This window comes from Poecile atricapillus, chromosome Z, assembly GCF_030490865.1.
Source record: "Poecile atricapillus isolate bPoeAtr1 chromosome Z, bPoeAtr1.hap1, whole genome shotgun sequence".
Classification (NCBI taxonomy): domain Eukaryota; kingdom Metazoa; phylum Chordata; class Aves; order Passeriformes; family Paridae; genus Poecile; species Poecile atricapillus.
In genome coordinates this window covers 16950167-17077424 of record NC_081289.1, presented here as the reverse complement: position 1 = coordinate 17077424, position 127258 = coordinate 16950167, and the positions used below count along the sequence as shown (strand labels likewise).

The 127258-nt window shown below is 42.3% G+C and overlaps 6 protein-coding genes and 1 long non-coding RNA gene across 16 annotated transcripts; 4 read left to right on the top strand and 3 right to left on the bottom strand.

Moving 5' to 3' along the window:
* The first annotated feature begins 6114 nt into the window (after positions 1 to 6114).
* On the top strand, positions 6115 to 15402 carry LOC131573271 (fructose-2,6-bisphosphatase TIGAR-like). 2 transcript variants are annotated; one of them, XM_058827059.1, is made up of 6 exons: positions 6115 to 6248; positions 7635 to 7672; positions 9494 to 9615; positions 12233 to 12310; positions 13383 to 13493; positions 13938 to 15402. In XM_058827059.1, the coding sequence occupies exons 1-6, from the start codon at positions 6217 to 6219 to the stop codon at positions 14379 to 14381; spliced, it is 825 nt and encodes a 274-aa protein (XP_058683042.1). In that variant the 5' UTR covers positions 6115 to 6216; the 3' UTR covers positions 14382 to 15402. The 2 variants fall into 2 exon arrangements, with proteins under 2 accessions (XP_058683042.1, XP_058683043.1); XM_058827060.1 differs by lacking the exon at positions 12233 to 12310.
* Positions 15403 to 18986: 3584 nt separating this feature from the next.
* On the bottom strand, positions 18987 to 25999 carry LOC131573035 (fibroblast growth factor 23-like). The gene is made up of 3 exons (XM_058826609.1): positions 24998 to 25999; positions 22691 to 22794; positions 18987 to 22171 (listed from the first exon to the last, which is right to left on the bottom strand). The coding sequence occupies exons 1-3, from the start codon at positions 25224 to 25226 to the stop codon at positions 21734 to 21736; spliced, it is 771 nt and encodes a 256-aa protein (XP_058682592.1). The 5' UTR covers positions 25227 to 25999; the 3' UTR covers positions 18987 to 21733.
* Positions 26000 to 35595: 9596 nt separating this feature from the next.
* LOC131573036 (fibroblast growth factor 6-like) lies at positions 35596 to 42778 on the bottom strand. 2 transcript variants are annotated; one of them, XR_009276113.1, is made up of 4 exons: positions 42227 to 42778; positions 41217 to 41320; positions 38987 to 39234; positions 35596 to 37468 (listed from the first exon to the last, which is right to left on the bottom strand). XR_009276113.1 is itself a non-coding variant. In XM_058826610.1 (3 exons), the coding sequence occupies exons 1-3, from the start codon at positions 42564 to 42566 to the stop codon at positions 39058 to 39060; spliced, it is 621 nt and encodes a 206-aa protein (XP_058682593.1). In that variant the 5' UTR covers positions 42567 to 42778; the 3' UTR covers positions 35596 to 39057. The 2 variants fall into 2 exon arrangements, 1 of the variants encoding a protein (XP_058682593.1); XM_058826610.1 differs by having other exon boundaries at positions 35596 to 39234.
* A 330-nt stretch (positions 42779 to 43108) lies between these two features.
* LOC131573037 (uncharacterized) lies at positions 43109 to 67812 on the top strand. Of its 4 annotated transcripts, none has more exons than XR_009276115.1 (4): positions 43109 to 43294; positions 57535 to 57675; positions 65025 to 65147; positions 67697 to 67812. It is a non-coding gene; the product is annotated as an uncharacterized LOC131573037 (long non-coding RNA). The 4 variants fall into 4 exon arrangements; XR_009276118.1 differs by having other exon boundaries at positions 65022 to 65147; XR_009276117.1 differs by having other exon boundaries at positions 67644 to 67783.
* LOC131573034 (protein C12orf4 homolog) lies at positions 57515 to 76771 on the bottom strand. Of its 3 annotated transcripts, none has more exons than XM_058826608.1 (14): positions 76753 to 76771; positions 75309 to 75503; positions 74916 to 75061; positions 73663 to 73844; positions 72396 to 72495; positions 72194 to 72315; positions 70858 to 70964; positions 69153 to 69350; positions 67833 to 67961; positions 66715 to 66783; positions 65001 to 65203; positions 59894 to 59951; positions 58628 to 58695; positions 57515 to 57652 (listed from the first exon to the last, which is right to left on the bottom strand). In XM_058826608.1, the coding sequence occupies exons 2-14, from the start codon at positions 75484 to 75486 to the stop codon at positions 57560 to 57562; spliced, it is 1653 nt and encodes a 550-aa protein (XP_058682591.1). In that variant the 5' UTR covers positions 75487 to 75503; positions 76753 to 76771; the 3' UTR covers positions 57515 to 57559. The 3 variants fall into 3 exon arrangements, with proteins under 3 accessions (XP_058682591.1, XP_058682589.1, XP_058682590.1); XM_058826606.1 differs by having other exon boundaries at positions 76354 to 76755; XM_058826607.1 differs by lacking the exon at positions 76753 to 76771 and adding an exon at positions 75928 to 76040.
* A 63-nt stretch (positions 76772 to 76834) lies between these two features.
* On the top strand, positions 76835 to 83153 carry LOC131573808 (RAD51-associated protein 1-like). 3 transcript variants are annotated; one of them, XM_058828079.1, is made up of 9 exons: positions 76863 to 76931; positions 77678 to 77804; positions 78907 to 78956; positions 79185 to 79305; positions 79964 to 80073; positions 80398 to 80472; positions 80897 to 81046; positions 81658 to 81804; positions 82334 to 82790. In XM_058828079.1, exons 2-9 carry the CDS (start codon positions 77770 to 77772, stop codon positions 82441 to 82443), a joined length of 798 nt encoding a protein of 265 aa, XP_058684062.1. In that variant the 5' UTR covers positions 76863 to 76931; positions 77678 to 77769; the 3' UTR covers positions 82444 to 82790. The 3 variants fall into 3 exon arrangements, with proteins under 3 accessions (XP_058684061.1, XP_058684063.1, XP_058684062.1); XM_058828078.1 differs by lacking the exon at positions 77678 to 77804 and having other exon boundaries at positions 76835 to 76931; positions 82657 to 83153; XM_058828080.1 differs by lacking the exon at positions 77678 to 77804 and having other exon boundaries at positions 76835 to 76931.
* Positions 83154 to 96127: 12974 nt separating this feature from the next.
* Positions 96128 to 113422, top strand: LOC131572880 (dual specificity tyrosine-phosphorylation-regulated kinase 4-like). Its single transcript, XM_058826301.1, has 14 exons — positions 96128 to 96151; positions 99805 to 99888; positions 101225 to 101374; positions 102457 to 102592; positions 103762 to 103925; positions 104286 to 104422; positions 105266 to 105406; positions 107018 to 107156; positions 109323 to 109404; positions 110125 to 110297; positions 110893 to 110953; positions 111523 to 111652; positions 112355 to 112500; positions 112940 to 113422. The coding sequence occupies exons 1-14, from the start codon at positions 96128 to 96130 to the stop codon at positions 113164 to 113166; spliced, it is 1794 nt and encodes a 597-aa protein (XP_058682284.1). The 3' UTR covers positions 113167 to 113422.
* The last annotated feature ends 13836 nt before the right edge of the window (positions 113423 to 127258 follow it).

Genomic DNA, 127258 nt, shown 5'->3' with positions numbered 1-127258 from the left:
ACGTTATTCTCTCACAAATGTGCTCTTTAAGAGGTGTGGATGTTTATGTGGTCAGGGGATGCTAGGAAGTGTGGTAGTAGACATCAGTGTAAACAAAAGTATTTAGAAAGTACATGAGGTTGTTTTTGATGGATAAGACTCTGATATGGTGTAGTCTTGATTGCCTTTTAAAAGGTCTTTGTTCAGTGTTGTCATTTTTATTAATAACCTATTGTTTTGACTAGTTTAAAGATGGTTCTAAGAAAAGTGTTTTGGCGGGATTAGGTATGCTGTATGGACAATAAACTCACCTTGACCTAAATTTTACTTACTTGCCTTGCTTTTATATCTTTAGTGAATTTGGTTGTATCAGTCACTCCATGGTGGTGTTTCCTTGGTGGGACGTGATTCTAAAGCCTCTGATCTGGAGAGATGGTGTTAGCAGGCATATCAAATGAAGGCTGCAGTCACAGAACGAGCCTGCCTCTGAAATGTAGCTGCCTTGCCACTGGATAGGCAAATTCTGGCCTGTTATTCCATGAGAGTCAAGGAGAACAAAGTCCTAAAAAGTGGTAAATTGCAGGATCAAAATATTTTGTGGGAATCAAATTGAGCTGGTGAAAAGCCACATGGAGTGCGCATTTTTGCAACAAATTGAAATACAATTTAAATCTCCACTCAGTTGTTTGTTGCACTGGAATGCTACTGCAAAAATCAGATTTTTTTCTTTCTATAAACCTGGGAAAAACGTGAATAAAAGGAGTGGGATTTGTGGTGAGGCCAGCGGGAAGAAATGAGTCCATTGTCCAGTCTGCTTCCTCAGACTGTGGCCAGGAAGGCAGCATGCTCAACCTCTCCCACTTCTGCCTGTGGATGCCTACCGTGAAGTGACCAAGCTCCTGTGTGATGTTTTTGGCCTGACCTCTCCTCCACTGCCATCCAGTAGCAGTTTTCTCCTGGCTTTCCAGCCCTTTTTCTTTCAGAGGCCCTGAAAATGAAGAAGAGGCATTTGGGAAGACATACTGGGGAAACACCATCATAAAGTGAATTATACTGCCAAACCCAAAGATAAATGAAAGGAAAAAAACCCAAAAGACAAGCTTCAAGATAAAATTAACAGGGAGAAGGAAAAAAACTAGAAAGGAAAAAAGCAAATGTTGCAAAAATGAAGAACTATACGAGCAAAAATAAACAGAAACAAACAGAAATAATCATGGATGGAAATAGGAATTAATTATGAATTATGGACTAAATATGAATGAATTAAAAATAAATAGGAAATAGGGATTAAATCAGGAGGCTGGGGATCAGGAGATACAGATCTTTCTAGCCATAGTCACACAATCTTGGGTCCTGTGGCTTTAGGAAAAATCTCTGAACACTTTCCTGCCAAATGTCTTGTGAGCGTCATATTTCCCAACTTACCTGCACCAGAGGTAGAGATTGTAAAACATCACAAGTCCAGGGTTTTCACTGACCACCACTGAACAACAATGAACAGCAATTTCTGGCATTTTGTAGGCTCAACTTGGAGCATGTGAAGGACTAGAACTGTGCAGTGACAGAGCCTTGAACAGATTGTCTGGAGACTGTGCGGAGTCTCCCTCACTGGGGATATTCCAGAGCTGACTGGACACAATCCTGTGCCCTGTGCTCTGGGATGGCCCTGCTGGAGCAGGGAGGTGGCACCACATGAGCCACTGTGATCCCTTTCAACCTGACCCATCCTGTGCTTCTGGGATTGTGATTCTATTTAAAGGGGTTCTCAGAGGTGATCTGCATTCCACCTGGGCAGCTGATGTTCCTGCTGATGCAGCCAGGAGACAACACTGAAACTTGTGGGAGTCTCATTAGGATACTTGCCAGGGAGAACATCAGGTCTGTGCTCTGCTGGGCTCCAGGGGCACTGTGAGGAAGGGCATCCCTCAGCAGCAGTGGCATTCAATCAAGACCTATTAGGATTACAAATTAAGGTGAGTAAAGCTGACGTATTTACATTGAGGTAAGAAAAAACATTGAGTTTTGCTGCAGCCTGCTAGAGAGAGAGAGGTAAAGGAGCTGATGCAAAGAAGAAAATAATAAAAGGGAACATGTCTCCTTAAATGCCTGTCCTTCTGTGGAAATGATGTGGTGCTTGGTCTTGCTATTGAGTTTTCTCTAAAAATAAACTGGGTTGTTATTTGAGCACTTCCAAAATGCAACATGCAGAAACTGCAAGAAGAATTGTGAGAGCAGTGAAGGAGAGAGGGAAAGGTCAGCAGACTGGCTGTGTTTGGCTCCTCAGATTACTCAGGAACCCTTCTTAGAGCAAAAGCTCTGGTTCATCTGACAGAGGACTCACAAGTATCCACCAAGAGCAATAGACTGACCTTTCTGATGAGGGTTTTCAGAACTTGAGCAAAGCTGTGAGTGGGACATAACCAGCTGGAGGATGAGAGATGAAATCAGCATTGTCATCCAGCACACTCAAAACAAAAATTTATCTTAATTTTTCCATCTTCCTCACATTGTCTCTGTGGGGAAAACTCATCACAGTCTGCAGCTTCCTCAGGAGGGCAAGAGTAGGGACGGTCCCTGATCTCTGCTCTGCGTGACCAGGGACAGGACCTGAGGGAATGGTGGGAGCTGTGTCAGGGGAGGGTTAGGGTGGGTATCCTGAAAGGTTCTTTCCCCAGAGGGTGCTGGGGCACTGAACAGGCTCCCCAGGCAGTGGTCACAGCCCCAGGCTGCCAGAGCTCCAGGAGAGTTTGGACAGAGCTCTCAAGCACAGGGTGGGATTGTTGGAGAGTCCTGTGCAGAGCCAGGAGCTGGACTGAATGATCCTTGTGGGTCTTTTCCAAGTCAGGATATTCTATGATTCTGTGATTGTAAATTCAACTCGCTTGCTTCTCTGAGAAGCTTTTTATTCCAGTTACTGTGGATCTATTTCTTATACACAACAAAGTATTGACCTTTCTGCTGTGCACTGATGGTGATGTTTAATCTCCCACGTTTAGGTATTAGGGCTTGACCTAACTCTACAGAGCTTTGCCACAGGAGTGCCTGAACCGCGGGTGTTTCCTGGGCGTGCAGCAGCGCCAGGACGAAGGATGGGATCCGTGATCCAGGGAAAGGCGAGGGCTGTGCAATGGGAAGGGCCCGCGGCGGGCGCTGCAGCGCGCGGGAGGGCCGCGAGGGGGGGCCCGCGCACCGCGCACGGCCCTCAGGGCCCCGGGACAATCCCGGGAATGACGGGCTGGGAAAGGAACATCCCGGGGCTCCCACGGCCCTCAGGGCCCCGGGACAATCCCGGGAATGACGGGCTGGAAGAGGAACATCGCGGGGCTCCCACGGCTCACCTCAGTGCCCGCCTCCGCCTCACAGCTCCAGCAGAAGGGAAGGTGTTCGGCCTAGGGGCTGGCTCTGCTCCCTGCTCACAGCTCCTCTACTGCACTGAGAACCAGCTTAAAAACAATTAAACACATTCCTGAAGTCACTTTGCCATGAATAAAATTCTAAGAATTGTGTTCTCCAGCAGACCGAATTTGAGGCCTGTCCGCAGGACAATCTGTAGGATTTGCCAGGGTAATGCCTCTTTTCAGGATATCCTTCAGAGCAGCATTACGCAGGCAGAGAAGTGCAATGGCACAGAACTGAAGAAATTCAGCAAAGGTTTTTTCTGGGTGTATTTGTAAGTGCAAGGAGCAAGATTAGATCCCAAATGACAATTGAAAAGGGAAACCTAATCTAGTAGCTAAGCCACGAGGCTCCAAGTCAGAGGGTATGGGCTTTCAAAGCTGTTTTCTCACAAAGCCAAACTGGGTGCCTTCAGACAAAGTCTCTCAAACTTTGCCAGAAGTGCTGTCACTTTTGCAAAAGGACCTGTGTGAAAACATGCACTTATAAGAGATGTTAACAATGTCGGCTGATGTTTGATATTTGATCCTCTAAACCACGTGTGAGACACAACTGGAGTTTTATCACCGCAGCAAAACACAGTTGTTTTTAATGGTGATACAACAGAAATAGGTCAGAGCTGATTCAGTTGGCACTGGCTTGTGTACAGGCAAGACTGTCACTGGTGTCACCCCTTGAAAATGTCAGTTCTGAAATCTGTGGAGGAGAGGCCCTGAGGAAATTTGAGGTTAATGCCACACTGTGAAAGAAGATAAAAAGGAAATGAAATAGACACAACTGTTGCATTAAATATTTAATTTTGCATCTGCTTTAAACAGCTATCAAACGAAACAAATTGTGTCAGTCTTCATTTAGAACATGTTTGGTGTTAAAGCACAAACCAGTTGCAAACTGAGGTCAGACCTCTGGACAATCCAGAAGAATTTCTCTGGTTTTTAGATACCATTTATTCGATCCAGTTGGGTGTTGAGGGTTAGGTGGGAATTTTTACCCATTATGTGCTGGGAAACCTAACTACCGGTACTTAAGGGTGCTCACAAAAGGACAAAGAGTAGCCGGGCCCAGGGTGGCGGGGGAAGGGGGCAGAAAAAGGAGGGTGGGGACAGTTTTTAGCTGGCTTTTTTTTTTCCCTCGGCTTCGGGGAAGAAGGACGTTCGTGCGCTGGGTCGCGGAGCTGCTTCTTCTCCTTCTCCCCTCTTGGTTGGTGGCCTCGCACCCGCTGTCCTGCCAGGCATCGCCGTGGAGCTGCTGATACACCTCATCCACCAGCCCAGGATCTCATCTCGTCCCTGCTGTTCCAGCTGACTGTTTCCTCGGAGCCCTGCAGGAGCACCGGGACTGACTGCCTGAGGGGTTTGTGAAAACAAAGCCTCTCCTCCATCCCGTCTCAGCCGAGAAAGCTGTCCCGGGGTCCCTGGTTCTGTTTTCTTGTTATTGCTGTAGTTATTGTTTGTTTGTTTACTGGTTATACTAGTAAAGAGCTGTTATTCCTATCCCCAGATCTCTGCCTGAAAGCCCCCTTGATTTCAAAATTATAATAATTCGGAGGGAGGGGGTCTACATTCTTTCATCGCAAGGGAGGCTCCTGCTCTCCCTAGCAGACACCTGTCTTCTAGAACCAAGACATTGGGATATCCTGAAGGAAATACACTCAGCTGCCCAACTAATATTTTGGTTATTCACACTGTCTGTAAGCCATAAAACTTCAGCTTTCTGAGGAGAAAAGGATAAGTTCCAGTCACTTCTTGTTCTTGTGTTCTTTGTCCATTTTACCAGCAGGAATTTCTAGGCTGCCCAGAGAAGCTGTGGCTGCCCCTGGATCCCTGGCAGTATCCAAGGCCGGGCTGGATGGGGCTTGGAGCCGTCTGGGACATTGGAAGGTGTCCCTGCCCATGGCAGAAGGTTGGAACTGGATGATCTTTAGCAGGAGATGAAAACCCAGACTTTCCTACCCTTAATCTGTGAGGGTGTAAAAACCCAGGGGTTCCCTTGTGCTGCGTCCCTCCTGAGGCCACCAGCTCGGGCTGCTGTTTTGTTATTTAGCAATTGCACCGTGATTGAAGTATTTTAAGGATTTGGACATCTGAGACTCTGGGAAGGGAATCCTGGAATTGAGCCAGTAAGGAAACCTGGTCCGACTTCGTGAGGGTGGGGGATGCAGCTGGGAGGGGGCTTCAGTCCCAGCTCAGGCACTGCCAGTGTCCAAGTGGATCCGGGGTGCTTAGACCAGGAAGTTTCCTTAACACCGGCGTCACGAGACGCTGCGAAACCCAGAGTTTTAAGGCGAAAGCCTCCTGATTGCAATTGCAGAGTGAGAATGCGGAAGCATTTACGGTGCAGAAGTCCAGGTGTAAACCTCACACTGCCCACCACTGAACCCTGTCCCCAGGCGCCACATCCACGGGGCAATTAAATGCCACCAGGGCCGGTGACTCCACCGCTGCCCTGCAGCCTGGGAGAAGAATTTCTTCCCGATGTCCAACCCGAGCGTCCCGTGAGGCCGCTTCCTCTCGTCCTGTCGCATGTGGCGTGGAAGCAGGGCCCGCTGTGCCCTACCGTCAGGGAGCTGCAGGCAGCCATACACCCCCCGAGCCTCCTTTCCTGCTGGGAGCCACCTCCGGTGACGTCAGAGAGGGACGCGGGGCGGGGCCATGACGTCACGGCGAGGCGCGCGGCGCCGCAGTGCGGGCAGTGGGACCTGCGCTCAGCGGCGCGCGGTTTTGGGCACATCTGCGCTCACCTGCGCGCACATCTGGGCGTACCTGCACACATCTGCGCTCACCTGCGCGCACATCTGGGCGTACCTGCACACATCTGCGCTCACCTGAGCTGCCGTGCGCCATGGTTCGCTTCGGGCTGACGGTCGTGCGGCAGTGAGTACCGCCCGCGCATCCCCGGCGGTGGCGGCGTCCCGGAGGCCGCGTCCCCTCCTCGGTCACGGGCAGCGGGAGGGGGAAGCTGAGCAAAAGCTCTCAGGCGGGGCAAGGGTAGGAGTGGTGGTGTGAGCATTTTTCCCTTGAAACGTTAAAGAATTGGTGGTTGTGACTTGGGTGGAATTCCAAAGGAGACTTTTTCTCCCACTCTATTGACAGAGGTTTATAGCTGACTTAATCAAGTAGCTCCAGCTTCCTGCAACTGTCATGAGAAAACTTCTTAATTTGAAGGAAAGCTGAGTTTTTTTTCTCCTTTGCTATAATCCCCGTGGGCAGTAGGGAAGGGCGATTCTGCCCCTCTGCCCGGCTCTGCTGAGCCCCCCCTGCAGGGCTGCATCCAGCCCTGGGCCCAGCACAGGAAGGACAGGGAGCTGCTGCAGCCAGGCCAGAGCAGGGACACCAAGGGCATCAGAGGGATGGAGCAGCTCTGCTGGGAGGAAAGGCTGAGGGAACAATTGGGATTGTTCAGCCTGGGGAAGAGAAGGCTTTGGGGTGACCTCGTTGTGGCCTTGCAGTGCCTGAAGGGAACCCACAGGAAAGATGGAGAGAGACTCTTGGCAAGGGCCTGGAGTGACAGGACAAGGGGCAATGGCTTCACACTGACAGGAGTAGGTTTAGATTGGATATGAGGAAGAAATTGTTCCCTGTGAGGGTGGTGAGGCCCTGGCCCAGGTTGCCCAGAGAAGCTGTGGTTGCCCCACCCCTGGCAGTGTCCAAGGCCGGGTTGGACGGGCTCTGAGCAACCTGGGATAGCAGAAGGTGCCCCTGCCCATGCCAGGGGGTTGGCACTGGATGATGTTTAAGGTCTTTTCCAACTCAGATCATTCCATGAGTCTATGATTTCTTTTTCTCTGACTTCCTAGGCTCTGTTTCTTCCAGGTGTGCAGCTCTGCTGCTACCCTTAATAGTCTCTGGACTTGGTTCCCTATAAAGTTCAGAGAACCAGCTGCCAACACATGCTTGTCAAAAGAGGGCTCCAGAGTCTTCCTGCAGCTTTGTTCTCTCCAGCACAGAGGTGTAGTTGTTACAGATAAATGATGCTGTATTTATGATAAATTTAAGAAATCACTTCTCTTACTTTTATTCCAAATAGCTTTGTCTCATTAAAAACTGGCAGCATGATTGGAATTGTTTTGAAAATGTTTTTTTATTGTTATAAAATCTTTGTGTGCATTGTTTTGAAAAGAGTTTGTGCTGCACTGTGTCTCATTTGTTTTACATTCAGGTGCTGCTGTCTCTTGTTGGTATTTAATACAACAACGTTTTTAAAATACACTAAAATGATGAGAAGTTAATTTTTTTGTTGTTGTTTACAATCTCTTTCAGTGGAGAAACAAGATACAACAAAGACAAGATACTGCAAGGTTAGTAAGAGTTATTCTGTTAGCTGGTTAGAAATGGAAAATCATGGTGGAATCCTGTCACCAACTGCTCAGATGTTATTAAGCAGTAATACTGTAAACCTTTAGAGACTTTATGTGTAAGCCAGGACATAGCTTTCATAATGTTACAGAAGATTTTAAGTCACCCTCCATAGAATATCAACAGATGCTGATGTATTTTGTGTTTTAACAGGAGTATTAGAAAAGTTCCTTTTTCTAGGCAGGGAAAAAATAGGTTGCATGTAATCAAGTGAAATGGTAGCAGCACCTTTACGAAGGACTCCATAGCACTGTGTTAAATCCCAGTAATATGAGGTTTGGGAAAAGGGCTTCTAGGAAAAGGAGCTGCAGAAGGATGGATAAAGATCCAGATAAAGTGATGTGAAAGAGGCTGTTGCCTCAAGAAGGGAATCTGTTACTTGCATTAAAAATCTGCAGTAGGGCAAGGGAGAATGAAAAGTAAAAGTTGTTTAAATGCTTGAATTGTTCAATCACAGCTCTTCCTAGGAAGGCAGTCTTGATTAGACATATTTAAAAACTAGACTTCATCTTAGTGGCTGCTGGCTTGTACACCCAGAACTGAACACACTGAACTGGCTGGATGTGTGCTGTAGGAAAATCAAGGCTGGGGTTGTACTCTGAATAAATGAGCTTCCTACAATACTTCATGTTGTGAAGGAGAATTGTGCTTCTATAGTGTCTTCCCTTGCCATTTCCAGTTCTTGCAACATGGATTTGTGCTCATAATAAAATGAGTAAAGAATATTCTCCTGCACTACTTACTTAAAAATATTGATGATGTCTTTTGAATTCCTAGCACCTTGGGTCAAATGGCATGTAGTGGGTTCCTCTTCAGTGTAGAGACAACATAGCTTCTGTTTTTGGGCAAGCTTTTTATGTTTAGAGAGGTGTAAGGCCTTTACCAGCACACTGGGGTCAGACATCTCACGTGTCTGAATTACACATGAGGTGCTCGGAACTTGGACTTCTGGTGTCCTGTCTTTTGCTGTTGGATTGTGTGTTTTCTGTGTGAAAATACTTTATTTTCTTTGTTCTGAATCTGATGTGAATTTCACTCTCTCTGCTCTGGCTTCCTGCAGAACTAGAATGGGTAAAAGGTGTGGATGTAGCAATCTGTTACATATTTGTCCCTCTGCCACAGATCTGGGTTCTCCTGCAGACTCTGAGCTGTGGCAGGAGCACACCTGTTCAACTCAGGTTGGATTTCCAAAGCTGCTTCTTTCAACACAGTCCTAGAGCTCTGTGACCAGTTATTCTCACAGACTTTCTGGCTGGAAACAATTTCTGGGAGGTTTGCTGCTTTCCAGCTAGGTTTGCTCCAGTTTGCGTGAGCATTAGTGCCAGAGTGTGAGGTGGAGAGGAAGAGATTGGAACAGATTGTGTTTGCATCTCATTCTCTCAGTGGCATTGTCCTCTTTCTTACTTACATTGAACAAATCTGTTTATAAAGTTTCAGCTTTTTAAAGAGATGCCTCTTGCAGGTATCTGACAGGTGACCTCTGTTAAATGTAGGTCTCTGTTTTATGTTTAAATTTGTCAAAGGTATAGATTAATGTAATTATCATTGATAGTGATCCTTCTGTCTTCCTAGACTTTACTCCTTTTTATCATTAAGTTAGCATGACTGAGTTTAGGGAAGACCAGAAGACTTTTCCTAATGCTTGGCTTTACTAAAAGAGAAAGATTTTCTTATGGCTGGGCAGTTTCTTTATTGCTGACATGCCGCTGGTCAGCTGGTCTAAAATTTGCATGTCTTTATGTTGTGGGGTTTTTATTTTGTAGGTCAAGGAGTGGATGAGCCACTCTCTGCAACTGGTTTCAGGCAAGCAGATGCTGCTGGTTTATTTCTCAGTAATGTGAAGTTTACCCATGTTTTTTCAAGTGACCTCCTTCGAGCAAAGCAGGTAAGTGCTTCTTGAGGCAACAACTGGCTTCCAAATCTGGCATTTATTTGGTGTTGGTGATGCAAAAATAATGCAGTGACAGAGCCAAAAGGTGCTCCTGGATCCCTGGAAGTGTCCAAGGTCAGGTTGGATGGGTCTGTGAGCAACCTGGGATAGGAGAAGGTGTTCCTGTCTGTGGCAAGGGGCTGGAACTGGATGATCTCTAAGGTCCCTTCCAACCCGTACCAGTCCATGATTCCATGATTTGCCATTATTTTATATGGGCATTGTTCTTGCTGAAGGAGTAATGGGGGCTTTGAGGTATCACAGACAGAAGTGAGTTTTTCTCTGAAGAAGCAAACCATATTGGCTGTGACATTGTTGTGCTGTCCCAGGTACTGTGGCTGTGTGCTGTGTTCTTCTGAGGAATGCAGACCAGTGCAGGCAAGGTCAAGTTTTGCTGTGAAATCAGTACAAGGATCATTAAATGTGCAGACATGTTGGATTTTGTGAGGCATGTCACACCTCTTGCCTTAATGCAGTAAATATACAATATAGATTAAATAAAGAGGAAAAAATGCTACATGGGATTACATGTGACCTTGTGTGCAGGATTACGAAATACACAAAATTAGGGAACCAAACTTTTAAAGCTTGAGGTCAGCTGTTCTAGGAAGGTTATGTCTCCTGTGGCAGCCCTATCTTTAATTGTCTCTTCTGTTACTGATTCTGTGTTTTCAAGAGACATGAAGGGGGTTGAAACTCCTAAGCCCTTTTTGTTTGCTTGCTTTTTTGCTGTGTTGTCCTGCAGAAAGTCTACGAAACTGTGTTGTAAACCAGATCAACCAGATGTAGTATAAATCTCCTTTTATTTCCTTGAAACATACACCATCAACCAACATTGTTCATCGGTTTTGCAGCACAATTCCAGAAGCTGCTGTAGCAGCACAGCTTAAGCAGAAAACAAAAGACACAAGGAGGGAAGAGTGCAATAGTTGGATATTTTAAAAATGCAGAGTAGCTGCCTGAGTCACTTCTTTTACGTGTGTGAATGGCAGTGATGGTATTTTAAAACATTAAGAGTGCTTTCTAACTTTCATAAAACTGTCAATGCTGCATGCCTCCCTTATGGGAATTGGTTTGGGAGTTTTTTTCTTATATTAGAGACAGCCTTTTCCATGAGAAGCACTTTCAGAATTTCACTTTTCTAATGTGAAGGACCTGAATTTTTCCTTTACATACAGGAAATGTGTTTTGCCATTTGTTTGACAAGCTGTCCAGATGTTGGGAAAGCTTTCCCAAAGATGTGTAAAGCTGAAGTTTCCATGTGGTCGGAACTCCCTTTCTTGGCAGCTGCAGTTCTGTGAAGGGCCTGTTACTACACTGTCACTTCACAGCTCAAGTATGGGAGGAATGTACAAGTTCTGTTGCAAAAGAGGAAATTCCTGCATATAATCATACAAATAACTGTGTTGTACATATACACAAGGAACTGTATTCAACCCTATCTTTATGTCTGTGTTCTTCTTTGACAGAAGCTTAAATTTTCAAGACCAAATTTGTCCTAAGCATTATGTTAAATGTGCCAGCAGTACAAGGCTTCTTACTTGTGCCAGAATCCAAGGAACATTTTCAAAATGAGTTCTTTAAATGTCAGATTGATTGGGTGTGGATGTTTGAATGGCCCAAACTGTCTGTGAAGCCAGTGCAGCCTTCACACTTGGGTGCCTGTAAGAACCAGGAGCAGGTCAGCCATCCTCTGGTTCCCAAGAAGGACAAGGAGCTACCAGAAAGGACCCAGTGGAGGCCACAGAGATGATGAGGGGTCTGGAGCATCTCTCTTATGAGGGGAGACTGAGGGAGCTGGGCCTGGTTAGTCTGGAGAGGACTGAAAGGGGATCTTATTAATGCAAATAAAATCTCCAAGGGGTGTCAGAGGATGGTGCCAGGCTCTTTTTAGTGGTGCCCAGTGACAGGATGAGGAGCAATGGACACAAACCAAAACACAAAGTTCCACTTCAACGAGAGGAAGAATTTCTGTACATTGAGGGTGGCAGAGCACTGGAACAGCTGCCTGGGGAGGGCCTGGAGTCTTCCTCTCTGGAGACATTCCAAATCCACCTGGACAAGCTCCTGTGTCACCTGCTCCAGGTGAACCTGCCTGGGCACGGTGATCTCCAGAGGTCCCTTCCAGCCCTAAGGATTGGCTGTGGCAGGCAGACGGGTGTCAGATGTTTTTTCAGTTGGATTAACTGAGCAGTTTCAGGGGACACAGCTGTGAGTCTGGCCCATGTGCTACATGTAAAGAATGTGTGGACATGCTTGCTCTGTTTTCTACTCAAGGGAAGATGTGGCTCTTACCGCAGTAAACTCTGCTGCTCACCTCTCATGGGTACTGTGTCTTCAGCTGTTCTGGACTTTGAATTGGGAAGGAACTGCCAGAAGATTGCATCTTTTCTATTTTTATGGCCTGGCCTGGGCCATCTATCCAATTCTGCCAGACTGGTAGCTGAAAAACTTTGTATTTTGTTGGTTTGGGTTGTCAGATGCTGCTGATGGGATTCACTTTGGCTGTGGTGGTGTAAGGTGGTGTGTCTGTGTTCTGTGCAGATGATGTGACTGTATATTCATTTTTTAGACTGCTGCTGCCATTCTAGGGAAAAACAGGTTTTGCAAAGATTTGGAAATCAAGTACGATGCAAGACTGCGAGAGAGAGTAAGTGCCAAAAGAATTCGTTATCAAATATTGAACAATTTTAAAACGGAACTTCCTGTTGATGGGTATCTTGCCTTATTAAACGGTAGATTTAGCAGTGGAGACCACTATTTGGTGTGTTTTTAATCACTGGATACTATTCAGATCAGGGACAATAAATTGTTTGCAGAATGGTGAAGCAGAGCCAAAATTAAGTGATGAACTTTGTAACTATCATGCCTTAATGATTTAAATAAAGTAAGATACAGTGTTTAAGGAGCAGCATGTGATTGTAGCATTTCCTGTTTGAATCTTTTTTCTTTCAGAAATTCCAGTTCTTCCCTTGAAATCAGCAAGGCCTTATTATTTACTTTTAATTGCATGGTTTTGTTTCCTTTTTTTTAATGTCTTTTTCAAAAATTCTGAATTGAACCCATCCTCTGTTGTGAAGACTTCACAGGTCTTTAGAGAAAAGGCTGGCTTCTTACATGTGAAAAATAATTTTAATTTCCTGTAGCCTCCTGCAAGTAAAAAGAAAATGGAGCTTATCCTCAAGTGAAGGGCTACATACAGAAGCACTTGCACTGTGACCTCAGTCACAAAGATACTTGAATTTTGTATGCTGGGGATGACTGTCAGAGGAAGAAAAAAATCTCCATGCAAAGATCAGGCTGAGGGTCATGTTTTGAATGTCTGTGCTTTAAATGAGATGCTGCTCTTAGTTTATCTATCTGTCTGTCTGTCTATCTATCTATCTATCTATCTATCTGTCTATCTATCTATCTATCTTTCTATCTTTCTATCTCTTTCTATCTTTCTATCTATCTTTCTTTCTGTCATCTTTCTACCTACCTACCTACCTACCTACCTACCTACCTACCTACCTACCTACCTACCTACCTATATATCTATATATATGCAGTTTAAAAGGATGTGTATAAAGACATTTCCTTGCCCAAAACTGGGATAAAATGTAAAAGGTAGCTAAGCCTTGGGAATCCAAGAAGACAAAGCTGTGAAGAGCTGTTTGCAGCCTCTGGAAGGGGCACAGGAGACCTGACACATCCTGCCAAACCCCCTTTTTCCCTTACAGAAATACGGAGTTGCAGAAGGAAGGCCTTTGGCTGACCTCAAGGCTATGGCAAAGGATGCTGGAGAGCAATGTCCTTCATTCACACCTCCTGGAGGAGAAACACTGGATGAAGTATGGTATTTATTTATTTATTTATTTATTTATTTATTTATGCCCTGCTTTCTAGGGTTTTTTATCAGCGCAATTGCAGCAATTGAGAGCTTCCCACTGAGAGCTCAGCCCAACTAGAGATATTCTCTAAGCTAAAAAATGCTGCTTGGTCTCATAACAGTGGCTGCCAAGTGGAGAATCTCTTTATAACTAAAATATTGGTTTTGAGACTGACTCCTTACGAAGCTCTGCCTCACAGGAGGATGATAGCAATTGCTCTCTGGAGGGCAGAGGAGTTTGAACAGCAGTCAGTAACTTACATTGGCTTCTGAGTCTTGTCTGTGGGAAACCTTTGTCTTTTAATTGAAGTAGTTTCATGTCAGATTTCTGAAAGGCCAGATCTGTGCTTGCTTCACAACAAACTCTTCGTTCTTTACAAGGTTCCCTTTCGGCCTTTCCCTGCAGGTGAGAGAGCGTGCGAGGGATTTTTTTGAGTTCCTGTGCCAGCTGGCTGTTGAGTTGGAGCAGAAGGAGCACAGCAAGCCTGATGCACCAGGCAGGAGCTCAGGAACATCTGGAGAACAGTTTGTTTTCCCTTGGACAAACGACTGCAGTGAGGCAGAGCTGAGCTCTGAGGGCGGTGGATCTTCCATGGTATTAGATGCCAATATTTTGGTGGTGAGTCATGGAGCCTACATGAGGAACTGGATTGGCTATTTTGTTTCAGATCTCAACTGTACCTTACCAGCAAATTTAACGAAGTCCCAGCTGTCTTCTGTCAGTCCAAATACTGGAATCAGTCATTTCATTATAAAACTTGAAAATGGGAATTTGTTAAAACCCAAAATCACATGTGTCTGTCTTAACCAAGACTCTCACTTAGTGGATGTGGGAACTGTGAATGTGTAGCTTCAAAAGTGTTTTAAGAGTCTCTGTGGGGGGGAAAGTGGGATTAGATCACAATTTTGCTAAGCTTGGGAAAAGTATCTGTAATAATTACTGGGATTGGAATTGCTGACCCTAAACTGCAAATAGGGAGACATGCAACTGCTTGCCATCTTAAAACCACAATTTGCATGGTCCTAGTGCCCAGTATAAGTTGGCAGTTGCAAAATAAAACATTCTCTGTTCTCAGAAACATAATACTTGCAGTCACTTGCATATCTGCTCCTACAGCACATATTTCAAACAACTCCTTTGCATTACTCCATAATTATTTTGGTTACCTCCAAGTGAAGGAGTTGGGAAGGGGAGAGGAGTGGTACCTCAGAGCTGAGCTATACTGTATTCTTGTTTTATTACAAAAAATGATATTGTAATATGAAACATACATGTTGTCTTAAAATAAATTTTTGAATGCAATAGTAGAACCTAGGAAGGAGCATTGCCCAGTGGGAAAGCTTTGGTGCAGAGCCAGGGGGTGTGACTCTGACACTGAATATCTGTGAGCCTCTGGGCAAGTCTCCTTTCTGTTTGTAAAGTGGGAATGATGATAAACCTACCTCGCCAGGAGTAATTCCTAAGAAATTGTTCAGGTTGTCAAGATCTCTGTTGAAGAGCACTGTACACAAACACAGAGTATTTATTTTTAACTGTGAGCAGGATGAGGAACCTCGTGTGCATGTAGTAATGGTCTCTTTTGTGGAGGAGGAGCTTTCTCTCTGGGGTGAGTTGTACCTGACTGGAATCCTTCTGTCAGCTGCGGTCATGCACTTGATTCTATGAATATTTTTGCCTAGAACGAGGCAAGTTTGATTGTTTGGTGATTGTTGGTGTTAATACTGCATTCTTTCCCCACTGGGGTGTTGGTGGTGTTACAGTGTGAGCTTATCTGGTTTATGTTATTTATAAGATTCACATATTTTTTCTTCGTTTGCATATTTTAAGCCTGTTTAAAAAAAATTAAAAAATTAAAGGCTCCTGAATAGAACTCCCATTTCATCTGTATTTCTTTTGAGGTAAAAATCTTTCTTAATATTGCCCTGTGAAGCTCAGATCACATAACTTCCTTTCTTTCCTTCCTGACCTTTTACTGTGAAAAAGACTCTTAGGGCTGATGTTGTTTAAAAGTGTCCATAGCTCTTTTTCAGTAATAAAATAATTCCTTCTCAATATACTGAAGTATGTAAGTCTTCACAGGAAGCTAAAATGGGAATACAACTTTTGCATGGACTCCTCAAGCTCTTTGTGAAATGCATCTTCCTAGAAGGCTCCTCAATACTCAGGTGATTGTCACAGCCAATGAAGATAGAAAAGGTTTCATTATGATTTCTAACAGGGTTAATAGTAGGGACGTAGGGTAGGAGTTCATTCTGAATTTGCCTGTCCCTGGCAGTGCCAGTTTATTTCAGGCAGGTCACTTACATAGCAGGGAATTCTCCTGACAGTGCTTTGAACCACTGGAACTGCCACATCCTGAATTTTGTCAGTCATTCCATCTATTCTTGGAGCCTAGACTTGCAGACTAACGGAGTCGAAAATGCAAGAGGATGAGTGGAGATGTGACACGTTTTTCTCCATAAGTCTGTCATTTCATCAAATATTTCAAAACACACTAGTGGCTGGGTGCTTCTCACTTTAGAAGGTTTCTTTTTCTTTCTTGCCTGCTCTCAAGCAGGTAATTCATGTTTTGTTCTTGTTGATGATGCCATTACTTAGGAGAATGTGTACTTCTTTGTTAAGTTCTTTGACACTGCTTGGGTCACACTATTCCCAGAGGGATTTTTGACTCTATAATATGCTTTACCTTCTTTTTTGTATTTATAGGTCGTTAAAATTTAAATCCAGTCTAAGAAACCTATCTCTGTGATTGTTTTCTTTGACTTACTGTTACCAAATACCTCTTGTAACTCTCACACAGGGCAAGTAGATGGTACCATGGTGCCTAACAAGAAAAATACCAAAGGGTGAAGCCACTCAGGTTTTCTAAACAGCTCCTATAGTAATGAAGTCACATTGTTCAGTGAAAATGCATCAGAATCTCCCAGTTCAGAATTTGTAAAATTTTGCAAAAATGCTGCAAACATATCTGCCAGTGGCCAAGGGAGTACAAGCAGTCAAGAGTGTCCTGCAGTTGTCCAGGTGTGCTTTTTCCCTCAGTATCTGCTCTTGACATTGCTGGAGACAGGGCACCAGCCTAGGTGGGGTATAGCCTGCCGCAAAATAGTTGCACTTGTTATATCTCCTTTGTTATGTCAGGTTCCCTCTGCATTAAAAAGTCACTAATTATGAAAGCTTCTGAAGCTAATTCTAAAAGCTCTTTTATTTAGGTCTGTGAATAGTACTCTTTTTAAGTTTTGATATTGACACTGAGACTAAAGCTTTTTTTGGTCAGGTGACTCTTGTTTACTGCACATGTGCAGTAAATCTGTGCAGTTTATTGGGATCATGGGAAGGAAGAGCTACAGCAGTAGAAAGGTCTGTTAGGAATAGTAACAGAACATAAATATTTGAGGGATTACTCAGTAGTGCCAATGGATACTGGCTCCATCTCACAGGTCTGCCTCTCCTCAAGCAGCCAGTGGGCATAGAGCTCTGCTAGTACAACAGTTTCCTTCCTCTAAGGCAAAGATATTTTCTCTACTCCTACAGATCTTTTTTTTCCAGACATAGCTCTGCTTTGCAATAGGAGGAGGGTTTTCCCCCTTTTTTTTCATTTAGAACAGAATTTAAATCAGATGCATTATCTATCCAAGCTTTTGGCTGCCTCAGATCCACAGGTCACATGCCTGGACTTAAAAATGTCAGATTTCCCCCAGGTGTGTCCTTTTTTTGAGGGCTGTGAGCCTGAGGTTTTTGTATCTTTGTAATCCCAGGCAAATGGCAGCTGCATGGGCACAAATGAACTGTGCAGTGATTTGTGAGCTGCTTCTCTGGTATCTATGGATATGGCAGAGCCACTGGAATGAGAAAACCCAGGAATCTTGAGCAGGCTGTTACTGGTCGCCAAAGGAATGCACCTGAGGGCCAGGCAAGACTCCATTGAGTGTAATGTTCTTTCCTTCTGATGCCCAGCTGTGTCATCCAGCTGAATGGGAGCAGGGTGGTGCACCAGACTTGAATGTAGTAAGTCCTGAATCTATTTTGGTAGAGCTGGCCATTGAAAAGTGAATTTACTGAATTTAAAAGCTGAGGTGAAAAAAGGGGGTTTGGTTTCAGAAGGGCCAGAATCATAAAATTAGTTTCAGAATCGTGGAATATCCTGAGTTGGAAGGGACCAACAAGAATCATTGAGTCCATCTCCTGGTGCTGCATGGGACAGTCCCAAGAATCACACAGCTTCATTCTACTTCTCCAAAGAAATTTAAATAATGGTTAATGCAACAAATTCTGAAGGAGAGAACAATTACAGACAAGAGAGGTAAATGAAACCTGGAATCTAATTAAATGAGTTTTTACCATAAGTAGTTCACACTAGACTAAATGGGTAGTTCTTTGATGAAGTTAACTAATGTATAGGCAAGGGGAAAATGAAATATTATCTAGGTGAATCTTAATTGAATACTTAATGCCAGAATGGAAACCATCAGCTCAGCTGGAAAACATGTTACTTAAGAGAAAAAACATGGTGAAGAAGGTATGCAAGGAATTAGTGGGCATAGAAGTGGTAATGTCCAAGGTCAAGTACTGAGCTGGAGTAAAGCTGCTATTTAAGTTCCTTAGGGGGAATTTTTTTGGTAATGACTTCAAATAAAAATCCAGGAATGTGGAAATATTAGTGGGAAGGCATCATCAATAACTATGTGGGGCAGAATGGCATGCAGAGGAGGACATGATGAACCTCCAGTCTTACAACTGCTTGAGTCCTCAGAGATTGGCTGGACCCTGACAGTGGCTCATGTGGTGCCACCTCCCTGCTCCAGCAGGGCCATCCCAGAGCACAGGGCACAGGATTGTGTCCAGTCAGCTCTGGAATATCCCCACAGAAGACTCTCCACCCTCTCTGGACAATCTGTTCCGGGCTCAGTCACTGCCCAGGACAGAAGTTCTGCCTCATGTCCAGGTGGAACTTCCTGGGATCAGTCCCTGCCCGTTCCTCTGGTGCCATTGCTGGGCCCCCCGGAGCAGAGCCTGGGCCCTGCTCGGAGCCCTCCCTGCAGAGGCTTTTAATTTACCAAGTATCTTTTATCCCAAGGTCTTTGAGCCAGGATCACAAATAATTCCCAGCAGAACTGAACTGACAGACCTGTGGTTTCCCATTGCTTGTAAAAGACGTTTCCCAATAGAGGTTAAAATCCCTTCATGGTCAGTCTAGACCTACAAAGACACTGTTTCTCTCATCATCTTTCACAGAACTTTTATATTTGGGGTGCATGAAACACCTAGGAAGCTGTAACCTGTGAGGCTGGAAGTCACAGGGGACAGCAGCACACAAACATTTTCAGACACTGCTGCTACCATTTATTTGTTCACTCAAGTACTTCTGGAAGGGAAAGCTTGAACAGATAATGCAGAATCCACCATTTGGAGAGAATGGAAAAGTTTATTGGTACTTTTATAAAAGGAAATTGGAGAGAATGGAAAAGTTTATTGATACTTTTATAAAAGGAATTATAGTCTCTATAACACATTATTATAAATACATATAAATATTCTGTGGGATTTAAGACCCACTCAAATAAATAAATAAATACTGTGACATAAATAAGTAATGCTTTCTTACTAGCTGGTGATTTCCAGCATCTCCATTGAAGAATAAATTCTTTTAAGTTTTGATACGGTTGCCTATAGTTAAAATTACTCATTTTGATGGAAAATCCACCATCTATTCAGTCTTAGCTTACTTATCCCCTGGCTACTGATAGAGTGAGTAACCCTTCTTACTCTGTTCTAGTGCAGGAATATAGAGATGGTCTATAGATTTAACCCCACCAATATTTCCCATCAAAATTTAATGTGGACAGAGCTTTTAGTGGTTCCAGTTATTGTGGGGCAGTTGCCTCAGAGTCCTAGAGAAGAGCTCTGTGGAGCTTCCAACAATCAATGCAAAATGCAAACTTTGCTGGTGTACTTGAAGTCCAGAGTTCTCAGGGAGCAAAAGCCAAGAATAACAGTATACAAATCAAGTAAAGATATAGAACGTAAATAAAATCACACCTCTCCACTGTATAGTCAGCAAGTTAAAAAGTCTTGCTGTATTTTGAATAAGCAAGAAAAAGCACGATTGTCTGCCTGCCTGCAATTCCCTTTACTTCTTTGAATCACTCTTTTTCTTCAGAAATTAATCAAAAACTGCAATAACTTTAGAAAAACAAATTCCAAGGGATGGAACTCTTAGACTAATCCTGATCGTTTGGCTTGTCCTGTGTCCCTAAGTAATTATACTAATTAGGAATCTCTCCATTTAGGGAAACCATTCTAAGAGCAGAATCAGGACCTATGACTTTTCCAACATACTGAGTTGGATGTGGTAGATAAAGAGATATTGTGTATATATGCAAATATGGGGGGGATGGAAATAGATTGTTTTAAAAGCTGTCAGCAGTCCTGCTGTTGTGCTAAATCCAGAAAAAATTAAACGAAAGCAAGAAGCCCAGGGGGTTCTTATTTTGATTTTGTTGCACTGATGTAACTCCAGTGGCTTCAGTGAACTACTTCATAAGAAAGAAAAAAAGAACAGCATCCAATTTAATGTTCTTTCTTTGCTGCCATGAGCACTCTGAGGAGCAGTGTACCACTTCAAATTGTTGTCAAGCTGATAAATACTCTAAATAAACAGAACAGAAGAATCTGTGTTTCAGCATGAGAAAAAACCCCACAAAATAAAAACCTCAAATCTCTGCCACACTGGATTTTGTGCTGCTCATCAGTGTCTTGCACCTGATTTCTGCAGAGTTCATCAAGAATAGCTTTTTCAAAGTGAACTTACCCAAAGCATAAAACAATCTAGGGAAAAGGTTTTGTCACCATTAGAGATCTCCTAATAAATACTATAATTTCACTCCTACAAGTATAAAGCATCTGATATCTGCTCAGAACTGAATACAAACATGGATGCTAATTGAACATTCCTTTTCTAAATATAAACCTAATTTTCACTCATTAGATGAGAGTCTTCATTATAGTCTAAATATTAATCCTTCAATCCTAATGAAACATTTTTTTTCCCCCCTGTAGAGTTCAGTATTATGCAAAACAAAACATCCTGTTTAACACACTATTGATTATTGTTAATCCTAGTACTTCTCTCTGTGTTGGAAATATGCAAAACTAATGATCTTTATTCCCATATTGGGATGTTAGAATTTAGTATATGTAGAACTGTAATAGAGAGCCACTTGAGAGAGAGTGAGACTCTCCTCTTTTTTTCAAAACCTCAGCTTGGGTTCAGTGTCAGAAATTGCTATTTTTCCCTTTAATCCTGTCCTGTTGTCCTGTCAGTTTCTCCAGTACTCCATGTCTACTGCTCCTGTGACAGCAGAGTGATCTTTTTTTAACTCATATGGGTGAGGAGAGAATGAAGCTCTAACTTAAAAGCTAAAAACAAAAAATCGCAGAATGGGTTCGAAGGGACCTTAAGGCTCATCCACTCCAACCCCCTGCCATGGGCAGGGACACCTTCCACTATCCCAGGTTGCTCAGAGCCCATCCAGCCTGGCCTTGGACGCTTCCAGGGTTGGGGCAGCCACAGCTTCTCTGGGCAGCCTGTGCCAGGGCCTCAGCACCCTCACAGGGAACAATTTTTTCCTAATATCCCATCTAAACCTACTCTTGTCAGTGTGAAGCCATTGCCTCTTGTCCTGTCTCTGCAATTTCTGATAAAGAGCCCCTCTCCAGCTTCCTTGTAGCCCCTTCAGATATTGGATATATGACATGGTAATTTTGATATAGTAAAATAACACACCACCTGGAGCTTGTCTGCTGTGCTTGGACAGGATGGTGCTAGTTAAGCGGATTCCCTGTCTCTGCTGGAATAACAGATGCTCCAGGTCTCTACATCGGTAACATAACATCAGTTTCCCATTTCATACAAGGGATTTCTTTTTTTGTTTTCCTCATTGAAGCAAATGTAAGGTGATTCAGACCCCAAAAGGTTTGATTTGTGTTACTCTTTTCAAAAATGGATCTTCTTTCCAGTAGAGCCCAAGCTGGAAAAATCTGACTTGTACTTACAGATGGCAGTTTACTCACAAAACAAGATTTGAAGCTAAGGAACTTCTCCCAGTGTCTCCCAGGTTTCTAAGAGCCACTTTAGCATTCAGGCTGAGTGTGACAGACAGTTCCTTTTGCCCGTCTTCACCTGGTGAGCAGAGGGGCCGCAGTTATCTTGTGATGTAGAAGCGGGGGCTGGGGTACCTCCTGGCCTCCATCATAGCATGGGGATCATCGGGGTTCACCACGTCGTTCTGGTTGATCCTCATGGGCTCCCTGGGCATGTGGGGAAAGTCTGCTGGCTGCTGCTGCAGGGAGCCAAACACCGGGGCCTTCCTCTGCGGAACCAGGATCTGGTGAGGATCTACTGGATCAACATCTGCACTCCTGGTGTGTCTGTGGGGCTCGGGGGTGTTGAATCGGAACAGAGGGATCTCGTTCCTCCTGGACAAAAACTGGGAGTATGGTGGTAGATTCATACCGGGGGAGAAGGCTTGTTTAACTCTGCCTAAGCTCACCAAGAAGTGGTGTTTGGGGGATTGGTACACATCGTACCCGTTTTCCAGCGTCCTGTGGGTGAACACACAGTCCTCTTGGCTGAAGTAATGCTGAGGGGAAAAAATATTACACCTGTGAGCAGAGGAGTCTAGTGAATTACAAACACTGGTTAAAGAGGGAAAGAGGGATGAGATCGTGCCGCAGGTGTTTTTCTAATCTCTCAGGTCTGTGTCTGACCCAAATGTAGATCAGAGTTGCAAGTCCATGCTTTCAGCAAAGGAATTTTAATGATAAACCCCGGTTTCTCCCAGAGGGTCCCCAGCCATGGCTCTGTGCTACAGATTGGTCCCTCATGGATCTCATTTCATCCTTACCCAGGCAGGACCTCAGATGATTTTTGTCAGCTCTACAACTTAATACAATCAAAGGAGAGAGCAAAGTTTGACCTAAGTGTCAGATCTTCCCTACCACTTCCCCCCCACCTGCAGCTACCCAGGCTTGCCCTGGCTGGGGAAGTGGGCCAGTGAAAAGTCCTCTTTTCAACTGACTTTTGCATGCCTATGTTCTGTGCACCACAGCAGCAGAATGCACTGTCCATTCAACCTCAAGGCTTAGGATAGGTCACTCACCGAGCCAAATATGTTTCCTTTCATGTCCATACACAGGTAGCGTCCACTCTTCACACCTGTGATTATTACTGAGCCAGCACCCTCAGACTTGATCATTAAGGCACCTGTTCAGAACAACAAAACATCAAATCCAAGATCCATTTCAACACTGCGTGTACAGATCCATGGGTGCTCTGGCTGGACGTGACCTCTGGGAGTCCAAACCAACCTCCCATGTGACCTGGAACTGTTGCCCACTCTAAATCCACCCTAAATCAGGTTTCCTGTGGCTTTGGAAAACTCCCAGGATGGAGGGCACCTCTCTGGGTGCCATGTTCCAATGTGGCAGTAACTTCCCAAAGACAATTTTTTTCCCCTCTGAAATCCCAAATTGTGTTCTGAGGACATTGCCCTCAGTTCTGCCATTGCTCACATCCAGGGGGAGTTTGTCCCCCTCACCTTTGTGACTGCTCTGTGGTATTTTTCAGTGGTGCCCAGCAGTGGCACCAGAGGAACGGGCAGGGACTGATCCCAGGAAGTTGCACCTGGACATGAGGCAGAACTTCTGTCCTGGGCAGTGACAGAGCCCTGAACAGATTGTCCAGACAGGGTGTGGAGTCTCCTCACTGGGGATATTCCAGAATTGTCTGGACACAGTCCTGTGCTCTGGGATGGCCTTGCTGGAGCAGGGAGGTGGGAGTGGGTGACTCCCTGTGGTGCCTTCCAACCTTAGCCAGACTGTGATTCTGTGATTACATTGCCCTTAACATCCTTTTTGCTGGACTAAAACCACAACAAATCATGATCAAGGCCCCCTGAAAACCCTGTGCCAGACCAGCTCCACCTTCAACCCATCCAACTTGAACTGGGGTTGCTGTAGTGCTCCAAGAGTGATGTCACAGGTGCCAGGTAAAGTGGGAATAAAAACTTTCCTTTACCTGCTCCTTGCATTTGACTCAGTGCCTGTTGCCTTGTCCCACCCAGATAGATCTGTGCACACCCAGGCTATGCCACCCTGGCGCAGAACTTGGTACTTCCCATTGTCTGATGGCTCAGTGGCAGAAAATCAGTCACCCTCCCTCTCAATATCCCTTTTGTTGTCTGATTTCCATCTTTTCTGCTCCACCATTCCAAATCCTGCTATGCTTGTTTCATGGCAGACATGGGAAAATGTGGTATTTTGCTGTTTGTTGTTCTCTAAAACCCCACACTGGTTCTTGGCCAACATATCTAAAATTAATTATATCAAATATTTAAATATGTAGGAAGAATAACAAGACAGTGCCAGCATTTCTGTGAGTGTTTCATTATCAATTCCTTAAAAAAATAGTAGAATGTGATCCTTTTTCCTCATTAATTAAATTATAACTTTAAAATCATCTTTATTTACTTATGTAAGAGCTTCATTACCTAGGCTTAGATTTTTAATTGAGTGTATAAAATAGATGTAATACTACTACTACTACTACTAATAATAATAATAATAATAACAATAACCTGATTTAATGGTACAAAGCTGCTTGTGATTTGAATGCTGATAAGAGAGAAGTATTTTTGAAATGCTATAAAAAACCCTAAGTCTTAACACCCCCCCCCCCAAATTTGTCTTGTAACTAAAGAGTTTGGACCAAGCAAAGGAAGAATAAACTATTCTCTGTTAAAAAGGAATAGTGAAATATATAATAAACTGTGAAGACACAGTTTGAGAAGCTTTTAGTGATACTAGAGCATAGTTTCTTCTCATGAGCCCCAAAGGCTCAACACTTCTTTTATGCCACTCTGGTCTTTCATAGATTTCCCCTTTTCAACTGACCTTTGCATGCCTATGTTCTGTGCACACTGAAACTTAAGTTTTAGTAGTTTTCAGACCTCCACCCCAAAACACAGATTTGATAGATGCCATCAGTTTTCCAGCACTGCTCTGGTGAGTTCTCTCAGTGCAGTTCCTTTGGTAGCACCATCAGTGGGAAGTAGCTATTTGGGGCATATCATTACCAACTTCTAATAGGAGCTTCCACTAGAAACTGGGAGCAAAATCATCAAATGAAGGATAATTCAGGTGGTTTTTCCTTTCAGGGCATTACAGGAACCATAGGAATTTAGTTGTCCTAGGCAAGGAATGAAATTCCCTATCCATTAGATTTCTTTGGACCAATTTTATTTATTAAACCAAAGGAGAATTATAATGATGAGTATTTTCCATCCCATGGCTGTACTCCTCTGCCTGCCTGCCTAATGAGAAGAGGGGATTTTCTATAGGTGGTGAGGAAATAAAAAATGTCGTTGTCCCTCCCCTGCTCCCATGGAGGTCTGTAGGAAGCCACTTACTGTAGATGGTTTGGTGAGGAGCACCATCAATGTAGCCATCAGCGTTGATTTGGAGGTGGAAGCTGCTCCTCTCTGTGTCGGTGTAGAGGTGCATCAGGTGGTCTCCATTGCCCCAGCTGGAACTCAGCAGTGGAGAGGAGTTGGGGAAGGCGAGGGAAGCTTTCAGGCTGCAGAGCAGCAGGAGCAGGGAGCTGCAGGGAATGCCCTGGGGAATGGTTCGCCGCTCCATGGTGGGTCAGCGTCGGCTCCTCGCCTCCCCTCGTGCCTGGAGTGTGAATCCTCAGACAGGATCCCTTCTTCTCTGCAGAGGCTTATAAAGGGCAGCAACATGACATCACACAGGAAAACCTTCTCCACATCCTTGATTTTTGGCAAAGCAACATTTTAAGTGTCCCAAAACCTCAAGGGAAGGATCTCTGGCTAAGGTGTGGGGGGGAAAAATGTAAGGTTTCTAAAGACAGCTCACGAAAGCTAATCATATGTTCAAATGTTATCTACAACCCTATGACATCTGAAAGCTTCCCACGCCCCTACTGTTGGATCCAGGAAGGGCAATCCACTGCACTTGAACTGAAGGGAATGACCCTTCGGACCTGAATTATCTTTCTTTTTTGCCAGATGTGTTTATTCAGACTCCCACCTCCCCTCACCGTTTCCAAGCTGCATTCTGATTTAGTGGAAACATCACATACCGCTAAAATTTTGTTGCAAATGTACCAAAAGTTAATATTAAGTTGTCCTGAGCCTTATTCCCCCTTCATTATGGTCTAAGTTCCACACCAAGCCTGTTGGGCTGATATTTGTGTCACTAAAGTGAAGGGCACTTGATATGAGCAGAACCTGCTTCAAATAAACTGTCCCTTTGATTTCTTCTGTTTCCTTCTGAGCCACATAAATAATCTAAAGTTGGCCAAAACCAGCTGAAAATAACGTGTAAAACACTTAAAAGCTGGATGTTTTGCTCCTGCCTTGCACATCTGGCTGGGAGTTTGTAAAATATGTTCCAAGATACAAGACCTGCTTCTCAGGTGTTCTGCCAGTGTTGTGGGTCTTTACAGACAAATTTTCTGATTTAAAATAACGATAGTTCCATTTATTACATGAAAATGCTGTACTGATGGGACACTGTATATGGGCGAATCAATGACAGGAGTGACAGGTTCCAAAACTAGTCTTTGCTAAGGTTTCTCTCAAAATTTAATATAAACTTGACAAAAGTACCAAGCAATAAATGAATATTTCTTTAATGGCAAATGAGGATTTTAACTGTAGCAGTGTTAGCTTCAGTTTCAGTTCTAGCTGGACACAGCATGAAAAATTCTTGGTTTCATTAACAAGCTATGGAGCTATACCATCAGCATATAATGGATTGATAACATTAATAGATTGATACAGCTGTAACCCACTGCAAAAGTGGATCTGATTTTGGTTTTTTTTATTGTTTAAAATTAGTAAAACCCTGCCAAATTCTACTGCCACACCTGTGTAAATCCAGAGACTTGCGTCAGAGTATATTCACCTGTGTAAATGACAGCACTTTTTAGCCAAAGTGTATAAGCGTCAGATCTTAAACTAAGCAGGCTAACAAAAGACAAGACTGCACTGAAAGACAATCCAGGCCTCAGATGTTCTACTGGTTATAACATCTGAAATGCTTTAAATTAAATTAGAAGGAAAGGAGAGTTAATTTCTTTCACTTTTTTAAATTTTATTTTAAAGAAAATCCCTATTTACTGTTGAAATTATCCACCAATATTTTTCACTCTGGTCTTAGAAAAAATGCTTGGATTTTTTGGTTGGTTGGTTGGTTGGTTGGTTGGTTGGTTGGTTGGTTGGTCTGTTTTTTTCTTTCCCCCCTTGATAAGACTCCCACAGAAATGTGGATATTGATACCTCAGTCGCAGAAGTATCTCACAGAGGCACTGTACCTCTTGGAATATTCTGTCATTCTTTTGTGACTACAGTTTTTATGGTTTGATGTTTCATATTCACCATGACATTTTGCTGTGCTTGGCAGCATGCACTGATCTGATCTTTCTCCAGTGCCTCAGTGGCGCAGAAAACGTTCTCAGATGTTTGAAAAATTTATTCAACCTCATTTAAGCATATACCAGTTGCGAGAATCTCTTTCTCTTTCTATGTTAGTCAGATAAGCAAAGATTACTTCTACAAGCTTAAATTGTTTGGCATCTTCTAAAGTTTCCCACGTCAGGAAAACTCCAGACTTTACTAAGTTCTGGTTAATTTGCTGGGCTAAACAGAATTTAGGGATTTATTAAGCCCCTGCTTGTGAGAATGATAATACAAACTCTGCTTTTTCATAGACTTTTTTTCCTTAAACCTATAAATGCCCACTACACGTGGTTTGTTGTGGGGTTTTGGTTTTATTTTACAGTTCATGTCTTTTTTATTTCAGGCTGATCCATTTATTCCTTCTGTGGACATTTCACTTATCCTCTACCCATTCAGCTGTTGATGGGGTAGCCAGGTGTATGAAAGCTGCTTTACCCTCAGCCAAGTCTGTTATAATAGAAGTGATGACAACCTTTCTTGTCTTGCATGGTATGCTGATGCATCAGTAATAACAATATTTCTGCAATTTTTTTCTGCAGGAGTTGGTATTGATTTTACAGATTTCTATATTGCTCTGTGGTGTTTGATGACTTGATATGGCTTTTCTCAGTTCTCAGCTAAGAAATTGCTGATAATTAATAGAAATTGTTTGTTGTAGGGAGAAATAAAATGAAAAAAATGTGACTGAATTGAAAGATGACAACCATTTCACATTGCCACATTTTCCACTTCCCACTGCAGGGGTGCTACACAGCCAGTGTCAGGTGCCACAGCGGTGCAGGGCGCTCCTTAGATGTATCCTGGAAAGGGAGTTGGGAGGCTGCCTGGAGGAGCTACCACCTAGTGTGAATGTCAGGAACCCAGGAAAAGTGAGGAAATCCTCACTCCAGAGCAAAAGATGAAAGGAAAAGATGGATAAGACAGACCCCAGCTTCCAGGATGAAATTTATTTGAGATAATCATTGAGCAACCTGGTCTAGGGGGAAAGTTTCTCTGCCCACGGCAGGGGGTTGAAACAAGATGATTTTTGTGGTCCCTTTCAACTCAAATCATTCTGTGATTCTATGATTGATGCTCCAGCCCTTAGTGAGTCTCCCCTCCCTCCCTGCCATGCCTTTGTACCAGGCCTGCTCCATCTGCCTCCTGTTCCTTGCTCCAGAGGCAAGGTTTAGACAGCTCAGGTTTAGACAGGTATTCTGGGCATTCACCTGGGCCAGGTGCCTCAGCTGGAACATGGATGACACTCAGGCCTCCCAGGTATCATCATTTAACTGCAAAAGTGTACACAGAAGGTGCTGAGGGTCACAGGAGCAGATCAGGGTCTGACTTTCCCCCATTTTGGCTGCTTTGAGTTTCAGCTTTAGGTCGTTTTGCAATACAGACTTGCCACCTCAACTGTGTAAAATGCTCAGAAGCTAAATATCATCCCTTGTGCTGCTTTCTTTTACTGCTTATCCCCTCAGCTCTGGAGAGGACTCATAAAGCAAAGGCAAGCTTTTTTTTACAACAGATTTAAGTTACTACAAGTGACTTGCAGTTTTATTTTGGAAGGCCTTTGTGGACCATCAGAAATTTGCAGGTTGAAAAAAAAAAAAGTTTTCTACTCAATCAAATGGACTTGCCTGACAGGATTCTCCTATGAGTAAAACTACACGTCCCCTCTCAGTGCTGGAGTTCCTTTCATCACGTAGGATCACCTGTAGCACTCTTGCCTAATAAAGTATATTGACTTATATTTAAACAGGTGGGTGGCTTGCCCTTTTGCAGCATTCTGTGCCATCTGAGTGCCTGTGCTGGCCTCAGGAAGCCTCTTGCTCTCTGCTGCTCAGCTCACTCAGGAGTTAGGGCTGACAGATTCAAAACTACCTCTGCTCTTAATAATTTCCTTTGCACTGCATTTCCTCAAAAGAGGTCACGGAAATCAGGGGCCTGTCCCTCTGCCTCCCCTTCCTTAAAATCACTGTTACAAGTGGCTCTGGGATGATCACACCCCCAGTGTTGGAAGCACAAGGGTGGAGTGCCTCTCCAGCAGTTATTCTAGGAACACTGACGCACTGAGCTGAGGGAATGTACAGTGGATGCTCTGTGTATGTGTGTGTCTGCAGATGCCTTTGCCACAGATTTCACCCAGTGTTGTTAAACACATCCTGAGTGACCTTATTTGGAGGCCCCATTCTTGTCACACTGCCCACGACTAAAGAAAACATCCTGGCTCAGCTCACCTACGTGAAAAAGATGAGGTAAGCACAGCCCACTGGGTTCAGGACCGCAGCATATACCAGCAGTTTCTGCAGTGTGCCTGCTCTAATGAACTGAAATGAAGGGCCTCATTCCTCCTCCAGCTGAAATCCTTGGCACAGCCCCCAGGCAAAGCAGAACCAGTCCCTAAAAGGTTTTGTTTTCTGAACAGAGAGTGTTTCTGTCATTTTAAGGGGGTCTGAGTTTTCTTAGGTGTTGTGGGAGAGAGGATGGGTGTAATTTGTGGTGAGAGCTGCTGATACCCTCAATTAAAAAAAAATAAATCACAGAATCACAGAATGGCCTGATTGGAAGGGCTCTTAATTTCATTTCAAACCCCTGCCATGGGCAGGGACATTTTCCACTATCTCAGCTTGCTCAGAGCCCCATCCAACATGGCCTTGGACACTTGCAGGGATGGGGCAGCCACAGCTTCTCTGGGCAACCCGTGCCAGGGCCTCCCCACCCTCACAGGGAACAATTTCTTCTAATACCCCACAATTTCTTCTAATAACCCTGCATTTTTGTCAGTGTGAAGCCATTCCTCCTTGTAATGTTACTCCAGGTCCATGTCAAGAGTCTCTCTCCATCTTTCTTGTAGGCTTCCCTCAGGTCTGGATGGCAAAAAATGTTCTGGTTTGCTGTTGAGGCTTATAAGGCCTGAAGTTTGTCTGGATTCTGAAATCTGCCCTGTGCACACCCAGTCCTGCTGACCTGCCTACCCAGGCAGTGTGTCTTGTCTGAGAAAGTGTCACACTGACACACAGCCTCAACAAGAAAGTCACTTCAGTCATCCATCTCCTATTGTATTATGCTGCAAGGGCCCTAAAAGCAGGCTGATGGTTTTATTTTGGGAAAACTCTTTGGTTTATATAAAGTTTCCTATTTCCCAACATTATTATCTCAGCTTGGACTAGAAACATCCAGGAGCCCCTTCTCTTCCAAGTATTTCTAGGATTCAACAACATCTGCCACTACGTTCATTGACAGTTTCCAATAATAATGGATATTTTCTCTTTGTTAGGCAGAAGACAAAGATTGAAATTAAACTTTGCTGTAACCTAATTTTAAATTTACTTCAATCTCTTGGATTCATATGTTTCACTCTGATTTGCCTCCCTAAAGAAGAGATAAAAAAGGCTTAAGTTAAAGAAATTAGGAATGGAAAATGAAGAGGGAGAGGGGAATGCAGTGAAACAAGAAGACAAAATATGCAGACATCATCATCAGCCAAGGGCACTTTTTCTGTGGGACAGTAATAACAGACAATGTGAGTGATACGGTTAGAGCTGCCTCAGTGCAATTGCAAATGTTGCACTTTAGCTCTGAGACTTATTTTTTTCTGGGATCTCTTAGAAACTAAAACTTCATTGGAAAAATCTTTGCTCTCCATAAGTTTTAAGCATAATTTTTTTAACACAAAAGCCTAAATAATAAATGAAGAAAGTCATGCCTGAACATTGTCCTTGTACCCAGTGCTTCTAATGCAAGGAAAATAGAAAGATTCCCTAAGCCACTGGAAGACCAGTCCATGATTCTGGAGTCTTTAAAGAAACACAGAGATCAAAGTTTGTAAGGAGCAGGGCAAGACAAGTAACAGTGGCTTAAATTTTTCAGCTAAACTCTGTTAGCTCATCTTTGCTCAGAAGCTGGGTCCTGTTTTCTGAGGTATTTCTGTGACAAGGAGCACATTGAGGAAGATTTATGAGACTGAACAGAAATCTGGCAAAAATATGCCTTGAAATCTGCCCCTGATTCAGGTTTTCCTTCACAAAATGACTTTTCAGGTAGATGTGGAGCTACAATTTTTTATTTTTTTTTCATGCAGTGTAGACACAATAGTTCTTCATGTTGCTTTCTCAGCATGCAACATTGCTGGCAAGGAGGAGCTTGTGAGTCACATTGTGCAAAGGTTCATCAGCTGCTGGGACACTGATCCTGCACCTGGGCCCTACTGATCTTTGGCCATTTTCATAGTTGTCACAAGCTGGTGCCATGACAGGGCTGGTCGGGAAATGTATTCTCTTTCAAATAAGTCAATCAGGATGTTATTGTCATTTTTATCGAGTTCTGGACTCTAATCAAACTGCTCAGCTTTCCAAAAGCAAGATTTCTTCACTGACAATTTTTTCAAAACTTAGAAATATAACTTACCTTTTTTTGTTGTTGTTTTTAATTTTAAAAAAATCTTCTTTATTATCCTTTCCATTATGCCAAATGAACTTTCTTACATGCAAGAATCTAGTTAGCCCATCTGCATGCCCTGAACATGACTATGTCTCTTTGACACTGGTGTCACTTCTTGACCCTTTGCTCCATGGTTGATTCCTCCTGCAGTCTCCACTTCTGGTGGAAGAATGGAAATTAATTCAAGGTACCACCTTCATGACCAGCTGATGACCAACTCAGCATGAACTGAGGTTGTGGAGAATGCAAACATACATAAGAAATGTCATACACAAGAAATTTCGGTCACCCAGGAGGCCTGTGAACCTGCATGTTGATGGTTACAGGGGATGTAGGAAAAAAAATCCATTGGAGATTAGCTTTTTCTTTTGAAATCTGCAAGTTTCTCTTTAAAATGTACAAACATATCTGCAGATTTGCTCAAGATTTACAGAAAGTGTAAATCTGTAAAGACACCCAGGCATGCCCCATACATATCCACTTTCCTACTGTTTCTATTTCTGTAGTCATTGCCTTTGCAAAATCATCATCATCATCATCATCATCATCATCATCATCATCATCATCATCATCATCATCATCATCATCATCATCATCAAGTGGTTTGGGTTGGAAGGGACCTCATAGCCCATCTCATTCCAAGCCCACTGCCATGGGCAGGGACACCTTCCCCTCTCCGAGGCTGCTCAGAGCCCCCTCCAACCTGGCCTTGGATACTGTCAAGGATGAGACAACCACAGCTTCCCTGTGCCAGGGCCTCACCACCCACACAGTGAAGAATTTCTTCCCCATATCCAATCTAAACCTCCTCTTTGTGATTTTGAAGCGATTCCACCTGTGTTTTGTCCCTGGGTTAAAAGTAAACTGGCTTGTTCCTCACTGGATAACTGAGGTAGTTAAAGCTCGCTGACACCTATGCTGATTCGCATAATTCCCTTCTTTGGGTTTTTGCATTGTTTTATTGACTCTTCAATAAGCTGAAAGATTTGTGTTGGACTAGTGACTCCTGGGCTCATACATAGGCAATGTAACTCCAGGAAAAAAGTGGAGCTCCAGCTACCTGGAATGAGTCAGGATGGATCATTTCTCATTAAAAAATAAAAAGGAAAGGAAGCTCTTCTCCAGAGTGCCCTGAAACAAACATAATTATAAACAGTGTTGTTTTAGATATCATCACTAATGATTTCTTGTTTGACGTAAGTCTCTGGTCTGGTCTCATTGTCCTTGGAGAAGCTATTCCAGAGCTCTCAGCTATGGTTCATGAAAGCATACAATAAAATTGTGAGTTTTAAACAGTTAATTGTGATGGGAAAAAAATTAGTCCTAATCAATTTTGGTCCACACCCTGTGACAAAAAATAACCAACAATTATATGTGCTCATGAGATCCAGGATTGAATAATATGTTCAAATCTCATGGTCCAAGGACACAGCTTGTTCAGCTCATCTGGACTTATTGGCCCCTTGGATTTTGGCCAAACACTTTTCAGCAGCCTATGGGTTCCAAAACAAACATGCTTTTGGACTGAGCTGTATGCAGAACTTGGCTGGAGAGAAAAAAGAAATCTCTGCTTGTGGCTGCATACTTGGTTGTTTGTTTTTATAATTTTTTCCTCCAATGACAGCTATTTCCTTAGCCAGGATTACTCACTGCAGTTCACTGCAATTCCAGTTTGCATTACATATGTTAAACCTAGAGATTCCCGGTGTTTTACTTAGCCTGAGTCTCCTCCTCAGTTGTCCAGCAGCTAGAAGAGATTCTTACTTCCTACTTTAATCTTGGGTTCTGACAAAGAAACCGAATGTCCCCTTAGCTTCTGCAAGTCATTGTGAATCCAAACATGGAGCACAAGAGTTTGCAGTTGGGCCATTTTTTGAAGGAACAGTCACCTGTAGTTTAATACCTGGGACCTAATTGTCTCCTCCATTGCTCAAATTGATGCAGGGTGGCTTCAGCAAGTGGCAAAAGTAAAACAAAAAAAAAACCCAAACCCCAAAAAAACATTGCAAAAGAGATATGGGCCTGTTTATTTCCTTTTATAAGCATATTTTTAATTAGATAGCCAATACTTACCCCAGGTTGCTCAGAGCCCGTCCAACCCGGCCTTGGACACTGCCAAGGGTGGGGCAACCACAGCTTCTCTGGGCAACCTGGGCCAGGGCATCACCACCCTCACAGGGAACAGTTTCTTCCTCATATCCAATCTAACCCTGCTCTCTGTCAGTGTGAAGCCATTGCCCCTTGTCCTGTCACTCCAGGCCCTTGTCAAGAGTCTCTCTCCATCTTTCCTGTGGGTTCCCTTCAGGCACTGCAAGGCCACAGTGAGGTCACCCCTGAGAGGAATGATGGGTTTGTCTTTACAAACAAGCTGTGGGTCAGTTGATAAGATGTACTATCAGTGAGAGACGACAGAAACAATGGGATGGATTCCAGTAGAAGATCAAAGGGGCACTAAAAGAACACTATGAATTCTATAAAAGTTAAGAAGGGATTATGCATGGGGGGGGGGGGGGGGGGCGGGAAAGGTATCACCGCCGGTATCAGGCGTTCCGGGAAGCCTGTACCTCTCAAGTACCTCAGCCTATGGGGAAAGAGAGAAGGGACAAGCGGCCGGGAATTAGGATAAAAAGGAGGCTGCGCCCTCCAAAAATTTGAGAGACCCCAGGGGAATGCCCCATGGCCTCTCCCTTTATTCGAATAAAGAAAAAGGACTCCTCTGTCTCCTTTTTGGACATAAACCTCTAGTGTTTGTGGATTAATTTTCCTGACACCCCAAAGCCTTCTCTTCCCCAGGCTGAACAATCCCAATTGTTCCCTCAGCCTTTCCTCCCAGCAGAGCTGCTCCATCCCTCTGATGCCCTTGGTGTCCCTGCTCTGGCCTGGCTGCAGCAGCTCCCTGTCCTTCCTGTGCTGGGCCCAGGGCTGGATGCAGCCCTGCAGGGAAGGCTCAGCAGAGCTGGGCAGAGGGGCAGAATCGCCCTCCTCTGCTGCCCACACTGGAGGCTCAGCCCAGCACAGGGAGGGGTTTTGGATCCCAGAAATGGCACTGGTGCTGTTCCTTGCTCTGAATGTGGTCTCAGGCTGCGCTGAAGCCATACAGTTCATGGACCTGTGTCTCCCACCGAGCTTTGTGTACCTGTAGCTGAGTTTATCCTGTACATGTGAGTTATCAGAAAGCCTTGTTTTTTCCATTTTTTTGCCTTTCCTCTCATGGTACTGAATCCTTCAGATGATTTCTGCAGCCACTTGTGTAGGTAAGAGCAGGAGGGATGCTTTTCGTTAATGCACAGGACTAATGTGTCTTGCGTCAAGACCTTACAGAAGATGCCAACCTCTCTTAGACTCTTTCAGCAAAGCACGGGCTGCTCTGGTGACCCTTTTGAGACATCTGTCTGTGTTTGATCCCCTTTGAGCTGCTTTCCAGAGTTCAACCAGAGCTTAATGAATCATGAAGCTGTTGCAGGGGCTGTTACAGGAGATGGGTAGATGGGATTCTTCCTGATGCATCTTCCCCTAGCTTTGAAGTTGATCCTGCACTCATCTAAGAGTTTGGATTCAAGCCCTCCCACAGTCGTTCTCCATCTAAATATCTCCATAGAAACAGAGACATTATTAAGTTTCAAATTACCTATGAGGGAGCAGAAAATGGGGTAAACTCATCAAAATGTTTCCTATTCTTCAAAGCGATGTGAGGCTTATCCACCATCTCTTGTCCCCAAAATTCCTGGGAGATTTTTCATCCCCCAAGCTGAGAACACAGAGTGGGAAGGGAACATGGGAAGTGCCCATGCCTCCCAGGACACCTGGACACTGCCCAGACAAGAAATCTGAATTACACAAATTCAATACATTCAATACATGTGTACCAATACATACTCTGGTTCTAGAGGTGAATAAAAACTAGTTCTGGTGGAGAAGTTAACAGAGCATTTCTGAATCAAGGAAAAAAACAAATGTTAAGAGGGATTTAGAGTCAAAACACTACCAAAAATGTATAAAATTTTATTTTATGAATACATTAAACTATTGTGCGCAGCACATACATATAAAAATAGAAGCAATTTCACAAACAATTGATTGGACAGTTTTGTGTTTCTTGCAAATTTACAGTCTTAATTGTGAGTCCATATTGAGTCAGAACATGAGGTATATTTTAGTGAAAAAAAAAAAGTAATCTGAGAACTTTGGCACCATTTTACTGTGCAAAATAAAATCTTGGAATTGAAATAATTAGTGAGGTATACAAATATTACTCTGCTTTTCCACTGTGTGTGTGTCTGAGTCTCTGTGTGTCTGGAAAAAATACATTTATTTAAGAACATGATTCAGTTCCAGCCAAATCTGCTTTCTAAGAGGGGTGGATTAAATCATAGAATGTTATGGGGTTTGCCTGAGGAAGGAAAAACTGTAAAAATAGGCATGAATTCCACAGGAGAATCCCATGTGCAAAATGTGGGCATGACAGGCTGCTGTGGAGCATTCACAGCTATGCTTTCAAAGCTCATAGCCCATGGCATGACCCCTGTTAATGCACAGTTGAGATATATTTTGAAGTTCCTAATTTTGCCCTGATTTGGGAACTCCCTTTAGTTTCATGAGTTTTCTTTATGTAGTCACATACCCTTCTTTGATTTCAGCTGTGATTTCCATGTTGATCTGGCTGGCATTGAGGTGTAATGAGGAAAAAAGCAGTGATATAAAGAATAACTCGGCAGAGTGACTGATGGGGCTTTCCATGCCCACCAAAACTGCATCCAAAAGGGTCTGCAGTTTGTAAGAACAGTCTCAGCCTAGCAGGCTGTGACTAAACAGACTTATAGAATCACAGAATGAATGAGGTTGGAAAACACCTCCAAGATCATCAAGTCCAACCTTTGACAAATCCCCACCTTGTCAACCAGAACTACATCCAGTCATTTCCTGAGCACTTCCCGGGATGGTGACTCCACCACCTCTCTGGGCAGCCTGTTCCAATGCCTGACCACCCCTTCAGTGAAGAAATTCTTCCTGATGTCCAACCTGAACCTCCCTTGGCACAGCTTGAGGCCATTTTCTCTTGTCCTGACTTCTTGTGACCTGGTCTACGGGTTGTCCTCTCTTGACCAGTGTGTGCAAAATGGAGTCAGTGAGTCTGATTCCCACCCTGTGCCAGCTGTCCCAACACTTACCAGTCCTGCCAACAATCACTTTCTCTAGGCTGCCCTGCTTTAAGAGAGAACAGACTTCATCCTGTCATAAGGATGCTAGATTAAGCTGTGATCAGAAACAAACTTGTGTGCTGGTATTTGACCTCTCTTTCCTTCTACATCCCTGAACTCTTCCATACTTCTTCAAACTTCATTTCAAAGACAATTAGGAATATAACACCAGGATACAGGTTGCCAGCTAATGTATTTCGGCACAGCTCTCTGTACCTCTAGGGACTCTAGGTCAATGTACTGCCTGATACTTTCCAAACTTTTCTTTGACCCACTCTCTCCCCACTCAAAACATCCTGATTTTTTACTTCAAATGCACATTTTCTCAAAGCAAACTGCTGCACATGTAGTGGGTGAACAAAGTGTGTCATTCTGTCTTCCCTTTGAAATACTGCAAGACCAGAAAATTAAGAGCAGTTATTTTCACTCCTTTCCTTCCAAAGCATCCCATTCCTATACTGTGAGCAGCATTCCACTCTTTTTTTTTCTCTTAATTTACACTGTGATCATCACTTACATTTGAACCAGATAAATTCAAGTATCAGTCACACTAGAGATGCTGGAAAACTGTATCTTGTTCAGAAAACAATTGCCTTGACAGTTTCTCGGGAATGGCCGTGGTGGGTACATCCTTGTGGTATGTCCTTTGGGCCAAATCTTCTGCAGCTATAAACTGGTAGTTTTCCTGGGCTGATTTACTCCAGCTGAGGATCTGGCCCTGACAGTGTCTCTCCTGCATGTCAGAAGGCTCAAATTCATCACGAATAGACAGCCCCTGCAAATAGAATGGCATGTCAAGGCTGGACATAGCCCCATTTTGGCTGGACGTGGGAGATAATCTTGCACTCAGATATTCACTTCTGTAGCAGCATGGTCCATCTATGCTGAAAATGCTCATGCTCTGACATTGCATTGAATCTAGTTTCAAATTTAGGAGCACGCCACCAATGCAGGAATCCCAAGGCTTCTGGTAGCTGACATTTATAGTGACTATTGACTTAGGGCCTCTTAAAATACTCTTTCAAAGGCACAGAGAATGCAGCTTCATTGGAGATCTGGAAAAGGGTTGTCAAAATAGCAAGGCAAGGTTATGTGCCATTTGTACAGCTTCTAGGAGAGCTTTGAGGAGTGTTTCATCCAGCTTGCTGTGTTGTCTTTGAAACTGATGCTTTGCAAGTGACAGAAATTGGAATTATGGCACGAATTCCTCTGTCCCAACATAGGAAGGTATGCTTGTGTAGCCTCCTTCTTTCTCTGTCCTTCATACCTCAGGGAGGTATGATAGAGAAGAACCAAATATACTTAAGATGGTGACAATTCAACACAGAGTTTTCTAAAATAACCCTTTGCTGTAAGCTTCCATGAATTTCTTATATTTTATAAAATGCATCCCACAGACCAGTTCTAGTTATTAGAGATTAACAACATTCAGGTTAAATGAAATAGAGTGACTTAAAATATTTCTTTTCTTTTATATAAAAACACCTGGGCATCAGGAGACTGGGATGATCAATTCATTAAACGTATGTAATTACATAGATGCACACTCACACATCCCATGTCTAAATATATACAAATATTAATATTAAAGATGTACGCATCTGTATTGGAGGTAAATCTAAACTAAGCTCACAAAATGCCATTCAAAATCCTGAGCTCCAAATCAGTTTTGCATTTGGGACCCATCTGTGATTTATCCTGTGGCCCTTCCCACAGGAAATTGATTGTAGGTCTTCATTCTGCCAACCAGTCCATGCGAGGAAACCCTGGAGAATCCCTTCAGAGACAGAGGGGCTCCGGGAACAGACAGTTTGCTTGTGTAGAAACAGTTGTGGAATTGCACCTTAATGCTCAAAACAAGTTGAGGACTTTACAGGACAGGACACAGTCTGTAAAGGGGGGTGCAGGCAGATATTCAGATGGAGCAAACTGCCTGAAGCTCTGGTGAAACAAAATCATCTGCTGATTTGGCCCATGATATGTAAACAGCTCACTACAAAAGGTTATTATCTGAGGTAAATAATATTTAGTAAATCACCTATGATTGATTAGATGGTTGACCACAGCCATTCCACGTCTTCCAAAAACTTCCGTTGCACTCCAGCTTGCATTGCTCTCTGTACAGCACCAAAGGAGGCACACAGCCTTGTAAAATTTGTACAGAGTAGAAGAGAAGCAGCATTGTATTACATACGCAATGTGATGAATCTAGTACAAATATTTTTATCCAAATATACACATACATATAGAGATTTCTTTTTTTTTTTCATAATGACCAGTATAAATACTTTACCTGGGAGGTTATTCCCCATGTGCAAAACAAAACAGTGTGTCCTGGGATTTAATCTTCTGTTTTGCTGGTGCTCATATTCTTGGTAAGAAGTGGGTCACAGTCATGGCAGGAGAAACCTTGTTCCCTCTCTTCACCCTGCCGTGTTTGCTCAGGGCTATGTAAGCTCCGCGGTGAATGTTGGATTCATACGCGTTGTAGTTATTGGGCAGCAAGGTCTCCTTGAATTTGCACTCATCTTGGAAAACAGCCTAAGGAACAGCAAGGGGAGGGGGTGGGGATACAAATCAGGTACAATCAATATTCCACCAAGGCCCAGGTCATTTTTCTTCCTCGCGTTTTTACACCAGGGCTCACTGCAGTGTGCGACAGGTGGTGCCGCAGCCACTGCGGCCAACAATAAATCTCCCTCCTCGGTGCTAATTTGGTGTCAGATGAACTCAGATGCCACCTGTCCAGATAATTGACTGTGTATTTCCTGTGGCAGATCGAGTTAATTCATTATAAATCATGGTTTTCCTCATTTTATTCGCAAGTAATGACTTTTGTCAGCATCACACCCTCTCACCCAAACAACAGCTTTAAGACCTACCCTCTGCGAGAAGTTCTGTCATTTATAAAAAAAATTATATGCTGGCTGTCAAAACCTTCAAAGCTTTTCCAAACAGCAGTGTCCAGGGTCAACTACTTGCTTGAATAAGAGATTTGATTAGCAATAAATCTTTTCTCTTTTAAACCATTAGTAATATTTAACTATGCAGCCGGTTCTAAGCTAAGAAAATAGTTTTAATTTCCTCTATGTCAGAACACGAAAATCCAAGGAGAGGGAGTTATTTGGGAGAGAAGGTGCAAGGACAAGCAGGAATTCAGAGGAAATTAAAAGAGAAAGCAGAATAATTTTCTGATTTCCAATGTCTGGCACATAAGATGCCACCAATGCATTTCTATTTGGGCATCTCTGCGATAACACCCCACAAAGCCTGTAAGAGTTTAACTTAAGGCATCGTACTCTGCAAGGCGAAAATGCACATCTCTTACAGTTTTTGCAAGTGTCTTTGAAGATAAACAAAACTGTATTGAAAGTGGGAGAAAAAAATCAAAGGGATTTCTGAAGCCAGACCCTGCACTTCTTTAGGAAAATTCAGCTAAGTAAAGTAGTTGGACTTGTGGTACTTTTTAAGTGCTTGTGATCACTTGTGATTGAAAGAATATTGCTAAAATATTGCTGAAATGGGACCTTAAAGTGACCTACTGTCATTGTGAGTGTGAGAAGGAATAAGTCAGGTTAGTAATAACCACTCACAACATTTGGCATTATTTTAAACAACTGCAATGCTTTGTTGAAATTACAGCTGTTCAAAAGGAAAGACTCTGCTGTTCCTTGACAAAAGAGATTGATACAACCAGTGCCATTCATTACTTTGAGATGGGCTGATTTTTCCTATTGCCCAGAGCCAGCCTCTTTCAAATGCATCTCCTAACAAGCACTTTTTCTCCTGGGTGTTGGGACGGGAGATGTGGAGATGTGTGGCTCACATCTCAGAGGTTAAACTGCAGTTAGATATCAAATCATCTAGATGAGGATGATGGTATTTCAGTATGATTTGCATACCATTGTTAATAGCTATTATTATTTTCTCACCCTTTGCAACTGATCTCACAAAACTGATTATTAAAATAACCCCAGCCACACGTTGACCTTGTAGGGTAGACTTCCTATTTATTCTTGATGGTGTGGTTGTTTTTGGTAGGAGGGAGCATGTGATCATTATTTTACTAAGGGTAACTGTTGGAAATAGCTATAATTGTGCCTCTCCTACACACAGTGCAATGAAGGATGGAATCAAAAGGGCTCAGCTTTGCTACAATGTGTTTGCAGCGCTGTGACCTTAGAAGAAGCCATCTAATTAATCAGTACGATTTGCAGAATATGTTAATTTTCCTAAGATGTTCCCTGTACATTCTTACAGGAAAGCTTTAAAATCCCAGCCCTGTAACAGCCACGCTGCTCGTTGCATTAAATAGCACTGATGACAGCAGGCTGGGCAGGCTCCCTGTAACACGAGGGCTATTTTCTCTGCTTGTAATCAGAGATTTCCATAAGGAAAAGACTGAAACAAACAAAACCAAAACAAACTAAACCAAAACAAACAAAGCAAAACACTAAACCAAAACAAACCACTTCAAAACCTTTTTGTTTAAACTGTGAAAACCTACTTGCACATGTACTTACCGTCCCATACAACCTGCCCTTGCTGTTCATTGCAATGAAGAGAGCACTTTTCACACCAAGCAGACTTACAACTCCTCTTTCTACAGTGGATATTTCAAAGAGACCTGAAAAATGCAAAGTTTAATCGGAATGTTATCACAGAATCTAGAGCTAATGGAAGACAATTCAGATATATCTTTTTTTTTTAAACACGAACAAACTTGTTATATACTCTTTATAAGAATTATCTCCCTAATACAGCAAAATAAATACACACAGAGTAGATCTTGTGTTTCCCTACATGCCACAGGATTTGAAAATAATTATTCTAGAATTGTAATCACATTCTGTATAAGACTTTTGTTCTATCAAACTCTTTTGATTTGTCAAGCTCTGGACCTTTTCAATAAGAATTATTTTTATGTGATATGTTATACTTACAAAAGGTTTTTTACTGAGCCTTAAAGAAGTGTGTCTTGCATTTTGAAGTCCCACATGACATCTGCTGAAAAAGATTTTAGCAAGTGCCTTCTACAGGAAATTAAAATCCACATGACTAATGCTTTCCTTAATTCTTAGGGTATCAGCATAGCACCCACAAGAATGAGCAAACCAGGACCAGCAAACCCCTTCCATGGGACACACTGAGAGTCCCAAAAATACTGGTCAGCCAGGATTCAAGAATCATGCTTTGGCACTCTGGACTCAGCAAAAACCTCCCGGATTCAAAAGGCAAATGAGAAGGTGAGGAGCAAGAAAATGCAGCAGAGTCAGTTTTGGACCTGCTTTGTCTTTTCTCATCTGTGCAGCAAAGCAGGTAAAAATAAATTCTATCTAAATTTGTCTAAGCATTTTGTGCCACATTTCAGCCTGAAGGGTTCTCATGTTTATTGATCCCAGAGACTTTTAAAAGGCAACAGATGTAGCACAGATTAATAATATCAAGTCATAACATTTGCACTCTGTGAAGGGTAATTACTAGAGTTCACAGCAATTAAGTGACATCTATTTCATTTCTGGATGCAACTCACTGTATTGGTTTTCATTGTGAACTCCGCTTATCCTTCCGTCTGGGAGGATTTGAAGGTGAAACCCGATGCCCACGTTGCAGTAAAGCCTCCGCTGCCTCTTGATTCCTAGCAAATAGTCACTCTCCCAGTTCACATCTGCCTTCTCCCCTGACATCCCAGCCATGGACCTGGACAGCAGAGATTGCCATCCTCTCTCCAGCAATGTGCCATTAGTTCTGCTTACAACTGGGTGTGTGGCAGCAATCCGGGCTAGCAAACCCAGGAGAAGGAAGGCAGGCAACGTCCGGTGAGCGCTGGCGTCGCAGGACATAGTGATGAGAAGTCTTTGTGCCGTGGCCATCCGGTTCACCTCCTGGGCACGTGGTCAGAATTAATGGCCCTAAAAATACCGCCCTTCTTGTTTTTCTCCCTTCAGCATGGTGGCAGAGGCTTATTTTTGGAAAGCAAATAGAGCTTGCTGACCTGAAACTAAAGCTCGATAGCAGTTGGGTTGGGAGCAGAGACAGGCCAGCAGGACTCCAACTGGTGGGGACCATGGTTTGTAGATCCTGCTTCCCACTGGGCAGCCTCCGTTATATTTGATTGAGCCATATTTATAGTGCATGGGCTGTCCCTGCCCACATCATCACTCTGACATCAACAGCCTGCCCAAGGTGAGGCTGCCAGGGCTGTAACACAAACCTGCTGTCCTCCCTGCCTGCTGAGGTTGGAGTGCTGTCACCCAAGACTGGAGGCAGGAGTGGGATTTCATTGGCTGTGGGAAGCAAAGGAGTCAAATTGGTCGGGGAGTCAGAAGCCTCTCAGACAGCTGCCTTATTTAGAGAAGAAGGTGTAAAAACAGTTCTGGACCTCATCAGTGAGCAATGAGAGGTTTGCAGCCACTTCCTTGGTGGCACGATCGGCGGGTGCTTGTCGGGGCACCTCGATACTCGGGGACAATCGGCTTGAGGTGACCACAGCTCTTTTTGTGCACATCCTGCAAATCCAAGGTACCTGTTACTGAGAGACCCACCTGTTAACCTCTGTCTGTACCTCTGCAGGGAGTGCTCCTGGCTGGCTAAAGGAGAGGTAAGCCATGCTGCAGGGACAGAAGCCCCAGCTCCTACTGGTTTTATCCCAGCAGGAATTCTGCTGAGCAGGGCACATAGGCTGGAGCATTGATCTTGCAGTGACACATAGCTGGGAACATTAGACCTCTCTGTTTTTCACTGAGGTGACTTGCAAATGATCACACTTACCTGAGGAGGGTGTCTGCCTCCTGCAGGGGGGCAATCGTATTTGTAGAAGCAAGAGAAGGACTTAGGTGATATGTTAAAGATGAAGAAAAAGTTAAATGGCCACAGCTTACTAATGTTTCACTGTCTCCTTTCCTCTGGCCCAAATACTCACTGTTTTCATAACTTATGACCAGCTTAATTTGCCTCCCCATCTGTTTGCTCTGACTGTCTTGTTTCCCCTCATTTTCCACTGATACTGCTTCAGCTCCTTTGGAGTTGGACACATTAGACTTTTATCTCAATTAGTTTTGCAGAACTTACCAAGACATAAGTCAGAGGAAAATGGATTAGATTTATATAAATACTTTTGTCAATATGTCTGTCAGCTTCTCATAGCACAGGCCTTGCATCTTCTGTGTCATTTGAGGAGTACCTGGAAGCATAATTAAACTGAGCATACCCAGTGTGAGAGAGTTTGATATTAGCAGAGGTGTAATACAGGGCCTGAGACACTGCAGACTCCCCAGCATGAGCCCCATGAGGGGAAGGGGAGCCCCTGGCAGCCCTGAGGCAGGTGAACAGTCAGAGTCAGTGCTGTGAATATTGATTGCTCTCAGGAGACAGGGTCAGCTATAAAATAATTGGGAACCACAGGGCTAGGCCCTGGCTTGTGCCAGGTGACATTTCAAGGTCTCTGTGCCTTTGCTGAAGCTGAACTTGGACTATCACAGAATCACAGAATAACCTGAGCTAGAATGGACCCACTGGGATCACGCAAGTCCAATGCCTGGTTCTGCACAGGACACCTCAACAATCCCACCCTGTGCCTGAGAGCCTTGTCCAAACACTCCCTGAACTCTGGTAGGCTTGGGGTGGTGGCCAAAGGAATGATATCTTTTGCTGACAAAGAAAATCCTCAGATCCTTTTCTCTCCTGTTTTCTACTTTACCTGGTGATTTTTCATCTATGCAAAGCACACACACACACACACACACATATATATATACATATACATATATATATATATATATATATATTTTAGGAAGGAATAATACTAGTATTTTACACCTTCTTATCATAGCTGCAGTCTTCATGAGAAGGACAGCATCACTGGGAAACAAAGCCTGGGGTCCCTGTTACAAGAATGGAACACTGATTTCCCACTTTTTCTTATGCTGCATTCTGAAACCCGCCCATTCCCAATGCATGTGATTCCTGACAACACCGCCTGATCTCAGAGCCATCACTGTCTGTAAAATCATGCATTGTAATATTTTCTTTCCTGTTTACTTTTTTCCCCTAGACAACTTTCCAAGTGTAATGGTGCATTAGGGTTTTCCATCCTCAACTTTACTCACCTTTGCATCTTTTTGTGTCATTCATCAGAGCAAAGACAAACCATGGATTAAATGAGCTCCTCTAACTTTTGCTGGCACATCTGCCACTGCAGATTCCCCAGAAAGTGTCCTGATTGAACATATTAAAGGAACACTTTGTGGGATGCACCATGTCTCATCCCACTACCCCTTATTCTAGAAGTAAACCCAAATGGTCAGACACAAAACAGACAAACAAAGAAAAAAAGTCTATGGCTAGTCTATGGGACACATTGCCTTGTATTTTAGTCAGTCCAGCTGGAAAGTGACTGCTGAGGGCTGTGGTGACCCAGGGGACAGTTTCCTGCTGAGCAAGTCCATCTGACAGCATTCTGTATGGAAAGGGTGCACAGATTGTTTGCTCACAAAAAATCAGGACTTGTCTGATCTGTAAACCAAACCAAATAGCTAAAATTTGTGATTTCATCAGGACACCTGGTCCTCTTAAGACCTGCTGTCTGGCCCCAGACCAAATGTGTTGCAGCTGGGAGATGAAGTGCATTCTGCAGGCTTGTACTGCATCAGAGTTGAAATGAGTCTTGAAGCATTCTCCAACTGGATCTGTGGCCAGTAGGTTGCTGAGTTTCTGTGTATTAGCATCTGAACTGCCATGTACATTCTTGAGCTTCTGATTCAATTAGGCAAGCCTTGTTTGCTCTAAAATATGTCTTATTCTGCTTAAACTTGTTCTTTTGACCCATGAAGTGACTGTTTCCAGAAAACACACTGTAACCTTCTGATTTTCAGGTAGCATGTTGTCCCAGCTTCATGTACCCAGTGAAATTTGGGAGATACCAATAGCATTTGCAGTAAAATAAACCCTGTGAACTCCAAAATGGTAACAATTTACTTCAGCAATCAAACTCTGCTTACTCAAACTCTTAAGACCTGGCGTGACAGTGCTCACTGCCTAACTAAAACAACAAGATTTTACTGTCAGTATTTCAGGACAATATTAAAATAACACCTCTTTGGAGCACAGCAGTTCAGATCCACTTTCAGATAGTCTAAGAAAAGTCCTGCAGCTGAGCGGTAACATGATATGGATGTAGAGCACGTCTTTCAAAAAATGTGTGATGACTTAGGGCCCTAAGTTCCATTTTCAAATCTGTTAAAAGTCTCTCCCTATTTTAAGGCTTGGAAAGAGCAATCCCTCATTCAAACACAGAAGGACAGACTAAAATTGTTCACCTTGCCTGTGAAGACCCAAGCTGATGGTGGACAGTGGAGAAGGGAGATTTCCAGATGATAAATCTGCCTCTTGTGGCAGGGCACATGTTGCAGACTCTGGACAAGTTGCATAAAAATCTGTAATCCTAAGTATGACCATGGAGCTCCATCTGATCATCTTTAGGTTAATGGGGTTTGCTGGCCAGTGTGGAGAGATTCATAACACAGATACCAGGACTGTTATGAATGAAATATCAATGACAATCTGAAAGCAGCAGAAAAAAATAACAGAGCAAGGTATTTACACCCAAGGACCCCACCAAACTGTAGAACTAGTAACACTGAAGAGGGTGTTTTTGGCATCAAGGCTAATTTATTTGAATAGGACCACAGAAGAGCTGATTAATCAGCAGAAGACCTGAGCACTGGTAGCAGGAGGATGACAAAAAGGGTTGTAGTACTCTGTATTTGTTATTTCTCTTCCCATTACCCAACAGAGAGGCAGATTTGTTGTCACACTGATCCCCAAAATGAATAAACAGGACAAGAGACAGCAACCTTGCCTAAGAGCCTTGGTAGCTGATGAGCTCTGGGAGGCTGAAGCAAGCAAACTTCTGACCCAAAACTATCCCCTCATTGCAGCTGCTGACTTGTAAAGAATGTACAAGACTTGCTTAAACACAGTTTGTCATCACCAGTAATGAGGAAGCCAAGATATTAACAGGGAACCTCCATTTTGTCACACACACAGAGGTCTTAGTTAGGCCACTCAGACACATCTGGGCAGGGGAGTGTGTAAATTTAACAACTTAGAGTCATCTCAAATAAGTATCTTCCCATTTCTCTACAGGGAGATCTCTCACTGAGTTTTCACATGCCAGTTTCTTACAGGCAAGCACAAATCACAGAACAGCTTCCTGCTATTTTCTTTTTGGAGGGAAGTGGGAGAAAGGATCTGCTCCCACAGGAAACTCTGGAGGATTTAGGACTAGGTAGATGTAGCTTGCTTGGAAAAATGATCTTTTGGTTTACTGTTTATTCATGCTGAACTCATTCTCTGCAGAGCGTATGTCAAGCACAGAGACAGTCAAATATGCCCATCTTTGTCTCCTAAGCTGGCCAGGTCTCCCTCTCTATGTCCCACAGAAATGGGAGTGACTGTCAGAAAACAGAGTGGTGACTCCACAGAGAACCTGTGCCTTCCCACCTGGTACTGTGCCCACCAGCCCACACTGCTTCTCTCATCACCTCCTCAGCTGTTCCCACTCCACAAGGACAGGCAGTCCAAGGGTAAAAGGCCGAGCTGAAGAAAACAGAAGTGACAGCCACCACCCCCACAGGGATCTGCCTCATGTTATTTATTAGAAGAGATGAATGACAAAGGGACACGTTTAATTTGTTTTGTTTGTTTCGTGCACAGTTTTCTCATTACAGCAGAAACAGGGACACTGCAGGAACAGGGATGCTAAGTGCCACATTTAACTAACGTTTTGAGTAGGGAAACCAGAAATTCCCTTGTTTTTATTGTTGTTGGTGATGAGATTCTGTCCAGTGGCCCAGCTGACCTCTGTGATTCCTGACCATAGAACTATTCAGATTAAATGATGTAATCACCATAGAAAGTTAAAGGCAATTTCTGTCATTTGCCAGGTAATTGTGTCTTCCTTGTGTTGTGCACCATTAGCTCACTTGAGGACTTTCTCTTCCATGTCAATTCTTCATTCATTGGTCTGGGTCCTCTCTCACATTTCAAAGAAGAATTCTGAGACCTTTTGTGCAGTCATCTTAACTTTTTCCTGGGTTTTTCAAGTGGTGTTTTTTTTGTTTTTTTTTTCCCTTCATGTCAGGCAACACTTTAAGGTCTAAAGCTCGTAATTCATCATTCAAGCAGTTGTGATTTGTTGTTTAATTTCCATAGAAAGGATTGTGGTTTTGACATCTCCTTTCCTTTTCTGCCACTCTCTCCCCATTCCCACTGCACTCTGTTCATTCTACAAGACCTGCACAGTTCCTGCAGAGAGCTGTTAGGGTTGCATCCTGTTGGTATCTTCTGTGCTTGAAGAAGGGATCCATTTATGACACAATGTTCTGAGTTCTCCACAGAAGGATGACAGAATTACTTCCCTGATGATAGCCAGGACTTTATTCACAAGGTATCTTTCCAAGGCAAACAGAAGCTTTTTTCCCTTTGGTCAAAAATGCTCCAAACAGCTTAGCAGTCTCTTGATCCTTTAGAAGCTGCTGAGAACACCTTTAGCCTCTCCTTGAACACCTTCAGCATGCTCTCTCTGCATCCTTGGGGCTCTCTACTGGACTTCCTCCAAGCTGTTTCCTTCTCTCCTGTGCTAGGATGCCCTAAATTGACCATAGCACACCAGATGTGCCAGTGATGGGAAATAGTCCCTTCCCTCACCCCTTGACCTCCTGGCCACCTTTGGGCTAATACAGCCCAGTCTGTGGCTGTCCTGCCTCACCACAACTACAAATTTGGGTTCAGTTTTCTGCACCATGATCCCCAGCCTCTTCTCAAAGCAAAGCTGCCCCCCAGTCAATCAGTGCCCAGTCTGGACTATTGTCAGAAATAATGTACTCCAGGAGTCAAGGCTCTGCATTTCTTAATGCCAAGCTGCACAAGAATCCTGTCAATCTGTTATTCCAGCTTTTCAGGGGCCAGCTGGATGCCAGCCCTATCCTCATTGTATCAACATTTCCTACAATTTATTGTTGTCAACTGCAGACTTGCAGGTTAGGGAAAACAAACTAATTTGGGGGTAGTGATGGATTATTCTTCAAATGCCTGCCACATTCATGCAGGATGTTGTTTCCACTCTCTAAATTATTGTTCATTGTGATTTGGTTCTATGTGGTCATCACACATAGTAAAATACAGTATTTTTAAAAAAGGATTTGGTTTCTGCCAGCAAAGATCTCATTCTTATAGCCTCATCTTTTTACACTCATGTTTTTCTGTGTGTGATTTTAGATGTTTTCCTCACAATCCATGTCTATACAATACACTTGAATCTTCCCCCAAGGCACAGCCCAAAGACAATGTGAGATGAGTAAATGCAGTTCTAATTTGGTTGATTACAATGATTCATTGCCTATTATTTTTAAGGACTGCCAGTCCTTTTTTCAGAAAGGAGCCTATCTCTCTGTGGAAAAGTATCCTCTCCTTTCAGTGGACCAAGGAGACCTCAATATCAGTGCCACTTTTCCCACCAGAGTCTGGGATCTGTCGAAGAGCTGGATGCGAGTAGCTAGAACATCAGTACCCTCTCTACAAAAATCATGCAGGTTTGCGAGTTTCTCTGGTTTAAGGCTGTCTCCTTTTTTGCCTTGAAATGATAATTTCCAGTAGTCACTCTGAACAGTAGAAAATCTGAGTCCAAAGCAAACTTTTTGAGTTGAAGACTGCAGCCACCTTGTTATTTCTTTGTCAAGAACCACATTGTAAGGTATTTATTGTGATGGTTTTTAACATATGGAAGATCAAGATCAGATTCCTAAAATATTCTGAAAACCAGTTATAGCTTTAACAGTGAATGTGGTTAAATATAAAGGCTAAGTAATTTGTTCTATTAAAAAGCCCAAGTCTTATTTTTATCAAGTGATGTTATGAGGGCATGTTCTAAATCAGACAAAAGCTCTTCTAGCTACAAGAGCTTCACTTCTGCAATTTTTAATAGCCCAATTAAGTTGCTGCAGCTCCTTGTGCATGTTGTTAGTACAGAATTCCTCCTCTGACACTGACCAGATCAGGCAGACTCCAGAAGATGAAACATTTGAAGAAGACAGGCCAAGTAAATGCAAGATCTGAATGACAATGTCAAATTTATTTTTCCCCTGTAAAGATGAGTCTCATTTGGACAGGGTCTGGTTGTGATGGGTGCACAGGACTAGGAAATAAACCCATACATTTCATGCATTCATATAACACCTTTCCTGACATCCCTCTCCATGCTGTCCTGCACTTCTCCCTGTGCACAGGCCCAGTTTAGGATTACACTGCTGCTGCTGCTGCTGCTGCTGCTGCTGCTGCTGGGCAGCTATTCCAAGCATCCTTTCAGCAGAATGCGTATTCCACGCAGGATTAGAGAATGGTTTGTCTGATGCCCACTGGACAGGCGGTGTGGAGCAGGGTCAAGGCAAGCATGCAGCGGAGCTCTGAAATTTCCTTTTTGATCAAGCAAGGAGTGAGCATATGTTGGCAGATGGAATGTGTGCTCAGCTTACTTTAGTGGACTTTCAGCACTGACCTTTTGATGCATTCCTCCAGCAGCAGTACAATGGTTCTGCTTAAGTAAACTGACATAGACCATGTGCAAACCCAGCTTTCTTCTCCAGCCCACCATTTCTCCTACTGTTACAAGAAGCCTGGACGCATGGGAATGTTGTAATTTAATGTGTAATAACCTCTCATGGAAATAATGTACTGAAAATTAATGGTGCTCATGATACAATCTACGCTTAGAGAAGCCAGTTTAAGGACTGGCCACAGGAGTGCACATTAATATGTCCTGGGTTGCTGTACTTTGTATTAAAGTCTCTTGACAAAAACAGGAAGTTAAAGGCTCTTACGCCACTCCAGCTTGGCCCATCCTTACCTCTCCTTGACTGCTTTATGTTTTCCATCCTTTGTTTCTCTAAGTGTCTGGCAGGTCTGGCTGTGTATGACACCACTATAAAAATTAAGATGGATTAGGCAGAAGTAGCTGATCCAGCAGGCCAGCTATTAGTGGGCACAATGCTTCTCTAAAGAGCTACTTGTGACAGCATCATGAGTAAAAAGAAGAAAATACAAAAAAGAATGGCTCCACCATGTATTGTACAGAGCCTGCCCTTCAAATTCTTGATGCCTTTTTCATGGAATCATGAAATCATTTGGGCTGGAAGTGACCTTTAAAGGCCACGTAGCCCAACCCCCCTGCAATAAACAGGGAGAACTTCAACAGATCAGGTTGCTCAGAGCCCTGCCCAGCCTGACCTTGAGTGTTTCCAGAGATGGGGCATCCTCCACCTCTCTGGGCAACCTCCAATCACCTTGGTGTCCCTCTCTTCATTGGCTCCAGAAGCTTCATGTCCTTCCTGTGCTGGGCCCCCAGAGCTGGGCCACATCTCAAGCTTGTCCAGGTCCCTCTGGATGGCATCCTGTCCTTGAGGTGTGTCACTGCACCCTCAGTTTGGTGTCATCTGCAAACTTGCTGTGTGCAATTGATCCCACTGTCCATGTCATCGATGAAGACATCAAAAATGACTTGGTCCCATTGTGGACCCCTGGGGGACACCACTTCTCGGCCATCAGGAGGTGCTGAGTGACCTGCTGGGTCTCACACCCAGGCAAAGGGCCTGACTGTTCCTCATCCATAAATACCTACCTGCCATAAGATAAGCATTTGGAGAAGAAAAACTAGAAAATATTGTCCTCTTGCAGCAAAACGTTTCCCACTGTAAGCAAAAGTAAGATAAAAATGTGGTGTGTGCCATTTTGCATGTAGCAACATCAGTTTGCATGACTTACTTATAATTTATGGACTGTTTGAAAGAAAGAACCACTTCCAATGGGCAGGAACAAGTGCCCAAAATGGCTAAAAGCACATCCAAGATAACAACTGGTGGTCAAGCAGTGGTTTCCAAACAACTACTCAACAGAAGCACTCACATCCTCTTGTGTAGCTGGTCAAACTTGGGGCCAAGCTCCTGCCAATGACCTGCTGCAATTTCCATCTTTGATTGGTGAGCGGAGAGAAAGATTCATTTCTCAAAAAGGGAGGCTTGGCTGGCCTGTGCTGGTAGGATTTCCGCTATGGGAATAGGCATGGAGCACTCTGATAACTGGGGTGCTGCACACACGAGGAGTGGCGGAAGGAAGCAGCCCCTGTTTGTGGGGTCAGGCTATTTCTGCTGGGGTTTAAAACTGCTCTTTGGAACAGAGTTGAAACAGTCACTATAAATGACTTGCATGAGAGAGTACAGAGCATTTTGGAGGATTATAATTTATGCCAGGCAGGAGCTGTTATGGTTCAGTTTAAGGAGCTTAAAATAAGACTTTTGGGAGACAACCAAACCAGCTTCAACTCTGGTAACTCCCCAGTTCAAGATACTCCTAAATTGTTATGTACAGGATCTGTTCCTGCCTGGGGCCAAGGTCCTTGAACTCCTGTTGAAACCAGTAGATCTTAAAGATGCTCTGATGATATTTGCCACTGCTAAGAGTGAGCCAATGCCCATTAGGAAAGAGTTGAAAGTGCCTTGGAGTGTATGATTCTCTTTACCCTTAATCCAAACCTGAATTAATTTAACTTAGGGATTTCTTCCCCCAAGGCTTTGTCTTTCATGGAAGGTATCTCTTGAAGAAATGTAGAGTTTTTCTCCATGAGATCCTCCTTTCTGCAGATATAAAATCAATAAACTTATTAAGCCAATTGTGGATGAAGTACATCTGTCTGGACCGACATGGTCATCCACATGCTTCCCAAAGATGGAACAGAGGGAGAAATCAATCCATTTCTGCTGACCAGACAGAAAGGCAGACATGAAGCCCTCTTGTGCCATCTCCCAGGCAGCTTAAGAGTGCTTTATACCACAAAGGCATAGCTGTATTCTGTTGTTTTCTTGAAAATGACACAGTGGCTGTCACTCCATTCTCAGAGAAATATTTGTACACTATGAGACTGATTTCTAAGTTTTCAGAAATATTGCTTCTCTAAATCTTCCCTATTTTCCTTTGTTAGTTTTATCTCTGTTAGTTAAATGGAAACTCTTAATGGAACATGCAGTCCAAACCCGCCTTCTCTTTAGTCTTTGCATCCTTTAAATATTTACAGATGGTTTTCATATTCCCCTTCAGTTGCTATTTAGCCAGTGCCGCCCTGTGTGTATCTCTTCAAACTTAGCACCCTTAGAAGGGCACACAAGGCCAAATTCTGCTCTCAGTTACATCTCTGTAATTTTGGAGTAACTCAGAAAACTTGATAGACATTGAATTCACAAGAGCAACACACAGAGCAGAAGGTGAATGCCAAAATAAAAAACAGGATGACAGTCAAAACTAACATCACATCCTGTGGGCCACAGACTGTACAAGATTGGTGCCTTTTCTATCCTAGTATTTTTTGCTGCATTCTCAGTGACTAGAATGAAGATTTAGAAGAAGCTGTGAACTGCAACAGCCATCAGGAAGTTGTCAGTACTTACCATGGCTCCTCTGAGAAGTGAGATATAGCACATCATTGTGTGCAGGTCCATGCAGAATGCTTGCATGATTTAACACTGATTTTAAGAGGTTTTTCTATGTCACACAGAATATTTGATACTAGATACTTCATATTTCTGTGTGCGTTACAAACATGACACAATAACCTTGTTCTGTTCAGTGACTTTTTTTTCCTATGGGTATTGATAATTACTCCAGCAGAGAACATTTCTCCACCTTTTCTCAGCCCTTCACAGGGCTGGTTGAAAATACTGCTCTATGTCTGTCCTGAAAGCAGAGAAAAAGACCAATGAGACCAGAGCTGAGCATGACAAACTGAAGTCCACAGGCCATTTCCCAACTGAAAAAACATGTCATGTGGAAAGTGCGTGCCCAGAGGAAGTTTTGCTTGCTCAAGATCTCTCATCTTTCCAGGCTGCACTTGGCAGAGCTCGCAACACTGACTTCACATCCTAAGTTGACTCATTTCCATGGCTTTTCTCTTTTGGAGCCTTTATTATAAAGGGTGAACGTTGTTTTTCTCCCTTTGCAGGTTATTCTGACAGAAGTGGGGAAGGAAATAAAGAACTATGAACCACCATTCTTTACCCAGAATCTGGCCTAACCTCCAAGGAATAATCTTCAAAAGAACTTGCTTCTAGATGTTGGGGTATGATTACACCTTAGTGTTTAAATCCTATTATATCATAAAATCAAGCCCTTCAACTTATGCAACCAGAAGTAAAACTGTTTGTCCTTATACATAATAATAACTTAGTCTTAATAATAATGTTTGTCCTTATACATAATAATAACATAGTCTTCTAATTCTGTGGTCCCATAGGACAACAGTCCTGTGGTTGCTACTGACTTCTACCCCATCCAGTATATAGTATGAAGTAATAAATTTATTTTTATGCAGCACTGATGGTCTGTCCTGAGAGCTCCATGAGGATACAAGAAGAGGACAGGCATCTCTTTACACAGCTGACCTGGTGTGAATACCAGGGAATAGCTCTGTATTTTTGGGTATAGCACTGGCAAAAAATAACAGTAAATGAGGCATGAAAGACTAATGCTCAAAATACTACACAAGCATAAATTAAACTTTCCTCTAATGGGGGGAAAATGAGGTACAGATGCAATAATCTGATCAACCTTTAAGCTCACAGAAATACCAGAACTGGGTTAGAACATGCAATGTCAAGCCTCTCAGATGGAACTGGATGTTCTTTAAAGCCCCTTCCAACCCAAAGCATTCCATAATGTAAGGTAATTTCCTCCCTTACATTATATGCTCTCTCCATAACCACCTTCTGTGGCTTCATTCACTTCTCATACAACAGGAAGTTATAAAATAACTCTTTCATCACTAAGATTTTGCTGTACAGAGTGAACTATTGCAGAAGAAAGGACCTCAGGTACGACTGCCACCTGTCTGGGCAGTGCCACCTTCTAACAGTGACATTTCAGACATTGCAGCAGGATAGAGGCACCTGGCCAGGACAAGGTCTGTACCTGTATTTAATTGTCTGCATTCTTCTCCTCCTCTTTGTGACCAGTTCCCACAGAAGAAAACAGACACAGGTTGCAGAACCAGTGACAAGAGGCGAAGGGCACTAAGTTATATGCTTGACAAATCCAGACTCTTGGCTTTTTTTTTTTTTCCCTTGCCATAACCTCAGTTCAGACTCTGTAAAGGGCACCTGCAGTTTACAGTGGTCACTGTGAGCCAGAGAAAAAAGCTAAACAATGGTATTTGCTCCTCACCTTTCCCCATGGCAGGATTTTTTTTTATTCGATTCAAGCCACACATATAATTTTACATGACATTTTCAAGGCATTAAATACTGTCACCCTTCCAAGGAATCTGCACTGCGTATACAAATAGAAAACCTCATGCCCATTAAGTCATTTTCCTCTTAATCTTGAATAGCTTTTCATGACTGAAACAGAACTTCTAAGGTGGCTTTACACCATAAACCACACCCTGTATTCTACAGCTGCCAGGCACAGACCAAACAGAAAGTACAGTTTAGGTCAGCCCATCTCTGTATTCTGCTTTTCTCCAAAGACAGCTAAAAATCTGCTGTTATCACCACTTCCTTGAGAACAGGTATGAAAAATGGGAATATTAAATGCTCTGTCATGGATCCTCCAGGCAAAGATTCTGTTTGTAAGGCTTATTCAGCATTCACAAGGGTCACACTTCAGCAAGCAGGATTAATAGTTTTCCCATAACATTCCTTCCACTTTGATTTTCCAAACCCTCATCACTAGAGCTTGTTCGTTCATTTCAGTATCAAAGACCAGCTGGTTCTTCTGATGACAACTTTAGGTGCAATCTGCTGAGGACTGAAAACAAACATTTCAAAAGTAAAAGGCAAAAGCTGAGTTATTTTCCTAGAAATTAGTGGCAGTTTCATCCAAGTGCTACTAAATTGAGTCTTCATGCTTTATCAAAAATACCAGGCATAATTTTTACTACCAAAGAATTGAGAAGTATAAGCAAGATATTTGCTCAAGAATTGTTGGTGCTCCTTGTTGGTAGATTTACTGACTGAAGGAAAGTATAAAACTAATGTAAGTAGATAACACAGATATTTTTCACACAGATAAACCTTTTAACTTCTAAAAAGGATTAGTTCTGCCACCACACCTTTCCCAGACAGAATAATGTTAGACCACTTGCTTTTCTGGGACCAGAGTTTGATTTCAGTTTAAGGCCAGCAATGTAAAATGAGCTGAGTAACAGGATTAATCCAGCTCCTTCTAGAGGAATTTACATCCTTCTTTTCTAGAACACCAAATTAGGTCATGTTACTTACATGATTCTTCTTTAGAAGCTGCTGGCAGAGGAAAAGAAAGTATTTGACAGTTCAGCAAGAGATGTTTGCTGGGTCACTTACGTGGCTTCCTGCAGCATGCAAGACTTGATAAAAATACTAAGCTGAGTCTGTTAATTACACTGTGACTTTATAATCATCATTAAATGGTAAATATTCCTTTGGTTCTCCATGAGAATTTTAAATTATGGAGCTTCCCCAAAACAGAGCTTTTCAATCTTTGCATTTATTAAGCTAAATAACATTTTAAAAAATCACTATGAAGACAAAAAATAATTTGAGTTTTAACTGGCTTCCAGGTTCTCCAGTTTCCAGTGCAGAATTTCAGTAGTACATAGGAAGAGGTTTCTGATTCAAAGCCAGGTCTGCCAGGATCCCCAAGATTCCCACACAGCAGAACTGTGGGTTTGGAAATCCCACCACTGGAACCCTCACTCCCACAGCTGCTTTGCTGTGAGCCAGTGATTCTGGCAATCCCAAGATTCCCAGTTCCAGACAGGACTTTCCCTGAGGCCATGGAAGGGCTGCTTCCAGCTCCTGGGTCCACAGCTGAGTTCCAAGATTGTCCATGATGGGGGAAAAGCACTTCCCAGTGTCCCCTTCATCCCCCATCACTGGGATGCAGAGGGTGGTTTGGTTGCGTTTTTTTGGACTGGATTCAAGATTGTCCCAAAAAATTTCATAGCTGCATCTTGAGCTCTCTCCCTGGCATTTCTCATTAGTCATAAAATGTTAATAATTAATAAGCAGCAAATTTTATCTGTATAACAGGGTCCAGAGCATTTTAGTGTTCACCTTTTATTCGAACACTAGTTCAACATTTTCAGTGTTCACATTTTCCTGTGAAGTTGTTCATATGATAAGCTTGTCAATGTGAAGTCTGAAAAAAAAGCAAAACCCAAACAAAATTTAAAAAAAAAAAAGGAAGAAATACTTCTTTAAAATTTCTAATTATTGTCACAAGTGTATATTATTTAGATTTTTTAAAAAAAAACCACTTCCACAATCTACAAAATGCAACAGGGTAAATGTTTGATTCAAGTCTTTCATTTTGTAGCAGTAAAACGAGGCACTAATACATTTTATTCTATGGTCACTATGACAAACTCCATTGGTTATTCTAAGGAAACATCTGATGTGCTCCATATTATTTTAAAAGCCACTGAGAAAATTCAGGAAATGTTTGTAGAAGCCAGAAGACCCCATTCCTAGCATAAGCTCTTACTGCTACTACCAATGTATGAGAATTAACTATATATTTCTGTCGATTTCATACAAGTTATATTGAATGTCTTTCACATAAAGATGAGGAATTGATTATCAATCCTGTGCTGAAACAGAGCAAGAGGCAAAAACCAGCTGCTACCAGCCAAGTACAGACAACATTTATCTTTTATTACAACACAATTCTTGAAATTGAAACAAATGCCACTTTGGGGTCATCAGTCCACAGGAAAGAGACATTCTAGTCCAGATTCTCCTTAATCTCATCCTCTGCCAACAGGATACAGGTTAGTGCCCCATAGAAATCAGTGCTTGGAGGTCAGAGTCAGTGTGGAGGATACTCTGAAGATCTGTGGCAGCATGTTACTCAGCTGGTAAAACATCTCCTCAGAAATTGTCTGAAAGAAAAACCCAACACCAGGTAAGCTTTGGCTTTTTGTAGTTTGGAAGAATTAAGTCTCTCTGAACTTTATTTCTTGGTATTTAAGAGAATTGCTGCTGTTCAGAAGACAACAAAAATAATTTTCAAACCGTGTGTTACAATTCTACTGAATCCAGTCAATCTTTTGATTGACCTAAAAATACTGGCTGTGTATTTATGTGACATATCCACATATCCATTTCCAGAAGATTTCTTGTTCCAGGGATTGATTATTTCTGCCAAACACAAGCAGGACAGCGCTGCTTGTTATCTACAGGACTCCTGCTCTCTGCATTTCAGGACTAGATTCAACTTAGGAATTTATTTGTGGCTTCCTCCTTGCTCAGCAGCTTTCTACTTTGTCAAGAAATACATGTTACTCCTTTCCTAACATAACTTGACTTTTACTGCTTTTTAGAACAAACTTTGTTCTGGCCATCTTTGGATATCTTCCTGTTTCTGAAGATCAGCTAGAACTTCAAATTAAATAATTTCAGAGTCTAAGTTAGAACTAACTTCAAATACCTGAAGTAATTAATGTTTTTGTGGAAGCATGACTGAACTTTCTGCACTGCAGCTTTCCATGTTGTTAGACAATATGACTAAAGACAATATGACTAAAAAACAACTCAAGTTATGTAATGCAAGATTAGACCATCAGAGTAATTAACATCAAAAAAGTCTCTCTTTCAAAGGTGATGCATTCACCATTTGTAAAGGTGAACTTCCCAGTTTGAAATTTTAGCATCCTCTCAGAAAATACCACTGGGTATTCAAAAATTATAAATCCATTTTTACTCCTTTTTTATAGGAAAGGAAACAAAACCAAATTGATTAATTTAAACTCACTCAAAAAGGGCAGGCAATAGCAAAAAAGCCATCACCAGATCTGCTGACATGCGACTTTTTACCAGCAGTCTCCTAGGCTGGATATGACTTTGGTTTCACCTACCTGTGGTACCAGGAATTGTACAGTCCGAGAAATTCCTCCATCCCATGAGGCCATTTCCATCATGAAACCTAAAAAAACAGCATTGACACTGTCTGGATTACCTGTACTCCCCAGCAGTTAAAGCATGAGCAGGCAGTGAGGGAGTTTTCATACACAAGTAGGGTTTGAACTGCCTTAATGAGGGATGTCCTCAACTGCATTTAAATCAGACTTAGGCAATCTGAATGAAATGTAGAAAAATCTTATGAGGAGTTCTGCAGAACAATCCGTCCTACTGTGCAGCACAGTGATACACAGCAGAAGTGTGTCATGAGTTAAATAATGTGTCAGGAGTTCTTTCCATGGTTTCCTTTCACTGAGAAACAGGAGTGACCTCATTGTGGCCTTACAGTGCCTGAAGGGAACCCACAGGAAAGAGGGAGAGAGAGACTCTTGACAAGGGCCTGAAGTGACAGGACAAGGGGGGAATGGCTTCACACTGACAGAGAGCAGGGTTAGATTGGATACGAGGAAGAAATTGTTCCCTCTGAGGGGGGTGAGGCCCTGGCCCAGGTTGCCCAGAGAAGCTGTGGCTGCTCCATCCCTGTAAGTGAGCAAGCAGTGGAATGTGTCTCTACCCATGGCAGGGGGCTGGAATCTTTAAGGTGCCTTCTAACCCACACAATGCTATGATTCTATGATGATTCTATAGGGATAAAGCTCAGCACTCACTTATTGCTCAAGTGCTGAAATACCAAAGGCCACAGGAATCCTCTTACGGCATATAAGGACACTCAGAAAAATAACTGTTTACTAGAAGTGGATGATGTAGATGACATATCCATTGTGAACTACTGAAAGTCAATTGCTATAGGAAGAGATTCCTCAAGCAGGTGGTTGAAAGTGACTGGCTCAACTATTTAGGTGCAGCACACAAAAATGCAGAAAGTAAAAACACCACTTGGAAAGACAGAAAACCACGTTGAGTCATGAGGACTAGTTTTTCCTAATATCCAGCCTAAACCTGCTGTCAGTGTGAAGCCATTCCCCCTTGTCCTGTCACTCCAGGCCCTTGTCAAGAGTCTCTCTCCATCTTTCCTGTGGGTTTCCTTCAGGCACTGCAAGGCCACAATGAGCTCACCCCAAAGCCTTCTCTTCCCCAGGCTGAACAATCCCAATTGTTCCCTCAGCCTTTCCTCCCAGCAGAGCTGCTCCATCCCTCTGATGCCCTTGGTGTCCCTGCTCTGGCCTGGCTCCCCAGATCCCACTGGAGCTCCACTCCCATACCTTTGACACACTTGAAGACGAGCTCTGCCCTCTTCAGGCACCATGGAATGGTCATCTCCTAAAAGGAAGAAATAAAAAGCCTCAATGCCCCACAGACCTAACCAGCAAGAATAGCAGGGAAATTATTAAAAACAATATATTTTTTGTCCTAGTACATGATTTTCAAGCAGCATTTGGGACCTAGTTTTCAGAACATTCTAGAAAGGTGTACACAAGTTACAGGTGACCATAAAAGCACCACCACTCCTTATTGCTAGGAGAGGCAGTGTCAGAACAATATTATACATTTTTAAGTTGAGATGTTAAACAAAAATGCTGCTGTCAATCTCACTGGAAACTGGGCTGTTGAATTCCCCTGTGGAGCTCCAGAAAACATCTAATATTCAACTGATAATTGTCAGGTTCATGCATCAGCAAATCAAAGGCAGGCTCCTGACCACATCTTATGTGCATCGTGGAGCACAATGATGACTCTTATCTGTTCTTAATTTTGTTTAAAGTTTCTTGGCATACCCACAACCTTCAGTAAAACCTCTCTAATACTGGAATTGGAAGAAGCCCTTCTTCCTTAAGATGCATTTATAGTAAAAGTGAGAACAAGCAAAATTAATTCTCATCTGATGAGGGTGTTTCAGATAGCAACAGCCAGCAAATCCTTACCTAAAGTTAAATAGCAAAACATGACATGAAAACCATAGTGGTTTAAGATATGGCTACAACCACTGAGCTAAATAATTTAAGTTTAAAGTTCATGAAATATCTTTTGGCTGTATGCTACAAAGCAAATTACACCATAATGGTGTAATTCTACCAGAGACAAAATGACTCACTGCAAACACTTCTCAGAAAGAAGAAAACAGTATCTGTTTTTTTCTGCTGTACTCCTCATCATGAAGATGAGCACTTTCTAGTCTGAATACAGGAATATAGATGTGGAAACCAATTTATCATTCTAAGTACCTTATCAAACTTAAGCTTGACATAGTTTTCTATTCACTACAGCCAGTCTCTATTTTGCAATGTCAAACACACAGTGCAATCTGTTCTTATCAAAAAGCTTAATTTCAGGATTAGAAAAAGTCATTTGAGAGGCAAGGTGATCTAAGAATGCCAACTGATAACACAACTGATAAACTGAATATGTGGCTTCATTAAACAACCACTGAAAGCCAAAGTTTCTCCCTAGGTGGGAGGATGTCCTGCCATCCCCCCAGAATACACTGTATATTAAAAACATGGTAAGTTTGAAATATCTTTTCATAAAGTTTTCATTATGTAAATCACTGCATCCCTATGTGCTGCTTTTAGGGTATACACCACATTAATCAGACAGAACAGTGCTGGACAAGTCTGGGTTTGTACTTTTTTTTTTTGTGGTTGCTTTTTGACTTTTTAAATTTTAAACATTCTGGAAGCAACACTTGGTGTTTATTATAACTTGTCTGCCCATGTGTGCTTTCTGTCACAAATAAGGTTTATTGTTGATTTTGGTTACTGCTTTGGCTTAGTAAAAAACAAGTGACTAAGAAGAGAAGTTCTCTCTCAGGAGCACCTTGAGCAATCAGTGATGGGAACTGAGCCACACAAGGACTGATCAACACAGCAGGATATGACACCATTCCTTGGACTATTTTAGAGGAACAGAGAGGTTAAATTTTTTGGGCACTCAGGGAAATAACAGAATGTTGCTCCATGCAAACCACAAGATCTGAAAATGACATAGTAGTGATACAATTCTAATCCATCTTTTCAAATGTAAGTTCTCATGAATTCACCACGTTAACAGTTTTCTCTGGTGTGGAAATGATGGAGGATCAGCTAAGCACCAATTCAAAATACACAGAAGGACATAAGAAAGCAAAAAAGCAAATAGCCAGCCTCCTAGAGGGAGTTTTGGATAATAGCATTCAAGAAAGTTAAAAAAACTTCCACCTGGAACTTTGGGTGTTTTTCACTAGCAGAGATACTTCAACCCTTTTTAGGATGCAATCGTTTTGTCAAATTAAGATTTCTTCAACCGATTTAGAAAAAAAGGGGAGGGAGGGTAGACTAGCTTCACTGATTAGAAAGATATGCTGCAATCCTTTTGATTTTATTTTCATTTAATTTGTGACAGGCTTACTACATGGGGCTGCTTAGGGCTTAGGCCTTTGCAGAACCATGTCATAATCAGGTAATTAAGAAATAAAGTTCACATACATCATGTGGGAAAAATATTTCAAACCAAATTTCAATGGGTAATTTCAGTACAAATTAGCAAGGTGTTTAACTCACAGTGCATCTGTGCAAATCCTAAACACTGGAACAGCAGATATAAATTTAAAGGCAGGAAACTCAGATGAGAAACATTTGAGGTCAATACACCCATCAGTAACCTCTCTATGGACATAACATATGTTCATAAATATTTGTTACACAGCTTACATTCTTTTCACCTCTACTTTTTATAAAAACATTTTTTTCTTAGGTTATGGTAATAGAAATAACTGGACTGAGATCACTGAAGACTCACATTTTTGTCACTGTTGCTGCGTGGACAACAACAATGTTGAAACCACCAAGGGAGAGTGCCAACTCTGGCATTTTTAGCAATGCCATGCCGTTAGAGCCATTTCATTCCCCAGTTTACAGCAGATTCCAGAGATCACACAGTAACACCTCACTTGTCCTGAAATCAAACTTGCCTGCTTTTGCCCTTCTCAGGAATCAAATCCAGTTTCTTTGCTTCATTTAACTTAATGATCAGACCAGAGAAATCTGTTTTGGTTGTTCTTGCCATACAAAACAAAGGAAAACAGAATTCTTGATTTTTTTTCTCATCATAGAATAATAATGCAATCTAATGTCTTCATTGATATCAATACAGTCAAACTGACAAAGAGTGGGTTTAGATTGGATATGAGGAAGAAATTGTTCCCTGTGAGGGTTGTGAGGCCCTGGCACAGGTTGCCCAGAGAAGCTGTGGCTGCTCCATCCTTGGAAATATTCCAGGAAAGGCTGGATGAGGTTCAGAGCAAGCTGGGATAGTGGAAGGTGTCCCTGCCCATGGCAGGTGATGGGACAGGATGAGCTTTATGTGTCCCTTCCAACTCGAAGTAGTCTGTAATACTGTGATTACTTTTGTGAGGTTATAAACACTCTTCCATCTGCATTAGGAGAAAACCTTTGGGAAAAGCACAGAGAACACTACTAATGAATGCCTGTCTCAGGAAGCATGGAAACATCTCTGCAGCTGGGCTCCTGGTTAACCACCTCACAAAAATGTTCTTCTGTAGGTGGTAAATGCAGAGTCAGAACTGCGGCTGCCAAAGGCACAGAGTTCAGGGTAACTTTCAGAAATCTGTCATTATTCACTTTTCCCTCAACAAGGAGTTACAGATTTGTGTGTTTCAAATCAGGTCAGCCAGCTGCCAAGCACTGTAATAAGCAAGCTGCTAACGCAAGTCACACAAAGCAGTTGTGCCTAAACGCACACTTACCATCCAGCTCACCTTCTGCTTATTCTGCAAAGACTTGCAGCTTAATGCAAAAGGTAAATTGTTCTACCAGGACTTTTTAAGAATCCAGCACTAGACAAGAAGATAATTCTTCAGTTTCACACATCTCAAGGCATGTTGGATACCTGGTCGTGTGCTTTATTTGTAGTAAACAGATATGCAAAAAGAAGCTAAAACTAACCAGGTTTAAAGGAAACAAGAACCCGAAGAATATAATCAGGTGGCACCCTGATTAAGAAAAAGGTCAATATAGTGAATAAATTTCTGGAACACAGTAACTGGGTCCCATGAGTGACCCAGGCTGCTGTCCTGCATGTTGGTTACTTGCATTTGTACTTGCATTGCTCAAAAAAGAGGTCCCAGTACAAGAGATGAAAAATTTGAGAAATAATCTCATTTGTTCCTAAAAGCCTGCTTTCATGTATGGAAATACATCATTTAGAAGCTTCATTATTGGGTGTTTTTACCTCTATAATTGCTTGCTTTTAATGATAATAGGCCCTGATCCTGCAAAAAATGATCACTTCTACTCTGTGTTCCAGTCAAACTCTGTTATAAAACCAGTCACTGTTAAAGTAACCCACTGGTGAGCGTTTATCTTGCTGTGAGTCAGCCACTTTCCACGAAGGAAAGTCAATACTGAATTTACAAGTGAAAAATCAAAGGGCTATTTAAAAACAGAAAACCTCAAACAGACTGTAATTATTACTGATATCCCTGCATGAATGACAGAATTATCTTCTTTTTCTCATTTCTTTAGGTTTACAGACCTTCCAGCTCTTCAGGATATGAGGCATATGGCTGCACTCCCTGCCCATTGCTTCTTTCCCTGCCTTCCCACCCCTTCTCTGTGAGCCAGGTGTGACAGAGAAAAGAGGCTGCCAATAGTTTTAAATTTCTGTGCACTGAGAAATATTACAGCTGATTGAGAGACAAGCCCTACATCAGAGTCCCACTGCAGAAGAAAATACAAAACTCAGCACACTAAGGAAGAACACAAAGAACATCAGCAATACGCTGCCTCTTGCCCAGCCAGTATTTGAGGGGACTTAAGAGAGGAAACGGACAGAAATTAGGCAGTGAAGGAGGAGACAGTTTAAAGTGAAGGTGAAATTTGGTTGCTCCTGTGTAGGGCTGAAGAGGTAGGAGATTTACAGAAGGTAAAGGTGAATCTTAGATTTACAGAACTCTAAGCCAAGCTTTGCCAGTGCAGCTGATCCCAAAACTTAATGTTTTACAGCTAATGATAATTACAAGTGGGGATCAGGTATCAGTACTGCATCAGCAACTCTGAAGGCACAGTTTCTAAGCAAGAGCTTCCAGCTGTGTAGTCCCATCTTTTATTAATACTTGTACAACTGCAGTGAGCTGGATCCAGGAATTGTCCAAGAGGGGTGGGAGTAAAAACTTCAAGTGATTCAGCTGGCTGAGATGTTTTTAATTGGTCCAGCTCCTTAATTTGGGTCACCATGTAGATACAAGTGCCATGTGGTACGGCAGAAGCCTGTGAGTGAGAAAAACCATCCCATTTGGCCTTAATCAGCATGAAACACATCCTTTGCAAAAAATCCAAGGATATAAAATCAGCCTAAATGTTTCCATTTACTTACTTCTGACATTTCATGCACCAGCAGGAGGGGAATGCTGATGGTGGTGATGTCGTGTGTGCAGCAGACCTTGAGGATGTTCCTGAGCCCCATGATGGCCGGGTCCCGAGCGGTCACGTTCACAGACCTGACGTTGTCATCCACGCACAGGTGAAAGGCAACGTGGATTTCTGAGAGGTTTGAGTGCCGTGTGATGTAGAACTCTCCTGCACAATAAGGCAAACGAGAAAGGCAAGAAATCATGGTAGTGATCTGCACTGAAATCCAATTGTTTGGCAATGTAAGAAAGATAAAAGGCAAATACAAATGTACAGAGATGAGGAGAGCAGAGATGAGGACAAACACAGGAGATCTAAAGTCTCTTGGACTGTCACTGTTTTACATCCATCCCACACTCCATCTCTCCACTGCTTTGATGGGTTCCACTAGCATCATGGCCACATGTGTGTAATAAACCATAACAGTGCCAGTACAGGATATGATCTCTATATAGCACGAAACAGAAAAACAAACCCAGAGGAGGTACAATACTCAAAATACACAATGCAAGCACGGAATTGCAGACAGATGTGGGAGGCGGAAAGGACAAAAAAAGGATGGGTTCAAATAAAGGATGCACAGAGCCTGTGGAAAAAGATAGTGGGTTATGTAACAACTGAGATATGGCACTGGAACACAAAGGGATCAGTGACCATTAGAATTTAAAATAATTCAGAGTACTGAGAAAGTGAGTTACAGAGTTGCTTGAAAAAAAGTAACCAAGACATCTTGTTGGGTGTATTTTTAGACTTGGTATTCATTTAGCAAAGGTGAGAGGCAGTGAAATCCAGGTCTTTCTATCATTCCTTTGCACTGGAGATCTAAAGTCTACAGTCAAGGTAAGAGCAGGTGTGTAGTGCCCCTACTGTTTCAGTCAACAAATAAATTTCAGTCAACAAATTCTTTCACACCTATTCCCACCGGCCACTGAAGTTAAGATCCTTTCTTTGAACTGGAACAGCTGCAGAATGGGTCTGCACTCCTTCTGGATGACTGCTAAGGAGGCAGGAATCCCCAGCAGTGACCATCTACGAGCAGCAACAGACAGGCCACTGCTGCAAGACACACCTGGATTTATCTGGTCCAAGTTGATTTCTAATCCACTCCCACTAACAATATTTAAGACAGTCATGAAATCAATTTTGATAAACCCTTGCTCAATCATGGGTTGTATGGACTTAATTCCTCCCCCCTTCAACTGCATATTCAAATTTCACAGCAGCTTTCCTTACTAAACATCACAATGTACATAGAAGATACTTTCCCCGAGAGAGGGACTTCTCAAAGCTAAAATATCCACCCAAAAATGCTTTTCTGTACCACAGCAGTGATATACATATAGCCATTTTCAAAAATAAATTAGCTGCTAGTATTGTAGTTTCACCTTTTCCCCAAGATGATCAGAGATTTTTTTTTTTCACCCTCAAATTCCAAAAGGAAATTTTAGGCAAAGAGAAGTTATTTGCCCCATGCCATATGATGGGGTGGCAAAGCTGGGAATAGAAACCAGATGTCCTGACACCCAGTTCTCTGCCTCAGCCACAGGAACATCCTTCTCCTCTGATTGAGGTCAGCTTGGGTTCAGTTTATAATTTATATTCTGACTTTAGAGCTAAAAATGTGGATGTATGAAACACAATTTGCTTCAGGAAGAGGGGATCAATGCCAAACAACTCACCCGGCAAAATGTTTGACTGGTTTCGTTCGATGTTCTTTAATTTATCTTCATTCCCACTGATTTTGTTTTCTGTATATCAACACAAGGAACAAGTATTAATCATATCCTCTATTAATTACACTTGGGTGTGAAAAGGTTCATGTACTGATATTTGGTTTGAATTTTGACACTGAACTTACCATAAAATCCCCAAAATGCAAGGGGGATGGGTAAAAGTGTTTTTGCTGCCTTCAACACACCTCAAACTGAATTCTACCTCAAATTACTGCCCTTCTTACATACCATTCTATTCTATCTCTTCATTTGGACAAAAACAAGCACGATATTCTCAGACATAAAATAAAACTTTGGAAGTTGCCCCCACAACCACACAGTATCTTGCTCTTACTTTTAAAATAATGTAATAAATTAAAACAAATTTGTTCCAAATTTACATAAATCAGCAGCATAAAACCAGCTTTCACCATTTCCCTTGAGATGCAGAAATATGCAGGAACTTGTTTTTCTGGGTACTCATATTTGTTCATACTCCTGATGCATTTAAATGGCATAAGCCATTTAAATGCATCAGGAAAACAAAGTTTCAAGATGTACAATTGCGCTGCCTAAACACCATGTGGTCAGAGCATTGCCCAGCCATTTGCAAACACAACTGCAAGGAAAGCCATTCCCAAAGCTCTGGTCAGCACTAAAAAGCTAAATACACATTTAGGCAATTTGCTATTTGGTTTCCAGCATTCAATTTAAAGGAAGGGGGGAAAGTCGTAAACTCCTTTTCTGCAATTGTTAAAGATTTAAATGTAAATGGCAATAAAAAGTTAAAGACAGATAAAGTTTGTGCTGCCACAGGCAGTTTAGGAAAGCAGAATAGCCTGATGTACTTCCCATGCTGCTAAAATGTGATTTTTACATGTTGATTCCTTTTAAAGGAGCAGCAAAGACACCACCTGAACATCACATTCTCTCTGTGAATTTCATGCAGAGTTTCTTGATGAATGCAAACATTCTATTTAACAGATGAAATAACTGCAGAAGAGTGGCATCAACTCTGCCCTGCCCACAAACATCCAGCTGACCACTGTTCTATTTCAAGGAAGGTAATTTTGGTTGTCACTGACCGTGGTGTCTTTTTGTCTTGCTGCTACGCTGTGCTCTGGCCTTAAGTACAACCTTCTGGACAATTTCAAGTTGTTCTTGGATTCCAGGAAAATGGAAATCCGTGCATTCTTGGCAAACGGTTGCGAAATCTAGGAAAAAAATAAGATTGAAATGCATGTCCTGAGGTTGTGTTCAGTAACATTATGTAATTCTACTCTACTGATCAAGTAAATCCAGCTATAAAGGCAAACTCTCCAAAAGCAGATAAAGCCCTACTGGATTCCTCTTCCAAAATTTATTTTATTTTCTTGAGGATTATATTTGACAGACTGTGACATGGTCCCATACTTTCCCCTCTACTGTGGCTGCAGGATCTAGTTGGTGGCTAGAAGATGCAATTTTGTGTTTAACAGCATTATTTAAATGTCTGCCTTCTCTCATCACATAAAATTTAGCATAAAGCCAGATTTTTTTCCTTTTGTTATTCATTTAAATATTTAAACAGTTGAAAGAGTACCTGCAAGATAAGTACAAGTACAGAACAATACTATTACAATTAAACATCTTGGAAACCATCAACAGCACAAATTCAACTGCAGTTTTCCCGGTACATTTCCCTCTCCTTGCTACAAGCCTGATTCCAACTGTTTCCAGGAAATATCAACCAACCACAGTACATTTTTTTTCAAGGCATGCAAGAATAATGACAAGTAACAGTCAAAAAAAGACAAGTGTGAGTACTTTGGTATTAAACTTCAAGATGGAGGTGGGAAAGTCAAACAGGAATAAACAGAATTTTCATTGGTTAACCTTGATAGAAAACACCATCACAGTGCCCACTTACTCAAAAGACATGCACTTAAAATGGCAATTAATCAAACTTTCCAGGAGTAGGGAAGTCATATTCCTATTGCTTATTTTTAATGGAATTCAGAGTATCAAAAGCACATGGTATTTTTATATATTTACTATCACTTTAAAATCTAGACATATTTCTTTTCCATTTTTGCAAATAGGTATAGGTTTCAGTGTGATAATCTGGTATTAAAGAGTTAGAAACTCCTATAATAAATTTGTCTAAATGAATATTGAGGGGTCCTCTTCAATATTGTTTGCTACTCAGACACAAAATGTAGGGAAGAGATGAGAGATAACAGCACAACACTATCCCCCATCCTCATTGATATATATTTTTGCAATACCACATCCAAAGCATAAGTGCCTCCACTGAATTTTAATTGGACATTTTTTTTTTTTGTGAGAGAAAACAGCAAGATTTTATTCTAATTCATTATTTTATTAATTTTCCCTGACATGATACCTCCCATTAGAAGGCTCACCTCTTTTGATTCCGCTGTATGAGCTGATCCTGTTATCCACCAGTAACACCAGGCCACAGAGGGAAGTTGAGTAGAGGGACATTGCAGTCTGAAGCCTATGCAGCTTCACCCCACTGCGGTGGTTGCGCTTGTGTTTGCAGAAATCCAACATATCAGCTCTCAGCAGCCTCAGGTTGTGCATGGTCTTCAGCTGAGCTCCTGCACAGAGCACACGTGGCTTAATGCCAGTGGAAGACTAAACTCAGGACTGGGATTGAAATGCAAGGGCACAAAGTGCTTCCCTAAAGGTTTGTAAGGGTGTAACACCCAGAGCAAGTTCCTAGCCACACATTCAGTTTTACAGACACATCAGCAATTTGAAAAGTAGCAATAAAAATGCGGTGTTTTCACAAAGTGATGCTTGTCCATGCCTGAAATGAGTCTTGTTCCCATTGCAGAATCACAGAATTATTAAGGTTGGAAAAGATTTCCAAAATCAAGTCCAACCTGTGCCAAATCCCCACCTTGTCACCAGTCCAGAGCACTGAGCGCCATGTCCAGGCATTCCTTGGACCTCTCCAGGGATGGGAACTCCAAACCTCCCTGGGCAGCCCCTTCCAACCCTTTCTGTGAAGAAATTCTTCCTGAGGAATATTGCAGGGCTAGGGATGAAATACTGATGTGTGGTGATGTATCCATCCCAACCCTCCCCAGAACCACTCCACAAGGAACTCCTGCTAGGCCTTAGCATTTGTGCAATGAGCTGGTTACTGAGGAATCCCTTGGCCATCCCAGGAACTGCTGCATGGCTGAAGTGGGAGCTGCATGGAGGGGAAGGGATCATCAGTCAGATCCTGACAGCCTGGAAACATCCCCTACCTGACCCATGGCCCGAGGGTTTTGGAGTTTTGGAAACTCCAGCAGTTCAACCTGAGGATGAACATTTTCCAAATGACTCAAGGCAACCATCTAATGACTCTATGGACAGTGGTCCTAAGGGATGTCCTTGGAGCTTTCCTGTGCCACAGCAGCTGCACCAGCATCTCCCTCTGACAGAGATGCCTCTCAGAGCTTGCAAATTCCCAAGCTTGTGATACTGGAACGATTGCTGCTGCCTGCTCATCTCTGCCTAAATCATTTCAGATTTGGTTAAAATCCAATTTTCCTCTGTGTTTTATCTACCTAGAGTGAACATTGCCTTTGAATTTTTCTGCTCTTTTCAAAATTTGTATCAAACCTGCTTTGGCTAATGCCTTTGCAGGTAATTTTTTAAGTAACCTAAACTTGTTGTGCACTCCTGCACAACATAACATGGTCAAAACAGCACAAGAAGACTCTAGCGCACAAACAAAAAATACAAATTGCAAGTATCTATTCTGCTTTCAACTGATCAATGAAGAAAATTTCATAAACACATTTTTCTACCTAACGTAAGAAACGTTGAAGCATCATTTTTAGGCAACATGTTTTGCTGTTGCTGTGCTTTTTTACATGAGTCACCCAACCAAAATTGATAGAAATTTGTTTCTAGAATGGTTACCATTAAGATTTCCACCTATTTCAGATATTGCTTGATATGTTTACGCTGTTCTCTTACACATGTAAAGAACAAACACAAAACAATTCCAAACTATGGATTATACACACTGAGAGTTAAATACTGTAAATAATACATGCCTTGGATACATTACTTATTACCAGCTGTTATTTGGTTTACTCCACTTACCTAAGTGAATAGTAAAGCTTTCTTCTAATAGCCTTTGCTCTTCATAGATTCTTCCATTTCCTTCCACAGATTCCCTCAGCTGGCTGGGCTGAACTTTAATTTCATCACTGAAATAATGAGAAAAGTGCCAAAAAGTTAATCCTAACTTTTATTCAAGACCAACAACTTTGGGAAAGTTATCCCAAGTTTTCTCAGCTGATCTGTGGAAACCAGGAGACCAAACCTATGAGCACGAGCTCCACTTGTGAGGTTTCACCTTTACCTTCCTGGCAGCAGGAAGAGACTCCACTGTTAGATTTACATTACTTGGCCCATTTGTAAAGCATTCCAAGACTGAGGAATAAAAACAAGTCACAACACCTAGTTATAACATAGTAAGAATGTAGGAATAAAAAGAAAACAGAAATAATTCTCCTCAGCCTATTTACAGCAGCCAAAACATTATTTATGAAGTTATTACATAAGCATTTATTTTCTTCTTCCCACACAAAATGGGAGATTAAAAACCACCTTATCAAATGTTCCACAGTGTTCAAACTACCAGGAAACATTTCAGGTATCAGTTTTATTTTTCTTCTCTAAATTCAACTGTCTGGTTGATACAACAAATACTGTTCCTAATACATGAAAGAACATCAGCATTTCTCCAAATTGTTTCAGCATTAGTGAAAAGTTTACCTGTTTTCAAAGTACCTCACCTCCAAAAATCTTATAAACTTGCAAGCAATTCTACTGATTTCAACTGCCAAGTAGCAATGTACTAGTGATAAAGAATAAGGATCCAAACCAATTTACAAATTCTAATTTCCCTGCCATTTCCTCAAACAGAGGAAAGCTTCTCATTCAACTCCCTCCACAAGCATTCACACTTAAAAAAATTCAATTTTTTAGCCATCCAGTGACATACACATAGAAAAAGAAAAGAGGTTTGTTAATTCAAACCATTGTTACCATTTTTTAGAGTACCATTATTCTCCAGAACATACTTAGGTGGTAACAGAAATAGAAAGCCTTGTGAAACGGTGTTAAAGACAGACATAGGAAAGAAAGGAAAAATAGGAGGAAATTCCACTCATGTCAAGCTGTACTTTAGTGCATTACGACACTTTTTGGTACACAGAGATTTTAACATCACACAATGAAGAAAATCCTAAAATTATACATATTTATTTATGATGGTCTACTTGCCTTTGATATGCTTTGATTATCCAGTGTAAATTATTTATAGATATTATCATAATAAATAGGACTAAAGTATCATATTTAAAAGATTATGTAAATTCAAATTCTTTGAGTTATTTCAGATGGAATTAAGCATCACAGAGGAATTAAATACCTGACTGAGCTGTTGTTGGGATTCTTTAGGTCCTGATGAAGCTTTATCACCCACTCCTGATATTCCTGCTTCTGGATAGCAGTAGTCTGCTTCAATTCATTGGTCCATTTGTTCTCCAAATCCTGACAAGAGGAGTGATAATTTGAGTGGTGTGGCTGGTCTTTATAAGGTGATGTGCATATGCATGACATATTTTATTTACCTGCTGGGACTCAAAATGCTGAGCTGCTAAGGAATTCACATCCTGGTCAGTCAGTGACTTCCCAAGCTCCTGCATTACCTTATCCATTTCAGCCCCTTGCCTGAAAGAGAAGAAAACACAGATTTCAGAAGACTGGTAGCAGAACACCCTTTGCTGTGATACAACAACAAACCTGGTTGTTTGTTACTGACAGAACGAACAGTCACAGATTTAGCAACAAAAATCCACCAAACAAACTGAAGGTAAAGGTCAGGGATTCAAGTCAGGTCCTGTGTTTAACCAGAACACCACTTACCCTCATTTGGGACAGTCTCAACTGCCACCAACACAGGGATGTGAGAAATAGATAAATGTGATAGAGATATAACTTCCAGCAGAGTCTATACACAACTACATTGCACCTGAGCTCTACAACAATACAGATCTTTCCTCTGTATGCATGCTTGAGAAGAGGAAATGAGCAGCAAAAAGATCTGCTAACACCTTACTGGCAACATTGACCCCCAAACTAGAAACATGTACAATTCAGTCCAGAAGAAACCATAGTATGAACTGATTAGGCACTGTCTAACTTAAGCTTAAACACACACAGCTCAAGAAGAATACTGCCATTCAGAATGCTAAAACAGAGCTACTGAAATTACTCTGACACAGAAAGAAAAATCCACATTCAACGTGTTCCCTCTTGTGGATTAAGCAGCCACCTGCAGCTATGCAAGCTTATTCCAGAACTTGCGACTCAAACTCAACACTTCCTGGAAATTAAAACTTATATTCTCCTCAGACACTGAAAAAAATAGAAGGCCACCAAAGTAATGTAAGGTAGCTGACCCTAATGACATCATAGAATAACAGAATGGTTTGGGCTGGAGAGGACATGAATGTTCATTTCATTCCAACCCATGAGAATTCCCTGCCATGGGCCAGGACACCTTCCACCAGACCAGATTGCTCAGAGCCCCATCCAAACTGGCCTTGGACACTTCTAGGGATGAGGCAGCCACCTATGGCTGGGCAACCTGTGCCAGGGCCTCACTACACCCTCAGTATAGCATTTTTTCCTAATATCCAATCTAAATTTCCACTTCAAGCCATTCCCCCTTGATGAATCTCTACATACTCTTGTGCCAGCCAAGTGTTGTGTGACTTTGGGTTTACACAAACAAATACAAGCTACACATGTTGTTCTATGAGTTCACACACCCAGTGGCAGGCATCCCTATTTAATAAGAGAGAAGAAAACCTAAATAATAAGAAAAAGTAATACCTTTCACGTAGTTTTTTCAGTTCCACGTCCCTTTCACTTATTAATTCTGAGATGCTAACAAAATAATTGTGTTCCAGGTTTAACAGCATTTCAGAAGCTGGAGAATGGATCAGATCATGATAAACATCTGCAAAATCTTCATCCCAGCTGGTTTCTTCAGGTTTGGCATGTTCTAACGTTGTCTAAAGAAAATGTGGGAGATTTTAAAGGATAAGATACCTCTTAGGACATAATGGTGGGGTAAAACCATGGGGCCCACACACAGCCTTTACCATACATAAAGCATCTTCCCTCATTTAAGCTTTCTGCATTCTACTTTAGCTTTCAATTTTCTCCTTTCCCATTTTTCCTCTTTCAAAGCAACTAAAGTCAGAATCATTAAGGCTTGGACTACAATGAGAAATTACCAATTTTCACGCAACACCAGCTTGGAAAGAACAGCAATATCCACAATAATATTTGCACCTGATGAATTTTAGATAAGGCCCAAAACACCAGCTGTGCAAACAAAAATGCTTTGCTAGTAAGGATGACTAACCTCTGATGTCACTAAGAGTTTGATCAAAAACACTGATTTAAGAAAAGCTATTTTTATTGAACAAAGAATGGCCCAAGAACACCAGTTTTGAAAGCTTTTTATGGAATTTTTCACATTTTTCTCTATTTCATGAGAAGCAAATTCATTCCTATAAACTTTTCCTCAAATACTGCAGGTTTGTCATTCTTTTTTTCTCTTCACTAGGACTCCTCCAGCTCTTTTGCACTCCACTATTTTTAAGATCCCATGTGAAACTGGAGACAATATTCCAACCAAAGCCTTATCTTTCCTAAATAATGGGAAATAGTCATATGAACCCAAAAAATGAACTGAAAAGTCTCTCTCAACTGTACAGTTTCTCCTTCCAGCCTTAATTGCTGTTACTGATATTTAGGATAGGATTAGGATAGGATTCATTACCTCTTGCTTTAATTCTAAGCCACTATAAGCCTTATGCCTATTTTTTGTTTGCGTATCAACTATTAAATGAACAAATGTTTGCCTCTCCATTTTCTATCTTACTCTATTAAACTCAAGAAAAACCCAAGAACTTGGAGGATGAAGACTTGATGCTTACTTTCAGATAAAAAGAAAAGAACTGCAAGAATTGCAGTGAATTTTAGTGCAATATTTCATCCTCACAACTGTGATTGCATACACACACATATTCTCACAAAGCAAGCCTTGAACATTAAATTTCCAGCCTTAATCTTACCTCTTTATAAGCTTTAGCCCAAGTTTCTGCCAGCTGATTGATGTCTACTTTTCCTGATTTCACTGCTTCCAGAGCCACTTCAGCTTCTCTGTCATAATCTTTTATAGTTTCCTCTTCTACAAATTTACTGAGAGATTCCTTCAGGTCTATTACAACAAGAAGAAAATGGTCCATCAACAGAACACATCAGTAATCACCCAGGAAACCTGGAAGTAAATTTTTTCACCTTTTTCTTGCTAGCACTTGCTAGCACTGACAGTAATTTTCTCTGATGTTTTGCTGTTTAAAAACCAATTCTGTAAACACTGTTCCAGTGTTTTGGTTTGTTAAAGCAAGCTGTAAGACACTTGTGGACAAGGATACATGAGATTAATTTAAGAAATCAGTTCATACCATTTTCTATAAAGCATGGCAGGTTGTGCAGAACCATCAGACGTCCATGCAAATGACTGATGTTCTCTTGCACAGGGAATTTGAGAGGCACTGTAAGCACCAAATGTTCATTTCCAGCACTGAATTTGTACACATAGTCTCTCTCTCTAGTTAAAGTCTTTCCTTTGTTTGGCTTCATCCTCTTGAGTTTGTTTCCTGTAGTAGAAATGCAAGTAACAAGAATTATATTTTTGTAAACTCAGAAGTAAAAAATGGTAATGAAAATCCATGGCTTTGCTAATAATTAACAGTAAAAATTACTTAACCCCTGCAAATTCTCATAGATAATCAGATAATTAGATATTAGATAATACATATTATCTAATATATATTATCTACTATAATCTATAGAATTTTATATGCCTAATATATCTGTATCTGACTTCCAAATACATGCATCTGGAACTGAAGCATAAATACTAGTTTCCAAAATATCAAATGCTTCTAAAAAGTATATGAGTGTGTCAATATATAAATTTGGGTAATTGCTTTTAAAAATTACAGCATAGATACAACTTAAAAGCAGAACCACGGCAGATGGGAATCCTGATCAATAGAAAATCAACTGAAACACCCTGACCTCTGTCATGGATGCCTCAAAAGCTGAAATCCTGCAGAGTGCATAGAGATTTTATTTCCTCCTTTCTGCAGGTGCAAGGCCTGGGGAGTGGGGGAGCAAGTATCTGCAACAGTTTTTAGAAAGAGCTGATTTTGTCTTTCCGTAACCTGTATTAAAAATAAGTCAATAGAGATGCAAAGGGGCTATGTACAGTGTGAAAATACAGGCTGGTATAACTGTGCTGGTATTTTTACCCTCCTTAAAATGCTCATTCACATCCCTCTGTTTTGAATATCATCCGCAAAGCTGGACACATTGCTTCAGCCGAAGCTTCCCCAGTACTAAAAACCACGCCCCGAGGAGAAGAAAAAGCAACAAAAACAAAAAATTCTACAGCAGAATTCAAGGGCTAAGAGTTTGGGTGGGTTTCTCTGTGAACAAACATACGTGCTACACACAAAGGAAACAGGTCCGTCTCAAAGACAGACATCTCAGGACAACCCTTATCGCTGCGAGGCGGCGTCCCGGCCTCTCCGGGAGTGGGATTCAAAGGGAAATCCTGGGGAACGCAAGCCCGACCACGCTCCTTCTGCTGCTCCCCGATGCAGCGAGGAGGTGGGGAGGAAGCTGATGGAGAGGGAGCGGGGGACAAACCCCCTGTTCCAAAGAGGACCTCCTGCTCCTGAAATCGCAGGCTCATAGCCGGCAGGACACACGGCCGGCGGGCCCCCATCCGCCCCCTCCCCGCCGCGGGGAGTTCCCGGTGTCCGCATTCCCTCCGCTGGAAGCGGCAGCGCCCGCGGGCACCGGGAGCCTCTCGGCGCGGCCCGGCCCGGCCCGGCTCACCTGGCTCCGGGCGGGCAGCCGCGCGTTAAGCGGGCCACGGGGAAGGGGGAGCCGGGATGTTCCGCCTACCCCGTCCCGTCATCGCAGCTGCGCGTCCGCAGCGGCACTTTCGGCGCTGCTCCTGGGGCCGCAGGACGCGCAGCGGCGGCGGCGGCGGGAATGGCGCGGCCGGCCAGGAGGTGCGTGTGCGGGGCTGGGGGACGAGGGGCTCCCCCGATCCCCTCGGGGCCTCTGGGACATTCCAGGGTGGCCCCTTTCCCTTCCAGCAGAGCGGTCGTGATCAGCGATAGGGCCGTGTTGTTGGAGGCCCGGCATTAGTGGTGTCCCCTGGGATTCTGTCGTAGAATGGCTTGGGTTGGAACGGACCTTAAAGCCCATCCATTTTCAACCCCCTGCCATGGGCAGGGACACCTTCCACTATCCCAGGTTGCTCAGAGCCCCATCCAACGTGGCCTTGGACACTGCCAGGGATGGAGCAGCCACAGCTTCCCTGGGCAACCTGGGCCAGGGCCTCATCACCCTCACAGGGAACAATGTTTTCCTCATATCCAATCTAAACCTTCTCTCTGTCAGTGTGAAGTCATTCCCTTGTCCTGTCACTCCAGGCTCTTGTCAAGAGTCTCTCTCCATCTTTCCTGTGAGTTCCCTTCAGGCACTGCAAGGCCACAATGAGGTCACCCCAAAGCCTTCTCTTCCCCAGGCTGAACAATCCCAATTGTTCCCTCAGCCTTTCCTCCCAGCAGAGCTGCTCCATCCCTCTGATTGCCTTGGTGTCCCTGCTCTGGCCTGGCTGCAGCAGCTCCCTGTCCTTCCTGTGGTGGGCCCAGGGCTGGATGCAGCCCTGCAGGAGGGATAATATTTGGCCCAGTGTTCTTTAAATTGCTCATCCATGATTTGGATGAAGGGGTTGATGTCTCCTCAGCAGTTCACAGATGACACAAAGATGGGAGGAGCGGCCGATACCACAGAGTGCTGTGCAGCTCTTCAAAGGGACCTGGACCTGGACAGGTTGCAGAGATGGGCAGAGAAGAAGTGTCTAAAATTCAACAAAGGCAAGTGCAGTATTCTGCACATGGGAAGGAATAGCCCCATGCACCAGCACAGGCTGGGGGTGACCTGCTGGCCAGCAGCTCTGCTGAGAAGGACCTGGGGGTCCTGGTGGGCAGCAGGCTGTCCATGAGCCAGCAGTGCCCAGGGGGACAAGAAGGGCAATGATGGCCTGGGGTGCAATGGGAAGAGCAGTGTCAGCAGCTCAGGGAGTGATCCTGCCCCTCTGCCCAGCCCTGCCAGGCACATCTGGAGAGCTGTGTCCAGCCCTGGGCTCCTCAGCACAGGAGGGACAGGGAGCTCCTGGAGCGGGGCCAGCAGAGGCTGCAGAGATGATTTAGGGCCTGGAGCATCTCTGACAGGGAAAGGCTGAGGGAGCTGGGGCTGTCCAGCCTCGAGAGGAGCCCCAGCTGAGAGGGGCCCTCAGCCCTGGGTGTCCCTGTGAGCAGGGAGGGCTCGGAGCAGGGCCCAGGCTCTGCTCCGGGGGGCCCAGCAATGGCACCAGAGGAACAGGCAGGGACTGATCCCAGGAAGTTCCACCTGGACATGAGGCAGAACTTCTGTGCTGGGCAGTGACTGAGCCCTGAACAGATTGTCCAGACAGGGTGGGGAGTCTTTTTAAAAAAATCAACAAGCTATTCATAATAAGCCATTGTGTACAGTTGCACTGGTTATAATTTTATCTTTGCTCTCTGTGCGTAGGGACAGAACCCAGGGAACAACTGGAGCTTTGCCAGGGGAGGGTTAAGTTGGATATCAGGAAAAGAGGAAAAAGTTCTTTCCACAGAGGGTGGTGGAGCACTGGAATAGGGAATGGGCATGGCCCCAAGGCTGCCAGAGCTCCAGGAGTGTTGTGACAGTACTCTCAGGGATGCCCAGGGTAGGACTGGTGGGGTGTCCTGAACAGGGCCAGGGGCTGGACTGGATGATCTTTGTTGGTCCCTTCCAACTCATGGATAATCCATGATTCTGTGATTCTGTCCACCTGAACACGTACTGCTTTTTTTTCCTTGTAAAACATGATTTATCCAGAAGTGTTACCAAATCAAGATGCTTGGTCAGAAAGGATTAATAGTGTGTATTTTATATTTTTTTTTTTTGCCACAGGAACAAGAAAGTTGTTGATTATTCTCAGTTTGGGGATTTGGAAGATGATGGTAGGTGGGATGTTCTTGTACATCAAGAATTTGAAAAATGTAAAAGAGGCTATGTTGAATTTTCCTTTTAAATATGTTTAAGGATTGTGCAGTTAGAGTTGTTTGTTCTTTTAAAGTAGGATTAATTTCCAGAAAAGGTTATCTCAATATATTTTCAGCATGCAATGAAAATTATGAAATTTAAGAATATAGAAAAACTCGTGAGAGCTTGTTGCTGTTTTCCAACAGATGAAGACTTTGCACCTTCAAGCAAAAAATCTAGAACACAGCTCAAGGAGTCAAAGAAGGAGAAAAAAGAGAAGCCAAAAAAGCCCAGAGAAGTGACTCCATCACAGACACTTAATAAGAGGTAAGAAATGTTGTGGTCAACTCTGTGCAAAACTGGATTTCAATAAGAATATTTGGGTTTAGTTTCTTTCTCCCTAGAGTTTTACGGAGCTGAGAACAAACAGCTAATACATGACCGTAATAAAGATTTTGAGCCTTATTGATGCACCTTCATATAACTCTAAAAATTCTGAGTTTCTTAGGGACTCCTAAGCCAGAGAAATATAAAGACAAATTTGATTCCTTCCAAAAGAACATATGTAAAGGAGCAGAAAACGTCAATGTAAATGAAAAAGAGAAATCTAATTTTTATTAGTAGAGTTGTGTTTAAATATTACATTCTGGTGTGGAATTTCAAGCAAAAGCAATAATTTATTTTTTTTCCTGCAGTAATGCCAGTTAATAGTTCATATATATAGATATAGATATATCTATATATATGCACACATACACTGTTTTGCAGTCATAATGCTTTAAAGTATAGAGTGCTTTAAAAATTATTGTGTTTTGTCTAAGTAATTTCAAATATAATATTTGTAACAGAATATACTATAGATATGTATTGAAATATTAATCTCTTCACAAGTATCTAAATTTTAAACAGCTCACTGAGCCAGAAATAGTTCTATAACACTTATATAATTGCTTTATTATTTAACATGTTGGCATTTTTTCCACAGGTTATCCTTGGATGACAAACTTTATAAAAGAGATTTGGAAGTTGCCTTAGCCTTATCTGTGAAAGAAAAATCTACAAATCCCCAAGAGGTGAAAAATTCAGAAGAACAAGGTTACTTTACAGTTCCATGCAACACTCTTTATTTATATGCAGTGAATTTGAACATGGCAATTTATTTTACACTGAAATAGATTGAAAATTGTATTTTATTTCAAGATGTCATGACAAGAGAGGGTTTCTAGGTGTTGCTTCTTTTCTTATGTTCATGGGGTTTTTTTCTATGAGGGAAGTAACTCTTCTATAAGATCTTCCAAATATATGCTTGGATTAGAGACAGATAAAACTTCATCTGTTTTAATTTCTTAATATTTTTACTTTTTGTAATGTGTTTTTGTATAGTAATATTTCATTTTTTTTTTCTGGGTCTTAAAACAGGTAAGACTATTGAATCAGAAAATACACAGAGGAGATCCCCTTTTTCCAACTGCAGTGTAGACAGTGAACTTTTAGGTAAGTTGTTTTTACACTCCTTTCACAAAAAGCATTTAAGTAGCTTATCTCTTCTTTGTTTCCATTGGTTTCTTTTTTTTTATTGGTGTGGAATAAAGAGTCTTTATCTTAAATATATTTAAGGTTGAAGGAGGTGTCAATTCTTTCATTGAAAATTTGGTCCCAGTCTTAAAATGAGCAAACCTGTGGATGGGTGAATTTTTGATCTTCTTTTTGTTAGCCTGATTACGATAAATGTTAATAAATTTGACAATGAGAAAATAAAATGAGAAGCACATGAAAACAAGTGTCAGTGATATGTTTCTGAATAGTATAACTTCATATCACCAAAATGAATTCTGGGGACTCAAATACCAAATTATTTTAGAGGAAGAGAATAGATGTACTGCAAATTTGAGCTGATTGAACACTTTCTGTTTTGTAGGTCTCAATCAGGTTATGGATGATGACACACCTGATGGTGATGGGAGGCAAAGGACAGCAGCAGACAAAGTTCCAGTACATCACATGTCATTGGTAGTTGACAGTGATGACAGACCCCATGATCTGGACTCTGAGCCAGAGTCTGTACCCAGTAAGTTCTTCTCCACCAAAACCCTCTCCTTAGTTATGCTTTGGATGTGGATTTAGTGTGGATTTTTAGTGAAATTCAGGCTGCTTTGACTGCATTTTCACTTACTCCCCCCATACTCGAGACATCTCATTTGCACTTTCACACTAAATTTACACACTGGAGCTTATTCACTCCCAAACCAGCAAAATGTCACTGCTTCTCTGCATTTGTATGTCAGGAGAAATTCCTTCTGCCCTCCTTGTCCAGGAAAGTTTCGTCTCTTTAAAGATCCTCTAGATTTTTCTAGTTTTTTTCTGGGGTTTGTGTCAAAACAGTGACCCTGGAATATTATCAGTGTTGGAGCTTTCACTGTTGGCTTTGTTTAAGCTTATTTTAAAAAGCAAGTAGCCTCCCTTCTTTTCTTCCTGTGACTGTCATCTTGTGGAAGAGCAAGCTGCGTCCATGTCTGTTATTCCCTAACAGGTAAGGTGTCTGTGTAAATACTTACTGCTTCAGGATGGAACAGTCTAGAACCATCCTCATTATTTCTGCTGTGCAGTGGTCTGTCATCTGAAGTGATGATTTCTCTGCTAAAGAACATCTTTCTAAAGCAATTTTTTTTTCCATCCCAGCATCGCCTATAGTTTCTCCTTCCTGGATAACAGAACAGAACTCTGAGCCAAGGCAGAAGGTGATGTCCAGTCCCTCAGAAGCAGCAGGGAGACCTCTGCATGCATCAAGTCCTGTCACAGACAAAAAGCCTAAATGGACACCACCAGGTATGGGTGCAGCTATAGACACGGGCATGAGTTGACTTAAGCTTTTAGCAATCTCTCCTAAAAGCAAACAAAAAATAAACTATTCCTGGAAAATGCCTACACTTAATGTATATTTTATAGAGATTTTCTTTGGACAGATTTAAAACAAAAAAGAGAGAAAGGAAGAAAAGCTATACCTATGCTTCTTTTACAGCATTATCATTAACTCCTTTATCTGCCTGAGGCTTATAGAGTGTTTTCCAAACTGTGGATCAGACCTTAATCAAAAGATCCTTTCATGTCTATTTAGCTCTTATTTAGAGCTTTCTTTATCTCTGGTATGTGCTAAATTATTTTCTATTCTAAGCAAAAACAAAAACAAAAAAAATGCTGGAGTATTTTAGCTGCTCTAATAAAGCAAATGCTTAAAAGTTTTATTTTCTTAAGGTGTTTGAGCATCCTGCTGCTGACATCTCATTCTTTGATTTTTCTTTATATTTACTCTTATTTTCTGTATATGGTTCTTTCTGTTTGGCTCCTTTCTGTCAAGTCCTCGTTTCCCCATGGGAGTTGGGCTCAGTGTTTCTCTGTGGAGTGCCTGAAAATGCCCAGGACACTGGGAGCAGTTTCCCAGTGTTGCTGCAGTTTGTGGCTGGGTAATTAACCTGTGCACCATTCCTGCTGCATTGGCTCCCAGAGGGAGGAATCCCTGGTGAGTGATTTCCACGTGCCTCTGTAGTTCAGACCTTTTGGCACTCTCTTCAGAATGCTTCTTTTGTTCTGCTAGGGAAAATATTACAAGACAACAGTCATATGATATTATTTCCCCTTTTAACTTCTAATACCTTATTTCTGTTTTAAAATCATCTCCAGCTCTATCAGGAAGCAGTAATGTGAAATGTGTTCCTGTTAAGTCACCTACTCAGTGCCTTAGACTTGGCCTCTCCAGACTGGCAAGAGTCAAACCTCTCCATCCCAGTGCTACCAGCACAAATGGCCAGTGAAAAAGTGCCACACAGAGGAGAAGACTGTGGAAAGGGTTTGGCGATAAACAGAGGGTGGGCAGCATCCTGGAATCAGCCATTTTGGAGGATGTGTTACGGATGTGTCTGATATTAGGATGAGTTTTTATTCTGCAAATTACTGGGTATCTTTAAGTGCTACTCAATAATAACGTTATTTAATCAAAATGGTTAATCTGGGCCACCAGCTTTTTGATGTATTATATTCAGATATGTTGGTTTGTGATAATTTTAATTCTTTAATACCTAAACTCCTGGCATTAGCATAGTCTAGACAGCACTATGGCAGCATGAATGATAGGGAAATGTTTTTTAGAATTTTGTATTTTTAAAAAAAAGTGTAAAATAAATTACTTTATAATATCTAACTGTATTCCTTGAATTTATTAATTTTAAAGGTCACTTTAAATGTTTGTTGCAGTCTGGCAAATATTTTTGTCTGTGTGTGCTCTTACTGGAAGTCAGCAGCATTAGTCAGGCTCAGACAATGAAGAACTTCCTTGGAGCTCCTGGGGCTTCATTGAGGATCATGATACCATGATGAGGTAGGGAGTTTTGTAAAGCAGTGAAGCGATTGTTACTGATTAATGAAACTGAGCTTTTACTAATCCACAGTGTCAGTAATTTCCTATCTAAGCCTATTGATTACAGTGGATGGCAGCAAGTCCATTTCTCCCTGTATTACTTGTGACTGAAGGAATTGCATTGACAAGGAATATCACAGAACCATGGAATGGCTGGGGTTGGAAGGGACCTTAAAGCCCATCCATTTCCAACCCCCCACCATGGGCAGGGACACCTTCCACTATCCCAGGTTGCTCAGAGCCCATCCAACCTGGCCTTGGACACTGCCAGGGATGGGGCAGCCACAGCTTCTCTGGACAACCTGGGCCAGGGCCTCACCACCCTCACAGGGAACAATTTCTTCCTCATATCCAGTCTAAACCCACTCCTGTCAGTGTGAAGCCATTTCCCCTTGTCCTGTCACTCCAGGCCCTTGTCAAGAGTCTCTCTCCATCTTTCCTGTGGGTTCCCTTCAGGCACTGCAAGGCCACAACGAGGTCACCCCAAAGCCTTCTCTTCCCCAGGCTGAACAATCCCAATTGTTCCCTCAGCCTTTCCTCCCAGCAGAGCTGCTCCATCCCTCTGATTGCCTTGGTGTCCCTGCTCTGGCCTGGCTGCAGCAGCTCCCTGTCCTTCCTGTGCTGGGCCCAGGGCTGGATGCAGCCCTGCAGGGAGGGCTCAGCAGAGCCAGGCAGAGGGGCAGAATCGCCCTCCTCTGCTGCCCTGGGGCTCTGGGTGCAGCCAGGGGGGTTCTGAATTGAGGCATGTCCAGCTCTCACCCACAGTACCCCCAGATCCTTCTCCCAGGGCTGCTCCTTCTGCCCATCCCCACCTGGATTGATCCCAGGGGTTGTCCTGACAGGTGCAGCAGCAGCACCTGGTTCCCATGGCTCATGGCACCTGTCCAGGTCCCTCTGGATGACATCTCGTCCTTCAGGTGTTGTCTGTGCTTCTGCTAAGCCTTCTGTTAATGGTTTCACTGATTCTTTGCAGATTGGTTGTCTATTTGCTCTTGATGCATTATCAATGAGGTTATCATAAGGCAAAGATCACTGTTCCAGCTTTCATTATTTCTGAAGAAAACAGAATTTAGTTTTGATTCTGAAACTCTTAAGTGTGTGATTATTTCCTTCTGTAATTCAAAAGGTCCAAAACTTTCATTTCCCAGGTCTATATTGGTTATTCTCAGATATACTGTTAATATGAAAGTCTGTATTTTTAAAGTGGCTAAATAATAAAGATGTGTCTTAATGCTTATTCAGAGACATGGGATTTAATAAGGGAAACAAATATTTTCCCATTATTTTTCTAACAGAAACAAAAAATGCCCAAATGCCATTTCCTGAGATCAGTTGTATCAGGAATTCCATAAACTACTCTTTAATTTTCAACAGAGGGGTTGGGTGTAATTTTCTCTAAGTAGATAAATTTATCACTTTTGTTGTCCCACCTTTCGTTAACCCAACAGACTCAAAGCATATCAGTGCAAACCACAAAGATGAAAACAGGATGTTAGCACTTCTGGTAACCCTCTGTACAAAACCCTCCTCTTTGCATTTAAAACACTTTGTCCTGCTGCTTACAAAGAATTTCTGGTCTGTCTCCACTCAGGTGTGACATTGTTCTCTTGAGAGGAAGCCGAAAAGCTGTGATTAAAAAAAATAACTTTTTTGAGTTGAGGCTATTTCTGCTGTGCTGAATCTGTCCTCATACTCCCAATATTTACAACATTTGTGTACATTTAAATGAAGACTTGGAGCATGAGTTGTTCCTGTACATTTGGGATATTAAAAACCTGAAATTTATTTTTCTTGCATTTTGTATTTTTCCCCATTGTTGGGGTTTTTTAAATTGTTTTTGACTGTAACTCTAAAGTTAAAGGCTGTTTTTTTCTAGCCTCAACTGAATAAAAGCATGGAAGGACTTAACTGGCGTTGAGTGTAAAACAACCTACATGGTCCTTAGCGTATTAAAGCTCTATTTAATGCTCAGGCATCTCAATTCCTTCACCAAATTCTTTTCCATACTGACAGCTCTTGGAGACACTTATAATACTCCAATGTACAAAGCAATTATGAGAAATAGAACTGATTGAAACCCAGATGATACTGTGATAGACCATCTTGTAGAGCCAAAGATGACAGATTCTCTTTCTGTTTGCCTCCTTGAACAGATGAGAGATTTACTTGGCTGTTACATATTTTTTTTACTTCCAGTAAGTCTGTGTAAATCTTGCTTTCATTTTATTATCTTTGCAGGCTTCATTTAGCTGAGGATTCTAAAGAGTTATAATCAGGCAGTTCTTCCACAAATACCTTGTGAACCCCTCCCAGCATAAAGGTTAGTAGATAGGTGCATATTTTTTAGGATGTTAAAAGTCTGTAACTATGTAGGAAGTCAACATTAGAGGGCATAATAACATCAAGTTATCATTCCAATGCAGTAGAGCTATGTGGCTATCACTTGTATTTGCAAACTGTTTGCATATCAAAGAGTCACATGACAAGTGTGAGCAAAATATCGAGAAAAAAGGAATTTAATAAGCCTTAACAATCTTTTTGTCAAGTATTATCAACAGCACAGCCGCACTCTAACACATTTTCACAGATAAGTGACTTACAATGTTAGCAGGTATTTCTTGCATTATTTAATTCAGTTATAAGCTTTAACAAACAGTTCTTTTCCAGATGTTTGCTACAATTTCTCTCAAGCATAAGTTAGCTCCTCCCTGGGTAAAGGTCATGTTGATACAATTTGTGTGTAGGGTTCAGCTGCTTCAGAGTCTCTGTCACAATTTACTAGGAACAGAGTTGCCTGTAAGTCAAAAAATGTAAGAATAAGAAAATCTTACTCAGTCCTGCCAGGCACATCTGGAGAGCTGTGTCCAGCCCTGGGCTCCTCAGCACAGGAGGGACAGGGAGCTCCTGGAGCGGGGCCAGCAGAGGCTGCAGAGATGATTTAGGGCCTGGAGCATCTCTGACAGGGAAAGGCTGAGGGAGCTGGGGCTGTCCAGCCTCGAGAGGAGTCCCAGCTGAGAGGGGCCCTCAGCCCTGGGTGTCCCTGTGAGCAGGGAGGGCTCAGAGCAGGGCCCAGGCTCTGCTCCGGGGGGCCCAGCAATGGCACCAGAGGAACGGGCAGGGACTGATCCCAGGAAGTTCCACCTGGACATGAGGCAGAACTTCTGTGCTGGGTAGTGACTGAGCCCTGAACAGATTGTCCAGACAGGGTGGGGAGTCTTCCTCACTCAGGATATTCCAGAAACATCTAGACACAATCCTGTGCCCTATGCTCTGGGATGGTCCTGCTGGAACAGGGAGGTGGGACAAGATGATCCTCTGGTCCTTTCCAGCCTGACCCCTTTTTTCTGGGAGTCTGTGATCTTCCCTACCATATCTAAGACAGGAAAAGGGATGCATTCAGAACAAAGTTAGGAGAACTGCATGGACCTCAGAAGATGGAGGCATAAATGGAACCCCCCAGAAACTTAGAATTCTATTGTGCTTCCTTGCATTGAAAATAGGCAGCAATTGGCCAGTTTTCAGGAAGAATTTCTTTACAGAAAGCGCAATTGAACATTAGAATGGGTTCTAGAATGGTACAAGAAGGTGGTGGAGTCACTGTCCCTGTGAGGATGCTGAGGCCCTGGCACAGGTTGACCAGAGAAGCTGTGGGTGCCCCATCTCTGACATTGTCCAAGGCCAGGCTGGATGGGGCTCTGAGCAATCTGGGATAGTGGAAGGTGTCCCTGCCCATGGCAGGGGAATGGAACTGGACCCTTCCAACCCAAACCATTCCATGATTCTATGATTCTTTGAGTATTATGATGAACCTGCTGTATCCTCACATGCATGGATACAGAGTTTTAGTACACATCACTATCTATCACTATCACAGGAAAATTTCTTCGTAATATGCAATCTAAACCGACTCTCTTTCAATTTTAAACCTTTCCCCTTGTCTTGTCACTCCATCTTGTAAATAATCTCTGATAACATCTAGAAGTCCTGCAGTGATTTTAGGTAGAACTCAATTCCCTTGTAAAAAATGTTCCTCCTGGCTGTGTTCACATGGCTGTGGAGATGTAACCATGAAGCTACTGACAGGTTTTGGGAAGGCAGGCCAGCTGTTTTGCTTGAGAGAAAGATCATGAAGTGGAACTCTTTTAAGCTCATTTTCTTGCCACGTGGATGGTTCCGGTGCTCCCACCCATTCCACCTGCACTTCCACCTGCACAAACCCTGTTCTAGGAGGCTGAATCTTGCCCATAAATCAAAGGCAGATGAGATATATTTACCCAGAGTTGGCTGCAGTTAGGCTACCTGCAGAGGAACTGCAAATGTGGAGAGCTGCCAAAGATCCTGGAAACATTCAAACCAGCAAGAGAGATATGTAGCACTGAATAGTTTGGAAATGATCATTTAAAGAAGAATCATGGCCAGTAGGAGATGTGTTTTCTACCTCTGATTTGGATGGGGGGTTGTGTATGGCATAAAGTCTGATTCTCCTTATCCATCACCTTTGTGCCCTGTATTTTCATTAGCCCCAGTGAGTTTGCAGTAGTAAGTGATAATGGAGAACACATTCCCTGCTGAGCTGTGTCCTCTTTGGAGCTTGTCTGAGATCAGCTCCTCCTTCCACTTTCCTCATTTGCTTTGATTCATCTTTCTTGCCAAAGAAATTTGGAGGCAGATTTTTCCAGCTGCTCCCAAAAGAGTGGGGAAGTGTGTTATTGAAGTTGATGGGAAGCATTCTGTCCTCCACACATCACAGCCTGTTCCTAAGTGGGAATATTGCCTAACTCCCAAACTTTCATCCGTATCATTCCTGAGACACATTACCCAGCACATACTGCAGTAGCTCCTCTGTACTCCTTCATTTCTTCTGTGCAAAGGAAAAAATGGATATCTGAGCAAATTTTGCATTTGCTAACACATGATATGATTTATTACTGTCCTGATGATGACATTAGTTTCCACTCTGTAGCTGAACCTGCAGGGAGGTCTTACACAGGGTATAAAGTGAGTGGTGTTGTGCAAAGAGTGAAACAAGGCTGTGGTAACACACCTGAAAACTCAGGGCTGGTGTGGTGAGCGACACTGAAATATCACTGTCACAGAATTGTTTATATTTTTTACTTTAATTCTAATTACTCTTTGTACAGTAATGGGTATGAAACAGTTCTCTTTTGAAATCTCCCTAATATTCTGAGAATTTATAATGCACATTATCAGAGTACTATTAAAATATTTTCTACAAATTATAGGAAAGCTCTTTTAATAAATACATATTTCTCCTGAAACACCACTGGGGGATGATTTTTGACAAATTCCTCCTCCTGAAGAGAAAGTGAGGCAAAATATATCTACTATTTAATTAGTGACAGCAATACACGTGTACCAGGCATGGACTTTTTTGCCCATTTATCGTCAATATATTGAGATTACTGTATTCAAATTCAGCATATGTAGATACTAAAATAGATACCTAAAGAGTAAGTCCTGTGAGGAGTGGCTGGGGGTGTTTAGCCTGGAGAAAAGGAGGTGAAGCACGTTATTCAAGACATATCTGAGTACACAGCATGTGAAATACAGCAGCCTGAATCCCAGGGGTTTCCAGTGCTCTCCACTGCTGGGGGCAGGAAGAAGTAGGCAGTGAACCACTGCACCAGGCATGCACCTGCATTCCTGGTATGCCCAAGCACCTGCAGCATTTCTGAAAACTGGCTTTTGGCCTGTGTAGCTAAATGTAGACATCTTACAAGAGCTAAAAGTGGATTCCATTAGAAGGCTGTCCAGCCTCCCTAAACAATAACCTGGGCTCCACATACAGCCCTTACAACAAGACAGAACCATCCAAAACACTCAGAGCTGGTCTAGAGAAAAATGTAGGCACAGGGATGTGCCTGGAAATTACATCCTGCCTTTGCATATTTCCATATAATCAATAGATCTGTTTTTAATTCTGTTCAAAAACCTATGGATAGTACTGTCCTTATATTTTTTTTTAGTAAGAGCCATGTAATTGCCGTTGTGATAACTGAGGTTAAAAGTGAAGTGAGGTTTGGAGAGAGAGATTATTTCTTTCATGAGCTTAACTCAAAATTTTGGGAAGCCACAGACTTACTTCTTTGTTTTTCAGTTGCTATTATTGTTTGTTTTGTTTGGTTGATTTTTTTTTTTCCTTTTTCTGGTAACAATTAGGCCATTCACTTACAGAGCCAAACTTCATTCCTTTATTTATCCACTCATTCTGGTTATTTTTGTCATATGCCTTATCTATTAAATGGTTCACTGGCACTTTTATGTAAAACTGGTTTTCCTCCTGGGGGGAAAAGCTGAGGGAATTTGGATTGTTAAATGTGGGGAACAGGAGGCTTTGGGGTGAGGCTTCCAGTGCCTGAAGGGAACCCACAGGAAAGATGGAGAGAGACTCTTGACAAGGGCCTGGAGTGATAGGACAAGGGGCAATGGCTTCACACTGACAGAGAGGAGGTTTAGATTGGATATGAGGAAGAAATTGTTCCCTGTGAGGGTGGTGAGGCCCTGGCCCAGGTTGCCCAGAGAAGCTGTGGCTGCTCCATCCCTGGCAGTGTCCAAGGCCAGGATGGATGGGGCTCTGAGCAAGCTGGGATAGTGGAATGTGTCCCTGCCCATTGCAGGGGAGTGAAACTGGATGATCTTTAAGGTCCTTTCCAACCCAGACCATGATTAAAAAGGAAAATCTGATTTAAAGATTTCTTTTTTCTCTTTTTTTAATTCCATGCCCACTGTGGTTTTACAGTATTAAGGTTGGCATTGGTCCTCTGTTTTTAAAATATTTTTCTTTCACATTAGTAAAATTTGTGTCTGCATTTTTTCTGCCTTTTTTTTTTTTCAATTTTTAATATTAATTGCTTTGTCATTCTTATAAGAAAAGTAATGAAATTCAGACTAAGCATTAGATATTTCTCCATGGAATCTGTCAGGAATACTTGAATAAAACACCATCGAGGTCAGTTCCTTTAATATTCCAGCTGAAGCTGCTCCAGCTGCAGGCATTTTGATGATGGAATATCTATGGGGTCCATAGAGGATTAGGGTGTAAACAGAGACAGGACTACCTAGAAACACTCATTCCAAGATTGTCAAGAGTTCTGAGTGCTAAGAGGGAGTGTGGTGCTCAGGGGCACTGCTGGGATTCTCAGTAGCACTGGGAATTACCTTGGATTTACTCTCATTGGACAGTTCTTGTACAGGGCAGGTGAACTGAAGCTGCAGCTGTGTCTTTGAAAAAGAATTAAAAAACAGAAGAAAGGAAAGCAAAGCAAACGAGGCACCCCAAGGGATGGATTTGCAGTGCGGCTGAGCCTAATTGACAAACATGCTGTGCTGGTGTAAAGTCCTCAAAGATTTCATAGAGCATCAGCTTCCCAGTTCAGCTCAATTTGGTTTGTGGCATTGCTGGGGAACAGGGTAAAACAACCTGGGACTTGATTCCACCCAGCTCACCCTAAAAGTCATCAGTCAGCTCAAGCTTTTATTCACAGAGGGGCACAGGTTGGATCAGATTAACTGCAGTGTCAGGTTTAAATCACAAAGAGAACAATTTAATGGAGACCAAATTTAAACACGGAGCTCTGTCATTATGGGAAAAGCAAGAAAGGAGCAGTGAGAGCTGCTGTGATTTCAGCTTCTTCAGTAACTCTTGTTTACAAGTGAGAAGAAATAAAAGAGTCCAGCCTAAGGTAATCATGGTTGGCATTTCTTTTTTATTGTCTGATGTACAAATGTTTGTATTAGGTTGTGACATACCTGTTGTGAGGAACTGAAAATAAACAGAAAGGAGATAGTTTGGTCCGTTGTACCATCTGACATCAATTCCATATGATATTTTTATTGCATTAATCATTATTTAAATTTATTTGGAGAAGTAGAATTAAGATGGGTGATTCTTGATACTATCCTGTGCAGAGCTTCAGTGATCCTTGTGGGTCCCTTCCAGCTCAGGATACTCTATGAATCTATGATTTTATGATGCCAATTTTTAATGAAAGCAGTATCATTACTATTGCTGCAAAGATAAGAAATCAACATTTTTAAATTACAGGGGTGTCTTACAGTTTTCTGCATAAATAGTAAGAAAATAATTAACTTATAGATTCTCAGAGTACCTAGGGTTCTGCGAAAGATTTCAGATTGACCTTTAGGTTTAAGTGAAAGCCTTTGTGGTATATTAAAAAATATATGTATACTGTAGACAGTTGGTCTATTTTTTATTTTAGAGGAAAAGAAAGATGCTTTATAGAAATATAGTGAGCTGCATTACTCTGAAATCAGAAGTCCTACATTATTTTTAAAAAGTGTGTTTCTAAGTTTAAAACTGACATTTGATGCTTTTGTTTAAAGTGACTTTCTGGAGAAAAATCACTGTGAATGGTCACTCGTTGCTGAGGTACTGATTTCATACAGTGTAACCCCTCTGAAGTGATGAAGTTGGGAAATTATTTCACTGGTTTTTCTCTTAAGAGGGCATTATTAAGGAAGCATATCTGAATACACAGGTGAATGTGTGATATCAGTAGGATTTGTGGAGGTATTTAGCAATTGTAATTATGAACTACACAAGGACTGAGAGGCCTTGGTTCTCCTGGATCAGCCTCCAGCTTCCACTTCCAGGCAGCACAGGGATAACACAGGCTCTCCCCACATTTCACCTGCAAATGGGTAGAAACATGGAGGTCTTTCTTGAAGCTCGTTCTTGCAAAGCTTTCAGGGCTTGATAAGCAAGCCAAAAATCCTTTCCATCATGATCACAATCTTGCCAAACCCAGCATCACTGGTGGGGCCAGCAAGGGGATTGTCCTGCTCCGCTCTGGGCTGGGTTGGCCTCACCTTGAATATTCTGTGTGGTTTTAGGTGCTGCAATATAAGCATAATCTAAAGTTGTTAGAGGATGCCCAAAGGAGGGACATGGAGAGGGTGAAGGGCCTGGAGGTGAAGCCACACAAGGAGCAGCTGAGGGCACTTGGTCTGTTCAGCTGGAGAAAAGCAGACTGAGGTCAGAGCTCACAGCAGATCTGCAGCTTCCTCACGAGGGGAAGAGGAGGGACAGGCCCTGAACTCTGCTCTGTGTGACCAGGGACAGGACCTGAGGGAATGGCCCTGAATTGTGTCAGGCGAAGGTTAGGGTGGGTATCACGAAAAGGTTTTTCCCCCAGAGGGTGCTGGGGCACTGAACAGGCTCCCCAGGGAATGGTCACAGCCCCAAGGCTGCCAGAGCTCCAGGAGTGTTAGGACAGAGCTCTCAGGCACAGGGTGGGATTGTTGGGGTGTCTGTGCAGAGCCAGGAGCTGGACTGGAAGATGCTTGTGGGTCCCTTCCAACTCAGGAGATATGATATCAAATATGATATATTTGCCTATCAAATTTTGTGGGGTTTTTTTTGCCTATGACTTTTCAACATATCTTAGACCTACATTTCATCTGTGCACCCCACTCCATTTAAGTCAGCTTATCTGGTTCATATCCAATTCCTGCTTCTCATGTGATTCCTCTTCAGTTTGTGAGTCCAGGAATAACCATATTTTCTGTTCTTGGAATAGTCCTGAGAACAGATTGATGCATTAGAAAAATCAGTTGGAGCACTGATTTCTGGGTTGTCATTTCTTTGCCCAGTCCGTTTTCTAGAAATGATGATGTTGCTGGGGTCCATTTGGCTTTATACAGTCAGAGAGCTGCTTGGAAAATCCCCATGTCCCCAAATTCTATTTGAATTCAGTCAAGGACACTTACTCAGATGTTAGGAATTATCTCAAAAGGTTCTGGCAATTACATCCTTAGCAACACAGTGCCTTAATTCCCTCCTAAGTAAAATTGCATACACGATTCTTATCCACCTCCTGAGCACATTTAGAACAAACAGCGTTGTAATTTTTTTTTCTTGTTTGCTAGGAGAAAGAGCAGATCTTTGATAAGAATTGTTAATAAACTTTAAAGAGCCAATATGCTAGCAACTTATTTAAATGTTAGAATCTTGACTTTATCATATCCCAGGCTTTTGCACTCTTCTGTGGAAGAAACATTCCAAAGGAGCCAGAACCCATGACTGGCTTTTCTATTTCTATCAGACTTGGACAGATTGGTTCATCTGGTGGGTTCTTTGCCCAAGTAAATGTATGCAAAACCTTAAATCACCCACTCCCTTTGCACTGATTTTGCAAAAGGCAAAAAGCATACTTCCTATGCTTTAGTAGAGCAAATAGAGCAGGAGTGGTTTAAGAAGTTTTCTGTCAACACCACTCACATTGTGAATTTGGTATTTATCTTTCCTGGTTCAGCCTGCAGTGGCAGCTTTGGATGTTCCCTGTGGCACTACTACTCAAGCTCAGATGGATGTCACAGCCAAGAGACAGGGCTCAGTTCATTGTTCCTCTGTTTTTTTCCCTCACTCAGATCAGGAAGACTGAAGTGCAGGAGAAGCAGAATAAATGCTATAAAGAGTAGAATTAATCTAATTCTAGGGATGTAAAAGTTTGGGATATCTAGTCTACATTATTGGAACAGGCTCTTTCTCAAGACAAGCCAATAAAAAGACAGGGGGGCTTCCACAGGGAACTTTGTTTACCTTGAATGTTTAGCTAAAATGGGATGAATTCTCTTCCCACTCCACGATGCAGGGGGTTTTCTTAGCAGGGAAAGCTCTTTAATTTCCTTTACCGCTAATACTATTCTTCTTCACAGAGATGTTGCCAAACTCACGAATTTGTTCAAGATGTTGTCTGTGTGATGATCACAGCCAATGAGAATATCCATAAGGAATTTATGTACTATTGCACTTAATTCCTTTAATTAAATGTCTTTCAGAAGTGGGTAATTTTAAAAAATTAGTTACAAAGATCACGGATCTTTCCTTCAAACGTAAAAAAACCTGCTTTGAAATTTATAGCTGAAACATTTTATGTACTACTTTTTACTTCAATGTAGCATGACTGAAACTTAGTAAGAACACTGGCCAGTTTCTCTTGCTCTGAGAGTATTGTTGAGAAGTGGAGGAGAAAACTGTATTCAATGTCTTATGTCACCAAAAATTAGTTGGTTCTCTTCAGATAATACAAAAGAATGATTCTGAAGGCTGTTTTTATTCTTGTGTGACTTATCACAGCAAATTTGAACATGTTTAAAATGAGGAGAGAAAACATTTCCAAGAAAGACAATAAAGAAAATAAAGTAGAGGATGTTCTTCTAAATGGGGGATGGCTGAAACATGGGCATATCTGTATTTCACTCTTTTCTATGGAGGCCATCCTGGAGCTGCTAATTGACAAGGGCCTGGAGTGACAGGACAAGGGGGAATGGATTCCCACTGAGGCTTTAGATGGGATTTTGGGAAGAAATTGTTCCCTGTGAGGGTGCTGAGGCCCTGGCAATGGTTGCCCAGAGAAGCTCTGGCTGCCCCATCCCTGGAAGAGTCCAAGGCCAGGCTGGCCAAGGCTTGGAGCAACCTGGGATAGTGGAAGGTATCCCTGGTCATGGCAGGGGATTGGAATGGGATGATCTTTAAGGTCCCTTCCAACTCCAGCCATTCTAGGACTCTATGATCAGCATGTCTACCCAGCTGTCATGACAGCCTGAGTGGTTATTTGTGAGAAAATGAGAAGTTTCTCTTGCACGTGAGGTTTATAATACTGGGGCGGATTTGTTGCTTAGAGAGTTGCCAAGGTTGGATGAATGGAAAAGTGGGAGTGACGGAAGTGGGAGAAATGTGGCTTTAAGGAAGGTGCAGCCCAATAATTACATAAGGAAAGGCTTTGCAGATAACCATGAGTGCAAAGGAATAACTGTTTGTCCTTTGACCATTCCAACAGCATCTGTAAAAGCAGCAGCCTTCATGGAGGAGCATGTATTTCCTCCTTGAAAACCCTGGTTTCTGAGTGAAAGTAGAATTATTCTGGGTTGTTGACAGATTTCAGACCAGCAGGGAACATGTCATTCTTTGGCTGTATGAAGGAGGAGACCACACTGTATTTTCACTTTAGATATTCCCTTAAGACAGCTGGGGAATAGGGACGCCTCCATCAGTGCCCCATCACAAATTCACAGCATCTAAAGAAGGAAGAGGAAAGACAGGAGGGCAGCTAACCTCTGTCTCATTATCTGCACCAAAATAATCCACACTCTCATTATCCCACAGAGCAGAGCAGCTCTGTACCAATGTCCTCAAGAACCACGGACCACAGTTTGGTCGTCATTAATTGACATATAATGCCCAACGAGAAACCAACCCTTGAGAAATTAATTAATTTTCATTTTCCAGTCTGTCAGTCTTGTTGAAGAGGTTTTGCTCACTGTATAGCAAGGTCCCTGTGACAAATTTTGACAAAATCCAAGTTCAAGTGTTTTTTGGTTTCGCAAGCACATGAGCTCAGTGAGAAAGAACAGACTGAGATGACAAGGAGAACAGCCAATCCTGTTATATTTGTCTTTCTTATTACTGACTTGCCATGATAAATATGGAAAATTATATTTGGCTAGAAGGAGGCTGAGAAAGGGAACAGATGGCCACCAAAAGAATACTAGAGCAGCTAATAGTCACTGGCATATTTCCGGGAGAAAAACTTAAATCTGAAGCCAAGCAGAAGCATTATCCATTTTTTTCTGCTCAGGGCACTGTGCATGGAACTGCTCCTGCTATGCTCTGACTAGATGAAGGTGGGCTTCCTGAAATGCCTTCGCCGAATGGAATAAACAGCTCCTATCCCGCACTTTACAGCTCTTGCAGTAATGCTGACAGAAATAGTTGACAAGGTGGGGAAAATGTTTGTGTTCCTACTGTATTTTGAGTGAGAGAGTGTATTTGCTATGGCTTTTGAATGTGTTGCATGATTTAGCACCTGTATTATATCGTCTCCATGTATTCTACAGGCTTCATTCAGTTTTGAGAACAGGGGAAGAGAATGCCTATGTGAATGAGGAGACAATGGGGTCTGTATATTATGTAGTTGTGTATTTAAAAATTTCCAAAATTTTAATGCATTTCTTATTTCTATGATTAACATGGTACTGAAAAAATACTCTGATATTTTGAGAATTATGTGTCATGATGTCTGATTTTACAGAATGCTGTAAACCTAAAACTTTGTGACTGGGGGCTAGCTGGTGGATAAGGACCTTGTTCTGTTTCTTTGGTGGTAACTGGAATGAGCAAGGTGATCCAGGATTTGAATGGCTGGAATAGCAGGAGGTGATAGTCTGGGATTGCAGCATTGGAGCCGTAGGACAAGGCTGAGTTCCACAGGAGCAGAGAAACCAGGAACGAAATGGAGTGGAATAGTAACAGTTGCTGCAGTTTTCCTTTGGAGTGCATCTCCCACAACAAATCCAGCCACAGCAGCTCAGCTGCAGAGCCCATAGGGCAACTCCAGAGTTTTGCTAGAGGAGCTCTGCTGGGTCACCTGGATCAAGACCATCAAATAAAGCCACTGTGTGGATTGTCCAATAAATCCACCTGCTCACCATTCAGCCACCAGCAGGACTGGTGTAGGCACAGATGAATTTTTCTACAAATAGAAGTTCATGTTATTTACCCATTTGGGGGAATTTTATGAAGGTTGGTCACTTACTGGTTTTATTGAATAAATTGCCTAAAGAGCAATAAATCCTTAGTAAGTAGGTTTTGAGAAAGGGGGACAAAGAGGATCACAGATTTCCATGGTTAAAAAAGGCGTGGACTGGTTTTGATTTTTCACTGTAAGAGGAGAAATGTCCACCTCAAAATCTTGTTAATCTTTCCCCAGTGAATGGAAATTAAATGGATTCCAAATTCTGGCGGCACATCTTGGAGCCCACTCACCTTCTTCCTTAGCTCTTGCTCAGTTTTAAAGACATTTTTTTAATTTTTCACGCTCTGTTAGTAAAACTACTTTAAAAAAAATGTAGTAATATAGACATAACTGCCTATATTTTTTAAAAGTATTGCTAAGAAATAAAATGCCATTTTGGAGTGAAGATTCTGCAGTCTGCACAGGTGTGTGAAGTCATTGTTTCTTTAGTTTTCAGTGATAGCTTTTTCTCTATAAAATCCTGACTTTGCATTGACTTGTAGTTAGAAAAGCATGAAGCAGTTAAGAAACTGCCTTTAAATGAAATGCAGTATTTTCAACAGCTCCAGAAACTGAACATTATAGCTTGCTGTGAATGAAATATGGATGAAGTATGAGCAAAAGTATAACATGCACTAAAATGAATAGTCTTACTAATAGCTGGGCTGATATAATTAGTAGAGTTTTGAATGTGTATCCCAGATTCATCTTCATAACAAATGTGACTGTCCCTTGAAATGCAAGATACATAGATTGCATGAGAAGATTGTCTGTAGATTGTCTGGAGAAATACTCTGGCGTTGAGTTTTCCATGGAATCATCATCTAAAGAAATTCATACAAGGATATTTGGTGCTCTGGGCAAACTGTTGTTCTCTAGGACACTCCTGTTTAGGATGCAGTAGTCTAGTGGCCCTCCTCTGTAGCATTTGCTGTGCTGGCACTGGAAATATTTTGGATTTACAGCACATCATCCCTTATCCCTGGCTGGGTGATCTCCAGTTCCAAAGATGGAAATTATTGTGTCCAACAAGAACATGTTTTAGTACTTATCCTTTTCCTGCCATTCTCCTGTGCTTCACAGCCACCCATGACCCTTCATCTCAAGCCAGAGCTGTTCTCAGTTTGTTCTAAATCTGAAGTTTTCCCTTGCAGAAGGGTTTGTTTATTCATTTGTGAGCAGGAAGAGCACACACAGAGCACAGTTACCTCAAGGGCAATTTCCATCTGGTCTGCCCAGCCTGAATGGTGTCTTTTTGGCTGACGGTGAGACAGCTGAACCTGTCAAAGGGCAGAATTTCCTCCGTGTGGTCGGGTAGATCTGTACACAGAGTTCTATCTCCATATTTATTTTGGAAAAGTCTTTTAGAGTCTCATCTAAGTGCATGTGAAAGGATGGATGTGCCACAGCCTTTGGAGTCAGTTGAGAAGGAGGCCACCAAAGGGATCAGAGGGATGGAGCAGCTCTGCTGGGAGGAAAGGCTGAGGGAACAATTGGGATTGTTCAGCCTGGGGAAGAGAAGGCTTTGGGGTGAGCTCATTGTGGCCTTGCAGTGCCTGAAGGGAACCCACAGGAAAGATGGAGAGAGACTCTTGACAAGGGCCTGGAGTGACAGGACAGGGTGGAATGGCTTCACACTGACAGAGAGGAAGTTTAGACGGGATATGAGGAAGAAGTTTCTCCCTGTGAGGGTGGTGAGGCCCTGGTATAGGTTGTCTAAGAGAAACTGTGGATGCCTGGAGTCTGGGGCTCTGAGCAACTGGTGTGGTGGAAGGTGTCCCTGTAGGGGTTGGAACTGCTTGGTTTTTAAGGTCCCTTCCAACCAAAACCAGTCTGTGATTCTGTTCAGGGCGGGATGTGCCAGAGCCACTGTCAAGGTATGTTCAGTTTGATCTCCCTGTTTGTGGCAATGCTAATGTGCCCTGCATATATCAAGGTCACAGTGTGTGTGGATCAGTTTGCACGCAAGCATCCCTCACCCACTACAGCTTATATATATATATATATATATATATGTCTATATCTATGTCTATATATGGATATCTGCAGTGTAGTGACACAGGTGCAGCGTCTAATCTGAGTTGTCCCTGCTTCTTCCAGGCTCAGACAGAGCTCTCTTTCAGGAGCCCTTTTTTGAACCAACCCAGTGGGGTTCACTCCAGCCCATAGAGGAGAGTTCCAATCTGCTTTAGCCACAGAGTTTTCACAGTCTAAATTATCCTAAAGATTTCTTCATTTCATTGCAGTTTGTTATTGGGCAGAAATGTACGATTCTACTTAGCATGTTTATTAAAAACTGCTGAAAGCATCAGCAAATTCTTTAAAATGGTAAGCTGCTTAGCACTTTCCCCATGGTTTTCTTGCTAATACTATCTGCCCATTGGATTCAATGGGGTTTTTTATATATTTCAGTAAACTTAAACCCTGATTTTGTTTTTATAAAATCTGTACCACAAGATGAATCAGTTTAATGCCGCTTTTAGCAATGTATGGGTTCACAATCTACCTTGTGAGGCAGTTTAAAGCTGTCCTACCAAGCAGACTCACTACCAGCTTCCAAGTACATATTTAGGGATGGCAGAGGGCCCCCTTTGCCGTGGCTGAGCACAGGGGCACACCAAGCATCTGAGAGGCATAATAACAAAATAAACTGTCTCTGCCCCAGCCCACAAAACAGCTGCTCAACTGAGAGAGGCATTGCCAGAGTGTAACATGTTTTCAGCAGCTTTTGTGGCCCTCTCTCACACCCTGTGTTGGCACAGGCATTGCCACAAAGGAGGAAAACAGAAACCATGCAGGGATTCCATATTTTTTTTCCTCCTGAATAATTTTTATTAAAGCCTCGCTTCATGTTTGCAGTCTTCCCATGTGGATGCTTTTTCTCAGTCTCAGCTGACTGTTCAAGAGAGGGATCATCTGGGCTCTAACAGAGTTTTCCATCAGGTACGTGACTCTTCAGATGACTTCAAAAATACCTGAATGCTTGTTTTTTAAGTGATCTCTCATAATAAATGAATATGGGCAGAGGCTAGTCCTCTATTCCCTGTCCTCTTCCATTTCCTCTGTGGCTGTTTGACTGTCCCAAATGCCTGCAAGTATTTTGGTTTTGCTGTTTTCAGTAGCATTTGAGGCATTTCTTCTGCCAGACCACTTGTTTCTTGAAGCTTTCAGGAAAAGTCCACTGCAGTCCCAGTTCTAAGGTTTTAAAGGCTATTCCACAGTATTAGAATAAAAAACTTACTTATTGAAGTTGATTGGCTTGAGAGCATTGCTCCTTTGCTTTTTGAGAAAATATCAAACCTCACCTTTGTTGCCAAATATGTTTCTATGCTTCCCTGAAGAGAAAAATTTCACAGGTTTATGTGGGTTGTAGCTTTAGCTCTCTGGACCTTATTCTGCATTTCACAGTGCACAGTTGATCTATTTCAGAACGATTTAAAATAATTTTCTTATTATTTGCCAAAGAAATAGTCTACCTGAAGTAGTTTTCTTTGCTGCTACAAGTGTGACTTTTCTGACTTGAAATATTCAAGACATTGATAAAAGACATACAAGACATTCATAAAACTGCACCCTTAAATGACTGACTGTAATTAACAAATGATATAGAAGTGTTTTGCAAATAATAAATGGGAGAAATCAGGAAGGACTAGTAATCCTGGATTATTTAAATGAGCATAAGCATTTATTTTTAAGCAAAGTTTGCTGAGAGCTTGCCTTTTCCTCACTAATAAGGAGTGCAACAAACGGTTGAGCTCCACAGGAAATGAGGGGGAAAGAAATATGGAGAAACCAGTGCAGGGAAGACTTCCACTGTGTCCACCCCTGGTGTTTGGCAGCAGTCTAATCCCAGTTTCTCTTCTGCCACTGGGAATAGAAAATTATATTTTCTGCCATTGACACTTCACGCCTACTTATTACCCTATGTGGGCTTTATTTTCCCTGCTTGCAGGAGTCCTGCTGCCTGGAATGGCTGCTGGGCTTCCAAACCCAACCACCCTTCGCAGCTGAAGCAGCTGTAGCTGCTCTGATGCTGGATGGAAGTGTTCTTGTGAGGAATCTCATTCCCAAAATCGTGCTGGATTGCCCAGACAACCTCCTGCTGCCTATGAGTACAGCTGGAGCTGCCTTAGCATCTGCTCATTTCCCCTTTGCCTTTAGGTGTCGGAAGTGAACCACACACCTTTTCCAAGGATTTAAATCCCTTTGGTGTTCATAGGTGTGGCACAGAACTGCTTGCTAGGTCGTTAAGTGACATTTCCTTGTGCTTTCTATTTAGAGAGTCAGTTGTGGTGTCCTTTCCCTCCCACATCTGGAAGGTCAAGTGAAGCATGGTCTGGCTGCAGACACTGCAAACCCTCCCCCCTTTGAGAGCAGCCTGCCTCAAATAGCAAATAAGAGCTTGCAGAGTGTCCTCCCCTCTCTTCAGGTGAGTTGTAAAGCTCCTGGACATCTCGTTTGCCTGGTGAACCAGCGTCTCTCTTAAGTACCACTGAGAGAGTGTCAGTGGCAAAGTGTCACAAATGTGTAAGTGTGGGGGAAGAGAGATAAAGTGTCAGAATTAGAGACAAGTATGGAAAGATGCATCATTTTGAAAATAACCCATTTTTACTTGAACACATACTTAACTCAAACCCCACAAGCACCAAGATGCTTGTATTGAAGTGGTACCAGTCAGGACTTCTTGCAAGGGCATGGTGGACCCAGCTTGCCCATTTGTTAGTCCATATCCCATTACCTGGGTTCTCCTTGTCTTGGCAACCATGTGCTGGGTTTTGAATATGGCTTTGGTACCCTTCATATACCAAAGTAGATTTTTTGGCTCCATCCAGCCCCACTTGTATGAGAACTTTCTCAAAGGATGAGAAAGGAATAAATTAAGGAATCATTTAGGTTGGAAGAGACCTCTGAAGAACATCTGTCTCAACCTCTCAATACAAGCAAAGCAAACTTGGAGCAGGCTGCTCACATTATGATCTATTTATCCAGTTCATCTCCCACTCACTGGACTCCAGTGTCACAGGCCCTGCTCAAGGCAATGTCCATGATGCTCACTGCTTTTTTCCCACTAGCCAAACCAATCACTTCATCAGAGAAGACAACCAAGTCATTCAGACACCATTTGTTGGCATATCCATACTGGTTATTCCAAACCAATTTCCTGTCTTTCACTTAGTTTGACATGGTTTCCAAGAGTTTTTCCACAGCCCTCCAAGGCTGACCAGCATGGGTATAAATAGCATTTCTAGAGAGTCCATATACTGAATGAATCTGGAAGATGAACTTTCTTCTCTTGTTTATAAAGATTTGTCTTCCCATGGTTCGACAGCCTTTAGTGCTTTTGGCAGAATTTGCTGTCTGAATAAGCAGGGTGTTCTAGTGCCCAAGCTTGCTTGTTCTGTCTCAGCACAAAATTGACATAGAGATTACTCAACTAATCTAAAATATATTGCAGCTTTGTCTCTGTGAATAAAGCAGTCTTTAATTTTTAATTTTTTTTCTGCTTGGCAGGAAAATGGAACTCAAGGCAATTTTCCCCAATTTAACCTTCCAGACAGTCTTCCTGAGAGTGATACCAGAGTCCATACAAAACCATCTGAACTGGAGAGCACCAGCATTGCAGTCAAACTGCCTATGACAGCTTCAGGTAGAATACCCCTGGATAAACTGACAGGTCTAGAGTGACAGGCTGCCTGCACAGATGAGGAGTGTGTACAGTCAGGACTCTCAGGGACCAGAGGTGCCATGCTAAATGGCTGCTGAAATATTTAACAATTTAGAGCACAGCAGTATGGATAGGACTCAGTGATTTTTAATTATCCAGTTTGGGGAGGTACCTAACAGGAGAATGATTTGACTAATACAAATACAGAAGAGAAACATGCAGTATGAAAATGAATGTGTATTTGTCTAAGACTTAGGTGGGGTAGGTGATAGCAATATCCCATTACAGGGATAAAACCCTTTCCCACTTCCTTGTGGCTGTGTCCCATTTTATTGATGTGGGCTAAATTGCATTTTGGGAGTTCTCAGATCTAGAAAGTTTCTGACAGAGTTAATCTATTTCTAGAAGGAGTCTAGGGAAAAAAAAAAAGTAGTGGCCTTTTGCTTTGAAATGATTTAGCATCCCTGCATTGCTGGATGAAGATCTGCCACTGTTTAACAAAACACCCACACATGCATGCAACACACTGATTTATAATGCTTCTGTCTGAATATGTATCCACATTTAAATGATGGGAGTGGAGGTGTTAGGGCAGCTGAAATTCTATGCAGGAAGAATCAGGACTAGGAGAAAAGCAGATTTGGGCTCTATTGAATTCCTAATGTCAGGCATCTGAGGTTGATGATTTTTATCAGAAAAACAGGTACTTGAAAGCTTTGGTTTACTAGACATTATTGATATTTTATAAATATGGCAATCAAACCAATAAACATTTAACTTTTCATGTAAGTTGTGGAGCCTGAGGGAGCAGATAGAAAACAGATGGGATTTTCAAAAACATCTATATACATGACTTCCCTCACAATTAAATAATTTTTACCTAAGCTCTCTTAAAAGTCTTGCTGAGAGATGATTAATGCTTTATTGAACTTAATACTGCAAGCCAGAAAAAATAAGAAAATAAACAGAAATTTGTATGAAATTGTAGAAGCAGAGAAATCTTAGTTGGAAGGGAACTCTAACAGCATTTCTCAGCATCCTGCTCAAAGTGGTGTGCTCTACTGTGAAATGTTCCATTATAAAAGCACTTTGCCATCAGGTTTCTGACATTTTATTGATTTTTGGTTTTACATTCTTGTTTTCTGATTTAGAAGCCTTGAAAAATTTTAGAAACCAGTTAACAGTCTATGAGCAAAAAGAAATTTTCAATTATACAGAGCTCTGGTTTCTTGGCCTGGAAGCTAAAAAGATTGAAGGTTTGCCTGAAACCCAGAATAATAATTGTTATGATGATGAGCATGGTTCCTACTTAAAGGTAAGTGGAAAAATTATGGTACTCGTTTTGAGCTCAGTAAGTTTGTAGTGATTTTATGCCAACTCTTAAGTGTTGTTTGTGAGATAAATGTTGTTTCCAGAAGATAAATATTCACATAGTGAAAACATGCCTTTTAAAGCTCAGAGGAGAATTCACTTTGCATGTTATGCAGGGCTGATGCAAGGTAGGTGAGCTATGGAAGCATCACTTTGGATTTTCTTTGTTACCCTTATTTGATGTAGACTTCACCTGCAGCTAACCCACCATCTGTCATGGACAGCAGACTCACACACACACGAGCTACAAGGAAGCCTGGTCTTTGCTGTACTCTTTGAATCTGAACTCTGTGTTCTTTTGAAGGTTTTACATGATCACATTGCCTACCGCTACGAAGTCTTGGAGGTCATTGGGAAAGGGTCGTTTGGGCAGGTGGCCAAATGTCTGGATCACAAAACCAATGAGTTAGTGGCATTGAAAATAATAAGGAATAAGAAAAGGTGAGACACCTGCTGACCTTCAACCAGTACAATCATCCCTGTTATATAGAGGCAAACTGTGACAAGGTGAACAAACCAAAATCAAACCTCCTGTACATTCATTAAACACAGTGAGGGCAGAGTGAGGAAACAGTGTCAGGAACTGGCCTGAACACAGAGGAGAGACAGCCTAGGAAAGAAAGCACAGTTTCTCCAGGCTCACAAGGAGGTCTCTCTATCACAGTGAATACACAACCCAGGGTAACCAGCTGCAGAGGACTGAGAGCAGGGAGCATCCCCACAAGACTCTAAAACCACAGGAATATGCTGGAAGGCACCCATCACTTGCTTGAACATGAAAAATTCTGTACTGTGGTCCTAAGCAACCTGTTCCTGTTAAGTGTCTGGTTACAAATTTGTGAGCTTGAAGCAGAGTCAGTGAAACAGATGTTCAGCTGTTCCATTTTCCCCCTCAGTGAACACTAAGTGTAAAGATGCTTTTCAAAACCTGTCTGACTGTGGTAGGTGTGAAACACAGCACTGTTCAAGGAAAGTGAAGCATTCCTATAGACTTGAGAGCACCAGGATTTTAGTCTGGATGCTCATTGGAAACCTTTTCATTTAAAGGTTTTTTCAGACAAGTCAAATTAGGTATCCTGAAGTGTTATGTAAGGCCAGTGTATTTAGACTAGGATTCAACTGTAAGAAGTCAAAATTACAGTGGTTAACAGGGTTGATTGAAACGTTTTAATAATTGCCCCACCTGCTAAGCTTACACTAAGCTCGTGGTGTTTGTAGCATTTGCAGAAATAGAAATGCTACCCTGAGCTGATGTCACCATTCCCATGTCATGTGATATTTCAGATTTCACAGCCAGGCTTTGGTAGAAGTGAAGATCCTTGATGCTCTGCTGAAGAAAGACAAAGATGACACTCACAATATCATCCACATGAAGGAATACTTCTACTTTCGCAATCACTTCTGTATCTCCTTTGAACTGCTGGGGTAAAGTACATTTTCCTTTACACACACCTTGAGGAGAATTGTAGATCTTGTGCCTTACAAGATTTAATTTTTATGTCTTCTTCAGAAGAATTGGCAGCTAGAAAGGAACACTGTCTAAATACAGACTGCATAACTGAGCCTTTGATCACCAAAGGTGAACTGAAAAAGGCCACGTTCAGACTTCACACGGGCAATGACATGATCCAACCCTTATTTTCTGTGCTGGGTATTGAAGTCTTCTTCCCCGAAAGACCTGTGAGGAAAAGAGTAAATTCAGGACTGGTAAACTTCAGGGTATATAAATATGAATAATATCAAATAATTTAAAAATAAAACTGCGTCTTGCTTTTTATGCATCTTTGCTGCAGGGCATCTTAGGAAGAATTCTGGAGGAGTTTTGGAGAAGTCAGATCATTTTATTCATCAGCCTTCTTGTAATCAGGGAGTCAAACTGGAATTATCCAGTCTACCCATACTTCCCCAGCCCTTAGAGTAAAACCCCCATTGCTGCATGTGCTACAGCCCCTGCTGAAGATTCGGTATCATATGGGCAGCGTGATCCCAAAGAAACCTAAATCCCTTTGTTGCTGCATGTGAGTCTGTCACTTACAGGCACACAGGGTAAGAGGTGACTCCTTTCCAGGGAAGACACAGACCAATCTTTTCTGAAAGCTGCTATGGAAACACACAAGGAAATGGGATAGCCACTATCTTTAGCTGTTTACAGAGGAGTTGAAGACTGGTTGTCATAGAAAAATGTTTGTCTGGTAAAATTTTCATTGCCTTTAAAATGCCATGAAAAGCCTTTGATTTGTGATCTTTTCCATTAAGTCTTGGCAAATTTAATTCCAAAGGAATGGGCCGTGCCTGCCACCAGTGGACACTCCAGTGGGGAAGGCAGAAAGCTCCAGTTGGTCATGTCCTTGCAGACATGTGCTAGTGCTGAGGACACCTCTCCCAGGGAAGAATTTGTTGCTAATATCCAATCTAAACCTTCTCCTTTTTCAGTTTGAAATCATTGCCCCTTGTCCTATCGCTATCAAGAATCTCTCTCCCTCCTTTTTATAAGCCCCTTATGGTACTGGAAAGCTGCAGTGAGATCTTCCAGAGCCTTGCCTTCTTCAGGCTACTGGGCAGGGCTACTGGAAGGGGGTAAGATGTGAGGGTCACAGGAGGGATATAAAAACCTAATGAAAACCGAATTGAGGGGGTGGTTATCTAGAAACAATGCTGGTTAAAAACCTGTAGACAGAAATGATTTACTCAAGATGCCAAAGCAAAGAGAAATGATGGCAAAAGGAGACAGAAGAAAATTTATTTTGGTTCCTGAATGATTATTGTTCTCAGTGAAAATCAGCACAGCTGCTTAACAGCAGAGGGTTTAGCAAGCAAGTTCACTGATTTTCCATGTGCTTTAGATCTGGGAGGTGTTTGTGCATATTACATGCAGAGCAGCATTCTCAGGGAGGAAAATAGCTGTCATTTTCCTCTGCATGAGTCCTCCACGTGGGAAGACAAGTTCTTAATTCACTGGAAACTAATAATGCCTTTAAAAATAATTTCCCCAATCTCTTATCTGCTCTCTGTCTGCTGCATCTCCCTCCCCCACAGAATAAATTTGTATGAGCTGATCAAAAAGAACAATTTCCAAGGCTTCAGCCTGTCTTTGATTCGCCACTTCACTCGCTGTGTGCTGAGGTGTTTACAAGTGCTCTACCAGGAAAAAATCATTCACTGTGATCTGAAGCCTGTAAGTACAATCATTTCATCACCTGGTATCCTGTACAGAATAAATGATCTTATCCTTTTCTTTATTGATTGAGAGGAACTGTCAGGAGAAACCCCAAAACCCAGGATGATGTTTGTACAGAAGCTGTAATTTATTTCAGATTATGTTCATGCTACAGACAACTGTAATAATCAACTGATTATTACCATTGATTCAGTTCATTCACCAAAGCATTCAATGAGATTATTTGGTTGCCAAAATGTATGCAAATATGAATCAAATGCAGGTAATAGGTAATGACTTTTTGCTTAAAGAAAAGAAGAAGTACTTGTAAAATTAAGTATTTCAAGATGAGGGACATTGTAATGCGAGGAGTATTCATAAGGCAGCCTGTTTCAGGTTATCCTCTTAAATCTATTTAATTTCTTAGGCATAGCTATAAAATTAAGTAGCCTAGTAAATGGCAAAGGAATTCTGTGGAACAGTATTTAGGGTGTTCACTTGTTTCTGGAGGAACCTCTGTCATCCAATTCCCTCTGCTGTATCTGCTAAGCATTCATTCTAGGTGAAATATTTCCATTCTCCTTAAGCCCCAAATTTAAATTTTTGCAATTTCAGAGATTTCTGAAGGATTTTAATTATATTTTCAGTTCAGGTGAAAGTTTCTCTGTATTTCCTTTTCAAAAGGGAAAATGAACCAATAAAGAAATAAGTTCTCAGGTAAAAAAGGATAAAATTCTGTTCTCACTTTGCTAAATGTATCTTGATTTAGAATTCTGAGAAGTCACATACTGTACCCTGTTGTTTTGCCAATATCTTTACCAGACCAATTTGTAGTGAGAAGGGAAGCTTGCAAGATAACTCAAATATCTGAATCAAAAACAATTAGCCAAAAACAATTAGTCAATGGGAAATCTGTTTCCAGGAAGCCACTGACAAAGAATGACGTTGGCAGCATCAATAAGTGTAGTCTGTATTTAAATAGAGCAACATATTAGTGAAAATGTAGTGAGTTAATTAAAGGACAATTTTGTTCTCATTCAACAATTATACAGTTTCATTAAATTATGTTGCTTGAAACTCACATCTGTTATCCCATCTGCCTTCTATGATACTTCACAGCATAAAGTAGAATATGGAGTTTCTCTGGCCTTTATGCTAAGTAATCACTGCCTCCAAAGCCTGGTTTTCCAGTAGATCCTGGTTTTCCAGCTTTGATCAACTCCCTTGCATTTTGAGGCATAAGAGACAGAGTCCTACCATGAGCACAAAGGGATATCTAGGTGCAGAGAGGGGATGCTGCTTCCCTTACCAGAGCCCCTGGACTGTGGGATCCAGTCCTTGCCTTGACTTTCACCAGTAGCACTTCTCCTTCTTGGTACATGAAGCGTTTCCTTATGAGTTAATTACCCAGGAAACCACTTCATCTTTATTTGGCACCCACCTGGGAAATGTTCAGTCCTTCAAAGCCCTGACATATAATCACTGTAAAACTGGTTGATAAAGGTAACCTCTGTCTGCTGAGGAGTGGAGAAGGAAATCCTTCATTTAGACAGACTTCTAATGAGGATAAAACTCAGCTGTGCAGAAGAGAGCTGAAAGCTGTATTTGCTTATCAGTGCACATATCTCTGAGCTGGCTGTTTAAGAATCACTTCTCCAGCTGGAATTGCAGGAACCCAGTGCTGTACCCACCTGCACCCAGCTGAGAATCCATAGGATCCTGCCCTGTCCATTTATCCCTCCCTTGAGACCTGTGCATCACACAGGTGGGGAGGGGTGAGCTGGCATGGAGTCTGGAGCAAGTTGTGCAGGGAAGAACTATGGAGTGTGGCTCCTTCATGGGCCAGGGGCTTTCTGTGCTTAGAAAAGGATGGTTCTGGTTAATTCAGCACAGCACAAAGCCAAGTGCAGTTTGGCTTTTCCTAGATAAGCAGATGAGTTTTGGGGAGCTTGCTGGTGCCCTGTCTGGCTCACCTGCAGCCATCTGCATCTCCCCTCTGCTTTGCACAATTGCGCATTATTGGCTGCCTCCTCATTTTAGCGAATGTATTCCAAAGGAGGTCAAATTTTGAAGCTCTCATGCTGAGAAGTGTAAATGTAATTTGCATTCTGATTTTCCCAAGTGTTCACTAACTTAATATTGTGCTAAATCCCTCTTTTCCCTGTGATTTTTTTTTCTTTTTAGGAGAACATACTATTATACCACAATGGGCAAGGTTCGGTCAAAGTTATTGATTTTGGATCAAGCTGCTATGAAGACCAAAGAGGTTTGCAGAAAAGTCAAGTTGATGTAATTTTCTTAATAAGCTTTCTTAATTTTAAATAATGTGGAAAAACTATTTCTTGGATTGGGCTAATATATTGACCTATGCCCCTAATTAGAACCTGGTGAACTGTTCAGCCACTGGTGGTGGAGCAAATACTGGTAGAGACAAGTAAGATATTACCATTCTTTTTCTTTGTCCGAAGCCTGATCAGCTTCTCTACTCCTGTTGAAATCAGAATTGCACTTTCAGGAGTGCTTATCTGGAACAAACTTAAGAGGATAATCCAAATATTTCACTTATCAAGAAGTTTGTCAGGTCCAGAGAGTCTTTCTCTGTGAAATGGTTAAATTATAATTGGTACTTTTTGTATGAATATCACAGGGAGGGAAGTGGGAACTGTGTATTTAATTTAGGAACTGTTGATTGATGCAAATGGAACACCTTCAAATAGGAAAATGAACATGGATGAACTGAATCACAGCATTAGTAGAACAATTTCCTTCAGTGAAACTTGAAAAACAATTTCTGAATAGAACAGTGGAAAGCATATCACCCATTACTTTTAGGATGGGATAAGAAAATATTTCCAGAGCCTATGTGAGCAATCCATGGATAGACAGATTTATGATTCCTGAACATATGCCACTTTTCTGTGAAACCTGCAATTGACATTTCAGTCCCAACTGTGATATTTTGCTTCTTGTCTGATTTTTGATCCAGTGTACACCTATGTTCAGAGCCGCTTTTATCGCTCCCCTGAGGTGATTCTTGGTCATCCTTATGCTATGGCTGTTGATATGTGGAGCTTAGGCTGTATCATAGCAGAGCTTTACACAGGCTACCCACTGTTCCCAGGGGAAAATGAAGCTGACCAACTTGCCTGCATCATGGAGGTAACCTTTGGGAATGGTTTGCATACCCATTTGATAAACTGCACCACCAGAAACAAAGAGAAACCTCAAGCAATAATGAAATATAACTGGCTACAGCCTGGCCTTTCAGAGGGAGGTTTAATGCAGCCAAATGTCTCTTTGAGCCAGAAGGTTCCCCCTGAGCCTCTTTTCCTCCAGGCTGAGTCCCTCCAGCTCCCTCAGCTTCCCCTCATCACAACTGTGCTCTTGCCCCTTGCCCAGCTCTGTTCCCTTCCACGGACATGCTCCAGCCCCTCAATGTCCTTCCCGAAGTGACAGGCCCAGAACTGGACACAGGATTTGAGCTGTGGCCTCACCAGTGCCATGGAGAGAGGGACAATCACTGCCCTGGTTCTGCTGGCCATGCTATTTTTGATACGAAGATGTGTACCGGCAGCACTAAGGAATCCCTTAATTCCCTCAGCAATAAGAGGTAATATTTTGCAGGCATTTCACAAATGTAAATTGCAACATTCAGCTTCTTTTCATAAGGAGGGCAAAATGCCACATCTCACTTGTTGGTTGTTGTGTATCTTATGAAATGAGGTGTAACTCTATGAATTAATTTTCTATGAAGGTATTGGGTCTTCCACCAGCTGATTTTATCCAGGCTGCATCAAGGAGGAGAACATTCTTTGGTAATTTCTTCTGATTATTTGTCCTTGCTGGATCCCTCCTTGGTAGTCAATCACTAATTAATAGCTCTGGTAGAGAGTATAGACCTTCAGCTAATTCCTAAAAAAAATACTGATAAAAAAATACTGAAAAAAATACTGATAAAAATACTTCCAGGAAGAGGTATGGAAGAAAAGCAAAAGGATAAAATGAGGCCTATAAACGAACCTGGAGCTCTGTTCTTCATGTCTTATGGGCCTCTAATTGCCAAAGTTATAGAGAAGTTGCTCCTTAAAAATGTTGTTGCTGAAAGGAATGCAGTGGGCTCTGGGAACTAATTTACATTGTTCATTTCTCTGTGTATAATTTGGGTTTGGAAATTGCTTCAAGCGAACAAACCAACAAAGTGTAGGATGTGGTCTCTAGGATGTAACCAATCCTGCTTGCCACAATTCTGGCAGATTATCAATCCAGTAGGGCAAAACTGGAGTTTTAGTGGGATGGACATGGATACTGTTTATGCAACGTCTTAAAGTATTTAGTGAAGGTTTTTAATGTAATTTTTTGAGGATGTCTTTTTTTTTTTTTAAAGATTCCAAAGGTTTTCCTAAATCCATAACTAACAGCAAGGGGAAAAAGAGATGCCCAGACTCCAAGGATCTAAGCACAGTGCTGAACACTCATGATGCTGGTTTCTTGGACTTTTTGAAAGGATGCTTAATGTGAGTTCATATTGTATGCAACAAGCTAGTTTTGACTTTGCTTTCATTCTTTTGTGCCTTTTAAATCTTTGTTATGTTTGGTTTTTTATTGTTTGGTGGTGTGCTTTGGGTTTGGTTTGGTTTGTTTTCCTCATGGCATCATTTGTATAACTGTTATTACTGACATTTTACTATGTCTTCTTTAGCAGTGACTTCCAATTTCTTTCTAGCAGTTCAGTAGCACTTTCCTAAAGAAACTGTTAACTTGTGGTTACATGGGGAGGGAAGAAAAAAATCATCCCACTCTGTTTCACAAGAAGGTTGCTTTCAGTGTTCTCTGTTTGCCAAGTCTGTGTGAATCATTGATCCATTTTGGTTTGCTGGTTGAATCGAAATTTTCAGAAAATAATTTCAGTGGAGCAAGAAACCAAACCTTAAACAAGGAATTTTGGTTCTCCACACTAATAGAACCAGGAACTGCATATTAAAAATGGTTTGATGCTGCAGAGGGTTTGATCAGCACAGTGCTGACATAAATAGGTTTTGAAGGATGGAGAAGATCACATAAGATTTTTCCATGGTTTTGGGATAAAAATATAAAAATTATTTTTTTTCAAAAAAATGTCCTCATGACTTTCAAAAGACAAGGCTAAACCTTTTCTACCTTGTACTAATTTTCAGACAGAAATAGTTGAATAATGATTTGTCTCCTGTGGATTTAAGGTGGGAGCCTTCTCTGCGCATGACTCCCGATGAAGCGATGAAACACGCGTGGATCCAGGAGCCAAAAATATTCCGGAAAACACAGGCTCCAAGGAAGATGAGTGATGGCTCATTCTCTGCTCTGGAAAATAGAAGAGAGACCATTCGTAAGCTTGTTCTACTTCAGAACTAAGTGCATTTATATCAGTGTTTGGTGTTTATTTGTGCTTAGTGTCATCTGCCTGGAGTAAGGGGAGGTGAAAGTATGGAGACAGTGGATGGCCACTGAAATGGAGTGGGTAAAGGCACCATTCCTCAGTTGTGTAGAACTGCATGCCTCATGTTTTAGTTCAGCTGCCTGCAAAAAGACTGGAAGTGATGAAGATTCTCATGGAAAGTCCTTTTCCCTGTTGAGAGCAAAACAGTATCTGACCCCACACCACAGTACCTGTCACTTCCAGAGCAAAAGAATGCAGCAGTGGGGGCTGTAAGAACCCAGAGAAAACTTTCATCTGATTTGCTGGGAGTTTGTGTCAATCCTGTGTTTTACCTGCTGTTAAAAGTCTGCAGTCTTAACCCTCTCATTTTAATGATTTATTGTTGCAGAGAATCTCTGGAAAAATGCAGCTGACAAAGTGAGAAGTGAATTGGCTGACAGACTGACTCCCTTCACAGGCACAGCAGAAAGTGATGTGCAGAACACAAGGAAGCATGCTATTCCAGACAAATATTTTGAAAACCACATGGAAAAACCTATTAAATACGATCAAGCAGAAGACAGTGGCGAAAGAGCTCTTCCAAAAACTTCTCTTTTTTTCCCACCAATTAAGTAACAAAGAGCACAAGCTATGATTGGCTCGATTGCATACCTAGTATATTTTGTAGGTATTAATTGTACTCAGGAATATAAGCTATATCTGTCTGTTCATGGGCTGTGCACATTGTAAGTATATTTAATGTTCTTTTTACCCTGAAATCATCTAGTCAACCAAAACAGAATTTGAGAACCATTCATTTTCCTCATCTACATCCTTGTGATCAGAGATTCTTCACAACCAGCAGCAATAAAATGGAGACTGTAGAGGTGGAGAGTGGCTTATTCTTGGTGTTATAACAGACTTTTGAATTTTATATTTTCCTGGATCTAAAAGAATAGATGTGTTGACTGAAGAATCTGAATTCTTTTACTTAAAGCAGCATAAGTCAGGAATAATTCATGGATAAGATTACTGGATTTACTTAGGTATATAAAAAAATAAGAGCAGTCAAACCCAGCATCCTCATTTTCCTCCTTCTCTATCTTCCTCTTTCTATAGTGAAGCTGCTAGATGGAAACCATTGTCACACCTTTCTAGAAGATTTAGAAATGTAAATTATGCTCTTTAGCTTTCCAGCAACAACAAAGCAGAGTGGTATTCTGGGCCCATTTCTGCAGGGAGAATGGATTAAAGCAAGCTGGTTTGATTTGGGAAAATTGTCCTTCATGGCAAGTTTAACTTAATACTGTGAAAAAACCCCAACAAAAACCAAATTAATTTCTGTGATCCCTATGGCTTATGTGTTTAATTTAGGTATTTGGCTCCTCACTGCATTTGTAAAGCACCCATCTCATTACGCATCTTACATTTACTGGAGCTTATAGCTAGAAATTCAGTTGAAAAGGAATAATGAGAAAATTGTCCTTCTAAAAGCAGCTGCTACTTTAGCAATGACACTGCAGCAGCCCCAAGGGAAAGAGGTGTTCAGAGGTGTTTAGAGTCACCATAGCAGCAAACTCCCACAGGCTCTTTAGCAAAAGTAAAATTCAAAGGATATGGAAGTGGTCCTCAAGCAGTTCCAGAGTTACAGGGGTAAACAAGCCACCTGACAGGTACAGCTGAATCACTTAATGGTGGAAGTCACCTCAGGGAAAATCGACTGCTATGATTGTCCCCTCAGCTTCAGACAAATCCTGGGACTCCTGAGGAAACACCTGGAAAATGAGTGACCCAAGAAGGGCAATAGCCCATTATTGAGGGTAATTGAGCAGAGAATTACAAGGATATTTTGGCAGACAAATACCACCCTGCTGTGATGCAGAACATTCCTGACAATCAGACTAGCTTGCAATGCCGGAATTATTTGTACCTCTGGTTTCAGCAACACTCTTTTGGAGCTGAACCCTCCTGGAGACTTTAAAATGCTCCCATTCCCATTCTTCAGCAGAATGATGTGCTGGGAAAAATGGGTTCTGTTCTGCACCATGTTGTGGCATGGCACAGCACAGCCAGGATGGGTGCACTGTATAGTGTGGGCCTCATCATATTTCTTAGACCCTTGGAACAGTAATTTACTAGTTTGGTGCAGTTGCTGGTCATTCTTCATCTGCTGTGTCACATTCCCTTCACTGCTTAGGCTGCCTCAAGTTACAATATCTGATTCTCACAATTGTGCACTTGGCGTTTTGTCTGCTCTACCTCAGGGACAACATTTGGGGGCAATTATATTGAGGTGTCCGTGACACCTGCAATGGATGTCACCCTAATGAAGGTGTAAACCTCATTTGATAAATGGGCTTCTGTGCTGGAGCCATGTTTTCTTCACAATTAGTATGTTTCAGTGGCTCTCTATAGTAAGTATCATCATATTATTTCTCATCCCATATGCTGATGGGCTTTCCAAGGCATTCTGTGTTCCAGGAAAAGTGGCAAAGTCACCTGAGCCTGTAATTCAGTTTGATCATGCTTTCATACAGAAGGGAGATGGATGGCATTTCACTGGAGCTGCCATGAAGTTGCTGTCTTCCTTTCCTTGCTGTCCTGCTGTTCTGCTTTAATTCCTGCAGTCTTTATGGTAATCTTCATCTTCAAAATCTTTCCTAATAAGGGTTCTTTTGGATAACTTGATTTTTTTTCTCAGAGACGACAGAAATTAATATAAATTACTTGGCAGTAATATCTAGCCCTGAGATATCATCACTGCTTTCACATTCCTCTGCAGAAACAAGTAGATCTATCAGACACAAGTAGCATCCTCATTTCAGTGCTATTTGAAAGGAAATAATGAGAAAATTCTCTGTGTAAGAGGACAACCTACAAAATGCTGAGAAAAATCCTCTGACTCATGCTCAGCTTGAGCCACCCTCAGACTTTTCATGACGCAGACTCACAGAGAAAAGAAACACTGATAATTTGCTTCCTTGAAAAGCCCAGTCTATGCATCATGATTTGTTTCTCTATGTATTGCCATTTTTTAACCACATTTGCCAAGAAAATTAAGTGGCTGCTTTCTTGTCCATCTCTGCACATTGGCCTGTCTCTCTGGTCCAGTGGAAGGTGTCCCTGCTCATGGCAGGAGGGTTGACATGAGATAATCTTTAAGGTCCCCTCCAACCCAAACCATTCTATTATTTTATGATTCGGTCTTCCAGTTGGGCATTTTTACAGCACAGATAAGTGATTTGGGGTGTAAGGCTGGGAGGGGTATCACAGTATGAAGAAGTTCTAGGAATCCACATCACTGAGCTGAGGAGAATGTGCAGGACCAGCACTGTTGCAGCAGTAGATATTTGCAGGATGTCAGATACAAATCTTTAGGTAATCAAACTGTGAGGACACAAAGGCTCAGTGACCAAGCTGTTAAAACACTTCTGTCTCTGAAAACTCATTACAAAACTGTTGTCAATAACAACCTTTCTGGAATTGAATGCTTTCTGTATCATTGCACTTCACTGCACTTGGGAGGCTGCATGGGTATCACTGCAATACATCAAACTCACAGTCATTGCAGAGCCCACATCAGTGGCTTTCAAACGCAGAGACTCTCCTGATTACTCCAGATCTACCGTGCAAGGATTTACCAGCAGGCATCAATTTCTGCAGCTCTGGGTGTGCCTGTGCCCTCCTATTTGCTATGTGAGACAAATAAAGCCAATTTGTCAGCCTGGGAACTGCTTGTCTTTGACCCTCACTGTGCTTCCACTGCTCTGAGCTTTCAGGTGACAAGTCTGTCCAGAAAATGGATATGTAGACACTGTTTATATCTGTTCCAAAATACCTGTAGCCACCACCTGGATGCCCCTGCTTTCAACAGTATTTTTGGCACCACTTTAAAACTTGAAAAGGGAAAGGGGGGAAAAAAGAACTGCAGTCCTACAATTCCCCATTCTGTAAATATCCCTGTAAATATAAATATACGTGCTGATGTATCTGGCCCTGCTAACCCACTTTGCAAACTACTTATTATAAAGAGAATCTCCAGTTCTCTATCCTCGGGTTTTTTGGGCATCCAGGATTTTCAGCCTGTGAAGAAGGAAAGGGTTTTTCCCAGCTGCAGTGGGACAACTCCTGGAACAGGACGGTTTGTACTACACAGCTCTGGATACACAAGCCCAGAGCAGTGAAAGAGCTGAGAAATTACATTAAGCAAAAGTAAAGTCCTTTCACAAGGCAATTTGTGAAAAAAAATCTCCCTTATGCCACCCCTTTTCCTTCAGGATTGCATGTATTACTCAACAAAGAGCTTTGTATCTCCTCTGCTGCTTCCATATGATCCATAGGATTTGGAAGAAGTAGCCCTGCAGATGTGTGGCAAAAGGTGAGTCAGTTTGGCACCACCTTCCACAAGGGCTATAGTTTTTTGAAATAAGGAGAATCTGGGATGGATTCAGACATGGGAAATAGGACTCTCAAAGAAGTGAGTAGCTGAATGTTTTAGCCTAGTTACAATAGGCTCAAGTTACCATTCTGTTAAATACCTATTTGGGTATCAGCCTTCAGACATTTTTAAACCAAATTTCTTTTTAAGTTGAATTTTTTGTTAAAATTTGTCCTAAAAGAACAAAGGTGTCAATAACCTTGCCAGAATGCAAATATTGTGAAAGGATACTGGCATTGTTTCACCTGGCTCTATATAGCAAGATTCTGCTACTTCCTGCACTGCAGCAGGATGAGCTGGGGAGGTGTGGGGTGGAAGCCGGCTGTGAGTCAGGGACGTGTGTGCTGCCTGCAAAGGATTTCGGCAGTGGAACAATCAGGGCTGCTTTGAGAGTACTGGGCACAGCATTTTCCTTCTTCTTCACCTCCTGAGTTTGTTGCACGCCATCATAATCCCCAGAGAGAAAACTCGGGGAAACTTCACTGCTTTCCTCTCCTGTCTGTCTCTGTCTGTTGCCTGAGGCAGATACTCAGAGGTGCCATCACATCCTGTGGTTCTGACTCTCCTCTTTCTTTTCACACTTGGCTACTGTACCAGCATTTAGTTTTCTAAAGGAAGCAGATTTTATCTTCCTCCCTCTTCTCAGGTCATCTATAATTTTAAAATCTTCCTTGGCATGCTGCTCACTGCCAATCTGTGGTATCTTCCTGCTTCTGCACATCTCTCCCACGCCCCTCAGCAGTGCCATGCAAACACCACCACATCCTGTTCCACCCAAGAGACCACGCAACTCCAATCCTTGTCACACAGCTAAACTCCTTCTCCTTGTAATTCCAGAAGAGTTGCACATTCCAGCAGCGACTCAGTTGCATCCTCCAATCTCACACTTTTCTCCATGTGAGGAAGGGATTTTCTGCCTAAAAGTGGAGAACAAGCCATAGTGAAAATTTCTCACATGGGCAGGTCTGCAAGATGCAGATTCCCTTGCCTTTTCCCCTCCCCAGTTCATGATTAATTCTGTCTTTGGTTCATATCCCAGAGGGGCCAAAGTGTCTCAGTTTTGATATCCCTGTGCTGTCCTAACCTTCAAATTCTCAATTTGCATTCTTGTATCCCTCAGTCCTGGTTCCCCGCAAAAACAGAGTCTTGGGCCTCTCTGGAGCAGACAGTACAAAAAATGTCAGCATTTGATTAGAGAACTGAAATAAGAAACCATAAATATACTTGCTGTCTAAAGCAGGACTGTCAACAACATGACCTGGGATTCAAGCAATCTGTATGCAATTCAGTCTTTTTAAACCCTCTCCCTGAGGATCAGATCAGGTAACTCTCCTTCTCTGTTGTTCATCTGTTCTTCCAATGCTTGCCCCAGAAAAATAATACAAATGCCTTTTCTACATTTTCCCTGCAAGTTAATAGGAATAAACGACCACGTCCTCCAAAACCCACAGATCTGGGATAAGTTTTGTAGTGGATCATGCAACTCGGGAAATTGGAGATGATGGACAAGGCACCTCCTGGCAGAACTGGTCAGAAATCTGCTGAGAGTTTTTGTTTTTATGTCATTACACTGAAAGGTCTCAGGCAGCACAAGAGATGATGCACTTTTCTCCTTTGACTCACTCCCACCAAGGTATAGCACATGGAACAAAGGCATTTTTCTTATTCTACTCTTCCAGATTGCTATCACAGGAGCCCTTTCCATGTGCCACAACAGTTTCCTCATAAGCCCATGGCATTAAGACTGAGCTTCTTTCCAAGAATTTGTCCATAACCATCCTGCCACAGTGGCACAATCAGGGCTCATTACAGAATCTGCAACAGCAAGACAATTTTGTCAGAAGAGCCCCTTTTCCTTAGTGAGGAGAGCCAACATTCACCCACCCTGAGGAGTTCTGGGTAGGAGGCAAACACTTGGCTGCCTTGTTTTGGTCCTGTAGTACAAAACACCTGTTAAAAATGTTAAAAGATGTATATGAAATGGCTTAGTACAGTTTCACTCAGGCAAGGTGCCAGGGCATATTATGTAAAGCGTTGATCTTCCTTATATTTTAAATTGAATATAGATCAGTCGGGTTCCAGCCCTCCTTCCTGGCAACAGGCCCAGCCTCGGGCACTTCATATAAACTGGTATTCTCATAGCTGCCCAAGGTTGCCCAAGTTGCCCAAGCAAGACTTAGAGGTATCAGAGACTGCAGAGATGATGGTGATGTTCTTTTCAGGAATCAAGAGAATGCTCTTCCTCTTGTTCCTCCCATGCTTTTGTTCTGGCCAGCTTGCATCTCTGCTGCTGAGTTTCCCCACCTTCATGGATCCTTCCAGCATATTCTACCTCCATTGGCACCATAAGGAAGAGGAGCTGATGGGGCTGAGCTGCACATCCCCACAACTGGCTGGGTGGCACATGGATTCAGCCCTCATGGAGAGCTGCCTGGATCTGACATGGTGTCAGGAGATGCCTTCCAAATTGGCAGCATCTCATTCCCTGTAAGCTGAACAGATTTCCTATTCATCCCCCTTTGCTAAGGGTCATGCTCCAAGTATATTGAAAAAAAAAAGGTATATTGAAAGGCTAAGAGGATTGGAAAACTTCAGCCTGGAAAAACTTAGGGAATTGGGATTTTTCAGCCTGGAAGATAGAAGGCTTTGGGGTGACCTCACTGTGGCCTTGCAGTGCCTGAAGGGAACCCACAGGAAAGATGGAGACTCTTGACAAGGGCCTGGAGTGACAGGACAAGAGGGAATGGCTTCACACTGACAGAGAGAAGGTTTAGATTGGATATGAGGAATAAATTGTTCCCTGTGAGGGTGGTGAGGCCCTGGCATACTTAAGTATGTCAGGCATAGGATAGGATATCCTTGGGAATTCTTGTTTTTTCCACTGTCAGGCAACCACTAAGGATAGGCGCTTGATGTTAAAGCAGCTGGAGTTTAGAGAGGGAGAAATGCCACCAAGGCTGCTAAATTAAAACCAGGCTGCTGTTTTGTTTTGCTTTAATTATAAAAGAGAAACAGGCAGCTTAATTTTGTCCAGAAAGAGAGAGAAAAAACTGATACCAGTGAAGTATCTGCCAGTTGCAGCAGTTTTACTTATTCAGCTGTTTTCAATTCCTCTTTCACACAAGAGTAAAATGTATTTTGCACAAAATATTTTGCAATGTTATCTAAAAATGGGTAGACTTTGGAGGGAGTGAGGTAGCCAACCTTCCTTATTGTCATCAGTTGGTTGCAAAATTATTCTTGTCATAACCACTTTCTAAATATATTTTGGATTGTGACCCAGACAGGGACCTTTTGGCTGTGAATCACTGCAGGAAAAAAATAAAATAAACACTTGTTCTTATTTGTTCAATAATGATTTTAAAAAAGGGTTTGGGGATAAACCCAAAACATTTAATTTCTCCTAAAAGAACATCCTCAATGGAAAAATTGAAATATTTGATTTCCAAAGTATTAAACATTCCATTATTTTCAGAAAATATATTTAACGTTAACAATGCTATTTTCCTCCTTGATAGTTGAAAGTCTTTGTTTATATTAGAAAATCATTTTGGTCCCACAAAAGTTACCATTTTTTTTCAAATCTTTTACGTATCAGAAAATATCTCCTAATTAATTTAGATCTGGATACAGTAAGCAAGCACATGAAATCCAGACAAATCCACATCTGCTCAGCTGTCAAGCACATCCACTGAACCCAAGGAACAGACAGTTTGAGGGAAAGACATCCTAATTACTGTAAGTGGAATTTAAGTGAGGTTTTTCTATTTGAAATCTTCCTTCTAAGCCTCTCTCACATCCTTGGTTTCTAATTTTCCTTTATACTACAATCAAAAGGTCATTATCTGATTATTGTCAAGGGATGAAAAACCAGCCCAAAGGCTTACTTTCACAAAGGAAAACACTTGTTTTTCCAAGTGTTTACTACATTCTCCATTCATAATGTATATTTAATTTAAAATATTTTATCTATTTCACAGTAGCTGATTTGCAGACTATTTATCTTTGAATTTGGATCTTGTAATGACATCTTTACCAAATCTGTTCTCTTGATGAGGTACAGAGACCCATTGGACTCAACTGACCCCAGAAGATTCTCCATCTCTGACCTGAGGCTGCACAATGTAAGTACTGGACAAGAGCCTGGTATGTTAAAAAACTCCCCTTCTTCTGTCTTTCTTGGTCATGGCCACACTGAGTTTGCGATTGCACAGGCCAAAAGATGGACATGACAGGTCTTGGAAACATGGATATAAAGCTGGCAAGAGTAGGAGTGAAGTGGGAGTGTGAAGGGTTATTTGTTAGGAAAATGCTGTCAGATGTTGCCCATGCCCTTAGCTAGAGTTTAGGAAGCCAAATTCATTAGGTGCTAATGAATTGCAACAGAATTATTAACACAGACATCTCATTATTAACACAGACATACAGGGCCATTGTCCCACCCATACAGGCCCACATAAAAATAATTTACTGAAGGTATTACCACTCCCCATCATAGTTTTGTGGGAGATACACAATACCACAGAGAAATAATAAGTATACATTTAAATGCTGAAAAGTGTGGCTGAGTACTCAGAAATACAATACAAACTACCCTGTGTGCTATCTCCAGTATTAAGGTATGCAGCATCTCAGTATCACATGAAAGGATTTACAAGGGGAGATGGAGTCCCCTTTTAACTTCCCCTCCATGGTATTTGCACCATGCTTGTCAAATTGAGTTCAAAAGCACCAACTCAGTGGGGTGTTGCACCTTCCTTCTTCAAACAGCACCGGCCCACACAGTCAGCACTCCCTCAAGATGCAGCAGAACCTGCTGATCAGCGTAGGCAATATTCCACAGGAAAGAGGGGCACTATTTTTATGGCAAAATTTGTGGGATTGGGGCTATCATGTGCTTGTCACTCCAGAAAAACAGCAGTGAAAACCAAAAAAGTTGATTGAACTCAATGGATGTTTCCTACACTCCGTCTGTGTTACAATTGGCAAATTAGTAATGCAATTCCCTAATAGAAAAAAAATTCTGAATGAAAAATGAATTAAGGCTTGGTGGAGCTGAAAAATCTCAGAATACTTTGGGTTGCCCACAGAAGCTGTGGCTGCCTCATGCCTGGCAGTGTCCAAGGCCAGGTTGGATGGGGCTCTGAGCAAACTGAGATAGTGGAAGGTGTCCCTGCCCATGGCAGGGGTTTGGAACAAGATGATCTTTAAGATTCTTTCCAACCCATTCCACCTTTCTGGAGATGTGGAATGGCTTCCAACTGACTTTGTTGTGACAGTAGCCCAGCTTTTATACTCTTAAACAAACAAGCTGACGTAATTTCTAGTTTCATTCTTCTGTTAGATTTCTCTCAAAGCCTGGCCAGGGCTCAAGGGTGAACCAAGGGAGATGTCTTTGATTGTGTACCCCTCTAATTAGGCCAGATGTGGTCTTATCCGGTTTCTGGATATGCAAAGTAAACACTTGTTTTGCCAATAAACAAACACATACAAAAATAGTTCATTCGTAATTGAATATATCTATCTCTATATCTATATCCATATCTATGTCTATATCCACATATAAATAACATTTGGTTGGAAGGTTCATCTAGAGGCAACTTTGGCTCAGTGTCTGTTGTTGAGGCCTCGGTCAGGGTCTGTTGTTCAGGCCCCAGTACTTCATCTGCCTGTCACAGAATTTCTGGACACGTCTCCCTGTCAGGTCTGAGGGCCACTGCAAACCTTCATTTGACCACAGTACAAACTTTTGAGTCCTCAACCACCACAGAAACGGCTTCACTTCCTCCTCTTTCTCTCACACAGCTGGTGATTGCTTGGCTTTTCTGGGCCTCTGATTATGGGACATGAGGCACAGAATACCAGAACACATCCCTGGCCCTTTGAAGAAACCTCTGCCATTACCACTGGCAGCAGAGGGTGTTCCAGATCTGATGGCCCTGAGAGAATACTTCCATAATAGAAAATTGTCTCTCTGTAGAAGAAAAAGTTTTTCCTATAGTTGGTTCTAAGTCAGAAAAGCAATGTCTTATAGTTCTGTAAAGACAGAAAAACAGTAATCATAGAATTATGGAATGGTTTGGGTTGGAAAGGACTTTAAGATGCTCTCATTCCTCCTTTCCTGCCATGGGCAGGGACACCTTCCACTACCCTAGGTTGCTCAGAGCCCTCTCCAACCTGACCTTGGACACTGTCAGAGATGGGGCACCCACAGCCTCTCTGGGCAACCTTTGCCAGGGCCTCACCACCCTCACAGGTTATTTTATTATTTCTTCCTAATATCCAATTTAAACCTCCTCTCTGACACTGTGAAGCCATTGCCTCTTGCTGGTCACCCCAGGCCCTTGTCAAGAGTCTCTCTCCTTCTTTCTTCTAGCACTAGAAGCATCTTTCTTCAGGCACTGGAAGGCCACAATGAGGTCACCCCAAAGCTTCTCTTGTCCAGGCTGAAAAATTCTCTGACTTTCGTCATGGCAGAGGTGCTCCAGCTTCTCAACTCAGCTCAACTTTGTTGGCCTCATGTGGACTCTCTCCAACAGCTCCATGTCCTTCCTGTGCTGGGACTCCAGAGAGAAAAGAGGCCACCCCTCAGCCTCCTTTTCTCCAGACTGGAAAAAACATGAAATCCTCAGCTGCTCTGCACAGGACATTCCTTCCAACCCTTCCACCAACTTTGTTCTCTTCCTCTGAGCCTGCATTCAAGGACCTTCACACCCTTCTTAAATTCTAGGGCCCTGGGCTGGTTTTGGCTGGGATAGAGCTCATTTCCTTCATAGCAACTGGTATGGGCTACGTTTTGGATTTGTGCTGGAACAGTGTTGAGAACAGGGATTGCTGAGAAGAGATTAAACAGAGTAGGAGTCCTCTGTTTGTCACCCCACCCCACCCCACCACTGAGGGGGCTGAGGGTGCACAAGGAGTTGAGAGGGGACACAGCTGACCCCAACTGCCCAGAGGCATATGACAAACCTGGAAAGCCAAGGGATTGTTTTGTTTAGGCTGCACTATTCCAGCTGCTGCCTTTGCATATTAAGTATCTTTTGCACTTCCCAAAACAGGCTGGACAAATCCCCCTTTCTGAATCTCCATTTGCCCCCAGAATTCCCTTGTAGAGAAGCAGACAATGTCTGTGAGCTGCACAGAGCCCACAGTGCTCAGGACACAGCAGGGAAAAGTGTTTTGCGTGTGGGTGTATGAAGCTTCCGGTGCCAGAACCACTTCCCAACACAGGTGACCTCAGAGCAGCGATAAACTTGTATTTCCTTGTCGCTATCCCTCTCCTCGGTGGGACCCCTCTGTCCCACCCCCTGTGGTGCGAGCCTGCTCGTCTCAAGGCACAGGCGGCGGAGGGGTCCTGGAGTGGATACAACATGGACTCAAAGTATCTAGACACAGGAGGCTCAAACTTGCTGGAATAATCCCGGGTTTATTGTCTGTGTTCCATCCGGGGCAAGAGAGAGACCAAAATGCTCAGGGTCTTATCTCTTATACCAGGGGGCAGGGGTGATTAGGGGATGCAGGAAGGTCACAGCCAATGGGAAGGGGGAAGGGAAAGAAGGTTCTCAGGTAGGAACTAACATTACACAACCCAGAGGTGAGTTTTACCCTTGGGAGGTACCAAGATTTTAGATGCACTACAATACCTCACCCTTTTCTGTTATATAAAAATGAAAAACATAGATTTGAGTAAGAGGTAGGTTATTTCTACAAAAAGAAAAAAAAAGGAACAGAAATTTTTTAAAACATATTCACAGCTAAAGTATGCAGGTCAGAGGCTAGAGAGGTTTCTTCTTGCTCTCTTCAGCCGCGTCTTCTCTTGGAAGCAACAGCCACTTGCTTCTCCTTTTTTCTTGCTGGTGCTGGATTCTTTGGAACAAAAGGTTTTACAAATTTCTGAGGAATCCATCGGGGGCCTGAAGGGGTGGAGACACATGCGTAACCACGCCCCCAGGTGACAAGTTCATAGGGACCCTTGGTCTGCCAAGTTTCAGGGTCTCTGATTAAAACCGGTGGATGTTGTGACAATTTAAACTGACCACCAATGTTAAAATGCCGGGTTACAGGAGGATTCATGTTTTCAAATGAGCAGTTTAGGAAGTTAATGGTAAACAGAGCTTTACAGAGTTTCTGCTGCGGAGACATCCACACTGCTTCACTGCCTTGCCTGGCTAGAACTTGTTTGAGCGTCTGGTGGGTACGCTCGATTACAGCCTGACCTGTGGGGGAGTGGGGGATGCCAGTTTTATGTTCCACTCCCCACTGCTGGACAAATTCCAGGAACTCCTTGGATTTATATGCTGGGCCATTATCTGTTTTAATTTCTTTAGGGATTCCCAATACAGAAAAGGCCTGTTGTTTAGCATGCACAGACTTTTCTCCTGCGTGAGCAGAGGCATACACCGCTCCTGAGTATGTATCAATACTCACATGTACATACTTAAGGCGGCCAAAACTGGGGATGTGAGTGATATCTGTTTGCCACACCTCACAGCTCTTAAGGCCTCGGGGATTAACCCCGATGCCTAATGATGGTACTGCCTGGAGCTGACAACTGGGACAGGTAGCCACGATGGCTTTAGCCTGGTCCCGTGTCAGCTGGAACTGACGGATCAGTCCTGGCACATTTTGATGGTATTGCTGGTGACTTATTTTTGCCTGCTGAAACACATCAGGGAGACATACTTTTTCCGCTGGGGCAGCAAGGGAATCAGCCTTCCGGTTTCCCTCAGCAATTTCACCTGGCAACGGTGTATGCGCCCTTATATGCATTACATAGAAAGGTTGTTCTCTATTCGAGACCAAGTAAATCAGTTTTGAAAGCAATCTAAAGAGATGTTCGTTCTCAATGTCTTTGAGAACTGCCTGTTCCGCTCTGGACACCACTCATGCTACGTAGGCTGAGTCAGTAACTAAATTAATTGGTTCTGAAAATTTCTCAAAGGCTCTCACGACTGCAGCTAGTTCAGCTATCTGGGGTGACCCCTCTACAAACTCAACATCAGCTTCCCAAAGCTGAGTCTGTGGATTTCTCCAAGTCATCACCGACTTGTGGGATGTCCCAGATGCATCAGTGAACACTGTGAGCGCCTTGAGTGGCCTTCGGCTCCTTTTCTCACGAGGAATGAGATGGAATTCCTCATGAAACAATTTGTGTGATGGTGCATGAACTGAAATTTGCCCACTATAGCTGTCCAGAGCTAACTGGAGGTTAGCATTGCTCTGCAGCAGATGCTCAAACATCTCTTTGGTCAGTCTCTCAGGGGAGTGTTTGCCTTCTCCAGAGAGCCTGACTGGGAGGTGAATACACATAAAGTCACAACCTGCTAGTTCTCGCAGTCTTATCCTGGCCTTTTGAATCAGCTGAGCTATCAGCTCTTGTGGCTTGGTGATAGTTTTGGGCCTTTGATGAGAGAGGAAGACCCACTCTATGATTAAGAGTGCATCTCTCTGCCCCTCAGCCCATTGGAATATTAACCCATGTAAGTGTGGTAACTTCCCCAGGACAATAAATTTGAAAGGCAGCTCAGGTTTGAAGCGGTGTGCCTGTCTTTCTGTCAAGGCCTTTTGTGCCTTTTCAATTACAGTTTTTGCTTCTGGAGTCAGCTCCCTGGGAGACAGTAACTCTCTCCCCCCTTTCAATAAATTGAGTAGGGGACTCAGGTCCTCATTTGTGAGACCTAGCCATGGTCTGACCCAGTTTAGTGACCCACATAGAGAATGGAGATCTGCTAGAGTTTTAGGATTACCAATAATTTCCAATTTTTGTGGAACAACAGTCCGTGCAGTAATTTCCAGGCCCAGGTATTTCCAAGGTGGCATCCTTTGAACTTTGTCTTCCTGCAACTGAAATCCAGCAGAGGTTAAAACTTTAACCACTATGTCAAGGGTATCTGTTGCCGCTGAAGGTATCTTTCAGTATGTTGTTATTGGGACATGAAATTAAAATATCATCCATGTAATGCAAAATGATAGCTTCTCTCTTTTCAGCATGCACTGAGGACAGCAATGACCCCACATACCACTGGCAGATGAAAGGGCTGGCTTTCATCCCCTGAGGTAGTACTGTCCAGTGGTACCGTTTCATTGGAGCTTCTCTGTTAATTGTAGGAATGGAAAAGGCAAACCTTGGTACATCCTCTGGGTGCAGGGGAATTTGGAAAAAACAGTCTTTAATATCAAGTACCGCTAGTAGCCAATCCTGTGGTAGCATGGTGGGAGATGGCATTCCTGGTTGGAGAGATCCCATATCTTGTATTTTTTTGTTTATTTCTCTTAAATCTTGAAGGAGAC

Bases quoted from the DNA above. Each gene is read 5' to 3' on its own strand.
- LOC131573808 (XM_058828078.1), top strand. From the start codon at position 76,912: ATGGCGCGGCCGGCCAGGAG. The intron at 78,957-79,184 runs GTAGGTGGGATG...GTTTTCCAACAG, and splicing joins TGGGGATTTGGAAGATGATG to ATGAAGACTTTGCACCTTCA. The intron at 81,805-82,656 runs GTATGGGTGCAG...AATCATCTCCAG, and splicing joins GCCTAAATGGACACCACCAG to CTCTATCAGGAAGCAGTAAT.
- LOC131572880 (XM_058826301.1), top strand. From the start codon at position 96,128: ATGCTGACAGAAATAGTTGACAAG. The intron at 105,407-107,017 runs GTAAAGTACATT...CCTCCCCCACAG, and splicing joins ATCTCCTTTGAACTGCTGGG to AATAAATTTGTATGAGCTGA. The intron at 107,157-109,322 runs GTAAGTACAATC...TTTTCTTTTTAG, and splicing joins TTCACTGTGATCTGAAGCCT to GAGAACATACTATTATACCA.
- LOC131573035 (XM_058826609.1), bottom strand. From the start codon at position 25,226: ATGGAGCGGCGAACCATTCCCCAGGGCATTCCCTGCAGCTCCCTGCTC. The intron at 22,795-24,997 runs GTAAGTGGCTTC...TGTTCTGAACAG, and splicing joins TCCTCACCAAACCATCTACA to GTGCCTTAATGATCAAGTCT. The intron at 22,172-22,690 runs GTGAGTGACCTA...TTTTCCCCTCAG, and splicing joins AAGGAAACATATTTGGCTCG to CATTACTTCAGCCAAGAGGA.
- LOC131573036 (XM_058826610.1), bottom strand. From the start codon at position 42,566: ATGGCCACGGCACAAAGACTTCTCATCACTATGTCCTGCGACGCCAGC. The intron at 41,321-42,226 runs GTGAGTTGCATC...TGCATTTTTCAG, and splicing joins TCACAATGAAAACCAATACA to GTCTCTTTGAAATATCCACT. The intron at 39,235-41,216 runs GTAAGTACATGT...GCTGTTCCTTAG, and splicing joins AGGGCAGGTTGTATGGGACG to GCTGTTTTCCAAGATGAGTG.
- LOC131573034 (XM_058826606.1), bottom strand. From the start codon at position 76,639: ATGGGGGCCCGCCGGCCGTGTGTCCTGCCGGCTATGAGCCTGCGATTT. The intron at 75,062-75,308 runs GTATGAACTGAT...TTGTTGTAATAG, and splicing joins GCCATGCTTTATAGAAAATG to ACCTGAAGGAATCTCTCAGT. The intron at 57,653-58,627 runs GTAGGTGAAACC...TTTTTCTTTCAG, and splicing joins TACAATTCCTGGTACCACAG to ACAATTTCTGAGGAGATGTT.
- LOC131573271 (XM_058827059.1), top strand. From the start codon at position 6,217: ATGGTTCGCTTCGGGCTGACGGTCGTGCGGCA. The intron at 6,249-7,634 runs GTGAGTACCGCC...AATCTCTTTCAG, and splicing joins GGGCTGACGGTCGTGCGGCA to TGGAGAAACAAGATACAACA. The intron at 12,311-13,382 runs GTAAGTGCCAAA...TTTCCCTTACAG, and splicing joins ATGCAAGACTGCGAGAGAGA to AAATACGGAGTTGCAGAAGG.